At 43.2% G+C, this 135338-nt stretch overlaps 6 protein-coding genes and 1 long non-coding RNA gene across 9 annotated transcripts; 4 read left to right on the plus strand and 3 right to left on the minus strand.

Moving 5' to 3' along the window:
• Nucleotides 1–896: 896 nt before the first annotated feature.
• Nucleotides 897–5661, minus strand: LOC6502904 (probable ATP-dependent RNA helicase DHX34). Its single transcript, XM_001963585.4, has 7 exons — nucleotides 5127–5661; nucleotides 4532–5065; nucleotides 4107–4477; nucleotides 3850–4047; nucleotides 1958–2895; nucleotides 1672–1904; nucleotides 897–1606 (listed from the first exon to the last, which is right to left on the minus strand). Exons 1-7 carry the CDS (start codon nucleotides 5659–5661, stop codon nucleotides 1008–1010), a joined length of 3408 nt encoding a protein of 1135 aa, XP_001963621.1. The 3' UTR covers nucleotides 897–1007.
• A 37-nt stretch (nucleotides 5662–5698) lies between these two features.
• Nucleotides 5699–6341, minus strand: LOC6502903 (28S ribosomal protein S14, mitochondrial). The gene is made up of 2 exons (XM_001963586.4): nucleotides 6188–6341; nucleotides 5699–6122 (listed from the first exon to the last, which is right to left on the minus strand). Exons 1-2 carry the CDS (start codon nucleotides 6248–6250, stop codon nucleotides 5799–5801), a joined length of 387 nt encoding a protein of 128 aa, XP_001963622.1. The 5' UTR covers nucleotides 6251–6341; the 3' UTR covers nucleotides 5699–5798.
• A 363-nt stretch (nucleotides 6342–6704) lies between these two features.
• On the plus strand, nucleotides 6705–11021 carry LOC6503196 (N-alpha-acetyltransferase 16, NatA auxiliary subunit). Its single transcript, XM_001963587.4, has 6 exons — nucleotides 6705–7109; nucleotides 7445–7933; nucleotides 8010–8797; nucleotides 8856–9283; nucleotides 9348–10000; nucleotides 10062–11021. The coding sequence occupies exons 1-6, from the start codon at nucleotides 7053–7055 to the stop codon at nucleotides 10323–10325; spliced, it is 2679 nt and encodes an 892-aa protein (XP_001963623.1). The 5' UTR covers nucleotides 6705–7052; the 3' UTR covers nucleotides 10326–11021.
• A 3760-nt stretch (nucleotides 11022–14781) lies between these two features.
• LOC123257526 (mediator of RNA polymerase II transcription subunit 12-like) lies at nucleotides 14782–16798 on the plus strand. The gene is made up of 3 exons (XM_044716983.1): nucleotides 14782–15325; nucleotides 15377–15476; nucleotides 15535–16798. The coding sequence occupies exons 1-3, from the start codon at nucleotides 14782–14784 to the stop codon at nucleotides 15995–15997; spliced, it is 1107 nt and encodes a 368-aa protein (XP_044572918.1). The 3' UTR covers nucleotides 15998–16798.
• An 8774-nt stretch (nucleotides 16799–25572) lies between these two features.
• On the minus strand, nucleotides 25573–115603 carry LOC6502902. 3 transcript variants are annotated; one of them, XM_032455983.2, is made up of 6 exons: nucleotides 115585–115603; nucleotides 79797–79880; nucleotides 67361–67434; nucleotides 54968–54990; nucleotides 31505–33469; nucleotides 25573–28945 (listed from the first exon to the last, which is right to left on the minus strand). In XM_032455983.2, the coding sequence occupies exons 5-6, from the start codon at nucleotides 33030–33032 to the stop codon at nucleotides 27744–27746; spliced, it is 2730 nt and encodes a 909-aa protein (XP_032311874.1). In that variant the 5' UTR covers nucleotides 33033–33469; nucleotides 54968–54990; nucleotides 67361–67434; nucleotides 79797–79880; nucleotides 115585–115603; the 3' UTR covers nucleotides 25573–27743. The 3 variants fall into 3 exon arrangements, with proteins under 3 accessions (XP_032311874.1, XP_032311876.1, XP_032311877.1); XM_032455985.2 differs by lacking the exon at nucleotides 54968–54990; XM_032455986.2 differs by lacking the exon at nucleotides 115585–115603 and having other exon boundaries at nucleotides 25573–28942.
• Nucleotides 64757–65511, plus strand: LOC6503198 (RING-box protein 1). The gene has a single exon (XM_001963590.4). The coding sequence runs from the start codon at nucleotides 64844–64846 to the stop codon at nucleotides 65426–65428; it is 585 nt and encodes a 194-aa protein (XP_001963626.1). The 5' UTR covers nucleotides 64757–64843; the 3' UTR covers nucleotides 65429–65511.
• LOC123257566 lies at nucleotides 75801–77660 on the plus strand. The gene is made up of 3 exons (XR_006507667.1): nucleotides 75801–76123; nucleotides 76178–76274; nucleotides 77198–77660. It is a non-coding gene; the product is annotated as an uncharacterized LOC123257566 (long non-coding RNA).
• Nucleotides 115604–135338: the final 19735 nt, after the last annotated feature.

Below are 135338 nucleotides of genomic sequence, written 5' to 3' on the forward strand. Positions count from 1 at the left end.
ATAACATGTGTGGAAAGTCCCATCTTTCTAACTTAAAAAACACCAAAGTTATGGCATTTCCGATCAATCAGTTATATGGCAGCTATAGGATATAGTCGACCGATCCCGGCCGTTCCGACTTATATACTACCTGCAAGGAAAAAAAGGATGTGTGCAAAGTTTCAACTCGATAGTTCCAAAACTGAGAGACTAGTTTGTGTAGAAACCGATAGACAGACAGACCGACGGACTTGCTCATATCGACTCAGGAGGTGATCCTGATCAAGAATATATATACTTTATAGGGTCGGAGATGTCTCCTTCACTGCGTTGCACACTTTTGACCAAAATTATAATACTCTCTGCAAGGGTATAAAAATAAACTAGGTATTGAATGTGTGGGGAAAAATGAAAGAATTAAAATTGTAGCAGATGTTTTTAAAAAAAATTGAAATTTCGATGAAAGGCTGTATCTCCGAAACAATTGGTCGGATCAACATAAAAATTTAGGACAATATTCTAGAGATGTTATCGAATTCAATAAGACAAACAATTGTTTTTTTTTGATTTTTTGAAACCGCGAAACCCATGTAATCCCTTAAATAACCAAAAATTACCAAAAATTTCAAAAGCCCTCAATCAAGCCACATTCCAACTTCATCGTTAAACTTTCATTACTGTGTTTAAATACAACACACACACACATATAAAACAATTAGTTTTAGCTTGTACCTTAAAACATTCAAGGATAATTTTTTAATAAACGTTATGTTTTTTAAATTAAAGTGATTTTGCTTTGTGCAAATCATAGAAAAAAAATCTATAAACTGCTCAACATTTTTGGCAGACAGAGAATTTCTTCATCCTTCGACTACATATAGAAGTCTCTTTCGACAAAACACAGTTTTCATAGGTGGTTATTTTTATAGAATCCCTGTACAAAAAACAGGTCGAATCATTATATTCTTTAAAGAGAAAATTGAATGTTAAAGCGCACATATAAACATTTACTTTAGCTTTAAATTAAACTATTTCGGAGCATCGTTTCCCTCAACTTTTAGGCATTGTCTTCGATGTCGCAGGATTTCAATCCGCGAGAGTTGCAGCTGGCGCTTGCATGTCTCGCAGAAGTAGTTTCCAGAGGACTGGGATGCTGACCCGCTGCGTTCGGGGTCCAGCTCTTTATCGGACCTCGTATTGGAAGAAACTTTACTTTTTTTTCGACCACCTCGGCACTGAGAACGGTGTATCAACTGCTCCAACACGTCGAACTCTTCCATAGTAAAATCGCAGTGCGCGCACTCCCAAGGCTGTTCCTTCAGAGCCGCGTCCATTTTCATCGTCCATTGCTGTTCCGCCAAGCACGCGTACACTACGTGCTCCGAGACATTGATGCCACCTTTTTCCTCGTTAGCACTCATCGCATATCCAGGCGCAAAGGGGTTCTCCTTAAGGTCCCGGATCCTCTCAGGCGGAGCTTGGTGCGTGTAAAGACGCTTAAGATCGGCGGGCAGAAGGCGTCGGACTGCGTACGCGACATCTAAGGCCATAAAGTCCAGCAGATCATGCCACAGATCACTACTCACGCTCCTTGCGGAGGAAGGCGCATCTTGCTTATCACTGAGTTCTGAAAAAAGTAATTAAATGTTAACAAAAAGCCAAACTACATAATAAGACATGAATAAGCTATACCATTAAGCTTCGCGTACAGTTGACCGCTCCATCGGCGGCGGAGCTCAATGCCGCGACTAAGCAGCTGCATTCCGCTGCCGGGTGCAGGGAGATCGATTCCCAGCCAGCCATCGCAGACGATCTGCGTGAGGCCCGCATTCGTGTCGATGGCGAAGCCGAACAGCAAGAGCGTTTGGGCGCAGGGCAGCCTGATACAGTTCATCAGATATGGTTTCGCAGTCTCCAGGAGCGATCTGTTAAGTAGGATTAGAGAGCAATGGTCGCATCGACTGGGGTCTCTACTCACTGGTAACAGAGAATCTGATGTCGCGAACTAAGCGGATGTTTGGCGGTGTAGTAGAACGGCTTGGGTAGCAGGTCACTGTCAGACAACTGCAGGAGATCGAAGTACTTGGCAAAGTGGGAATTGGGGTGCTGGGACAGGAATGGCTTTAGCCGCGTGTGAAAGAACTGCTGGCCCCCTCCCTTGCAGTAGTTGAACTCGTCGACGACAGCCAGCTGCGGATAAAAGCCACTGGCAATCAGCAGCTTCAGCAGCACCACATCCCGATGGCGATCGAGACGCGCCGAGCGTTCTAGCAGTGTCAGTTGACGAGCGTCGTGCCGCATTCGCAAGTCGACGTCGCGCATGTCATCGTCCCGCTCGTCGTGACCCTGGTCCTCAGTGTCCCGGTGCTGGTGCTTGAGAAGCTTTCGCTGGCGCGGCTGCTCGAATCGCTGGCGACGTTTGAGGGCCTTCAGCTGGATCAGTTCTCCGTGGCGCGTTGAACGCTCGGCGCTGGTAAGCTGGGAGCTCGAGCCCGGTCCAGAGCCAGAGTCGCTGGCCACTGTCATGCCGCAGCTCTCAAGGATGCGCTGAAACTGATGCCGTAGCTTGGTGACTTCATAAAAGCGTTGCTCCTCGATGCCCAGACGGTGACACCACTGCCGCGTTCCCTCGCGACGCAACTTCAGCTGCAGCCACTCGCGGAAGCAACGCAGCATGGTGAAGAGGTCACCCTGGTCGGACTCGAAAGGCTGGCGTTCCCGCTCGCAGCGGTGGTCCGTCTGTGCACGGGTTGTCAGCGGGTTCTGAACGCTCAGCATGGCGGCCAGGGTCAGCAGCTGCTCCACCTCTGGGAAGACGCAGCCCATGAGTAGCATTTTGCCAATGGAGAGTTCTACGGGCAGGTTGGCAAGCGAGCTGCCCAGCGGAGTGATCTTCTCCTCCACGCTGAGAGCGCACTGAAATAAATAAACGAATACTGAGGTTTATGCATGGTAATTGTTACTGAGTTCTCTATAAAAATTAATTATTGACTCTGCAGAGGGTGTTATAGTATTGGCCAAAGTATGCCTCGTGAAAGTAACGAAAGAGCCAAATAATTTTGATTCATCAGCAGTTAAAAGATACAGCGACAAGATTTTTTAAAATATTTGCTAAAAGTATTTAATGTTTTCTTTATGTTAAAGTAAAGAGCAGATTCACCTCCATGCTCCAAACTATTATACATATGTTAGAATGGTCGACCTTTAGCTGTCATATGTATAATAAAAAAATATAAACTGGTCTACAGTTTCTTACTACACATATATTATTAAATAAAAAATATTAATATTAAGATTAATCAAATAGACCATATATTGAAAAATATTTGTGAATTTGCTTAATCTTCGTTTTCCCCATAATACACACATATAGACAAATTCGGACATTGTTTTGGAAGGTAATGCTTTGAGACTTCTTAGTGGTTATAACCCAAAACTGGATTTCACCACTGTCCTTGTAAATAAATTCTTTAAAGTATAAATTATATGTTTTCAGTTTTACATAACGATTCAAAATATAAGTTGTTGGTTGGTAATATATGTTTCAAACAAATTTTTTAATGAAAGTTCTAAATTTTGTTTATATTTGGATGCGTTTTAGGATTAAATTTTTTAATTTGCCAGTAAAATTATCTATCAAAGGTTCTTATGATGGTTCCTGGATCCTTGCTGCATCTGACTCGAAAGTTTTTTGTAAAATATACACGTGATGGTCTCAGAAAAGGTTTTTCATGTCCCTATTACATATAAACTAAAAAAAATTGTATTTTCTGACCGCATCGACAATGTTACGCCTTTATTTTGATTCGCACGTGGAAAGGGTCTCAAAATTAAAATTATACATATTGAAATCCATATGCCATTTCTTACGTGTTGTTTTAAAGCCAAAATTGTCTGCTCTACTTGTTCAGATTTCGGAGCCTCGATAAAGGGAAAGACACGGACGTCGGGTAGTCCCATAGAAATCATTTGCAGCAACATTGTGTCAAGCGGCATACGGTGGATTTCCGGAGCCGGGTATGGCTCAAAGGCATCGAACTGGGCTTGGCTATAGAGTCGGAAGCATACCTGTGAATCAAAAGGTTTTAAAACTAGGATGGCAAGGAGATTCGGTAACATCAGCTTACCCCTGGACCAGTGCGACCGGCGCGACCTTTCCGTTGCTCAGCAGACGACTTGGATACCCAGAACTCCTTCAGGCGTTGGCCTTTACAGGCGGCGTCATAGCTCATTTCCTTGACCTTGCCCGAGTCCACCACGAACCGCACGCCGTCCACAGTGAGTGAGGTCTCGGCAATGTTGGTGGAGACGATGCATTTGCGACTGCCTTCGGGCGCGTAGTCGAAAACTTTGTCCTGCTCAGCGAGAGCCAGTCCGCTGTGCAGGGGCAGGACGATCCAGTGTTGTTGCTTAGTGGCATATTCCTCAACGGCCGCTACCACGGACTCGATCTCGTTCACCCCGCTTACGAAAATGAGCACGTCTCCGCGTTCACTGACTGAGGATAAAAGTAGTAGCACATGAACAGATTAAGGACATAGTATAGACTCACTGGGATACTGCTGGTCAATAAGGCTGAGCACTTGGACGAATGGAGCCGGGTCCATACGCCCGCTTTGGTGTTTAGATGTACTGACCGATTGCCCAGCTTTAAGCTCCAACGCCGGTGGGGGAATATAGCGCAACTTAATGGGAAAGAGACGCCCGGGAACTTGAACCAGTCGAGCGCCCTCTTCCTTAAAGTAGTTGTGGAACAGCTGCACATTAATAGTGGCCGACATGAGAATAAGCTTTAGCTTCGGGCGTGCTCGCAGCAGGCACTTGGTGACGCCCAGAAGAAAGTCGCCAAATAGGTTGCGTTCATGAATCTCGTCTAAGATGAGGGCGTCGTATTGGTCAAGATTGGCGCCCACCGCCAACTGGCGCAGCAACAAGCCCTCCGTGATAAAGGTGATGCTGGTGTGCTGAGTGCGACTGCGTTCAAACCGAATCTGAAAGCCCACCCGGCTCCCATAGTCATCTAGTAGTTCGTGGGCCACTCGTTTTGATAAGGAAACGCAAGCCAGGCGACGAGGTTGTGTGCAAGCTGTCAGAAAACCAGGGGTTCAGGGTTGATGTCATTTTAAAAAGTTCCGGAAAATGCATACCAATGCTGCGATAGCCAAAGTCATAGAGGAACTGAGGCACCTGAGTGGACTTTCCGCAGCCCGTGTCGCCGGCCACTATGACCACACGGCTAGTGTCCAGGGCTTCCCGCAAGTCATCTCGGAAGCGGGCTATGGGCAGGGAACGCTGCGCCTGTCGTAATTTACGAATGCGCTGAAACTTCTCCTTTTGCCGAAAGTCCAGGTAAATCAGAATCAACTGCCGGAACTGCGCTTCTATCTCGCCACGCGCTTCTTGGAGCATCTGCTCTTCGTTCAGATGCATGGCTAGGTGCTTGGCGCGATGGTAAGGTTGTGGGCAGGCAAGTTCGTCATTGTTCAGCAGCTGCGCCAGTTCCGGCTGCCCCGTAGCCCTCATCATAGCCTCGTATTTGCCGAGAAACTGCCAGAAGTCAGACTCGCTTTCCACCAAACTGTACGGCTCCCGGCGGCCCTTGGCCCGAAGAAGAGCCCTCAGCTCTGCCTTATGGTCAAGGAAGCTAAAATTTACCAAGTTGATCCTCTGTTTCCTGGACATTTTTGCTTCTGGGCTGTCCAAAGCAAAACAACACAGATTTCGATAACAGTCAGCTGTTAGAACGCAAGCCGATAACACTGCAATGCTTCAGTTGGACTAACAATGATTTATTTTTCTTACTACTAACAAAAAAAAAACTACCACATGGCGCGTTGCACGCCAGATAATTTGTTGTAGTCGGCAAGGTGTCTCCATACAATACGACTGAGCCGGTATTTGTGGACAACGCCGCGCGGCCGTGACGTAAGGGCGCAGCGTTCCCTTACACGAACAAGCGATGAGTCCCGCGGAAAGGCAGCGATCTCAGCATCAGCCACCTCTCTCAGTTCCGCTGGTAAGATGTCATTTTTCCGTAGGGAGTTGACTCGTAGCCGTTCAACGGCATGCTCGCGGACGCACTTGCGGCGCTTAACATCCCGAATCATCCTCCAATCAGCATACTTGGTGCGTACCTGCTGCAACTGCACAATCGGAAGGGTATATTTTAGTCTTTCATTCAAAGAATCTATGGGGGCACAATACTTACGCCACAACCGGCTATTTGTACCGTTTGGCACACGAATCCTCCAATCCTGGCCAGCGAATTCATTTTGCTGTACCTTCCGGGTCCAATTGGTATTGATATCGATAGCAGGCTTGTATCGGCTATCGCAAGTGTCAGCTGATTTGAGTTTTCAGTGAATGACACTTTTTGGTTGACAGTTTTTTAACCAATTGTGACACTGTTTTGAATCAAATGCTACTGCGAAGCATGCTGGGGGGAATTTGTTATATTAATTAGTATGAAGACTGCAAGGCACAAACGTTTGAACATATGTTTAATTAATGACCAATTGCTTTACATAACAAGTGCCTTGGAAGTTCTTCTTCTTTCTACCAATTTGTGCAATTTTTGGGTTTGTGTAGATTAAATTGGCCAAAACCCTGGAATATGTGAGTAAACATGTTTTAAACGTACATGCACACTGTGCATTGCACAGTACAATTGCCTTCATATACGATTTAAACTAACAGCCTAGCGCGAAATAGTTATCGATATTCATTGCCATTCAGCCCGAAACGCGCGCAAACAAGCGTGTATGTGTGACCGTGCATGCATGTGTGTATAGTTCTGGTTCCTGGTGTCGAGTTAGAAATTTGCTCGTGCTCGCAGTGCGCCGTTTTTGCCGTGTTTGTCCCTCTGCGTGTGTGCACCTTCTAGAAACTGTAATCCAGCCAGCCAGCTTAAGCTCCAGCTCTAGTCCCAGGCAGAGGTAGAGCAAGCTCAAGCTACGGAAGCAGCACACTTCGCAAAATCCGTTATCCGGTGCGAGCCAGACGAGACGACAGTCAGCAACTGAAGAAGAACAAGACCGAGAATAAGAAGAAGCAGAAGAAGCAGCGTTGCAGAGATGCCTTCCAACGATCCACTGCCACCCAAGGAGGGTGCGCTCTTCCGCAAGCTACTTGTAAGTGGCATGCGCTTCACCTGCACCTGCACCCGCTCCCCTTCACCCGCACCCCACCCCTCGAACTACCGGCTTTTGAGGGCTGCATGGTAGCGGCAGGGGCTTTCCATGTGCTTTCAGTTAATGCACCTATTTTTGGACCGCGGCAACGGCAGTTGGCGACGAGGGACGGCAAGTCATCGCCGTCCGGGACGAGGCCGCGTCCAGGAAACTGGAGGCACCACTTCGAGCCCCATCGACGCCAACTACTGGCCGACCGCGGTCGCATAACCTCAAAATGGGTATTGGGCGCGATGCGTGGGTATCATAGACTAATTCTTGATTGCACTTTGCAGAAATGCTACGAACTGAAGCAGTACAAAAATGGGCTTAAGCTGGCTAAGCAGATTCTCTCGAACCCCAAGTACATGGAGCACGGCGAGACGCTGGCAATGAAAGGACTTACCCTGAACGGGCTCGGGCGGCGGGAGGAGGCCTACAAGTACGTTCGACTGGGTTTACGAAACGACCTGCGCTCCCACGTCTGCTGGCACGTTTACGGACTGCTACAGCGGAGTGATAAAAAGTACGATGAGGCAATCAAGTGCTACCGCAACGCGCTCAAGTGGGAAAAGGATAATCTGCAGATCCTGAAGGACTTGTCGTTGCTGCAGATACAGATGCGGGACCTGGAAGGATACAAGGAGACCCGACATCACCTGTTCACGCTGCGCCCCTCGCAACAAGCGTCCTGGATTGGGTTTGCCATGAGCTACCACCTAGTGAGGGACTATGACATGGCCAACAACATCTTGGAGACCTTTAGCCAGTCGCAAAACTCAATTGTAAGTAGCTGCAATCATTCAAATGCCTCTCGATTTCAAGTTTTTCATTTCGGCTGTTGCTGTTCTTTCATTGCAGGAGGCGCACGACTACCGCCATTCGGAGCTCTTACTTTACCAGAATCAGATACTCATAGAATCGGAACGCTTGCAGCAGGCGCTGGACCACCTCATAAAGTATGAGCCCCAGATAGTGGACAAACTGGCCGTCCGGGAGACCATGGGAGATCTCTACATCAAACTGCAGCAGCAGGAAAAGGCTGTGCCAATTTTCGAGTCGCTGATCCGCCGCAATCCCGAAAACGTACTCTACTACGAGCAGTATCTGGCTGCCCGCCAGCTCACCGATCCCAGCGCTGTGGTAGCCGCCTACCGCGTGTTCCAGGAGCAGTATCCGCGCGCTCTTTGTCCTCGCCGTCTGCCGCTGAACGTTGCTAGCGGTAGCGAATTCCGTATAGTAGCCGACGAGTACCTTCGCCGCGGTCTGCGTAAGGGAATTCCGCCGCTCTTCGTCAACGTGCGCACGCTTCACCAGAAATCTGAGAAGGCGACTACCATCGAGGAACTGGCGTTGCAGTATTTCGAGAACCTCACCCGCTCGGGGCACTTTTCGCGAGAGGATGCGGACGCCGGAGTTCCCGTCGAGCCTGCGTCTGCGCTTGTGTGGACAGCGTTGTTTTTGGCGCAGCACTATGACTATATGCGCGATACGGATCGGGCACTCGAGTACATCAACGTTGCCATCGACCACACACCCACGTTGATCGAGCTGCTTATCACCAAGGGCCGGATTTTCAAGCATGCGGGCGACCCTGTAGAAGCTTACGTTTGGCTGGAGGAGGCACAAAGCATGGACACTGCGGATCGGTAAGCTGGGCTTGGCACTGTCGCTACACATCCTGATTTAATCCATCTTCGTCCCTAGATACATCAACTCAAAGTGCGCCAAGTATATGCTGCGCGCCAACATGGTGAGCGAAGCTGAGGAGATTTGCGCCAAGTTCACCCGCGAGGGCGTTTCGGCCATGGACAACTTAAACGAGATGCAATGCATGTGGTTCCAGACGGAATGTGCTCTGGCCTATCAGCGAATGGGTCGATGGGGCGAGTCCTTGAAGAAGTGCCACGAGGTGGAGCGGCATTTTGCGGAGATCGTGGAAGACCAATTCGACTTCCACACCTACTGTATGCGCAAGATGACGCTTCGTGCCTACGTGGGCTTGCTGCGCTTGGAGGACGTCCTGAGGCAGCATCCCTTCTACTTCAAGGCGGCCAAGTGTGCCATTGAAGTGTACATTCGTCTTTACGACAAGCCGCTCAAATCGGAGGCGACTATCGAGGAGATTGACATTGGTATGTCGAAAAGTGCATATATGTTTAGAGCCTCACCTATTGACCCTTTAAATTGCCATTACAGAGAACCTGCCTCCCTCGGAGCTGAAAAAGCTCCGCAGCAAGCAGCGCAAGGCCAAAAAGAAAGCCGAATTGGAGAGTGCGCAGGCCGCGCAGGCGCAGGTAAAGCGCGAGCAGCATCAGAAATCGAAGCAACAAGCCAATCAGGAGACCGATCCGGACGCCCCGCAGCTGGATGAACTGGTGGCGGATAAGCTAGAACGAACGGACGATCCGCTGGAGAAGGCTATCGACTTCTTAAAGCCGCTGCAACAGCTGGCCAAGGAGCGGATCGAAACGCACCTGCTGGCCTTCGAGGTGTACTACCGCAAGAACAAGCTGCTTCTTATGCTGCAGTCCATTCAGCGAGCTCGCGCTGTCAACCCTTCGCACCCCGAGCTCCACAGCTGCATCATTCGCTTCATGAAGTCCTTGGCTGCCACCATTAAACAGCAGCCGCTAAACGATCATGTCCAGCAAGTGCTGGACAAGGCCACCAAAGAACTGATAGGCAACAGGACGCCCCAACAGCTCAACGACGAGTTCATTGCCAAGCACAACGCTTCCATTCTGCATTTATATGAGGGAGCCCGAAGTTTGTACGAGCTGGATCACAGCAAAAGGGCAGCAGCGATTAAACTGGTCACTAGCTTCAATCTGAGCAAGATGACTCTAGAGGTAAGCATTTCAAATCTTCGCCCCATTGAAGTTAGCCACTGACATTTGGTTTCAATTATAGGAGGCCATCAAGGTCTACACAGCGTTGCGGGACGGCGATGTGTTCGGAGAGTGCGATTCAGAAGCAGCTGCATATCAGCAGGCGTGCCACGAACGGTTCCAGTATGCCCGCGTATTTCGTAATGTTGAGGAGCTGGAAGCGCAGCTGCAGGAGAAAGAGGCCGCCAAACTGCGCGCCGAGGAGGAGCAGCAGCAGTTGAATCACATTAATTTCAGTTCAAGCGAACAGGTGTCGGATTCGGTCACGGCAGCAGCTGCGTCTTAGGAACCAACAAGACTGCTATACAACTCCAACAACCATAGCCACATGGACAGTGACAGGGACACCAGAACCTGCGGCAACAATAACGAAAAGCAACTCTTACAAGCAAAAAACCATATGAAAAGCAAAAAGCTAAACTCTATAAACAACGGCAACCACAATAAAAATCACTATTAATAATAACCAACACAGTGCTGAGATGAAGATGATGAGGCTGAGCTGGGCTGAGCCGAGCGAAGCGAAGCGAGGCGACGCCGACCTGACCTGTGTGGTTTTGAGACATATTCAATTACTGCAATACTGCAATCCAACGGCGGGGTGGCCGGTCTGCGATGCGGTATGGTAGTTGACTCCGGACCGATCACACTTGCGAACACATCCACTCATCCTCTTATACGCCCTATCCACACTACATCCAGAATCCGGCATCCAGCATCAGATCGAGGGGAAGGGATATGTGCCAGTCGCATATCCATTCCGGCTCTGCGGGACTTTAGAAATTGGAACAAAGTGAACATTTTCAGACATTTGCTTGATTTTTAATTACATATTTAATTTTTTTTTATTTTTAACGAAAGCATTGTATGTACATATAAAGTCGTAATTAATTATACGCAAATCGAAACCTTAATTTGTAATGACAGAAACACCTGTAAACACAACATGCATATACTACATACACATGTATTATGATTCTAACTTGTATTCTCCTGTTTATTATCGGCGATTCAAAGAGGTGCATGGTTATTGCCTCGAGTGGAGAACGAATCACTCTTCCGAGTTACGGTGGATGCGTTTTCATTGCACGCAAGATGTAAAATTTAGTGAAAATGTGGATTTTAAGTTAATTCAAAGTCAAATAGTACTTCTTCAAAGTAAAAAAATGATCATTTTTACTATTAAAATTTTTTTCTATTACTAAAATTTTTACATTTACTTATTGTTGGTCACAGAAATTACATCCCACAGCTTCCATATAACTGATTCATACAAATTATGGCTTCAATGCCAATCAACATATATGCCTTTCTTAAATATATGTACATATGTGCAAGGAAATACAATTTTACAATGCCCTCCATCACACAAATCGCCATATTTCTCAGACTCCGTCACGCATTGGAATATTGACAATCTCTTTGAACATAAAGACAAATAAATCCCACAAAATTGTTTGATTGAAATTTGATCTGAAAAGAATATTGAAAATTATGATGAAAAATTAAGTTTTTGTCTGTCTGCGCTTTTAAACTGATCAATAAGACAAACATAGTGACTTTCTCGTTGTGCCGCTTAGGAATATATTTGCCAGACAAATCCTAAAATGAAGTATTTGTTACCCAAATCGAAAATTAATGTTTTGGATTAAAATTTTGGTTTATCTTCACAAACTCAGGGACAAATAAAATAAGTTTGCTCAGGGAGTGCACAATGAGTGTGCGTAAAGCTAAATTGTCATTTGGAAATTTGCTAATTTAAAAAAAAATTTTAAAACAAATTTAAAAAAAAAACACTTTTTTATCTAATTTTGATGTTTCTTGACATTTTGCAAACAGAATTTTTTTCTGGGGTACTGGAGCCAGCCTATTTAGCCAAAAAGAAAAACCATCAAGTAACTATAACCCTTTTTCGTCTAGCTCTCGATAAACTCTCAACTGTTTCTACAGAATCTTCTCAAGAATCTACAGAAATTTCGTGTGTTGAGTGCATTCCGAAAGACTGCCAGCCGTTGGCGAAATTTGTATGAATGCCGCTAACACTTCTTAATACCTAACACCGACTGCGGCTCGGCCGGTGTCGCCGGCTGTTGCACTTTTTCTATTATAATGTGTGTAATACAATAATATAATATTTTGTTAATTACTATAATACTTTCCATATTTTTGGTCCAAGGAATTTTATAATTTTTTTTACATATTCACGGAATCTTTTGAAAATTTGAAATTTGAATTTAATCGGAAATGAATTTCGTTTTCATCCGTTTCGATCCTTTTTCATTTCGAGAGAGCTTTATAACGGGATCTCAGAAAAGCTCCAGCAGCGAACGATACCGGGGATATCGAAGGTTGCATTAATTAATTAATTGATTTAATTAATAAATATTGTTTTTCAAAGTGGGTTTGGCTTTGGTAGGGTTGGGCTTTTTAAATTTTTACATATTTTATTTCAAATACATTTAAAAAAAGTTTTCGAATCCCTGGTGGATTTGAAAGTGGAATAATTGGAATGACTACTCAAAAGTGATTAATAGTGGCAGCCATTGACTAACTGACAACCCAATTGTTATTTTTGCTGTTATTTTAATTTAAGTTTTTTAAATTTAATTGTAATTTTAAAAAATTTTGAATTATTTAAATTTATTCAATTTTTTAAAATTAAACTTCTCCCGCGCCTTTAAATTTTGGATGGAAAATAGAAGAATGAATTTGGAGAAAGGTATAGCGACCATGGGGAGTAATCTAATCCTAGTTTCGGAAGCTGATGAACCATTTTTCCTTGCGTTCGACGAATTCCATCTTAAATACATACATACGTTAAGGTAAGGCAATTGATTGTTGATGATTGAGTCCCGCAAGACACTTTTATTAGATCTTATAAGATTCGTAAAGAAAGTATTTTTTTAAATTAAACAATTTAATACATTTAAGATATACGGCAAAATAAACAATTTGTTTGTTTTTTAATTATTATATTATTATATGGTAGTTAGTTCGTAAGTGGTGAAATATTTTTACAGGTATAGTAAATATCCCTTTTATACCCTTTTATAAGTAAATATCGTATACAACCTTTAATAATATGGATTACAATTCGATTTATTTATTGTGTTTACAGTTTTATCAATTAAGGCCGCTCTCACAGATGGCGCCATCCACTGTGTTCTAAAGATCAACATTTTTATTAAGCGCCACCTATGTGTAATTTGATCTTCGCCTTATACGAATTAACTGTTGTAAAGCGCCACCTATGTGAAAATCGATCTTAGTCTTATCAACCTTTGTATCAAACGCCACCTATGTGTAATTTGATCTTCACCTTATACGAATTAATAGTGTAAAGCGCCACCTATGGGAAAATCGATCTTCGTCTTATCACCCTTTGTATAAAACGCCACCTATGTGTAATTTGATTGTCGCCTTATACGAATAAACTCCTGTAAAGCGTCACCTATGTGTAATGCGATCATGGATTTTCACGTATAAGCCTCCGTATAAATCGCCATCTATTTTTAAGGCGATCCTCGCGCTATACATACATACATAGATGGAGCTCTCGTGAATAGCAAGTCCCACTTATGTGACTACCGCCAACATGTTTGGGTATGGGTAATTGCTTAATGTCGAACACAACGTTCGCACGCATTCCCACTTAAAAAAAGACATGTGCTAATACTGTTTTATTTTTTTACAAAAGTGAATCTAATAGGTCTTGGCAGGTTCTATAATTGGTGCAAGCATAAACTTTGGATGAATATTAAAAAAAAAACAAGAAAGGAAAGCTAACTTCGGGCGGAGCCGAAGTTGATATACCCTTGCAGTTCAGTCGCAGTCCGCTAGGTGGCGCCACGCATCCTTTATTATTAAATATATAGCGGATCGTATATAGTCGGCCGATCCTTATGAAATTTGGCATATTGAATTATTTTGCCCAAAGAGTAATCTGTACCAAATCCCATATTTCTAACTTAAAAAACACCAAAGTTATGCCAATTCCGATCGTTCTATGACAGCTATAGGATATAGTCGGCCGATCTTTATGAAATTTTGTACAAAAGATATTTTGGTCAAATATAACATGTGTGGAAAGTCCCAACCCTCTAACTTAAAAAACACCAAAGTTATGGCATTTCCGATCAATCAGTTATATGGCAGCTATAGGATATAGTCGACCGATCCCGGCCGTTCCGACTTATATACTACCTGCAAAGGAAAGAAGGGTGTGTGCAAAGTTTCAACTCGATAGCTCCAAAACTGAGAGACTAGTTTGCGTAGAAACCGACAGACAGACAGACAGACAGACGGACAGACGGACATGCTCATATCAACTCAGGAGGTGATCCTGATCAAGAATATATATACTTTATAGGGTCGGAGATGTCTCCTTCACTGCGTTGCACACTTTTGACCAAAATTATAATACCCTCTGCAAGGGTATAAAAACTAGGACAGACAGAAGTTACTTTTTCAAAAACCACTTCAAACCCTGATTTCAGCGAAACCTAATGCAAAATTTCAAAACATTATTTATTAATGGATCTTAGTAATTATTTTTGTTTCACTTAAAAGTATTTGGTTGCTTTTTTTAAATTCAATTTTATTCCCTGTCACAAGCGCCACTTTATTCCACCATACTTTTTATGTTGTTTTTGAACTTTATAATAGTTAAAAGGGAATTGGATATTGTAAATTAATTAGGACTTAATTTAGAGCTTATTCCATTCTACCAGGATGACCCCAGCATGAGTAGCTATAGCAGTGAAAGCAACCAGCGGTATATTCTTCTGTTTGGCGTCGTCAAGGAGATTGGCAAGCTCTTCAGCAAGAAGTTCACTATCGATGGTGCTGCTGCCGGGCACGACAAGAAGCAATCGAGAAACGAGTTCAACTTTGAGGCCACCACTGCGAAGTACCAGCAAATGGCCTTCTTTGACCAGCATGTGGGCACCGCGCAATGTGCGGCGAATGTGCTGGATCAGCTCCACGGATTCGCGCTGGGCAACAACTATCTAGCGCTGCAGGAGCATGTGGCGTTTCTGTTCAACCTCATGGAGCTGGCGCTAAACATCTACAGTATCCTGGAACTATTCTACAGCCTGCTGAAGGAGTTGCCCGAAGTCGAGCATCAGTTGCAGTTAAAAAAGTCGAACTTGGTGCGCAGTTATACCACTTCGATAGCGCTCTACATAATAAGTATCCTGCGACCCTACCACAGTTGTCTGCTCTTCTCCCCAGAACAAACGCTGTCCGTGTTTGTGGGCGTTTGTCGCATTATTCGCCACGTTAGTATTCCGAGCGAGTGCTCCTCGGCGGAACGATGTATCCTGCGTACCTGAGCGATCTGCTGCAAGGAAAGGAACAGTCAAGGAACAGATTATCAGCAGTTGCAGTGCATCAATCGCTTCAAGGACATCTTTAATACACCAGAACAGCTGAGGTAAGTCCATTCATGGATGAATCAATGGATAAACTATTAATTTATTTCTTTATTTTAGTCTTCCGCTGCAACGGTATAACCCGCAGCTACGGGAGGAACTTTTTGTGGTGCCTCGTCGTGGCGGCAAATTCGAGCTCCATTGGCTGCGCAATCTGTACGAGTCGCCGGCCAACGTGTACAGCTTTGTTTCCAATGCAGTCATCACTGTTTGTGAGGAAACGGACAACGAACGGTTGAATGATGTGGCTTTGGCCTGCGCCGAACTAACTGCCAGTTACAACGTGCTGTCTAAGGAGTGGATTGCCACCTTGCAAAGCCTGTGCAGCGGCAGTAAGAGTTCCCGGTACCCGCATCTGAGCCAGGGCGGTCAGGTGGACATCGGGCAGACCAAGACGCATGACGCCCTAGCCGTGTTCGTGTGCACTCTGTCAGCCCGACGCTGCTTCTCCCTGGCGGACTTTGTAAGCAAGTTTGCCCTGTCCACCTTGGTACGACCCGTAAACTCCGGGGCGCAGAATTGAGCGTAGATACGGAAGCAGTAGCCCGACTCACTTGCCAACTAGTGCTAAAACTATTAAAAGCCCTTGAAGATTCCCCAGCCGGGAATGTACTGTTCTCCTCCCCCAATCCGCTGGACGCTGTGGGAAACGACTTCAGCATTCAGCTAAGCTGTGACAGACACTTGCTAGTGGGCGCCCACAAGACCATTCCCATAGCTGCAGTGCTGGCGGTGCTTATAGCTATTCTTATAGTGGTGGACAATGCGGCACTGAAAACCCCACTGACTGCAGGAGGATCATCTTCGGGTAGTTTAGGCGGCGCCTTCGGCGCCCTGGCAGCACGCCACAATGCAAAGCAGGAATGAGCTGCTCTCAGCCAGATTCTGGGGGCCAGTGACCTCCAGATGGGCAGCAGCTTAACCAATGAACCGGAGATGATGCAGCAACCATACATTGGCGGCGAACTACAACAGATCTCACTTCTGGAGTTTGCGCAGGCGGTGCTTAGGCGATATGTGCCCAGGAGCACGTCCTGGAAAGGTGCCTTAAGAACGCGAAGCAATTGTGCGACATCACACACCCCCTTACCGAATAATTTGCTCCAACAGTGCTGTGTGTCTGGATCTATTCCAACTACCATCATTTTAAGAAATTAAATGTTTTGGATAAATATTTCCATATAAAATTGCCAGGACTTGCCTCGTTGAGAAGGTGTTATTGCCACTAAAGGATGCGGCACTGAATATTAATTGAAGCAATTGGACATAGTTTTGGAGGCTTAAGGTTGTTTAATGATAAATTTGTTTGAAAGCATTTTTTGAAAAGCTTTATATTTATAAAACATGAATATTGTTTCATTTATAGTTTCTATAAAGTCTTACAATTCCTAAAATGTATTCAGTGCTTCTCTAATATAACAAATATGACTACGGTGACCATTTAAGCATTGCTTGTGCTAGGGGTGCTATTTTATTTTCGAAGCGCTATTTTTAATAGCTCCACCTCTTATTGTCCACCTCTTATTGACATTCCTATAGATGTACGGACGGACAAACGGCTATATCGACTCAGCTGAAGATGTTGATCAAAAATATGTATACTTTATGGAGTCGGAGATAATCTGTCTGATCCTTTAAATATACCATTGTGCTTTCCGAGCACCATGTATAGGAACCTATGGTAGGTAAGTCTTCAATTGAGTATTTGAGGAAATGTTTTGTTGACTTATGTAATCATATCAATGTCGAAAGCTAAGAATGTGTTTATGATTTATATTAGGTTAAGAAATAAGCCAGTATGTTTCCTAGATTTTTGTAAATCTTATATGTATCTTTGGTCTTGGCGTTCATCGAGTGAGCCACATTTTAAATTCAGATTCTTACTTGTTCTCGATTCGTTTTGAACAACATATGGTATGTTTGCACATACCAATAAGCATACATTGTAAATAGAGAACTTGTTTAACCCTGAGCTATTGATGCTTTGCAATGCAGGGCGCAGAAGGATGAGGACGACAGGATATTTGTTGGCTTTTGCATATCCACGTACAGTCCATCGTTAATTACGCATTTGAATGTAGAAATTTGAATAGCAGCACTACATTCACAATGAATTTTACCCGTATACGGGTTGGTGCGGCCGTACTTATTTACGTATCATACGAGTATATTCGTACGGAATCCGATATGCGGAATTGTTTAAAAACGGTACCACCAATATGCGGCCACGCGGCAGCACTCTTGGTGTCACGGCCACTGCTCTGCCAGCAGAATAATTCAAACTCGCATAAATTCATTAAGAAATCCATATTTTGCATGACACAGATTTTATGGCCACAGGGCCTCTGCCTTCGTCAGCAATCCTGGAGGCCAACCGACTGCTGAAAAAATTTGTGTACCATAGGCCACGATAATCAAAGTTGAATGCCTATAATTTGGCGATACCCAGCAGGGTGAGGCAATTTACAAAGTTTAGATTTGACGGTGGTTCCATTACAGGCCCATACAAAACAGTAATTATTACTTTGGCGAAGTATTCGCAAAGTTAGGCGCAAGTTCGCCATCAGCAGCAGCAGGTACATACCTGGAAACAGGATAAACGGACATTGTACTTTATATTGCGTCCAAAGATAATTAATTTAAACTTCATAAAGAAAATCAATAAGTATTGGTGTATTTATAATCTAATCTCTCCCACCCATGAGGGCATATTTAATCAAACCAAAGGAGCACTCAATAAGATGCAGCCCTCACGTACTTATGAATTCTGCCCAATCACTCCGATTGAAGTCAGGTACATAACTGGGTCTACAACGACTCTTAATATAAATATCTAGTACTTCCCGTCATTTTATAAATAAAGCTTATTCAGTTTTGGAAATACATTGAAATCTTTTTAGGTTTATAGCTAAAAACTAATTCCCTAATAATAATCAGTTTTAAATCAAATTTATTGGATTCAATTCCAACTACTTGCAATTCCAATAGCACTCATATAGCTCTATATACATCTCGATATAGGATCTCCTTATCGGGCTTCTAGGGTGCCGTTCCCTTTTCGTGACTTTACTAATTAGTGGCGGAAGACACGGGCTGACAGCTGTCCCTATAATCGATTTCTTACTTTGCAATTCTGACTTTGTAATTTTATAGATAATGTCCACAAGGGAACGTCACCCTCTTTATTATTGAACAATGTAAAACTTATATTGAAATCAACTTTTCAACAGGCCAGGCAATGTGCTTGTGGATGGGCTACGGGAGCTGTCTTTTTTTGGTACACATGCCTGGGGCATGCAACACATTTTTCCTATCGAAATTGTAAAACATCACAGCATGTTTGCCAAAGTTTTTATTTTGTTTTAAAGACGTCAGCTTAAAGGGAAGAAAAATACAAATGTTAAGGGCAGAATCACGAGGAAAAAAAACTACAGAGCACAAAACAGGAAAGTAAGAGCTCAGGGACGGATCTCCTGGGAAATATATTGTAAGATTTAATAAATACATTGTGATTATTTTATGGAAGACCTCCAAATATACAAAACTATCTCAAATTGGGGTTAAAAAAATGTGGATAACTTCGGCAGTGACATGAACAAAAAAAAAGATATAAAGTTTAAAACATAAAGTAAAATTTAAATTAGCAAACCATGAGCATTTCCAGAAAATGGTCAACAAGGACCGAAATATAGAATATTGAATACCATTATTTTTTTATATTCTTATAAGAGAATGTTTAAAACTTCCATACTACAATAGTTTCTTAGTACCTATCAGTTATTTTCTTGGAAATCTTTCCCTATGTTACTTTTAGACCATTTAAAGGCAGTTTTATATTTAATTATTTCGCATGGAAAATATTTGATATTTTTACATTCTTCATATCAAAAATCGTTATAGGGTGTCTAAATAGGTGTACTGCGGAAACTGTGGGTGATAAAACCTATGTGTGTTCTGGACTTTGGTTCAGGGCTGCCTAAAGGTTATGGAGCACAAATAAAATTATTCGTGGATCTTCACGTCTTCACGTTCATCTTAAAGTCATCATTTTCAGAAAAATCACAATATATTGTTAAAATGCGGTGGCATTCAGTTAGCCCACTTGGAAAACCCTCTGAAAAGTACCATATTTATATGAAGAACTAGGCGACACATAATATCGTACAGCATTGAAATTTGATGGAAGTGATAATATTGGAATTGCGACAATATTAAATAGTCGCAAGGATTGTCGAGAATCAAATGTGTCTTTCTTGAGATTCACGATGGTGTCATTTTTATCGCCTTTCGGATCAAAGACCTATTATAGCCAAAAGCTGACTTCTATCTGAAAGGCATAATCAGTGGACCTTTATACATACGGGTGTCTAGAGTACAGGGGTATAGGTATTTTATAGAAATGGGAAAAGAGTTTATTTCTTATTAATTTTTCCCAATCCTGTTCCAAACAAGCCATCTTCTGCACGTTTTGGCCCAAATTTTAAAGAATAGGTTTGTACCTATAGTATCCCGAAATCCGCCCCTGAGCATTGCATCCTCTAAAAAACAGCGAAACAAGACGCAGACACGAAGAAAGCAGAGGAGGCTAGCAACTTTATCTACAAATTGGACAGTTTGACAGCTCAAAGACTTTTTCATAAACTAGCGTAACTTTTCGTGTTGTACCCCAACTGGAAACAACAACTGCAACAATCCCGCCAAGGGGAGAGCGACGAAGTGGATGAGATGCCACTGCTGCCCCCAGTTAACGATAGACATTTTATAGATTTACAACTTTATTGCGAGAACAGCAACTCGGAGCAGGATGCCAGTAAGGGCATCCTAGAGTTTATCGGCGAATCAATGAGATGAATCCGCTTGCGCTTTACAAAAATATAATTTACCCGAGGGTAGGTGAAGGGAAACCATTACAAATGCCTGCCACCGAAACAATTTGTATGTTCAACAACTGTTCATCTAAAACTATTTAATACGATTTCGGGTTAGCAAACAAATTCTTTTATTTTTAAGAGAATGCAAGCTTTTTAGAATAGAAGAAGGATGGAAAACGATTGAAAAGTTAGGACTCAGCTCTTCCTCCAATATTGCCTATTTTAAAGGGCCCGAGAAGAATCCAATCTGGTTCCTAGATCGATAAAAATCGGAGGGTTTTTTGTCATTTTGTCTCCATCAATTGATGTTATTCCTTGATTGTCAGTATCCAATTTGTGGAACTTTTTCCCATCACTTATTGCCGCCACCTCATCTTTTGATCTTATCCTTCATACATATGCTTTAAACGAATCTCGTATACTCTTAAAAGAAGAGTATACAATGGTTTCGGATTTCATTGCCATAGATATTAACCATCAGCCGGACTATAGGACAGAGGAAATCTGATAGATAAATCCAGTAGCTGCCATATTATCGGACACTCGTAAAGTTTCTATTGAGACTTCTTGAATGAGATCACAAGGATTCTTGATGCAATATATTTTTAGCGCTGATTCTTGTCTTTTATCCATAAAATTAAAAATATATATATGAAAAATACATAAATATTCTATAAAAGTGCCCATTATAAAGCCATTTTAAATTAAAAACCTTTTTTCTGGCACACACATAAAATCGGGAAAAGGAAAATAAATTAATTAACAAACCGACTAGACTAAGAATCCTTTCCTGGCCTCCCGACGACCATGTCCGCCCTGGAGCGCTGTCTTGGCAGGTGTATTGTCTGCATGTCCTGCTGCTGCAGCCGCTGCTTGCGGGCTTCTGAGCTTTTAATCATTTTTAAACAACAACTCAAGTGCCGCACACACACATCCCTGCACAGGCGGCTGAGGGCTTGTTGTTGGGATTGGGATTGGAGTGTTTTGGGCTGGCGAGCTGGCAGTGAGGTTGTGTGTGCTGTGTCAAAAGCCAAGCGTTGCATGTGCAAGTGCCACTCAACATCCAGCCACCACACACGCAGTCGCAGACACATCCACACACCCACTCACCATTACACCAACACAGGCCCACTGACGCACACATACATGGTCGCGAGCAAGACATGGTGAACAAAAAGTTGTTGCATACCAAAAAGGGGCAAGCCATCGCCGCCACAAAAGCACTCGAGAATTTATTTTTAACGCATAAAGTGCAACGAGTGGCTGCCCCATCCCGGCCTGGGCTTTCCCTGCCCACTTTGTGTCCCCCTACCGCCTACCGCCCGGTGCGGCACTTAATTTTTCTGAAAGTCCGGAAATGCAGCCAAATGTGAGCCAGCCGCGCGCTGGAGTCTTTCACGCCAATTTCATAATATGCTTTAATTGTTGCCACGCGAGCTGTCAGGATTCCCTGGGCATCGGTGGATTCATTTCAGAACGGAACGGCTGGAGAACCAGACCAGGTCCTGTTGACAATTTCTCTATAACATAGTATACCAAGGAAGCTACACCAATAGGCCAAAAACCATGCCTGAAGGTAACAAATGGCAGATGTCAATCAATGTCATTTATGTTATAGCATAATGATGGAAAAAATCAGGAGCGTAAAAACAAAAGCATGGCATGTTTCGGGTGCAGCCGAAGCCTATATACTCTTGTTCATTTGAAAAATTTAATTTTAAAACAATTATTAAGTTATACTTTCATTTTACTTATATATAATTAGGGAATTAGTATTGTAGGTAATTGTAATAACTCTTTGATAGTCGAAGTGGAAGTGTCTTATAGGAGTAATTATTTTTAAAATGGATTAATTTTTAGGCAGAGATTACGGATAACTACTCGAACCCCTTGGTATTCTTCCGAGCTTATCTTAAGTATTCATTATTTAGGATTCAGGATAGGGTTATAAGTTTGTTCAAGCATTAACAGAATTAACTTCTCATTAAACATATATTTCTTACAATCCCCCCGTTTTCTTCGAAGTATCCTTAAACTTCTATGAAATTACCAATTTCCAAGGCATTGGCATATGCTAATTCTATAGATATCCAATTTATTGACTTTGTTAACTGTACACTGGGGCACAAGAATGGTTGGTTATACATTTAATGGCTATGGGTGTTTTCTATTCATGTCTTTGGGTGTTTTTTCCACAATAGAAATTTTAGCGTTTCTGATTGTCGGAATCTTTTCATTTTGGTTTATTAAAATATTTCCTCGTTTTTATACAAAAGTGAAATAAATGAAAGGATTTGATAGAGCCAGGGAGAAGATGGCTATTCACTCTTCCTACCCTTCCTGTACAGTAGCCAGCCCGGAAGCGTCAACAGGAACACGGAACGCCACTTCGAAACTTAAAACTTTATTGCCATCCGATGCCGATGCCATTTCGTGAAGAAATTTTCATAAAATGTCAAAACGTCTGAAAGAGATTCGATTGATTCGCGCGGAATCTAAATGAGAATGACATGGCTGGGGGGTCGGTAAAGGGATATTGCGTATCCCGGGGTTTCTGAGTCGAGTTTGCAAAGCTGACGTCACTTTTAATCGATTGAAAACTATCATCAAATAAAGTTTCTCAAAGCGGCTGAAAGAGTATTGGCTGGAGGGCAGTTTCCTGAGTCTGAAGACTGCCAATTGCGTTAAATTACTTTTTGATGCAATTAAAACTGTTTTCAGCTGTGTTTAGCCGAAGAGTTTACACTCTTGTCCCCGAATTAGGGTATTACATTATTACATTGTTGCCGTCCAACAAAGCCTACAAATTGAATGGCTACATACTCTTTTTATGTTCATTTCAATGCATTAAACCCATTGTGATACATGCTAATTAAAACCATAAAAGTGATATTTCATCATTTTTAATTAATTTTATGAAATTTATGAATGAATGCTTGGGCGCAGGTAAATATTTCTCATTTTCATTTTTGTTGCTGTAGTAACATTTGCCATTGGAACATGATTGAATTATTTAAATTTCGTATAATAAATAGTTTTTCCTTCAATAAATGTAGTAATTTTGTATAAATTTTGATGCATCCTAGAATTACAGGGACAAGAAAGATTTGTATCTTTTTATCTTAGCATAAGCATCCACCAAAATCGTTGACTACAAAGTTTTCTTTGAACATTTAACAAATAAAGTATTTTCACCCATATACATGTATATAACATACATTTATTGAACGAAGTTGCCAAATCCCAGCCCAAGGAACTTGAAGATTTAATTCAAAAATATAATTTTAAAGGTTTTTATTGTTAAAATGTCTACAGAATGTGGTGGACCTTTCCGAGTGGGTCATCTACAGTGAGACCAGAAAATTTACATTGCTCACGAAAGTTCACGTTTTTCTTTTTTCCAAAAACGGGAGTTTACGGGAAGCTCGTTTATCCTGGTGAGTAAATTCGTTCCCTTTTTATACCCTTGCAGCGAGGGTATAATATTGGTCAAAATAGTACAACGGAACGAAAGATACATCTACGACCCAGTAAGGTGTATACGTACATATCGACACATTTCGGCAAAAGTATTTTGTATAAAACTTTTTACCGAACGTGTTAAATTCCAAATTGTTATAAGAAAAATAGGTTCGTTAAAATTAAAAATTAAATGATATTTTTTTGTGCTACTACTTTTCTAACATACTTTGCAAATATACGACTATATAGAGACTCTATAGTGTATATTTAAACTTAGTACATAAGTTAGAAACCCCAGGATCAGTCGACTATAGCTGCCAAATAACTAAACGATCACGTATGACATAACTATATTTTTTTAAACATATATACATAGGAGGTTTAGACGTTCCTTGTGTTATACTTTTGGTCAACTAATCTATTACACAAAATTCGTTCATGAAGATCGGCCGTCTATATCGTACTTGCCTTATAACTGACCGATAGAAATGCCATAACTTACAATATATTTATACATACTGAAATTTATACTGGAAGGACATTTACGCTTCGGCTCTTCCTGAAGCAAGTTTTCTTGTTCTTGAGTCAAAATATCGAGAAAATCGTCAAAAATAGTTTATTGTACGGGATGATTACCTTAATAGTAAAACTTCTAAACAATGTCTTTTTCTGTAGATACACATATGATATCGTATATCATGAGTCATGAATGCCCAAAGCCTATTATAAGTTTATTTGTCAACCCTTCATGACACAGTTCAAACAAAAAATGTCCACGCTTTGGGGTCCCCTGAACTAATTTCCAAAACAAGCATGGGCTCCATTCCGCGGTGCCCCTAAAAGAAGAAATATATCAAATTCTACGATATATTTAGTTATGAAGGCCTTCTACATACGGTATTTGAAATAAATATTCAAAAAGTAAATATAAAAATTACATCACACAATTTCAATATTTTTTCAATACTCATCCAGTTGATCCAGTTGTCTAGTTCAAGTCTCAATTTATACATTTGGTTTTGGGGTTTGGGTGATCGGTTCTAGTAAATGATTGTCATTTACCCATTTTCAGGCTTTTAAAGCCAAGTGTTGACTGTGATCTATGGGGTTCATTTAATTTAAAACGGAAAGGGATTAAATAAAAGACGCAGCTTGTTGGATTCATTTTATTGTTATTTTATTTAAATATTTTATATGTTAAGAAAACAATGCGAAATTATAAAAAACGTATATATAAGAATGCTTCTATGAATTACAGTTAGTTAAAAAATGTATACTTATAATTGTTTTGATTTTTGTGCTAATTTGAACAAATCTTATTTTGTTGTTAATTTTTCTTGTTTTTGGATTATGCCTGTAAAATATTTAGTATTCTCGAGATCGTATCTTTCAATAGTGTGGCGCTTGATCAAATTGAAAATTAGGAATCCTACAAATAAAATATCTGCATTAAGTTTCACATACACAAGGGGTGAGCAAGAACAAATTAAATAAAAAAAAAACCTAAAGTAGTTTATGCTAGGTTTGTATAATACTTTTGCTTATTTCAAACGAAATTTTCAATTTTGGATTGGTTCATTGACCTCAAGCGAGGGTTCGAGGGTCTTTCAGACCCGGGGTCCCAGTGCCAAATGACTCTAGTTTTGGGGCAAGTATGGGCGTAACTCTACACGTCTCTCATATCCATCACTGGCTGCATCACCCCCGATCTCTGCTCTCCGCTCCCTGCTCCATTTCCGATCTCTCAGATTTCTCAGATTTTAAGTTGCATCTTCGCACATGCACTACATAAATTTGTTTAACTTGGCAGTTAGACTACTTAGTGCTTTGGGGCTATACTTTCATTTCATAAAAATATATGCTTGTATGTATACAAAAAGAATCAATTATATTACTGAGCTTTGAATGTGTCTCGACTGTTAGTGCGTCGCATCATCTCCATTTAAAACAAGACCATCATACTAATAAACAAAATCGACTTTGATTCGCAAGTGTTGTACTAATAGAGTGCACAAAAAGTAAACCTATGAACCTAAAATAATTACCTAAAATAAATGCACACAAATGTATATTTTGGAAAAAGTATATGTGTATATTGTAATTGTAAAAAAGTACATGGGAAGCGGGTGTAACCTCATTAAAATGCAGTCCCAGCCGCCGGGTTGCTCGCAGTTATTAGACTCATTATAATTATAAAAAAAACATGGGTAGCACTCGAAAACACTCGACTAAATTAGTTAAAGTAAGGGTTGCTAAGGTGAAGTAAGGTAATGTTACGTTTGGCAAGGTATTGTATGGTAAGGTAAGGTAAGGTCGGGTTAGGCAATGTAAATGTGAGTTGGGTAGGGTTGAATTCTCTACTGGAGCTGGACCTGTCACTATTCCGTGAAAGCTAAGCTAACTAAATTATCCATTATGTACCTTTTCCAGCGAGGGCTGTCATCACTTAACGATAATCCGCTAGGTTTTTGGGATCTTGATTTTTGTATTGTTTGCCTATAATCGTGTATATTCGCATTAGCATGTTTGTATATAGAATGTCGGAGTTAAATGCTCGAAGATGCTGTCCCCATTGCTCTCGTACAACAGGTTGGATATTGAATGCAGGTGAGGAGAGTTTTCAGGGCGAGACCGCTCCTTCTTCCTCCCTTGAAACTCTGCCTCGGTCTTTTTGACGTAACATTAGATGCTTATTAGGTGTAAATTGAATGCATAGATTTACAGACATACACACGCGTATGCAAGGGGTTCATTGTTCTTTTTTTTTAACTATTACAATCTTAATCGAACAGTAGCTCGGCCTCCGCGTCCGCCCATTGGACTACATGTATACATAAAGGTTCAATTCTATCGATCATTCTTGGTTTTAGTTACTAGGCTAACGCACTTATATTCTCGCTTTGCATGTACTTAGAAGTATTGTAAGTTAAGTCCCGGATCATAAAGGGATTTCATTAAAAAAATCGATTAGAGATATAATTGGATGACTTACGCCTATGTATATATGTATGTTTATATATTATATATAGCTTAATTTTTCTAACTGTATGCATTTGTAATTTACAATTTTATAAAAATTTCAACATTTTGAAAAAAATTTAAGTGGGATTTCTTTATCGCTCGATTTGTTTCGTTTGTTATCTCGTTTTTCCGTTAAATAAACTCTCTTTTAATTAAAACACTTCTTTAATATAGTATAATCTTGTATAAGTATGCTCGTTTGTATATATATATATATGTATATATTTAGGTTTATATATTTTTTGTATATGTCTGTTAATATACCATTGCTGCCTTTTGTACCAAAACGAACTAGCCTAAATAAAAAAAAGAATATGGTAGTGGTACATCTGTTAAAATTGGGTTTTTACAATTGGATCTTCGATTCCATCAAATTGGGATTAGATGGTGTGGTGGAAAGGACTCTCGCACCAAAACAGTGTCTTCCGTTCTGTTGGGTTTGTGTCTGTCTGCTGTTGCGCTTCCTGCGGTCAATGGTTGCTTCGCTAGTGGTTCGTTCCATTTTCGCATGTTCATCGATTTAATTACTAAAATCTACATCAGTCGTTTGGCACACAAGTGGCGCGCAGTGGCGCGAATTACGGGGCAGAGCAGAGGCTCCTTCCCGGCTCCGTGTTTACATAGCAGCAACTGCCATTGCAACTCAAACAGAAGCAGAAGCAGACACTGCAACTGCAACTTCAGCTGCTCCTTTTGCCGTCAGCAATATCGCTCCACTGCATTCGATCACCTCCCGCCTAGGGGCTTGACTTTCCTTTGTGTTATTGCTTCGTGTTACTTCTATCACTGTTGCTATTGCAGCTGGTATTGCTATTTCTGTTGCTGATGTTGTTGCTATTGCTGCTAGTGATGCCAATCCCATTGTGGCTCGGGGCATCTGCAGCCGGATGTGGAAGCTTGCTCGCCGGTGCCAAACTAAACCTCGGTTCCGTCCTCGCCCTCATCGTCAAACAGCTGGCTAGTGCTGCCCAGGCCGCTGCGGGTCGTCGTCACGGACATCTTCTTCTTGGGCTTTGGCGGTGGGCGCGGCGGAATCTTGACGACTTTCGGAGAGTCGCCGCCTCCGTGGCAGATGGGCGAGCTGCACCCCCGGGTCGGAGAGAAGGAAGACGACTGCCCTAGGCCGGCGCCACTGATGTTTGATCCGGGCAGTATCGTAATGCCGTGCTGCCTTCCACCGTACAGCGGCTCCACGTCCGAGGCGTACTTGTGATGTTGCTGTTTCTGCTGCTGGATTAGCTCGTGAATGGGCTCGTATATCTTACTGGTGTTGCCCGCCGAGGCCACCGAAGACATACTGGGCGTGGCCGGCAGAGGACGATCGCGCATCGAGTACTGTTGTTGCCCGCCCTGGCTGACCTGCCCGCCAGACACTTTGGACAAGTTGAGCGTCGAGTTGCCGCCGGCGGTGGTGCGGAGTCCCAGGTTGTCATAGACTGGCTCCGTCTGCAGCTCCGCGGTGGTGGCCGTGCCGGTCTCGCTGGGATTCGGCGACGTTGGACTTTGGAAGTCGCTCAACTGGCCAACAGTGTGGCTGGCGGCTCCTGATGTGCTAGGCGCCCAACTGGGCGCGCGCGGCTTGCGCGGAATAGTCATGTAGCCCTGCTTCATCACCACGGTCGAGGCAGGGCTGTAGACGACGGGAGCGGGCAGGAAAGGCGAGGTCGCTGCCATCGGGTGCTGCTGCTGTTGCTGTTGCTGCTGGAGCTGTTGTTGGAGGTTCTGTTGCTGCTGCTGCTGCAGGCGACTGCTGTTGGCGGTGGCGATTAGCGCCAGGTTGCGTGACTTTGGGTGCTGCAGCGTCATGAAGCCGTTGTAGGGGCCGTGTCCTGCCATCGTGGTGGTGCCGTAGATGCCGTGCGGCGTCATGTGTGTGTAGACCGGGCTGGTAACGGATGGTGGGGATCGGATGCCGTAGATCACCTGGTCGAGGATGTTCGACTGCGAGGACTGCATGGAAGGCGAGGTAGGCGGAACGCGAGCGGGGAATGCCAGCAGGTCCGGCGGCAGGCTGTTTCCGTAGGCGTCGTCCACGTAGGTGTGCCGCGTCCGGGGCGTGGCCGTTGTGTCCGAGAGAGCTACCGAGTGGGTTTCATCGTCTGGCATGAGATTGGCTACTGGAAAACAGGAATTGCGTTAATAATGCTAATTTATCAAATAAATCTACAGAGTATTAGGTTCTAAGAGGTGTATTGACAAATCAATGAATACTTTTTGAATTGTTATTTGAAACACATATTGAATAGTTTAGAACCTCCAATAACTAAAATATTTTACTAGGATTATGCTTTACATTTTTCACTAAAATAACTTATATGAATTAGTTTTAAATGCCTAATAATATCTGTTAATGACCAATCCCAACAATAATAATCCGTCTTATGTTTTGGATTTCCTTATCGAACAGTTTGAACCGTTTTTAGTGATGACCAGTTGGTACTGTCGATGATCATCTCTCTGAATTTCCGACAGCCAGTTTAGAAGCTTCAGCCATGTCGCCTGGGAGCTGGCACATGTCGCCTTTGTTTTGCCAATACCAATCCCAATACCAATTTCAATCCCAGTCCCAATCACATCCTCGTAGCCCCACCACGCCTGATACTCAAACCCAAACCCAAACCCAATCCGAAACCAAAAGCCAAGAGCAACACACCAACAGCATTAGCGATACGAGCAAAGTGCATCAATTGCATTCAATTGGCTTTGCAATTGTCATCGCAATTCAATTGCCAACTGACAATCGACAATTGGAAATTTAAAACAAACATCCGCTGACCCGACGGCTAAGCCGGGACTGTCGCGTTTGGCCTGCTCTTTTGGGGCAGGGCTGAAAGGGACCAGACCCGGGCCCGGGCCCAGGCAGGAGCTGAAAGGACCTCGCCGAGCTGCCTAATGCTGCGGAAATACTAAGTGTGTTGACGTTGGCATTGGCAATTTCAATGGCGTTAGCGTTGGCAGCGCTGGATGGCGGCCTTCATGTTTGACAAATAGACGGAGCGTGTGTTAACAGCGCGTCGCATCCTTTGGTGCCCGACCACCTCTGGGGCGACACATGCAATGAGTTATGGCCCGTTCATAATTTCCAGCAGATGTAACCGGCTTTGTCGGGACTCGTAATCAAATGCATTCTACTCGGTTGGGTTGCAACTCAAATTTTTGCTTCAACAGCATCACCAAATTAATGACCAAGCCGTGCGTTTCACTGGTCCTCAGTGTTTCCTCCTTTGATATTTTTGCTTTTCGTGTAACCAATTTCGTGAAACGGAGTCTCTCTAGGAGTGAAGTTGGTTGAGCGACGATTTCGGTTAATTAATTTATTTTGGTTGGAGTGCGACCAGATCAATAAACGGACGGATGTGCGGACACCTTAGTTCTCTGGGGTATCTTCCTCTTAACTTATTATTAGTGAGGTTATTTCCTGACAAAAATTATTATTAATTTTTTATCAATATTTAAGCTACTTTCAGCTGATATTTGTATGTACACATAAGGGCAATTCTCTAATGTGAAACGCTCCATTCGCACGCACTTCAACTGAAAAATTAGGAGCCAGGAGCTTTTTTATTTTGACAAAAGGTGAATTTTATAGCTCTTTCATTGGTTCAAATATATTGTTTTCAAGATATTCAAAAAAAGCTAAACAAACACAGATTTTAGCGAAACATGATAAACGATTTTTGTGAAATCATTTTTAAAATTATTTAAAGTTCTTTATATTTTTTTCGCTTACTTCATATAATGTAGTTTTTTTCAAATTAAATTTTCGATGTCGCACGCGATGAAACTTTTTGTTTGTAAATGTCGCACGCGACTGTAAAAGAATGGAAAATTCCTATAATAAGTTCGCCGAAGTTAATAAACATATGGGTTCTTTAACATTTATTTTATATTTATCAAATATCAATCAATATTTAAATGTCCAATATCTGTGTATAATGACTCTATTTGCAAAAAAAAAGGTATAAATTACAATGAAATATTTCATAAAATATTATGATTGATTGAACTGTATGTTATTAGGTAAATTTAATAGATTCTTTATACAATGTAAAAAAAAAACATACTTTCATTGACTTTGACTTTTTTGGTAGCAGTTGATTTTTCTGAATTACCTATAAATTATAGTACATATAGAATAGCAATAGTACTTTACAATTTAAATATTATTTAAAATAAAACTATTCACTTTCAAGCCTCACTTTTGAAAAATAAATTTGTTAATATTTTCATATTCATATGTATTCAACATATTCAACATATTTCTACATGTATTCAATGTGCATTGCACATCCGACCTACATAGTTCGTAAAATCGACAAACTCTTATCTGTTATATTTTATCTTATCTGGCAGAGTTTAACCTAAATAGAATCGACCATAGGGGAGACACTTTTATCACTAGCGCGATAAATGCTTCTTGTAAAAAACTAATCAAAGCTAAATATTATGTTACTCCCTGAATTGCTATACACTTTTTTAGTTATCAGTAGAAAAAACCCTCTAAAAACGTTAGAGCGAAAGGTAATCTTGGGTTGTAATCAGGATCACCTGAATTCCGTTTCTCTATGCCCTGCACTAATACAAAATGTCCATCGCATTGTTAGGAATAATTTAATAAACTTAGGTGTATGACTTAAAGAATTATAATTTGAATAGTAATTATTAAGGTCACTCACCGTAGGCCGTTTCGTCGAGTAGTGTCTTCTTGATCTCGTGTCCATCATCGCCGCCGTCGATGCTCTCCATGTCCGTGCGCCGCGGCGGCTTCTCAACCGGATTGACCTCGTTGAGGAGGCTCTTCTGCATTTCCATGATGACGGAGCCCTCGAGCATGGAGCCGTTGTGGGTCTTATCGAGCTTTGCGGAGATTAGGCCGTCGCCGCTCATGATGGTGGTGTCCTTTTGGTAGGTCTTGATCTTCCGACAATACCAGAAGAGAGTTAGGACTACGACGATCAGCAGCAGGAGAACAGTGGTGGTGATCAGACAGATGATTAGGAAGACGTTTGTCTGGGGATCGTTGGTCGGCGCCCCTATGGCCCCACCGAGGCCCATTCCCAGGCGGCCCATGCCGTCGGAGTCGGGCCCGGCGCCCACGTAGTCGCCGCTGACGAGGAGCTGAAACTCGGCCTCAGCTCGCCCGCCCCTGTTCTCTGCCACACAGGTGTAGGCGCCCTTATCGGAGGGACGAACGCCGAAGATGCGCAGCTCTGAAGTGGTCGCCTGGGAGGGCTGCTCCACGGAGGTGAGGACACGCACACGGCCGTCGTGGTGCAGCGGACGCTTGTTGTACACCCAGGTGATGTTCGGGCGCGGGCTGCCCACAATGCGACAAGGCAGGGTGATGTTGTCGTGATTTGCCTCAATGAAGGAGCGTACAGAGCCCAGGATACGCGGCCGGCAGGCAAAGTTTTCAGACGGCACCTCGCTCCATAGCTTGCCCCGCAGTTGCGGCGGCTCCTGGCAGTCGGTGGGCGGCGTGTATAACCGCTTGCTGATGGCGTAGTCCCGGAACTCCTGAAGCTCGCAGCTACAGTTCCAGGCATTGCCCTGCAGCGACAGATGGTTCAGCTTCTGGAGGTCCTTGAACGTGTCCTTGTGCAAATGGGTGAGCCGATTCTGCTCCAAGGAGATGGCGCTGAGGGCCACCGTGCCGGCGAAGACGTGCAGCTGCACTTGGTGCAGCCTGTTGTTGCGGAACTCAATGCGCGAGAGGAAGCTCAGGTTGACGAAGAGGTTGTTGGGCAGAACCTCGATCTCGTTGTAGTTGATGATTACGTTACGCAGCTTCTCGAGGCCCGTGAAGGTGCCCGGGCGCAGCTCGCGAATGTTGTTGTAGGACATGTCCAGCTCAATGAGGATTTGCAAGCCCTTGAAGGCGTCGCGATGCACCTCCTGGATGGTGCAGTTGCGCAGAAACAGCTTGTGGACGTGCGGAAGTCCGGCAAGCAGGAACTCCTCGCGCCTCAGCTCTGCAATCTGGTTGTAGGCAAAGTCTACAACCTGCATCTCGTTGCTGAGCTCCTGCGGTATTTTAGTCAGCGCCTTGTTCCTGCAGTCGGCGCTCTTCTTCCCCGAGTTCCAGTGGCAGTGGCACGGGCTGCAGTTCTGCATCCAGTCGATCCCAGTGGTCATTTGGGCCAGATGCATCACCATCGCCGCCACGAGCACCGCCCACCGCACTGTGAGCTGTGTGTTGGCCATCTTCGGGCCGAGACTCCGTTGCGGGTTTCTAATCCTGGGCACGTGCCCGTCCTTATGGTGGACTGAAGAGAGCAGACCGCGTTAATCTCGCTCTGTCCGCAATTCTTTGTTCGCAGTCTGCTGCTCTGACCCTTAACCCCTGACCACGATTGCGGTGTGTTTACTCGCGTCGCTGCGTGTCACGTATTTTTCCGCCCTTGTCACCCTCTGCGGGTTAATCCTTCTGGCGCGTTGTTAATTTTTGTTCCAGCACCTTTTCGCTTCCCAATCCTTTTCGCCTTCTTCCGCTTTCCTGTTTTCCGCTCCCGCTATCTCGCGCCGGGGGAGTTCGTGGGTGCGTGGCGAGTGGGTGTGCGCGACAGGCCAGACCGTGATTAATTAATATCCCGGCGGACGTCGTTGAGCTCTAACCTCGCAATTAGCAGTGCAGTTTCCACCTGAAAGGAATGCGCAACAATGCGGACAGTGGTCGATTAATAATTATAATGAGTAGCGACAAAGGGGGCGGCTATCAGTGGGACAAGGATGCGTGGGGGCTGCCAACTGAGCGGAAGGTGAGAAAGGTCAAAGGGTTGCTTTGATTGGCAAAAGTTTGTTGTGTGCCATCAATGGGTTTGGGTAATTAGCGGAGTCATCTGTATCGAACTTTGCAGTTACGCTGACTGCTGCCTGCTGCGTAACGGGGAGCAACGTAACGCGGACCTAAGAGGATTATTTTTCGGCGAATAGCGACGAACTGGCTTTGTTACGGAGTGCCCTGGTTGGCTAGCCCTGTCACATTCCTGACTTATATTTAATTGCCTGCTCTTAATTAAATTAAATCGCTGAACGAGAATAACTTTATTTTGCTAAATGGCAGGCCGCCTATTCGAGCTAGTTAAGCCCTCCGATGCACAGTTTCCATAAAGAACAAACGAAATTATTGCGATTACTCAATTAATTTGCATTCAATTATAAGATCGAACTCAAAACGGCTGCTGTTTTAATGAAGCCAATGAACCGAAGGTTGTTTTTATTAATTAAAACGGCATTTGATCCGCATATTCATTTTTATTTATGAATTACTATGGGCCATCGGTATTTATATTTGTATGGTGGAACAGATTTCTCTTGGTCAATCAGAGATTGTGGCTGAAACGTCATCCCCCGGCGGCAGGTGGCTGGTGGCGAGGCCCCCTGGAGTAGGAGCATCGTGTAGCCTAGAGTTTTCAGTGGCAGATTGTAAGTGCGCCCAAAGCGGTAATTTCGCAGGGGAGAGCTTCGAAAAAGCGAAACAGGACGCTACCTGGAGGCCCAAGAAAGATGTCAAGCGAACGGCAAACATGACGCAGCCACCGAGCCGCTGGAGGAGGAAGTAAACGAGCAGGGACTGATAAGGGGACGACAAAGGCAGAAACAAAGCGAAACTGGTGGACCAAATTCGGCTGCATCCTTCGAGTTGACTTAATCTCTTTGGTCCTGTTTTGTCCTTCTCGTCCTCCCTCCTCCCTACTCTCCGGCTCTGCGACTCTTCAGGTGGCAGTCGCAGCGACGACTTGATTAATGAAAATGTTGTTAAACTGTGACAGTTTGCGGCTTCTAACTGACTTGCGACAGTGCCGCCACGCCCACCCGCTGCGATGGGTAAGCCATCAAGCTGAATGGGTGGGGCGGCGGCGGAAACGGCGGCTGCGATGTTGAAGGAGAGACCCAAAGCGGACGTGCAGAAGCTTTTCTTTTAAGCAAGTGCAAACAAGACAACATTTCTGAGAGTGAAGGACCGCCTTTTTAGCATTGAGCTGGGTTCGGCTTTAATTAAGCGCCATTTCTGACGTCAACACATTTTCCGGCCCTAGCCATAACGAAAGCCCAACCATCCAACCAGCCCAGACCTCTCGCTCCGGCCGCGCCCTTGCCCCTGGGCACCAGCCCAGCCGATGTTTGTCCCACATTGGATAGGCACTGCAGCAAGGAGGCCACCGCAACAGTAACTTCTGAAACAAGCCAATTACCAGCGTAAAACTCAGCCAACAATGAATTATTTAGGAATTAATAGCGATTGCGGAACCGCAACAGCAGAAGCATTCAACTAACACCGAATCATAGGTACTCTTGCCGTTGCAAAAAGCTCACTTTAAACATGGGTACTCTAATCACTCTCAATTTTGTTAAACTCATAACTCTTAGTTGCTTATAAAGAAAAAAATATTTTGGTGATGGATGCAGTTTGAAAAATGTACAGATAAAAAATAAATAGACAGGATAACTCTTAGTTCAGGATAATAAACACACTGGATAACTCTTAGCTTGGGGCTTCTACTTAGGTGTAACATACATACATATCTGAAGCAAACCTCCAGGCACTTGTACTAACCTAATGACTGAACTAATAAGGGGCCTGAAAGGACTACCTTTATATTTTATAGATAACCGAGCTTGAGAAACATCACTTCCGCGACACTTCCTGAGAGAAGTGAGTCCAATCGAATTCAGCCCAATCGTTCCAAGTATTCACTTTGTTAGCCTCCAAAGATATAACCTTCAAAGTAAGCCCCATATTAAGTCGACACATACACGAGCGTGCATACGTAAACATATTTGTAGTGGGAATGGATTAATTGTATTTTATACAAACAAGTCCGTAGCTCTCGTGTAAACACCGCTTATTTAAAACGAGGCTTTTTGTGTGACGAAATGTCGGCTTTTTGTTTCTTGCCAGTTGTAATAAAAAACGTACTTTTTTCCCGCATGGTAACAAGGGTACTCGAAACATTAATATGTTGCAACACACGCACCAACATACACATCGTACATTTGTAGTATGTATGTACGTATACATGCTTTTTTTAACTGCCGAACTGCTGTAGCTGTTCAACGCTCCGGATTTCTTAAAATCGCTCGTTCGCTGCGGTCTGATCCAGCGATCTCTTTCCATCCAGCGATAATGTGTGGTATCGTATCGTATGCCAGCGGCCTGTAATCCAATCCCACCTAATTTGCACACCCTGACCGAAAATAGATAGACATGATGGATGGGGGTTTGTGGGCGTGGCAGGGCGGGGCGTGGCGTGGCGTAGCGGCCCAGGAAGCTCGTCTATCCGGTTTCCCGCGGACTGTTTTCGAGTGGGGAATCTCGCGGGTGGCGCGAATGGCGAGGGCCAGAGACGACGCGAGAGGCCAATGCTGTTTCGCTCGTACGGACAGACCAGACGAATAGCGGTACTTTGAGCCAGTGTGTGTTGTTTTTGCTCCACTTTGTTTGCGCACAGTTTCGTGATTGTTTTTGTTGTCGCTGCTGCTGCTGCTGCCGAATGTGTCAGCGGTTTTTGTTCGGAGAGAAAAAACCTCAAAACAAATTAAATATGCAAATAAAAGAAAAACGCTGCAATTTTGCGCTTTGTTAAATATTTGCTCAATGGGTTTTCGTTAGTTGTTCGTTGTTACCCGTTTGTTGCTTTCGTTTGTTGTTGCTCGGCTTTCACAAAGGCTGCTGAGGGCTGCTGAGGGATGGGGGCAAGCGGAGCTGGGGGCCTGAGGTTGAGGTTGAGCTTGGAGGACCGAGGTTCGGGGCTGGGGGTTCTTGGGTCTGATGAGGACGAGCTTAGCACGGCAAGATCCGCGACAAAGTTGGATTACCACCTCAAACTTTCTAATGTGCAATCAATAACTATCTGCTCTGACCTTTAGGCGACTTTGGCGGTCGCCGACTGGCACCCGACCATTAGGGTGGACTAGTGCCCGGGCTGTGTTTAAAGACTGCCTCGAAAATGGCCCATGCGGCACATAAACTCATACGTACAACGCGATCGATACCTCGCCTTCCTTTCCGTTCCTTTATTTTTCTGTTATTAGTGAGAACTAAACCAGTTATACTCTGACCTTTCAAGCACAGGTACTTTCCTGGCTTTTGAATAATTCGACAACTACTTCGACAAGTCCGTAGAAGAATACTCACTGTACAAATAGGGTCCGCCCTAATGCGCACAAAAATAGTTCGCACAACACATACCTATGTGTGTGTGTGCATGTGAAACATTTTCGCTTCAGAGTTTTGCGAGTGGAAAGTTTGCCGACAATCCTTGCTTTCCAGCTGTCCGCAAATTAGAATTTCAGGTAATTTCAGCAGCGGTGGGCAATAATGAATTGGTGGCTTCGGTCAATAAATGAAATTCCTGCACTCTGGCCCCATAAGCGAGCAGGCTGGCATACTCATCGTCTCTGTCTCGGATGCAATGTGTAGCAGTGTTTCTAATCTGGAAATAGCAACAGGAGCTAACGAACTAAAAACCAGACACCCGTTCCTGGGAACTTTAAGTAAACGAGCGAGTTTTGAAAAGTTTAAATCAGTTTGGAACATTTTTAGTCTCTTGATTATGTGAAAAGCTGGAAAAAGAGTCTTTGTTTTTCTAATTTAGACCGTGTGTCAAAAACGACCAAGGGGATAAGACTGTCGTGCAACTAGAAGACTTAAGCCTCCACTTAAAACACCAAAAAATTTGGCAGGTGCTTTGTCGTCGGGGAGTTTGTCACAATTTTAACAGAAGGTTTAGTTCAAGGGACACCTTAAAACACAAATAGACTGTATATTTTTTTCAATTAGCAACCAAAAATACTGCATTTTCGGCATTAGAGTGGGGGAATAAATACATTTTCATGACAGTTTAATGTTTTATTCCATCAACTGTGCAATCTGCACACTTGACACAATCCATCTAAATTGTTTGTCGTAGAAGTGATATCGAATAAGTCGCCTATTCGATACCCTGTACAATACAACTTCAAACGGGGAAAATTATTAACATTAAATTTTGATGGTATTCTTACATATTTTGAATTTTGGGGAAATGTCATATAAATGAAAAAAGGTATTATAAGTCACAAAACTGTTGTTAAAGAAGGAAACAATTTGTAATTTTATAATGTCGAACAAAAATAAACTTTTAAAATTGAGGTTTTGATGCATTCTTCTCTGTGTTTCCCGGATATCGTTGCATGAAATATACATACATATGTATGCACAAACACAATATGCCCGCTCTGTAGTACAGGACTACTGGGAATGAAAAGTTGCTTTTAGAGCCACAGCTTGATGCAAACAAAGCCTTCAAATAATTAGACAAAAATGTGCTGAAATCTTGGTTCTTGGTGTTCGTAAGTTCTTGGTGAGCCACTCATCAAAGCTCAGCTCCTAGCCACATTGAAATTAAATGTGCAGTCTACTTGGATATATTCCAGCCTCTTGGAACAGAACGAACTCTTGCAAATAGCTTCAAGTTTAAACGCATAAACTCGGCGAGTAAATTAACTTTTCGACGGCAGAGGAGAGATCTTCCGCCAGTCAGATAAGAATTCGCGTGAAATTTAACTCGCCCGGTACTCGGTGCATGGTAACGTGTCTGAGCTCAACCCTTTACAAAAATAAATAGGAAAAGCGGGGGCTCCCACGAATCCCACCAACGGGGAAAGTTTCTGAGCGAAAACGATGAGCGAAAGCGGCTTTCTGGGGGGAGGGGCTGATCCGATCCGAGTGGGCGGGCTGGACATAATTTGCATTCGACCTCAGCTCAGTAAGCCCCATTCAGTTTGGGCTTAACATAAGTATAAATTATGCAGTCAGCCAAGCCAGACTTCTCCCGAGTGCATTGCCAACATTTGTTCCTCATTTCAATTTCCTGCCGAAAATAGGTTTGGCTAGTGGAGTCAATCTTCGCATAGCTCGGATTAGGCAGATTTAATGAATTAGCAAAGGAATTTGCTTGAACAATTGTAAGCTATTCAAAATTACATTTCCATGCGATGCGATCTCTTGGGGCATGTAAAGCATTTCGGTCGGATTTAACGTTGTCTTTTTATTGCCATTTGCGGTTGCAGTTTCTGTATGAAGACCCTTTCCCCGTTCCCGTGCCCGTGCACGCCCCATTTCGAAACTAACCGAGTTGAACCCCAAAAGCCCGGCCCGGAGTCCGCTCGGCCGATTGTCTGCAATAACCCCGGCCAACCATTGTATACTGTCAGCTTAAATCGATTTTAACAAATTTAATTGCATTGGGTTCGTTTCGTCTCGTTTGATTCGTTTATTTTTTGGCACCCTCTCTCCGTGCTCGGATTCGTATTCGGATACGGAGTCGAACCCCTCACTTTTTTTGCTTCTTTGTTTTCCGCTCTATTTCGACGCTCGCCGTCATTTTGTCGTATGGCAATTGGCAATTGTTTTTTAAGAGTGTTTATGCGGCAAAAGTTGTTGAACCGTCAAAAAAGGACGCGGATGCAATAGAAGCGGCACAAATAAAAAAACACACAAAAATAGATGAGCAGAAACACAGAAACACGGGCCAACAAGATTTTGGCATTCTACTTTTGTTGTCACAACAATTTGTTGCTTAATGAAGCGCTCTTCTTTAATTCTTTTCCCAGTTCTATGCCTTTGTTTTCGGGGCGGTCCGTCCGATTTTCCCGTCGCTTTGCATTTTCCCAGATACCCCAGTACTATATTGCGGGGCAAGTGGCGGCGGCATGTACGGCTATTGTCCCTTTATGAGGCCCTCTCATAGCGCTGTTGTCTGGCTCGTTGAAAGCCTATTTGCAAATTGCTTCATGTCGCATTTGCGTCCCGGTCCGGGCTTCGGGCTCCGGGCGCCGCTTAGTTAACCGCGTTCAATAGGGACGCCGGGCAAAAAGTTTGAGTTTTAAGCGGAATTAAAAAGCTGGAATTGTCTGTGCGTATTGGTGCCGAACTGTCTTTTGATGGCTCCCATTTACCGTGTATTTCATGCGAACTCATATTAGAGACTGCCCGGCGGAAGGTTGCTTTGTTTAACGCCTCTTGGATAGAGGATTCGGGAAATATTCTTCAAAATACAACCAATACATTTCTCCTACATGAAACTTTACAATTTTGGTTCGCAAATCTCCAGACTTTATTCGATTAGAACTGAAATTACTAGACTTTTGCAATTATCTCTTTGAGTTACCTTTATTTGAAATAAAAATTATTAAAAACAAATGGAGCGAAGCCTAAGTGTCAGTAGAGTGGAGTACCGGGTTCTTGATTGAAGTGCAATATATTCCTAATTATCAGCAACAGCAGTGTCCGGCTAGCCATAGTCTGTCCATATCAACGCGTCTAACTCGGATACAGACATTAAGGCCAGGTTGCTCTAAGAATTTGTGTTTGTTGTGATATGAATGACAATTGTTTGAAAGAAACATGTTTTTTAGAGGACCTTGTTCTTAAGAGATAGTTCTATACTATTCGACATAGTATACAATAATGTTTGTGGACTTCTCTAATATTGGCACAGATAGCTTCTTTGAGGTCTTTGACAAGTTGTCTCCGTAGAACCAGATGAATCCAATTTATGCCAACTAAACTCATGCAAGTCGGATGTTAGTTGCGGCGATTTAGACATTTTTATTTTGCTGTTTGGACGTCTGTTTGGAATGTTTCTTTTTTGCATACATTTTCACGAATCCGATATGCCCTTGTAGACTTCAAGTACCGGGTACAAAGAGGGAAAAGTTGGAGAGGAAAGCCGCCAATTCAAAGTGTGGAATGTCTCCCATAAGAAATGCAGAGGTGCAGGCCCGTTTTGGCCTTGGCTCCTGCCACATATCCCCGAGATGCACTCGAAATATTCATATTTACATATGAATGTATGTACATTGTGCACACATCTAGTCTGGCTGCCCCAGAGATTCTGGGAATCGGAGGCATGTGGAATCACGCTGGAACTCGCACAATGGCGGCATGTCGGAAATTGGCAAACTGCAAGCGACGGCCCGATAAGTCGCGGTGAGTCGAGCCTGTCAACATGCCACATGCCAATCACCGACACTGGGCCAATACAGCCCCAAGGCGGAGGCGGTGTCAGAAGCGGGGGACACGGAGGGCAGCCCTGGCTCAGCTGGGGGCACGTGCTGCTCGCAATTGCAATCATCGCGGTATCATATGGAGCATGTTGCCTCGTCATTGGCCTCTTGCCACTGACCACGGGCTATGGGCCACGGGGCACGGGACACGGGTCACGGGCAGCACTGTCCGCCGGGGTGCAAGTTTCAATTCGTGCCGATATCTAAGGTCCGAGTCCAAGACACCAGTGTCAAGTTTCAAGCCGGAGCTCGCCAGCTGTTTCCGACTGTCTCCGGTTAACTCTGCATCTCCGACCCTGTCTAATCAAATATTCAATTTCTTGCACCTCGGCCATGTCCTCCTTGTGGTCCTTGCCTTGTACCGTTGGACGGTTTTGATGCCAGGATGCTTGGACGCCTGAACGCTTGGCTGCCTGACTGCCTCGCTGCCTGACGTGGCACCCAGCTTGCCCAACTGCTGTTTGAATTTTAATTTAAGCGACTTTTGCCTTACTTTCACCCCAGTCACCAGCTGCCACTGGCACGCCCTTTTCAATTTTCTGCACTCAATGTGGGCAGTGGCGGGCGGCCCCTGCGCTGGGATGCAAAACTCCGAAAAACAGAAACGGAAAACTAAAAGACCCCTCCATCAATGCCCCATCACGCGCGCTGCAACAGGCGACAAAACTTTCGTTTTTGATTGCGCTCGAAGCGCCACGACGAGATGGAGGCGAAAAAAATCCCAAAAATTTATTTCAACGCCACTCGCGTTCAGTGGGTGATTGAAGGACTGAGAAGATAGCTGCAGGAGGAGGATTCGGGAGAGGGCACGAGAGCACGAGGGAGTTGGGAGGAGGACTCGGACGAGGGCGCAAGTTTTACGCCGGTTTTGGTGGCGAAAAGTTTAAATTTAATTTGACGATAGTCTAGACTCCAGACCGTAGACAAGATTGCCACATTGCTTGGGTTATGTCTTGGCCCAACTACATGGTGCGGCTAGATGGGAATTATGTCGTGACACGACGTCGGCCAGAGTTGGGTCGGGGCTGGCTTTATTGCTTCGGCGGACTGGCGTCAATAGATTTAATCGAATAGAACCTCACCGATTTGGCGGCGAAAAGCTGCAACTTTGAACACAAAAATTTAGTTGTGGTCCGCCGTAATTGATTCGGTTTAGTTTTAAGCCCGTATAGCGCAGCGGATGGCAGAATGGTAGGTGGAAACAAGCTGAAGCGGTTTCCGATAATATTGAATATGCAAACAAACGTGGTATTCGGATAATGAAAGCCCCATCGCATCCACAAAGTGTGTATATTTGTGTTCAATACTGACACTCGAGTGGAGCCCGGCATGTCCTGTCTATACGTCTGTCTATAGAAAGCTTATGGATCTCGGAGACCGAAGCGAAAGAGTCCTTAACGCAAAAATAGAAACCTTTATAGAAAAATCGGGGGTGTGCAAGGTGTACTAAACATCTTCTTGATTTGCCGCGCAATAAAGCCGCCCCTTTAAAGATGTCAAGTGGGAGAAGTGAACGCCACAGACTATTGTCGTGCGCTCCTTGTTGTGTTCCCGAAATAACTTTTGGCACGGCTGTATGTGCGAATTCCGCTTTTAAATGATGGCGTGAGGGTATAATTTACTTCCGTCCCTGCCGATCATCAATCAAATGATTGAATCGAGATGCTTCCTGTCAGACCTGGAGATATGTGTGCCATTTTCCGCTTAAATTGTCAACGGGAATTGAGTCCAATATGGGATTGCTACTTTTTACGATGCACTTATGTGCACATGCACGCCCCTTGACCCCTGGATCTCCTCGCACCGCCGCTGGCGTGGCTGTGCGCCATTTTTGTAATACAATTTAATTTGTTTTGGACGGACGTATACTTAATATTGCGCATACGTCATGTGAGCCAACCGCAGAGAGCATTACGACGACCCGACCTCCCCATGCACACACAGCCTCAAACACACACACAAATTATGACATGTGCTCAATGTGCATAATAATAAAAATTGTTAAAAGCCATGGCCCAGAGACAGGGATGGGGGCGAACATGAACTGGAGCAAACTCGACCCGGGACTGAAATTGATCGGACACGTACATGCAATCCATAGGCAGCGTCAGAAATTTTCATCAATCATTCTGTATTGGCCATGGGCGGTGTAATTTCAACTCCGCACCTCTCGCCCGTCCTTCACGCAGCCTTCACGCCACTGCCATTAGGCGAGGCGAGGCATATTCCCTATTTATGAATTCATCGTCAGGAACAACGTCTATTAATGGGTCATTCCGCCAGCGTGTGTGTGTGGCAAGCACTTTTATGGTGTTGCCAGTAGAACCACCAACCCTGCGCCCTCTTACAGCTGAGATGTCCAATTGTCTGGCTGTTAGTTAAGTGCCTGGAATTATGTGGTCTCGCACCAAAATGAATTTCGTCAGCAGTCAGCAGTAATGCCCCGAGAGCCGGGGAGGAGACGTGTGAAAAGTGCATTGACAATTCCATCCACCCGCCCTGGCGACTTGTGGCGCCACATTTGTTGTGGCACCTTACGAATGTGTCCAATTGCCTCATTACCCGCGCAATTTGCATTCTAATCGATGGACGTGTGCTGGCCCATTATGCCACTCCCACTCGGGAATAGATAAATTCGAGGCCGTCAAAATGTAACTGATTATCACCCGAAGTGCGCTCGCCTCTGGCAAAGGCATTAATGGATGGGCCGGCCCCACCACCCGGACACCCTCCATCCTACTCACCGGGTGGATTTAGGAACTTTATTAAATGTGCATGCTCAAATTTGCACACTGGAGGTCTCGGACTTAATATAAGGAAATGAAACTGCCCGCCATTAGTTGCCGGACAATTTGTCGGCGAGGTGAGCAAGGACTGAGGGGCTCCGAGCTCCGTGGCAATGTGGCAATGGCAATGTCGGCCTGCAGCAGCTGCAGCAGCGTTTGCGTTTGCGGCACTTCTAGTCCTTAGTAGGCCAAGCCAGGAGAAGCTCCATTTATCTCTGTATCTGTTAATTTCCGGCCCACGGCCTTCTCCGTGTGCCACGCCAGTGCTCAAGTCCAAGTCCCGAAATAAGCGCATTTCGTTTTCATTAGGGCCGGGCCAGGCCGGGACAGGCCGGAGCGCCGGCTCTCTGGACGTGTTCGTGGCGTGCAGCGAGTGGCGAATGTGCAGACGCTGGCCTAAATAAATTCCCATTTAATCAGATTGCGAAATAATCCACAACAAATTTGCGATTAAAAAAGATCAAAGGTAATTAGAATTAAAATTTCAGCAATGTGCGCGGCTGTTTTGTGCCTCAGCACGGAAATTCCAGCGTTAAAATTTAAATTTCTCTCGGCTCACTCGACTAGATTAGCTTTTTTCTCGTTTTAATTCTAACGATGGAATAGCCAGAAGCGTTGTTCTCATTGACACGTGTAATTGAAATTGATTACAGACCCTAACTAGGCTTATAAGGACCATATCGAGGCGTTTCTTAGGAGAACCAGTGACTTACCGAAAGTGATAAAAAATAACTTTCGGTTTAAAATCTCAAATCTTTACACAAGATTGGGAAGTTTTCTAAATATTTCACGGGATTATGCTCGCCATCGAGGGCCATAAATTATGTATATTACGGCGATCCCTTGAAGTCATCCGAGGCACAGATGGGTAAAACGACACCACTTATGCCACTCCACCGCCCATGCACATGAGTGCTATTGCCGCGGAGTGTATATTCACACGCTAAAAATAGGTATAGGAATTGTTAGTTTCCTAAACATGACTCTGGGGAAACGAAATAGACTTGAAAACCGAAAACGAACCCATAGCTGTTTTTCGGCTCCCACGGATTTCATCCTCGTACTATGCAGCAGGCTGGTGCGTGAGTACACACAAATACAGCACAAATATAAATTTCTACACATGATGTGCTTTTCGCGGATTGTGTTTCTGGTTTTTGCGGAGCTTAAGTCCGTCACTTTTCGGGTTCTCAGAGTCTTTGTATCCAATTTATAACCAAATGAATATTTTTTATCGCAGGCCTTTTCGCAGGGTCCTTTATTGAGGAATTCAATTCGGTTATCTGTTGCCAGAACATTTACCGCGAAATTAGTTGGGCATTTAACGTCCCGTGCAGTGGCTGTCCTTGGCGCTGCGAGTAGGGGTTGTGTGTGTGTGTGTGTGGCCACACTGTATATGTTTTCGAAGCCGTACGAGACAGCAATACGCATGGCTTATTACTTGATATCTGCAACTCCGGCCGTTGTTGCTGGGTTCTGGCCTCGTCCTTCCACTCCCCACCCATCGAGGCTCCACCCCATTCCCCATCCCCCATTGGGCCAGGCCATTTGCCATTTCCACTGCCACAACATCAAAGAAATGCCGTCTAGACGCGACGAATGGCTGCCGCAGCTCTTCAGGCCCAGTTGAAGGCTCAAAGCGAGCCAACCAGTGTCTTCCATAAGGCTGCACTGAGCCCAGATGCCCAGCCTTCTGTGAACGAGAACAAACGACAACCGCAAATGGCACTATCGTCTTGCCAACACGGCCCCGTTTTCTTTCCAGTGTAGTCCGGCAGGCGGTACAGTAATGCGGGGCTAAGCCCCTGACGCAAGCCATTTGTGTCGCTTTCATGCCTCCCTCGTCTCCAGAGCACTAAAAAATAAGTTCTTAAAAAAAATGGCAATTTACTTTTGTTTTACATGGCGACAAGGCAAACTGCAGGATTGCTTTCCCATCCCATGCTTTCCATCCCATCACGACCGACCCTCCGCTCCGTCGGGGCGGAAAAGAAAGGAAAAACTATAAAAAGCAGAACTAAAATTTTATGCCATAAAAATTATTGTCTCGAGATTTGAGCACACAAAACAGCGGTCTTTCGGAGGAGCCTCTCGAAAAGGGTTGGCTCGGATTTCCACGTCTCCGGAGTGGCAGTGGCAGGAGCGCAGTGGCAGGAATAAAGAATGGCTGGAACAAGAGGCTGGTCTTAACAATTATTTAGCGACTTTCAGGAAAATGAAGTCTTTCGAAGGGCTGTGTGCGGGAGCATAGTGATGGGAAGTGGAAGTGGAAAGTGGGAGTTCCCACAGGAAGCCGAAGTCGAAGACGAAGCCGGAGATGGCGGTGGAGGGACTTGGGGCGATTCAAAGGACTCAAGGCGAGCAGAGGAATGCCAGCTATTTGCAAACTGCTGTCATAGTAATCGATGGCCGTACCTGGTCGGTGTAGGGCCCCAGGACGCTGGATGCTATTTTTTCCAGTCACCATGTCGATACGCCTTGGTAATTGCAGACGTCGTCGAGCGGTTTTCCCAACTATTAATAACTTTTGGGGCGCCAGCTGGATTGTTGGCTGGCTGGCTGGGTAACTGGACAGCTGGCCAGTGGGTCTTGGTCCCGGATGCAGCCAGAGCTGGAGTATAAGTGTTTGGAGCATTGACCGACCGATGTCTGTTTTGTGTCTTGGCTTCCTGGCTTGCTGGCTTCCTGCCCACCGCCCTCGATACGCAGCGCATTTCTTATACGCCGCGGTGGCTCGAGGCAGCCAAACCGACCACATCCGGTCTCCTGTGTACGCTAGACAATTTAATCGAAGCGGCATCCTATGGCGTCCTGTGGCGGATGAGCACAGAAAGCTCCGGCTTTGCTCATGCCGTGGTGATTGCTCCCGCCCCCCTGCGCCTTGACGACTTCTGCAGTTTTAATCTATTTTCAGGCAAACAAAGTTTGATTGCGTTAGATGCTTCTGGTTCGGATGGAAGCAACTCCATTGTTGTCTGCTGCCTGTGCATAACTTTTATTTTCCGACCGCTGCGGTCGCACACAAAGCAGAGCGGCTCCGTTGCTTTTTACTCGAATTTTTAATGTATTTGAGGGAATTTTTCGATTAAAAATGTTGCCAGGACAACAACATCGTCGGGCTTATGTGTCTCGCAGCAGAGCGTTGACAGCTTCTCCGGCCACCTATAGAACGTGTGGCATACACGTACATATGTACATATATTAAGCACCAGATATCTGTTCTGATATTAAAACACAACACATACGTGTGTTCTGGCCTCAGTGGAAAAACAATTAAGAGTTGTTTGGGCAATTTAAAGACACAAACACTCTGCGAAAAGAATCTTTCACTCTACGAGGATGCCTCATCGTTGCACTAGCCTCGCAAATGACTTCTCGACAAACAGTTTGAAGCTCCGTGCGGTCCTAAACGACTCAAATTTACCCTGGCCGGCAGACCGTATTACTGATCGAAATCAGCAGAGTAATCAGTGAATTCATGGGACGTGAGCAAACACACGGGTAATGTGAGTAAGCTATCAAAGTCGTGACACAGTATCGATGTGGCTGCAAAGCCCCAATTATGCCATTTCTCACTCTGCTAACTCCTTCCCTACGACCTATCCCGGCAGCTCCTTCAGGATCTCCCTTGAACTGAAGCCTTACTGGCTGAACTTCGGATTCAAAATGCAAATTTCGTCTTCCGGCATCCCGGGTTCGATGTGTGCTGCTGCTCGGCAGGATGCAATTGAAATGGACAAATTTGGTTTGATTTACATGCACGACAAGTTGCCAGCGGAGGCCACTAAGTTTAACCAAATGTGAGATGTGTGTGCGGCTACATTTGGTTTCCTTCGAGTGGCCAAGTGTCGTTGCGAGCTTTGGGTTAAGGGTCACGGTTCCGGGATTGGAGTTCGGGGTTCGGTGTTGGAGGCTCCAGTTGAGTCAGTAGTCGTCCTCGAGTCTTGCCAGAACGTACTACTCGAAATGCAACAAAATTTATGTCCATATGCATTAACATATGGAACGCTGTAGGCAGCGACATGAAGGAGGCAGTCGGGCTGGCGTAGCCTTGGCTTTGTGAGCTCTACGACTTCCTTCCATCCAGCCAGACCTGCTCCGCCGCAACCTCGACTGGGGCTGCCAGAAACTTAACAAATGAGTGCTTGAGAGTCATGCCAAAAAGAGGGAAGCTAAAGTTGAGCGTCGCTAAGCTGGCGCCAAAAGTTTTCAGTTTTAGTTTTCAGTTTCCAGTTCTCAGTTCCCTGTTTCTCGCAGTTCTCTCCGTTTCTCAATTGCTCGGCTCTTAGTTGGCTTCCTAGTGGCATGAAAAATGGTGGAGCAACTCGCAGAGGAGCCGGGCGGGGAAAGTTTCAAAAGTGCACATTCACTGCGGACTGTCAGAGCCGAGTAAACAAAGTGACTGCTTGAGGGCCTGATACTTGATGTGGAAGTCGTAGAATCCTTTTAAATCATGCACAACACAAAATTTGACTATAGGCTGGGCCACCGAAGTCGCAAGTGTATTGTGCAGGGCATAGAGAAAGGAGGCAGAGTTCGCCGGGGCGAAACGTGTCAACCATTATTCAATGTCAAATAAACGGAAGCACTACCAATATTTAATATTAAAAGTTTGTGGAACCACAAGCTCTATGTGCTGGCATAGAATCGGTAACAAGGCGACAAGGAGGCGCACCATTAATATTCTGCCGCCAAATGAGCAATTGCGGGAGGCGGCGCATCCGTGCTGTAAAAAGTGTCGAGGACACAGCTGGACGGGCGGAGCAATTAGTGAGCAATGATCATCGTCATTGGAATAGGCGCAGGAATAGGATATACGCCTATGTGTCCTTGGTGTTAGTCTGATTGCGGCCTGGATGGTGTCATGTGCAACTAACAGCCTCCCAGCTCGTAATAGTTTGCGTGTTTGTGTTGTCTGCGTATGACCACCAAACAACCGAGCAGCCAAACAGCCAAACAGCCAAACAGCCAAACAACCAAACAACCGAACGGGGCTGAAACGGAGCGGAAGCATTGTTTACATGCAATCTCGTTCAATATGCAGGCTCAGCCCACTCCCTCGCACACGTGCCAGTAATGAGTTCGCTCGGAGGAGGTGCAGAGGCTGGACTGGCGCGGCAGGGTGAACTGGGAGGGCCCAGAGCGGAGCGGCAGAAGGCCGTCAGACACGACACATCACATCACCACGAAAACTCCGACCCAACTGGATGGACGTTGCCAAAGACGAAGACTGATTGGCTTTGACTGCTCAATCATCGGAACGGAACAGTGGGCAGCATATAATTTGTTGCTAAATAAGTTCACCTAAATTTGCACATAAATGGGGCAGGTTCCTTTTCTAGAGCTCCTTGACATTTTCGACACACTTCACATCAAACACGATACCTTAAAGCGGTCTGTTAATCCAGAACTGAGATTTTAAGGCCCAGACAATCGTTCGGATGAGATGCTGAGACACAACATGTGTAGTGGTGTGATGGAAAGCCCTCTTGGGAACTGGAAACAGGTTACACAAATGAAAAACAGCTACAGAGCACCCGACTTGGGTCTATTAAGTTAGCTTTCGAGCTTTGAAATCACTCACTAAAATCACACTATATAGTCACTAAATTACCAGGTGTGTTAGTTGAAGTTTGCCGGTTTTTTCGATAAAGAAAACACTTAATTCTCAAGGGAATGTGAAAATTTTTTTATTCAAAGTATTGACCATTGGATTCTACACATTTCGCCCATCTTTCAGGCAAATTATGGATACCATTCCAAAAAAACTTTTTTTCTTTTGAGGCAAACCATTCGACGAGCCATTTTTCGACTTCTTCAAAGTTGGCGAAGCGCTGCTCTGCCAGTGAGTGTCCCATCGATGCAAAAAGGTGGTAGTCGGACGGGGCGAGGTCTGGAGAGTACGGCGGGTGCGATAATATTTCCCAATCAAGTTCTTTCAATGTGTCCTTCACCAGTTTAGCGGTATGAGACGGCGCGTTGTCATGTTGTAAGATAACTTTGCCATGTCTTCGGGCCCATTCCGGCCGTTTTTCGATCAACGCATTATTCAAATTGATAATTTGTTGTCGGTAGCGATCCTTATTAACTGTTTCACCAGGTTTTAATAACTCGAAGTACACCACACCACACTGGTCCCACCAAACACAGAGCATTGTCTTACGGCCAAAGCGATTCGGCCTTGCAGTCGATGGGCCGGCCTCACCAGGTGAAAGCCATGATTTTTTCCACTTCGGGTTTTCAAAATAAATCCATTTTTCGTCCCCCGTGACAATTCGATGCAGAAAAGATTTCCTTTCGAATCTTTGAAGCAGTAATTCACAAGTGGTTTTTCGATTTTCCATTTGTCTATCGTTCGGTTGGTGTGGTACGCATTTTCCATACTTGTGGATCTTTCCCATGGCTTTTAAACGTTGGCTTATTGCTCCTCGGGTCACATGGAGTGTTTGGGCCAATTGTTCTTGCGATTGGGTTGGGTCTTCATCCACTAACGCCTGCAATTCCTCGTCTTCGAACTTTTTCGCCGCACTAGGATGTTCATTGTCTGTTCAATCGAAATCTCCACTTATGAATTGACGAAACCACGTCTCACATGTTCTAATCGCTGGAGCATATTCACCATAAGTATCTACAAGCAACCGATGAGCTTCAACTGCTTTTTTCTTCTGATGAAATAAAAGAAGCAACGAATGCCGCAAATGCGATTTATTTGGAACAAAACTGGACATATTCACTGACATGAACAACTGTGACACTATCACTTTGGATGAATGTAACTTCTGTATTTACAAAGCTTAATGCCCAAAGAAAAATATGACATCGATGCGAAATTATTCCAATGTATACATATCGCCAGCGACATCTCTGAGTGAAACCGGCAAACTTCAACAAACACACCTGGTATAGTCTCTTAGTTTTAAAGCAATCTATCCAAATAAATACACCATAGCTTCTGTATAACTGAACAATTGGAAATTCCACTGGAAACTTGATGTTTTTGACGGCAGAAACTTGGCATTGTTTTCAACAATAATGTTCAACAATAGTTATTATCTGTTTGTATCTGATACCGAAATAGCCTTAAGGATCGACAAACTACATCTGTTACTTCCTAAACTTAGAGAGCAATAAAGAATTCCGTACTTAAACCAAGTACGAATGCACTTGGAAGTCGACCAAGAATAACTTTACTTCATTCAAGAATAAAATTCTTATTTTAAGTACGAATCAGAAAGTTAGATTTAAAGAACGAAAAATGTGGTGAAACTGGATTTTATAATTTTGGTCAAAAGTTCCTATTGTCAGGGCTTAATAATGAAACCATTTAACCATTCAGCCATTGTTCAAGTCGAAATATCACTTTCCAAATCACACCCGTGTTTACTGTCTAGTCCTATTTCGTTTTTTATGGTCTTAATAGAAGTATAAAGTTTTGAACAAATCAACAAAATAAAAACACAATAAATAATGAGTGGAAAAACAAAAAAATGGAATTCTAGCGCTCGGCTTGAACCCGGTAGCCTTCACACATCACCGAGAACTCTATCCTTGGGCTATCCCTAACGAGGTTTCGCGCGAAATATTCTCTAGAGTTCCGTTTTTGCTCCGTGCTGCGTAAAAGTTATATTTTTAGCAGCTTCATATTTTCCCCTAAGCCCTAGTCTGCTCGATTCAAGAACGCCTCAGATTTGTTTAAGGAAATGTGTGTTCTCAAAATTAGTACTCTTTTTCTGTCAGTGTATATATCTCAACAATAACGCGCTAAGCGCTAAGCGCTGTTTGACTGCAAGAGTATCAGTTTGCCTTGATTGTTCATAAAGTAATTCGTCCTACATGGAGAATATTTTATTAAAAAGTGTGAACAGATTTTCCATAAAGGGTGCTTAGGCGAAAAAACGAAATTAGTACGATGTGGATAAGGATACATAAGGTACATTGATTGCAATAATGCCGAAAATATTTCAAATTAATGCCAGAAGTGCAATTTTTCCTCTACGGAAAAGCTGTTTGGTTTTCGCGAAAAAACCACTGATTTTAGTGAAAAAAATGTAGGAACTGTGCGAGGTGGGGGCTCCCGAAAGTTCATCCCCGGATCAGTTATGCGGCGACTAGTCGCAGAGCAAACTTTACGAGCTCAGGCAGGATCGGCGCCTTGTAAGTAACTCATTGTTACGTTGGCACATCCATACACTCGCACTCAGACAATGCAGAATGGCCGCCTGGCCGCACATAATGTTCCTTGCATATGCATCCCAGTGCATGCGAAAAGTATGCAAATCGAGCGCAATTTGCATGCAAAGTGCCGTCAAGAGAGCGACAGTGTGCTGGAGTGCGGGGGGAGAGCGCGCCGGCAAAAGTGGAGCGAAACTCATTAGCCATGCCAAGGTGGACGGCGGTCGGGCGGTAGGCAGGGTCGGGGACACCGAGAGTCGTGACTTAGAATTGTTAGAACCGAGGCGACCACTCTGCCCGTACATTTAATCTTCACACTGCGCACTGCAAGAAATGGAGATCATTTTAATACTCTAGTTTCGGGCTCCGAGGAGTAGCTTTATAAAAAATCATACGCACAAGCTATAATCACGCATAAAAGCTTTCGGACAAAAACCGCCACTAGTCAGTGGCTGATTTACAACATTTTTCAGAGATTTGCTTAAATTAAGGGGATTCGAACTGCATATACATATGCATATATTCAAAATATGTTTATTAAGTTTTATTCAAATAGCCAATGGTAGCGTCCTGATCGACATTATGCTCCTGGCTAAAGCCCCACAGCAGTTATAACCTGCCTGACTATGCCCCCACTCGTAGGAAAGACTTTCTTCGAGACTTTACTGATGATCTTAAACAAACTATATGTAATAATAATCATGATACAATAAATATAAGTTAGTCTCGTAACTGGCATTTCGTTCGATTTTTATAACCAGTGCTTTAAATCGGAAAGTTATAGAACATTAAAATTTTAAAATGATGTTTACCCTATAGTCTGGGTGTTCAAAAAGACTACTTAATTTATGCACAATTTTATTTAGAGTCAAGAATCTTTAATCTTTAATCTCAAAATTGTTAAAGATTAAATTATTGAAAAATATGCTGCCTTTTTATTACGCCATAGGGTCAAAATCTGTAATTTTGTCGACGAGACTGCCTTGTAGTTATTGTGTCATGATAGTAACGTTGAAGGAGGTGTCTATTTCGACGCCTTTAGGAAGCTACACTATTGTTCAAATTCAAATTTGAAAACTTTGACAATTGTTTGTGTGCTGGGCCAGTCTCTTGAAGAACTATGCGACGGAATTTAATTGTCATTGAATAATGCCATCTAAGCAATCCAAGCCAACTGATTCTATTCTCTCGGTGTAGACCTGGCTCCTTTGGAGTTCTTGCTCTCCTTCCACTTTGTTCAAGTTTTTGTTCCCCGTTTCATATTACTATTTGTATACGCCACTCTTGCATGTACACACAAGCATATGTGTGTGAGCCGCCGCCGCCGCCGCCTCCATTGTGCCGGCGCTGCATGAGTGGCTTAGGCCAGAGTTGCTATAGCAAACGCCGACTTGCTCCACTCCGCCTGCTCTGCTTCCTTGCGAGGCTTGTTTTGATTTCTTACACATTTTTGCCATTAAAATGCAGAAAATTTTCTTTTAAAGAAATTTTCAACGGAATTTCGCTGGCCTCTCTCTTCTAAGTGGAGCACAACAGAAGAGCACAACAATACACCAGCAAACACTGGCCAAGCATAAACATTCTTTCTGTGGGGATGTGGATGTGCCTGCGTGTGTGGGCGGAAGTGCGCTTCTCTCTGAAGCAGTCACTGTGGGTGTGTGGGTGTGTGTGTGCTTGTGTGTTGTGTGCCCGGCTAGAGTTTTATGAGCAAACCGAACTGACATGTTAATTATTTTCCGTGGAGCTCTAGGGACGCATAAAAGTCTCGCAATTTGTAGCGGCGGAAGTGCTGCAAACTGCCAGCGAAGAATGAGACACAAAATTGGGCAATTTCGATGCACTCTTTCGCACTTTGACCCAAAAGCAACAAAGTGTTAAGTGGCCTCGAACGATGTGCGAAGATTCTCCCTTCATTTCAGGTTGTAAAAATATTTCAAAGTGGAACACTACATATTCACATCTCTGCAGTTAAAGTACTTAGTTTTTAATAAAATATGTGCTCTGTTTACTTCCGAAGTATTAACGGAGCTGTTATTCACTTGGGCAGGGGCCTGGCTGCTTATTATCCTAAATTTATGCAACTTCCTTCAGGGAATCAATTTTGGGCGAAGTCTAGCTAAGGCCTGTTGGGTTATCCTATATATGTTTATTCCTTTTTTTATCAAAAAATAAAAATGATAGGAACAGAATACCTTTTAATAATCAGGGAACTAATCCCTGTCGATCTGCATTACCATTTAAAAGAAAATGGTACTACCCCTTGGAAAAGGGCAACCTACGCTTTTCCGACACTTTTTGGCGAATATCTCAATAACTATATATATCTCAATAACTATATATATATCAACCGATTCTATCGCCGAACAAAACTAATATTAAGAGAATGCTACAACATTTTAGCAGGAAAGTGTTAGCATAGACACATAAACGTATATTTTTTATTAGCAGTCGAACGATAAAAAATAATGCGCAATTTATTCACTGAACTAACTCACATAGCCAAAGGCCACCATAGCTAGCGCTATATCATTAGGTTGGTCTAGTTTTATAAACTTTTCTATTTTTTATAACAATAATAAATTAGGCAATAGGGTTTGGGAATCGGACACTAAAATTCATGAGATTAAGGTCTTCTTCGTGGGATTCAATTAACAAAAATAAAAATAAAAAACATAATCAATAATTATTTCAATAATTTCAAAATTTTCAATAATTAGTACTCATATATGTGTATTGGTTCGGATATTTATCGAAAATATGGGATATAGTTGGATGGTTCTAAGAGAGTTTCAGAGTTCAACCACATTCGAATAATATGTATTTAAAATGAATATTTCGGAAATTGAGAAAATCAGTTGGCCAAAAATGGAAACCGAAGAAAGCCTTCCATCTTCGAAATCTCCAAAGTAATGTTTATGGTATATAGTCGACCGATCCGGGCCTGTACGTCCACATTCTTACGGACATTCTTATTGAGCGAAATTCCCGCTGAAAATGAATGAAACAATGTCCTTCATGACTAAACTAAATGACAATGCATAAGCTGTCGCTCTCAGAAGGACACTCCGGTTGGCATCCGATTCGTTGGAGGGGAGGTGGGGACCGGGACACAGGTTATGAGCCACTTACCCGTAGAACACAAGCATGTTGACCTGCAAGTAGAGAGAGGGGAAATTTCAGCGATGATTTGAAGAAATGAAAAGAATTGAGTGTGCATTCCCACAGCAATTCGGCAATAATTTTTATTTATATCTTTCTATGTCGGGGACTTTCCCATCGCCGTCTGAAAATTGTAAAATTGTAATAAATGGGAGGCTTGAGGTGCGCTGAAAAATTGACGCCGGCTTTATAATCATAAAAAATTCAATTCTCGCCAAAATCGCACAAATTTGTTATACGGCCTGTCGCGGAATTGAAAAAGAAATATACGCGGTTAGCCCGGGGTGGGGAGGGGGCGCATTTGTAGTACTAAGGTATTCGAAGCGTATTTGAATGTTTTATGGTTTCGAAACCGAAATAAAATTCATAAAATCGACAGGCTTTGAGCCTTCCAGGCCCAGCAGTGGGAGCGGCTCCGGGGCCTCCGGGGCAGGGGCAGTAGGGGGGCGTGGTCGCTGCACAATCAAACAATAAATCTTTTTTGTCGGCGCCGTTACACACACTAAGCTCATTTAGATTTATATACCCAAAACTGTTGGGGGAATTCCATTTGTGTGCCGAAAACTTTCCTGCTTTCACATTTTGTTTGCTCCTGCCCCTGCTGCCCTTGCCGCCCTTGCCGCCCTTGCCGCCCTTGCCGCCATTGCCGCCCAGTTGAGTGCACGCTCTTCGCTTTCGGCTTTTATGCGTACTTTTATTATCAATTCCGTTTTGATTTTGCACTACGCCGTGCTCCTCAGAGCGGCCAGGGCCCGGAGGCGTCAAACTCGATATATTTTTAGCTTCAAAAATGGCATATCTTGGCGTACTTTTGAATCTAATTGGAGTGTTTCTGTCCAAAGACGCCCGACCAACTTCGAGAGTTTCTGGCCTCAGGCGCCCAATCCATCCAGCACAGCATTCCGGTAAACCTAAGAGGTGTCTTTTCGCTAAACTCAATAATGCCATTACGCATTCTTCCCAGCATTGGAGTCGAATCCACATGTTTTGGGACATTGTTCGACTTTTCAAACGTTACATTTTGTATGACTTGGAAAAATAAACTGAATTACTGAATGAAATGTACATAAAAATGTGGTTCGTAGGATCACAGGATTCGGTTAGCAACTTCTAGGTTGTTTGCCAAACAAAGACTTTTCTTTGAAATAATTAACGAGCTTTATACGGCTTGCGCTCCGCGTCTAGACCCTAATATTTTATCCAATTGATACAAAGTGCTAATTTCTTTCTTCATGGGAAGACGTTTTTAGTGTTATTTTAGCTTTTCTTTGATGCAATTAACTTGTTGAATCAGTTGATACTTCTTCTTGGTACATTTCCTAAGCCATTGGGGGAATATTAGGAGAAAAAACATTCATAATTGCTCGGAAAACCATTATTTTGTACATACTTTTTAGTCTATTTGGATTTATTTTTGTATTTGTGTGTTTTAAAACAAGAATTTCTAACTTGGAGCTAATTTGGAGCAGAGCTGAAGTTATATGATATTTATGTATATATACACACATAGATGTACATAGTTATTTGGTTCGTTGATCCATATAATAATTTCAGTATCAGACGCATTTCTTCTATGTATATGTATATGTATATGTATATGTATATATATATGTATATGTACACGAATTTTTAATCCCAAGCATCTAAATGCAGAATCACGGAAGTTATGGCTTTTCGATCGTTTAGTTATATGACAGCTCTATGATATAGTTGACCGATCCTTATGACAGTTCGTAGAACGCATCAGTTTACTAAAATCAGGATCCCTAAAGAGTCTTTCAAACTCCAATTACACCCAAGTTATAACAGGAAATTTGTATATTTCAGTGCTCTGAACGCACAAGCGCGAAAGTAAATAGTAATAACTTAAAAAAAAAAAAAATAACTAAATGGCATATTAGAAATTTGCTTAATTTTAATAATTTTACATGATAGCTGGAGTTAAGAACCAAGTCTAAAAAATAACATATCCAATTCTGCTGCTAGGGCCTTCGACTGCAATATTTATTCGAGATGGAAAGCTCATGGAAAAGACTCATGCATATAATTTACAGAAGGATTTGCCAAATATTCAGTGGCATAGTAAATATTCAAGAACAGCATCACTTCATTCAACTACCAAAGATTTCTAGACCGTGACATACCAAATGTAAGCAAATATGTTATAACATAAAGGTATGAAATATGAAGAAGGTGTGGTCCGAAACAAGTGATTATCGTCACCTTTGAGCGGACTAGTTCGCGTAGCAACAGTGAGACAGACGACAGTGCTACTCCGGAGGTGATCCTGATCAAAAATGTGAGTCTGAAATGTCCCCTTCACTGTGTTTCACGCTTCCGACCTAAAAATAAATTAGACTCTCTGCAAAAAGGAATTGTTATTCCCCCACAGTTTGTACTCCACATATGTACGTTTTCACACAAATATGTAGAGAAAAGATACTTCAACTCGAAGTCTTTATCCTTCTCAGCGGGAGCTATCAGTTCATTTAAGGGCTCTAATTTCTTTGTAAGTATTCTTAGAATACCTTTTAGAAGATTTCAAGTTTGGCGGATGCTTAAGTCAAAGAAACTGACTCGCACTAATGAATGTATAGGATTGCTCTCAGATCCTGTTTCAGCCACTTTTCGTAGTAAGTTATAAGCCCCAGATCCATGTACGGATAAGCACTAGGACTGACACATTGGAACGCCGCCTTTTTGTCCATGGGCATGTGTGTGATATGCATATCCGTGTGGAGAGTACTTACATATGCACATACGTAAGTGGCTGGGAAGTCGAATTGATTAGGCATGGTCCACGCTCACCTCCTAAACAATTATTTGCTCACTATGGAAACATAATTCCACATTCGTACGAATATTACACGCCGACAAATTGTTGATAAATTTTTAAATAGAGCATAAGCCGGCGAGGAAAACAAAAGCGAAAAACGAAATGCTGCAAGGGGCCGCAATAGTTGAAGCTAATAGGTTGAAGCGAGGACGAGAAGCGGTGGCACGGCAATGGCAAAATGCAGAACGATAAGACCGTGCCACCGGAACATATACGGCGGATAAACCAATAACAATAACAGCAACCACTGCAATAACAACGACAACCATGGACACAGACACAGCCCATTGACGGCAGGGAAGCAGGCCACAGCCACAGCGACGCCAGACAACGTCGCAAAGCCGAGCTACGAGCTACAAGGTACGAACTACGAGGTACGAGGCAGATAACGAACTGCAGCGGGAAGGTACAATACACATGAAGAAATATTTGCTATGGGGCGCATTCCCAAACAGATAACAGATAAGATGTGGTGGTGGAGTTGTTTATCATGAATAAACTGAGGAAGGCGAAAAGTATTGATTCAACTCTGCCTCGTTCGGTTCGGCACGCCAGCGGGTCACTTAATCTGGTAAAAAATGATTAAAGCTGCGCCCTCCCGCCATCCCACTAGTGGGGCACTTTTTTCTCAAGAGCCAATGCCATGCACACGCACTTTTTGCTCAGTGCGGAGGCGGATGACGCAAGGTGAGCAAATGAAATGGAAGAGCACGCAGAATGCAACGCAGCTTAGCCATGGATTGTTGCTGCCGCCGACGAGGATGGGTGGAGTGGCTGGGGCTGAGGCTGAGGCTGACGTCGGTTAATACTTATTGTAAGGTATATGCTCTGGGTGGGTGGCGGTGGTCTTGTGGCTGTTCTTGTGCCATTTAATTGCGCAATTTCAGCGATTCTTTCCACTCGCCCACTGACACACACTCGCCAGAACCCTACACATGTGCATTAATATATTAATGCGCATAATGGAGTATGAAAGAAAAACAAGCAAGCAGATAAATAAACAGACAAGCCAACAACGCGTTGGGGATAGAAATAACAATTCCCTGAATGTGCAAATGCCAACTGATACGATGCAGAATGCTCGTGTGCACAGCCCCACTCTCCTGCGTCCGTGCACTTGAAAAAACAGTCGGATTGTCCAGGCAAGAGGCCTTCCTTCGGTGACTCTTTTTATTTATGGCGAAATGCGGGATAAACACCACGCATCAGTGGCTCTCGAAAGCACTTTTTAAAAACAGCCAGAGATACAAATTCTCGTTTTCTGCTCCGCAAATTTTGAAAAGGATTTCAGAAACGAAATAAACCGAACTGTGTGGTGTGATGTTTCTAGTTTCAGTTTTCGCGATTGTTGTTGCACTCTGCTGTTGCATGGAACAAAGCTGCAGCACAAATCACACACACACACACACTTCCACACAATGAATACACATTTATGATCAAAACACATGAAGTACACACATGTGTGGGCAATCAAGCCTCTTGCTTCGACCTAGTTTTATCTGTTTCTTTGTAATATCAAAAACGCCTAGGAATCAGTGTTGCCAATTTAGCCATTTCCCCACTAGATCCATCGTGTTTCAATTGTCAAAAGCGGAATATATTTAACAATAGTGGGAGCTAGAAAAATTGGCGTAATTTAGCTTTCGACAACATTCTTTTTGATTCATTTTTTTTAAAAGCTTTACGATGCCCGATTACGATTAAACAATTTTCAGAATCAAAATTTAATTATTAAAAATTATTGAAAGGCAAGAAGCATCGATAAGCCAAAGAAGCATTAGTTTTTATGGTTTTAGAAAGTAATGCGTGTATCTACAATAGTAATAGCTCAACAGAAGGTGCATCCGCATGGAGTTAGAAGCGAGTTAGTTTTGCAAGATCAGCAGTCGAAGAAGTCGCTAATGTCGCAAAATTAAATAGTAAAATAAAGTTGAAACGTCGTTGTAGAAGTCTAAGCACAGTGCTTTGTTAATTTAATAAAATACCATCACTATCTCATACTTCAATCGCTGCGAGCTAAAATGGCTGAGGTATTTGAACAGAAGCCCCAAGCGCCAAAAGAAACGCCAAAAGAAGTTTTTCAAACGCTAATTTAGACTTTTGTGACCGAAGATTTGGTTCCGAGGTTGGAGTTACGAAATTGTACACCCCCTTTTTAGATCACTTCTGTTCATCTCAGCCCATGTGGGCTGCCGTGCCAAGAGTATATAATCTTGGTCACGATCCCCTCTCGACCTAGCGTCTACTAATCTGTCACAAAACTATGCAATTCCATAGGGACTCCCCAGAAACTGGCTTTTCTTGTTTTTTTTTTCAGTGAGCGTCAAGATTTCTCAAACGAGGGCACCGGCTCTTGTAAACGGTAATTTTTCCGGAACACTTTTCACAGTGGAGAGTGGACTCCACGGCCCCCGCCTATTTAATATGCACAGGTCAAGCAGGGCGCGACTTGGTTGCCAGTGTGCCAACACTACATATGCACACACTTTATTAGCTTAATACTTGCACGGCAAGAGTTCGGCAGTGGCAGTTATACGAATAGACATTTGACTGGCTATTAGAGATCTAATCAAGAGTAAATCCCCAGCTTAGGCGATGCTTTGCGCGAATTGGGGCCTACTTTGAAGCTCCCATAACGGCTGGATCTTCTGAAAGCGGACAAAGTGTTGTCCTGATATTTCCGGAGATTACAGTATTGGCCCCAATAGATGCGGGGAGCTTTTTATCGCCTTTGAATATCGCAGGGCAGTGCATCCTCCGCCTAATCGTCCTTTCCGCTCGGCCCCAGGAGGTGGGACAATCAGATGTGACGTTTCCGAGCTTAGCGGCTCAGCTACTCAGCGGACCATGGACCCTCCCACCCTCCCGCTCAGAACGCAGTTCCGTTCCCCGGGGGAGCTCCGAAAAAAGGGGCTCACGCTGGAAGCAGCTCAGGGGACAGAGATGTGGCGGCAGACGTGGACGTGAATGTGGACGTGAATGTGAATTCGAGGTGGTCAGGTCAGGTCTGGGAAATCTTTGGCCCCTGAATGGCTTTTGTAGCTTTTGTTGTTTTAGCTCCTCGCCCCATTGATTTTTTTTTTTTGATTTTCTGGCACTGCGGTGAGCTGTTGCTTCGACAGAGCCGGGCCTCATCTGGGCTGGATATGTGCGGGCTGAAGGAAAGAACGGCAGGACACTGCCCCTCTGGGACCTCGGCTTCGTCTCCGTCTTTGTGTCAACTTCCATTTTCACTCTCGCTGCTTTTAATAAAATTTGCTCTGCGCCTCCACACTTTTCGGCTAAGGGCCGTCCGAAGTCTCGCCACGCTTTATTGTACGTTTTAATCGCAGTGTTGGAATTTAATAATTTTAAGTGAAAGCGGCAGGGTCCGCTTGGGTCCCGGGTGCGCCGGGCTGCTAGGCTGCTGGGCGGATGGTCGGATGACCTGCTGGCCGGGTTGGACTGGTCCTCATTGCCTTCGTTTATTTTTCTCTCAACAATTTGTACACCTGTTTGCCGTTTTTGTTTCTGGCTTTGTAAGTGGCGAGATGATCCTGCCCGTGCTCCTGTCCCTGCTGGGTCTGGTAAAGTCTTCATTGTTCACTCATGCCTGTAATTATATTACGGCCAAGGCCTATCCCCGACCTCGCGCGCGGAGTCCAGTGCTTTTTGTTTTAAAATTTTTGTTTTGTTTTATTTGTTGTACTTTTTTCGCGCAGAAGGACCTTTTATTTATGTGGGTATGCTCTATGTATGGCTTTGAAGGGAATCTCACTCTTTATACCAAGTTAATGAGAACGTAGATTAAATTCATGCTTTTCTCTACAAATTTCTCTCTCTTTAAGCAGTAAACGGCATTATCTCTATGGATACTGGCATTGGAAGGGCGGCACTATTTGGATGTATACTTAATGTGAATTACAATGGTTTTTAATCACTTGTAACTTATTCGGGCAATTATTTGTACCAAAAGTACATCTTTGTCGGCTTGTTGTTTAAATAAAGTGGGCTGATTTGGCTTTCAAGCCACCAACTTTCCATCCGCCAGTGCCCAGGGCTGGTGGAAAATAACTCGTTAAGATGCAGGGCCGGGGTGACGACATAGAGATTCACAGGGAGGTGCTCCACCCAATCCGAAACCATCGCATGGACGCATTACTCCGTGCACATAGATACGCAGCTATTACGATAAATGCTTTTTGGTGTAAATCTCCCAGGCAGTACGAGCAGCACGTGCGTGTCCAACTATATTAACAGTAGGGCCCGTATTCCCGCCCCCTGGCTTCAATTATCGTCCAAGCGACCATAAAAACGCCTAATTACACCATCCCGTTTTCCAATACGCACGGCACGGCACACGTACGTAGTGCCAAGTTCACAACTAGACAGGCCGGCTGGACACCCATCCGCACACATGTGGAGCGCCTGAATAAATCATGCATTTGCTATCACCGCGCCATTCCTCCTGGGCCCCGGCTCAGATTTCGATTGTGCGATAAGCAAAATGGAAGCGAAAACAAAACTAAAATGAAGCCAAATGTAACGCCACCACTGATTTTTCCCCAACAGTCGCCGACTTAGGGATACCTTAGACCTTCTGGTGGGGCGGTGAGAACACTAATGTGTACAAAATTTGGCAGAAAGACCTGTTAAAAAGGGCAGGTCCCACCAGGGAGCAGACATATGTCGGCGCGAAAAATGCCTTTAAAAATCGGTGGTGGCAAAGGCCTGATTATATGTATGCCTCTGGGAGGTGTTATGTTTCAGGGAATTTTTTAAAGGCAATTATCCTCCATTGTCTTTGGTGGGAAAAGTGCGATATTGGAGCCAATAATTAAATATCTCTTCCTAGAAAGAGTTTGAATAATTCAACAGTTGTTTTGGGCTTTTCATAAAAAATAGCGGAATCGGAGGCCCAAAGCAATCAGATGAATCAATAGAATCATAGCCAATTATTAAATCGATGAGGCTGCCTTGGGGAGTTGCTCTAGTGTGGGCGTTTAAATATATTACCTTCCTTTTATTTTCATTGGAAACATACGAATATTTTTGGATTGATTTTTGGAAAATTGTTTCTTCGGCTCATTGAAGATGAACTTCGAATTTTATACCATAAATTAAGCATACAATCCAGTATATTTATGTATATTTTTAATAATAATTATAGTTTTTAATTTCCAGGTGAAATTGATATTAAGGAAGTTGCAAGATGAAGTGGTGTACCAAAAATAAGAATCTCTCCTGGCTATTAGGAATGGAAATCAGCCCAACTGGGTGATTGGAAATACAAAAATAGTAATTTTAATTTTAATTTGTACCTCTGTGGCTACGTGATCTAATAGATAAATAAATGTTGAAAAAAATGTTATGTACGACTTTTCATTAAAAAATAAACTTGTTTAACTTCCTTTTTTTCTTTTTTTTATAAAAAAAAGCTTTTTCAATTCTTTAAGTTTTGGCCATAGACCCGCTGTCCTTAAAATTTCAAGGCCATTTTTTAAATATCTTCATAACCATTTGGTTTCGAGAAAAACGTTGAAGTTGAAGAACCCTTTGCCGGGCGTTCAAAGTAATTTCTTTTCAGCGCTATAGCTTTGTAACCCGGGCGAACATTGAAATATTTACCCACATATTCTACATTAACTATAGATTCGATTTATGGAAAAAAAATTTATTCGAAAAAATTGTTTTTCATCACGGACTGACACTCTCAATAGAATAATTAAAATTCAACCTTGTAGGAGAGGATATTTCCCCTTTTTAAGGACCATCTCGGAATATTTGCATTCTTTTTATTGAAATGAAAATTTTACGGATTTCTATGAAAAAAGCACAACAAATGAACCCTATCTTCACCAAAAGTTCGCGTCTCGGGACTTTAATACACCCCGAAAGGGCGATAGACAAGGGTTTTGCTCGAGAATCGCCTGGTTGAATAAGTCCCGATTGCAAAAACAAATCAGCCGGCTTACTCTTTTCGATTGTGTATTTTGTAATATAATCGTGCGATTACAACATACACATATGTATGGATGTATGATCGCATCTGAGTCCAAGCCAAACAGCTCCGTTAGTCCGGCAGGCAGGCACAGCATCGGGTCGAGGCGCGCAGCTGGCCTGGGGCGGACGGTCCGGCGACGGAAGTAGTTCCAGCTGTCAGAGCGGCTGTGTATCTCCTTTGACTTGGTCCGGTCCCAATAAATATACTAACACAAAATGCCAAAAATTTTCGGAGCCGAGCAAAGGTCGACGGGTTGCGGTACGGCCTACAAGGTTCTGCCTCCGCCGCCACGCCGCATCCCTGGGCCCCCAGCCAAAGGGTAAGCGTCTCGGTAATGAACATATTTGGAATGCATGCCACGCTCCGAGTAGCAGTGGCAAACACCGGAGCAGGAGCAGGAGACGGAGTCTCAGCCAGAGCCACAGCCGTACCCGTACCCGTAGCAGGAGCAGGAGCAGGAGCTACAATGGCCGGGGCGTGTCGCTCAAATGAATCTGTAAATGAGCGTAATTTAGGGTCCGGCCTTGGCAACTCCTTGCTTTGGGAATCGTTTTCGGTTACCCATAAAACATTTTGTGCGTGCCTCGGCCGTGGAGAGGGGACTGGGCACAGGGCCATACCATTTTTTCTCATTTTCTTTGTTTTTTGTTTTTTTTGTTGTTTGGTGTGTGTGTGGTGTGTGTTCTTTTGGAACAAATCAATTCGGTCATTTTAAAGCATTTGCCAATCGAAAAGAAAATCGTTTTTCGATATTGTCAAAATAGGAAATTGATTGGCTTTGGAAACGGGCAGCACAGGGCATTGTGTCCTGGACGAAGGAGCGACTCCCGCTCGCTTCATTACTCCATTAGACGTATACTTTGTAATACGATCTAGTGCCCAGGGAGAGTGAATGAAGTATTCTCCGGAATGGGATCGGACGGGCGGCCAGTCTCCTTTTCGAACTGCCACACTCCAAACTTGATTTCTAGTCTGTTATTTGGATAGTCTTTATTACATTTCGTACTTAAATTTGGCCAATTGCGTGATGGACGACACTAGTGAGCCAAGCAGATCTGAGCTCTACGTGGCCGACGACGCCGCTGCCGATGGAGTGAATGCCTCGGCCATCGACCCGACGGCTGCAGGGATGGTCTTCGGGATCGGGATCGCCGGCACCGGATCCAATGTTCCTCTGCGTGACGAGGCTCCGTTCAAGTCACAGCAGGTGTTAGACGAGGCGGCGGCGAAGGCCGACGCGGATGGAAAAATAGAGACGGAGCTGGGGGCTGCGGGTAAGGCGGAGGACGAGATGGACTTGGACGATATGCCGACGTGCAGCGTCAACTGCCAAAAGTCGAAGCAGCGCTTCGTGATCAAGAAGTGGAATGCCGTGGCGCTGTGGGCCTGGGACATTGTCGTAGACAACTGCGCCATTTGCCGCAACCCGATCATGGACCTGTGCATTGAATGCCAGGCCAACCCAACCCTCAACTCGTTCGAGGACTGCACCGTAGCCTGGGGGATGTGCAACCACGCTTTCCATTTTCATTGCATCTCCCGCTGGCTGAAAACGCGCCACGTGTGCCCTCTGGACAACCGGGAGTGGGAGTTCCAGAAGTACGGCCGCTAGTTTGAGGTTCATTTCCAGCGCTCAATAAACGCTCTCGAGTTCAGAGCCCGATTTGGGTTCCGTGGTGGTTCCTTTTAAACTTCTGAACTGACTCTCCTTCCGTTCGACCCCGGATATTGGACCGCCACGGGACCAAGGCGGGGTAGGGGTGCGGGTGCGAGCAGGGGGTGGTTGCGGTCATGAATTAATTTCCAGCCACATGGAAACATTGGGCAAGGGGGAATCATTTAGAAGGGGCATCGTGGCGGGCGGAGAGTTCTTTTCAACTTTAATGAAAATGATGGAAGTTTTAGGAGCAAAATATCATACAACCTAGCCTCGGGCGCGCCGTTTGCCGCAATTTAGTGTTTTTCTTTTCAATTTTTTGCTCCGCCTCATTTCGCAATTATAGTAGGGGCTGCGAAAATCCGCGTATGCGAGTGGCCCTTGCATCGGCTGTGGTTTCGGGGATGCTTTACGGCCTTTGTGCGTCTAATGTTTATCTCGGTTGAGTGTGTTTGGAGCCACTGGCAGCGAGCCCTTTCATTTAGAACAGAGTCGAAAGTTAGTGTAAATAAACCGACAGAAGTCTGAAAGCCGACTGGATCCAATCTATTCACTCTCGACTCTCGATGATTCTAATTTCGAAGCCCGAGGGGACCTTAATAATACTTCGAACTATCGAGAGTTTGAAATTTCAAATGGATCGGTTTTTGTGACATACAATAAAAATCATTAAAATCATTCTGCACCGTTTTCTCTTCAACTTCGAATTGTCGTGTTAGACGCCGATTAGGTAGAATTACCGCGTGGATTTGTTAAGGGGTTAGGCGGATTTGGCAGCTTAAAAATAAAAAATTTTTTTTATAAACTTCTACAGAATCTTGAGAACATTCTCTAAAATTTTCAAGTCGATTCGAATAAAAGTTTCGGAGATACAGCCTTGAAAAGGTGGACGCTCGAGGTCAGGTATAGGCAGAGCGCAAACTTTAAACGCGTTTTACTCAAAACTATGTTTTAAAAGTCGGTTGTCAAGATGTCTCGGAAACTATTCAACCGATCTTAATCAAATTTATAAAAACTATTTATAAAAAAATAAATGTTTAAAAAAAATGTCACCAAAATTTGCATTTTTTTCCAAAAAGGTGTCCCAAAAATCCAATTTTCACTCCTTTTTTTTCCTTCGTTCAGTTTCTAGTTTTAGGTCTATACTAAAAGAAAATATTCGTTTCTCCATTTCGGATGATTCTGTCAGGCATTGGGCTGTCAACGCGCAAGCACCTCTTTTCCGAGGGGACACCAGAAATGACGTCTCAATGGCTGACTGTTTAATATTTCTTTCTGAAAACTTCAGAAATTGTTCTTCAAATATGTATATTTAAGAAACTTAAAATTTTAATACAATTTTCCATTCTTTATATAAAAAAATGATTGAAAATAGCCCTTTCTTTGGCAGAGTAAACCCACCTAACCCCTTAAGGGCGATGGTATTCTTATTGTATCAACAAATATCTCTAATTTATTAGAAGCATCTATAGTTTTGGATCTTCTATAAAAGTCTTCGCTGTCCAGTGGGATTTTATGTAATCCTTGCATAGCTCTATTATTTTTTTCGAGTAGCAAGACGATTTGTATATTTTGTGTCGGTCGATATAAGCTTTTGTCTGCCGATATTAGCTTCGGCAAGACAAAAAAAAAATACAAGTACATGGCATACTTTTGTGTCGATTACCTGTTTTTGAAGATAATTTAACAGTATCTACCGAAAACGAGTATGGAGTAACTTGGAAGTAGATAAAATTGAGTGTTTTCGTGCAGGGCTCAAATTTCGACCTCGAGCCTTTAGTTTTGGTTCAAAAACAGTCCAACATATTAAATCTAGAGGGCCATAGACTGTTTCGTTCTAAGCTCAGTTTCGACAGGGTCTTGAACGTTTATGTAAATGCAACTTACCGTCGGCACTTGGTCTAGACTTCTCTTTCCCAGCTTTCTCTCAAGAGGCCAGTAAGTAAGCCCTCGGTGCACACCTGCAATGAATAAACAAATGAATAAATTAGAGCCGGCACTCAATTGGGCGCAGAGTGAGAGCTACTAATTAGCCCCCGGCTTCGGAAACATTTTAGTTTGAGTGCTCACTCGGGCTTGAGTGCTGCGTGGAGCACCAGCACCAGCACCGTGAGGAGCGCATTAACTGGCGAATTTCCTGCAATCACCCGCTTGAGCCGCGATCAACTGTTGATGCTGCCTCATTAGACACCTAATCGACTAGGACACCCTGTGTCCCACTCCCACTTCGTCTATTACTACTGGCACTGCCACTGCCACAAGGGCGCCAGTGCCCTTCCTTACCGCACAGATGCCCACGAGAAGCGTTGATTGCCAGTTGCATCCAATTAAGAGATAGGGTAACAAAAAGGACCCGGGGCAGAGCGCCCAGGTTGCCAAGGGCGCCACGTGGGTGCGGGTGGGGGTGCCCCCGCTGGTTAGGTGGTGAGGTTCGGTTCGGCTTGGCTCTCCTTTTGGTGGCTTGTGTACCTGCGGATCCGGTTGTCGCCGGTGTCGTTGTGTGCATCGAAGTTCCTGGAGCCGGACTGCCGATGGATTTGTTTCAGCGTAGGTATGCCAACCGCTGGATGCCAGGGGATGGCGGGCGGGGGATGGCCGCATCTGCCAGCAGGCCCGGAAGCAGGACGGCAAAGGGATGGCGCGCGCCGGAGGGGTGTTCAAATCCGAGTCCAAGCCAGGATCCGCATGCCAATGTCGAGTGTTGAATGTCGAGCGAGCTGCGACAGCTGCGGCTGTAATTGCGAATGCAAAAGAAACAGCCACTGCATTGTCGGGCGACAGCTGCGATTCTGACAGTAATAGAAGCAACATCGCTCCCCTATTGTGGTCAGCCCGGAAAAATTCGCCAAGCCAAACAACCCCGCACGGTCCTTGACGCACCCTCCCTACTATTTGCTGGGAGTATTTCAATGAATCCGGACCAGGAAGGCCTCTCCATACCTATGATTAGGCCGCAGATGCTCTGTTTAAGCTCGCACACATTTTTCAAAGTCATCCTCCCATTCAAACCGAATTCTATGGCAGCTCTGCTGGGTAGTTTCTGAAAGATGCGTTTGAAGCGCATTCATTTTTGATGAAAAAGTTGAAGAAATCATTTTCAGAGTTTAATAAGTCGGATTGCGCTGCCTTCCTGTACCTTAACTTTCAATGCGTTTTGCTTAAAGCTACTGTGGAAGATAACGTGTACTCTAACGTGTATAGTAAGCCGGTTTTCAAGTGCTGGGCAAATTGAAACACGCGCTGATTAAATCAATTGCAATATTTTTGATTAAAAAAACGATGCTTCTGCTCTTTAAGTTATGCAGCCTGCTGAAGACTTGATGAGTGGCTTTAAGCCGGAACACGTTTTGCGACAATGCGACTGCTGCAGCGATTGACATACGGCTGATGGAAGAAGTCGACTTCCCTGCTAATTGTGATAAAAATCGGAAAACACAATTGACACGGCCCAGCTGTACTCGATGTCGTGCAGCAGAATGGAGTAGATGTTGGGCTGAAATTGCATTTGGTTTGCAAATCAGCAACTGAATTTGTCAGTTCATCAGGCAAATTCTTTGATCATATTTCATCACAGCCCCAGCACTCCCCGAATTACTTATTCAGTCCGCCCGCCGCCTCCAACTCGGTCTCGCCTTTCCAGGACTCATCTTATTTTCAACACACCTTGCACTTAAGCGCAAGAAAGTTTCATTTCTCCGGCTTGTTTTGCTTGTTTTGATGCATTTCTAATTTCGTGGCGGGCACTTGGCGACAACTCTAGGATAGCTGCGGCCACGCCGGAAGCATCTTGCAGGCGGGTTGTTTTCGGGCGAAAGCTTGAAGCCCCTAATAGCCTCCCCGAAAGTCACAAACATGTTTTTCTCCAGAAAAACACTCGCATAGCTCGCTGCTTGTTTCTGAATATGTGTATCTTGCTGGAAGTGAGATATAATATCACTTTTGGGTGTTTATTCAATTCACTCAATGAAGTATTTTGAATATTAAACTGGAACGGCAATCCTCTCAGATTACGGCTTTGACGGATTGTCAGCTGTGTCAGAAAACTAGGAGATGGATTAAATTCCGTTTAATTAGTAGTGATGGCCTTACTTCCGAGCAACTGATGCGTATTTCGCCCACAGTGCACTGCGACTCGACGAGGGGCACAAACACGGGCCCAGGGACGGTGCGCCACAATGTTTGCTTTGCCACATCCCCTCGAAGAGCGCTTCGTAATTGCTTATGCAAATTTTCGTTGCACTTTTCCGAGCAGTCACTCCTGGAGCCGCGAGCCCGGAGCCCGGAGCACGGAGCACGGAGCCAAAAACCGCCCACCCCGCGTCATCCGATGTGCCAAAACTTTTCATCCTGCGCCAAATGCTGATGATGTTGTTCTTGCCGGTGGATATTGCCGATTCTTTAACTCATGAATGACGGCGACTTAATGCGGTTTCCACACTGGGTGCCAAGGCGGCGGATCTTAGATCCAACTACGAGGCGGAAATTGGGTTCAAAAGTGTGTGCGAGTCTGCGGAGGCGATGCTTGCTCTCGCGGCAACTTAAAGAGCTGCAGCCTGAAGGTTGTTCGCACCTTGCTCTGCGATTGGGCGTCTAGGCTACTCGAATGATTTTTGAGACCGCAGCAGATTAGCATGCGGAATGGTCACGCAGTCGGCCCCATCTGTAAATTACATAAAAATAACTCCTGAAATGCATTTCTCTGCTTTTTCTGCCAGAAACCCCTAAACTGTACACATCCAGCAGTACATTCCCCGATAAGGATCACGATATATAGCTGCACACACCCCACATGTACATGTTATGCTGCAACCCCTGCTGGAGGGCCCTGTTCGCACCTTCCACATACATGCACAGCACATACCCCCGTTGGGCCATAAACTCTGCACCACCGCAGTGGTGCACCACCCACGAAATAACCCAAAAAACCACCCCGGCTCGCTCTCTTTTTCCGGTGGCATTGCCTGTGCCGTTGCTGGTTCCGTTGCCGTTGCCTGGCGCTGATGCCTGCTCCTCGCAGTCATCTTTAATGTGGAAAATAAATACAAATTAAAGCAAAGTAAATGGGAGGCTGGGGCGCCCTGGCTAGAAATTAAAAACATATTTTCAGCTGCAATGTGTGCCTGGGCTGAGGGTCTGAATATTAAACTATTATTTGCAGATGTAGTTATTTGCATTTTGCCGACTAGGAGTGCCGTGCCTCGTGTTCGCGCTGAGCTGGATAAGTACTATCCTAGGAATGTATTCAATCCGGACCCCAGCCTCCGACCTCCGATCTCCAACCTCCAACCATCTCGGGGCACTGCAGCGGGCTCCCTTCCTTGTGTGCGGAAAATCGGCTACAGTTTGAGGGCTGTGAAAATGGCCCTCCTGTTCATAAATTCCGTCAGCAATGGCAATTGCAATGCTGACTTTAAGGCAGCCAGCTCAGATTTTGCGTTTGACCGCCGCTCCAACAGCACACAGCCAGCCAGCCAGCAACCCAGCAATTTTGTTTATGATCCGCCCTCGGGGAGGGCCTCAACAATGTCTGCGGCCGCATCCCCATCCTCGTCCTGGTCCTCTTGCAGCTCACAGAACTGCCAGATTTATGGCCAGCGGCAGTTTCGTGTGGCCTCCAGGCGATGTTATTATGGGTGGTGATATCCCTATAAATTGCCCCGACGTGAATCAATTTCGCATTTTACCTATTGCCTTACAGGAGACCGTCGGCACTCGGGTTGTCTCAGGATCTGACTATTCCTGGCTTACAAAGAATTGAGGGACTTCGTTCTTTAATAATTCTTCAGGTTTTTTTTGGCAGCAAGCCTTTCGCATCCCAAACAGGAATATACAATCGAATTGTAATTATAGTCCAAAAATGAAAGTGGGTCAACAACTCTCCGTTTTAGAGAGTTTGAAAAGAAAAAGAGCCATTTGTTGGAAACAAAAGAATCCACTTGAAACTGGTATAAAAATAGTTCCTGTTGTTTACTAAGAGTACATGCCCTTTTCAGCTTATGGCTCTGTATCTCCAAGTATCAGGATTTAGACTCTGTTGCTGTGTGTTTATTCTGAAATTTATTAAGTGTTGATTAAGAAATGCTTTGTTTGGATTCGTAAAGCCTAAAATTCCTCCAACCCTTGGACATATATTTAAACCGTTCACTGAAAGCATCTTTCCCTCAGTTTCAGTTCTTGAAGTTCTGAAACTTTCAGCGTTTCCTTTCAACTAGTTTATAGTTAAAGGATATAGTTCGTTGATCCCCTCCTCTATCTAGAGCATAGTTTCTGAAGAATCAAGAACTTCTGAGAAGTATCAACTGTGGGGATAATACTGATGCTGTAAGATCCATAATAAGAATAACATATTTTGTGAGAAAGTATTTTTTTTTGGAACAGAAGTCCAAATTAGAGTTACAAACCCAGCTTCTTAGGATAAGGGAAATCGATGAAGATAACGTAAAGTAAAAAAGAGGAGTAGCGTTTTTTTTTATAAATTGCTTCCTTAAAAATTTGAAGTCGTTTTAATGATATAGAAGTTAGAAGAAGCTTCTGCTCGAGCGCTCTGTATGCAGTCGTTATACTTTAAACACTTTTTTTCAAACCAAGTTCAAAACTAAATCTTTCCTCTCATCGTATCTTGAAATTTGAATGGAGTGCAGATGATGAAACAACGAATCGAATGAATGGGAATTAATTAAGTGTTACCAAAATGCATTTTTTATAGTAAAATAACAAAAAAAATACCCAAAAATCTAAACTTTTTTTCAAATAACTTCCAAATGTTCTAATTTTTTTAAATACTCATTCGATTTTCGCTCATTCCGTGCATCAAGGCCCATAAATTAAATCGCTGCAATTTTTTTCTTTCGGATAAGCCCTTTTTTCGTGGAGGGGCGGTTGAGAACGGTGTTCTTGGAATATGTTCCAAACAATATTTTCAGCTTAAAATTTATATATAAATATATAAATAAATAGATGATTTAAATACGAAAGCCCTGTCTATGTCATGGAGGCAGAACAAAAAATTTACAAAATCCCCCTAAAGCCCCCAAAGGGCCACCTTAACTGAGAGGGCCATGAATACCCTCTTGATCTTTCTGAGAATAGGGTATAATATTATGCTCACTTTTCTGCGGCGAAATGTGCCAGCAATTACTTGACATATTTTACAGAAAGCTGCCAGTGTATGAAACAAACATTCATGGAAACTAATTACAATATCACAATAAAGTCTACCTGCGGCGCTGGGCTGCTGGGGCGAGTTTATTATTTTTTTAGTGCCTCTCGTCGCTGGCACACCAGGCGCCACCAACAAAGGCGGCCTGGCATCCACACGCCTACGGCCAACGGCCAACGGGCAACGGCACGTAGATGTCGATGTCGATGTCGGCCATTGCAATCAGTTAAACAATGTTGCATATTAACGCGTATCCCACCCACCCTAATGACCCATGCCCGCCCACCCACTCGGCGCCACTTCCGCCAAACTCGAGGAGTGGCCGCAATGTCTGTGCATAAATAAAGCATAAATAACCGACAGGCGTTGTCGGTCCTTGCTCCTTTCTCCCAGATCCCTCCTCTTGGTCGCATGCATTGTTTCGCCCGCCCGTGCCACAACCCCGTGGGGTGGCTAATTAAAACACTTACTGGCCCTTTTCAACCTCCCCGGCTCGGTCGTCTGGTGTCAAAATTCCTAGCCGCCGGCCTTGTAAATTGCGAATTTCGGAGGGCCTCCGGCTGGTGTTGTTATTATAATTGTTGCTGTCCTGGGAAGCCTCGACTCGCCATCACCAGATTCACGGGGAGCTGGGGTTGGTGGTGCACGGCACAGGATACGGGATACAGGATACAGGAAACAGGTGGTGGCTTAGGCGAAGGCGAAAGGGGCAGATTGGCAGCTGGTTTGCGGTGGCTAAGAGTCTGCCTTCACCGCTTCGGTTATTATTTATTGACATTAAGTAATATTAATTATGACACCATTTACGCTCCCGAGGGGCCCTGTTCCTCGGGCTCGGATTGGATCGGATTAGGTTTAATTGCCTTGATTTGGCGTGTTTATTTGGGATGCCGTTGCAAGGTGGGAATTCGCATTAAAAACACATTTTCCGTTTGTGGGATAGACTGGAGGAACGTTTCCACTCTATTAAGGGGTTGTACGCCCATGCGATGCTCCAAATATCTTTTCTTTTTATTATTTCCTTCAGACAGCTTGTCAGTTGAAAACACTGGGTATTCCAGTATTTTAATAAGACTTTGGCGGCTAAAGGGACTATAAGTTTTAGGCCCATGGGTGAATGAGAACTACTCCTTGAGATAAACGTGATTGCGACTCGAGTTTCCGCAAAGATTATAAGTCCATAAAGCCAATCGAAAAGTTCCAGAGAAGGTGAAGCTGTCACCTCAAAAAATTTCTTTTATCTTTTTTTATTGAAGATACTGTGTGTAAATGTGTTAAGATAGTGTCACTTAATTATATAACTTGCATTTAATAAAGCAACATTATTGTACATTTCTATTGAGAAACATTACAAATTGAGGAGGTGCGTCGAAAAAAAGTGTATAGCAGAACTCGACACAGAATCATCCGAAAGAAAAATTCAAAATCCTGTTTAAACAACAAGATTCCTCCAATGTTGACGAGGAGAATTTAAACATTTTTCTGTTGCATTTTTCAAACAACTTTGAAGTTGAAAGCCATTTTCACAAAAAAACAGACTATTTGATCCTAATAAATTAAAGAAGGGCTATGTTAGTTTCAAGACGATTGGTGTAGTAGATTTGGCATGTGGGTCAGGTCCCCAATGGGCCAGAAATTCGAAGAAGATAACGAAAACGAGAGTTGGGCAAAACTTAAACCTGGAACGATTTAAAAACCATAAAAAACAGTATGTGCAACCAATATTTAAAAACGGATCGTTTGAAAGGCATTTATGATATTTTTAGCGAGGCGATTGTAATCCCAGAAAAATATGTATTATTAATATTAACAGCGTCGCACTACTAGTATTTAAAAAAGCTTGCAAATAACATTGTGCCTTTTTATACCCTGGCAGAGGGTATTATAATTTTGGTCAAAAGTGTGCAACGCAGTGAAGGAGACATCTCCGACCCTATAAAGTATATATATTCTTGATCAGGATCACCTCCTGAGTCGATATGAGCATGTCCGTCTGTCTGTCTGTCTTTTTCTACGCAAACTAGTCTCTCATTTTTAGAGCTATCGAGTTGAAACTTTGCACACATCCTTCTTTTATTGCAGGCAATATATAAGTCGGAACCGCCGGGATCGGTCGTAAGCTTTTGATTTAATAAATTTAGGGTTTCGGTTGAGCTTTCTCAGATAATTGTTATGTATAATAAAAGATATTAATTATAGTAATATATTAAAAAAATGCTAAGTTCCGACGATCTATTGTTTTTTGTCTTAAAAAATATCAAACTTTGCCTCATCTTTTAAATATTTTCCTAGACAAAACCTGGGGATTGCCGAGAGGCAGCGTTTCCGAGTAACAAGTGATGAGTTCAGTGTTCGAATCCATCTAGCTTCACTATTCAATTTATGATACCACAAATAAAAAAAATGTTGAGCTATTGAGCTTGAGTGTAACTTTAACTCCGCATTAGGAGTTTAATGTTTCTGCTCCTAATGAACTTTTTCCTTCGGTTGGCCCAATATTAAGTGCTGAAGAGGCCCTTTCAACAGACACCTGTGTCGCCGCTCGCATAATCTCAACATCCTTATCGCCATCCTTGAACAATTCGGCATGTTTCGCCACCCAGTCTCGTTTTGAGTTGGTTGCATGAGAGCCAGCTAATTTAAATCCGCAAAAATTTCACTTTGATTTTTTCTCATCTGCATCGAATTTTAAAAATTGAACAAATTTATGCACTGTTTTATTTTGCAAACGATTTTTCCCAGTTTCACATTTAAGGAGAATGAAGAAACGAAAAAAAAAAACGAACGAACAAACCGAAGCGAAAAATCAAATGGACAATTATCCAAAAAAATTTTATTTCAAAAACTCTTTGCCAAATGGTCAAAATAACCCGGAATTTAAACACTCAAAAACAACCATTCACTTAAAAACTAAATGAAAAGCTTATTTTTTGACAATTTGTTCAAAGGATCCGTGAATAAGACTTATTTTCCGACAAGTAAAATGGGTTAACTGTTATTTACAAGCTCTGATTAAAAATGAAGGAATACTGGACAGGTGAAACACACCCCTATCATTAAACGCTCTCTTCTGATTCCTTTCTCAATCATTTTGGGAGATTTTTATTGCTCGCTGATTTCTATCATAAGTAAGTCGGGTTACGGACATCGTACGATAGTTGCGCTTTTGCTGTCGTCGCTTGGGCCATTGCGAGAGGGCTTTAAAGTATTTCAGGAATAGGAACCTGGAAGCGTTCAGCTTTGTCAATTTTTTTCAGATTGAGGTAATATTTTATTAAAATACTTTTCTCAAATTCTTGACACGATCTTGACATCTCAAGTACACAATATTCTCAAATATTTTCACCGGTAATGAACCAACAATTTTTTCCCACTTGAACTGCCACTTCGCCAAAAATAAAAGTGTTTAAAATTCCTTTCTTCATTACCTGCATTTGGCCATTCTTTGAAGAAATCAATACAGTTGGATTATCATAGCCGACTAATTCCAGGTAGGAGAAAGTTTCTTGGAGAACGTTTCCTTAAACTTCTACAGTTTCTTACAGGGTGTTCGTACATACGTAAATATTTGTACATAATTGGCCAGCTATGACTTCTTAAAGGCTTGAGTACTTGAGTAAATAAAAATGTTTATTCAAAAGCGTAAGTTCTCTTCGTAAAAAGAGCCTTTTTTGGTGGCGCAACTAATGAGTTGCCCCCCCAACCCCCTAATGAGTGTTAATGCAGCCACTCTCAAAGGACTTTTGAACTTGTGGATTCAGAAAGAGGTTGTATTAGTCATGGGATAGAGTAGTATCTAGTGGTATAGTATAATTGGATGCAGCAGGAGGAAGGAGAGACGGGAGCTGTCCAGGTCAGGATATTGAAACCAAAAAAAAAGGAAGAGCTAGTCCACCGTTCTCATGCATTCTTCCGTCAATCTCAGTTACTGCGCCTGCAGGGTGCGCTGGTCCCGAGAGCGGCTCCATCATTAGTACCCCAACGCCGTAACGTTTATGAAACCAATATGGTTGGGTTTTTTGATTCTGGAACACCCGACCCGGGCGGGAGAGGACGCCGGCGCCAGGCAGTAAAACGTGTGCCCCGGCTGAAGCAGTTGAATGGCAAAATCGAATCGATATTCGAGTTTTTAAAGCACCTATGGCACCGAGTATGGCTAAAGTTGGCGGATGAACATTCGCGCGGCCGGAGGTGGCGCCACTGCGTCTGTCCTCCCCAGCGGGTTTTTGTCTTTTGCTGTCGCCCATTTCAGAGGGAGTCACGCGCTGACTTGGCTCGTTTCTGGGTACATTTTACGAGTGACTCCGACACGTTTACTTTTAGTGTAAAGCTCTGTCCGCGAACAAAAAGACGCCAGCTGAGGATCCCATGGCATAGGGCATGGGGCGATGGGTGAAAGGGCAAGGGGTGGCAGGCCGAGGGCAGCCCGAATCCGCAGTAACTTTTATAGCTACTTGTTTTAGTTGTCAGACAATTGCGATTGGGCAAGAGCATGACAAAAATTCAAAACAATAAAAATTTCGCACATAAAATGTAACTTTCCGCCATGTTCCTTTCCTTTCCAGGTTCTGAATTCGGGACATTAAAAATCTAGCGATGTGGCTGAAAAAAAGGGGGATTTCACGATGTGGGCGCCCCAAATCCCTGAGAGATTTTCGCTCGGGTCGGCTCCTCTGCGGCAGAACGGCTTGGCTAGTTGAATTCAAACGGACTTGGCTCAATGTTAAACCAGGAGCGACCATCCAGCTAATTTAATTATTGAAAGAGCGATGCCGCAGACAAAAATACACAGCAGCAGCCCTTTGGTATAAGTCGGGTGGATCTATAGTCTTATCAAGTGAATGGGTCGATGAGATTGATGATGCCTTGTTCTCCTTAGCTCTTAAGAAGCTAATTATTATTATTACCAAAGGCAGAGAAACTAACTTAGTGGGTATGGCACTGGCAGTGGCTTTTGGCGATTAAGTGCAATAGTTTTGGAGGTTTTGCAGCTTCGCTGCAGGTCTATGAGCAGGTGAGATTCTAGAACTACGTACATAATCACATTTTTATTTATACCTAGTATGAGTTTAATATTTTTTGGAGCAAATCTGATTCTTCTAAAAAGAGTATTATTGTTTGGAAGGTTATCTGTGTTTTTAAAGATGGTTAAAGGGCTTTATAGGAAGTAGTGATGGGAAAAAGTACTGTAGATGGTTTATGGTAGATATTAGCTAATTATTTACGCATAAGCTGATGGATCATCGCTATAGAAGTCGTTTTTCGTTCTGAGTGTAAAAAAAATCAAAACCAACCCAAGCAAACATGCTTTTATAACAAACACCATGAGTTTTCAACCCTTTCCTTGGGAATTACGTTGCGTATATGTTACTCTTGGTTGGTTGGTTTTGCAAAAACTATTATGTTATTATTTGAATTGCATTTGTGGAAACTTTTCGTCAAACCCCCACGCCTTCGGAGAGCGTGTGTGGCAGCAACAATGGAAATCGAGCAACTGAAACTATCGTAAACGGAAACGCCTGGAATTAAAAGGTGGCGTAGGTGTTCTCCTAACAATGTTAGATCCCCGAAATGGCAGCCATCAGCGTGAAATTTCAGTTTGCAACTTGGCTACAATTGATTTTGTTCGACTGTGTGCGTGCGGCGGAAAGTTTGTGCGCGGGCCCAGGAGATTGGCATGTCTAGGCGCCACTACGGCCGGGTTAAAGGTTACCATACACCTGTGTGTGCCCGCCGTGAAAAGATATTCCTGCGGGCGAGTCGCACGGAGTTGGTACGGAAGGCTAAGCTACAATACGTACGCCCCAAGGATTCGACCTTAATCGATTTTTGATACGAAGAGCAGAGCTGAAGCCCTGCCCTTTCCACCCGAAACTGTGAGTAAAGGTTCGGTCAGAACTGTGTCACAACTAACAAATATATTTGTATTTATTAGCTAAATAGTGTCTTTACTTTATTTTTAATACACTTTCCCGTCCCAGAAGCCTTGAAGCCTTGGAATTTCTGACAAATCACAAATTGGCTGACAAATCAATCCATCAATTCAGCCTGAACAGGCGGGGGACTTCATAGAACAGACTACATCATCCTTTCGGAAGATTGATGTGAAAAAAATCAAGACTATTGGATTGGCATTCGAAGAGCGGTTGTATGGGTATGAAGTGCGACCAGCTAGAATATTTTAAGCCATAGAAAGTTCTTGAAGTGACACTTGCCACAAGAAGTATGCGTACAAAAATACCTCGCATGTTTGGTGTTAAAAAAGTCTCAAAATATTACTTTTTAAGCTTACATTTTTTGAACAGTGAATATATATATTATTTCCCATAACTTTCTTACAAAACTGTAAAAAATAACACAAATCAAAAAGTACTTGTACTTTAGTGAAATATATTAACATACTTTAATGAACTTGATGAAAAATTAATGAAGTTTGGTAAGATTTAGGATAAGATTTGGAATTCTTCTTAGTACTCCGTGTAACCAATTTGGCATCGATTGGAACCATTTGGACTTTTTCTGCTAATGTTTTTATTACTATTTTTGACCTTTCCGCTGATTTTATGGTATGTTCGTGGATCCTGCGCTCCTGCAAGTACCACAGATGCCCAATGGGATTATGTTCTGAAGAATGCAGTCGCGAATTCAATTGATTCATCTTGTGATCTATTGTCGAGTCAATGGAGACAAGATTATCCACTCGTTTTATCCCCTTTACACAACCACTGGTGTTGTGGCAAAGTTTTTTTATCTTTTAGAGCAAGATTCGCATGATTCGGATCAAGCTTGTGTGGCGAAAAAACTACACATCCAATCGCGATGTTACAACACACAAATACTCATGTAAAATAATCAATATAATAGTTATAATTGAAAATGATTCTATATGGATACTACATGTTTTTATTGTGACATTTGATGTTCTTCCTTCAAATGAATCGCCACATTTCGCATTTTTGCGCCCTTTTCAGCTGAAGCCAAACAATACTACAATTTGTTGTGCCGTTCGCGATGCATTGTTTTCTACAAATCGTTTCAAAACAAAAAGTACTAGTATCGTGTAAAAAAAATGCATAAAAAAATTTTTTCATATTTTCTCCACCTCATACCGTACAAATATATATTTATATACCCATATTTACATATAAAGGCCATATCAATTACCTTTAAAAAATTAAACGGCGGCACAATCGTCTCTACGGAAGGCAAAAATGGAAACGGTGCCTCCTAAAATCGCATCGAAAGTGTCTGGAATGGGAGAAGCGTAATATTATTAGAGGAGTGTTTTGAAAAACCAAAAACCACAAATGCTTATAATCAAAATAATGCACCCCAGAACTAAGAATGGGGCGAATGCCGCCCAAAACCCATCATTTTCGGCGCCTAAAAGGACCAGGGCGGATTCAGGTCACATCAGTGCCAAATATTCCATTAAAAAGTAAGTCTTCCGCAATTTTCCAAACTCCACAGAAAAATTTGGGGATAAAAATTGGCCACCCACTTCCGGGGGGATGACTCTGGAGTGTTCTAACGGCCTCCGTAATCGACGGGAAGCCTGCGAAGTGCATCGTCAAGTCCTTGCGGAGCGGACGAGCTCCGGAGCAGGGGCAGGGGCAGGGGCAGTGACAGGGGCAGGGGCAGGGGCCGAGGCGATAATGTTGTTGATGGAAAAAGTTGTTGATTTTGGCAGTGTTGTGCCGCCATCGAATTATTTGAGCAGAAATCCCCGGACAAGATAATGAAATAACTACATTAGCAGACAAGTCTACGCGACTCATACTCAGGCCACCGAACGGGGCCAGCAAAGTTTCTTTCGGCGAATTGCTTTACATTCAATTACACGGGCCGGCGAATGGGAGCATATTCTTTTATTTGCGCTTTAGGACTTGCTCCTGACGGTAGGGCTAGCGTCATGTACGATATGGCAGTGGGGCGCCAGGCGCCAGGAATGTCCTTCCACACATGTGGTAGCGCGGTTATCTGAAGTGTCTAGTTTGCGCGGCAACACACACTCATAACTTTACGATCCTGATCTGGAGCATTATGGACATTATGGCACAGCGATTAAGATAAAATGTTTTAATAAACTGTAGGAGCTGTTTCTGAGGAAACTCTTTATTTAGGCCGCCGAATCACAACCTATTTTCGATCTATCCTATCGGGCTAAGGCCCACGCACATCTCGGGGCAATCGGAGCAAATTATGACCCCATGGGCGCGCTCGGATAGATGGCAATCTGAGTTGGGTCGAATCCAGCTCCGTGTTGGCGCCAGTCATTGATTTTTGTGCCAGTTTTTATTTTTGCGATTTAATCAAGCGAGCCAGCGACTGCGTAATCCCTCGGCCATTAAAATAGCGTGCGAGCCTCGAAGCCCCACGAGGAGTCGAGGTGGAGGTGGAAAGCGGCTTGTTTTCCCGCACAACGTTCCAATTAATAAAAGAAACTAAATTAATGTAAATCGCGCCCCACAGCCCTTTTATAGTTGCTGCGATTTGGCAGGCGGAGTGCCAGCCTGAGCGAGTGAGAGTTGGCTGGAAAGGAGCAGCTAACACGTTTTGTAGCATTTGTGTCCTTATTAAAGGGTTGGAGTTCGGGGCCCGTTGGAGAGGCATGTTCGGAGTTCTCAACAAAATGTTTACAAACATCTGGAGCCGAGAGGAAGAGGTTTATCGTACATCTCGGACCAACAACAATTAAATGTATCATAAGATGGACATGTTGTTGCAAAACTAGTTCAGTTCAGTTTGAGGAAAGTGGAATTGTGTGAACAACGACTTCAAGGCCCAACCATCATGGGCATGGGGCAGAGAAGGAAACATTATTTGCGGATTGTCGGATTAAACTATTGTGCCACGGCACCAAGAGCTTGTGGTTGAAAATGCAACCTCGGGCATAATTTTAAACTTGCCTCGAAACGAAGCCTTAGTTGAAGTGGCGACAAGGACCAGCACAACTCGCCATTTTTGCTGCCTTTTGATTGGCCTTTAAGTGCTCGAAGTGGGCTGACTGCCATTGGACAGGGATTTGCGATTGTTCTGCTCCCAACCTGCCACGGAAGTGGCGTAGTGTTGGATCTCCGACTCCGCTTCGAAGGCAATTTAATTCATTTGATTTACCGTAGAAGAGTCGAACAGGAACAGAGCAAGAACAGAACAATGCCAGTGACCGGCAGCCATCAGTTGCTTCGGAGTTCGGGCTTGTTGCTAGAACGCTGCCGGCAGGCACCACTCGCGGCATGAAGCACACCAGTTAGACTCCACGTACAGCCCAAATATATAATTATAATGGAATTTTGCCAAAATGTTTCCCATACAAATACATGTCTGTGCTGGAAAGGCGGGTGGCGTGGTGGCGTGGAGTGGGGCGAAGTGATTGCGGCTGCAGCTGCATGCCCCGAATGCAACACGAGGCAATGAACGTGTGCCAAACTTTTGGCAGGACGGCAGGCGGTAGAAGGACGCAGGACGCAGTCCGACATGATAGCACTGATAGTGAGGCGAGCTCCATTGCCAGGCACGCTGCCACAACAACATCGGCCACTGCAGGAGCACTAGCAGCAACAACAACACCTGAGCCGTTATTTGTAAAGCCATAATCCCCAGTTTTCTACCCTTTTCTGCGAATCCATGGAAACGAACGAGAAGGACGATGTTTTGCCAACATTTTCGTGCCCATTACACCAATTCCGTGGCCCTCTAATGTGAGAGCCACAGCCGCTGGGCTCCACGTTGGAGCCTCTCGCCACTCGAATGGCATGTAGCGGTTCTGTTTATGCTGTGAAGGATTTTAGTTTTCAAAAACTTCGAGCATCAAGAACCCAACATTTTCTGAGTAATTAACTTTACCTAAACCAACAAGGCTTCAAGATTAGTTTAGGAGGGACATGACAGGGTATTTGGCATCCGATCATGGGGAGAGACAGCCCACAAACATTTCATTCCCGCATATAATTGGACTACTGGGCCATTAATTTCATGCCAAAATATTATTGTCGGTGTTGGGAGAGCACTTAGGGCTCATCAGTGCCTGTCTTGCGATATAGATAGGGCCGAGGAAAGTAAAAACTACTGGGGGCTGAAGGTAAGGTGTAATGTGTTTAAAAAATGTTTATTCTTGATGTATTCATCCAAGTCTTCATCAACTTTAAAGTAGTCGCTCCCGATAAAATACACTTAATCCAATGTTTTTTCAAATCTTCGAAACAGTCTAAATAATTCCTTTCCGGCTTAGCCATCAGCCATCTTCGAGTCAGCTTTTATCTCCTCAGTCGACTCGAAACGCGTTCTCCAGAGCGGTCTCTTGAGTTTTGGGAATATCCAGAATTTTTCGGGAATTCTTGGCGAAATGGTCAGGAAGAACGATGCAGTGTGAGACGGTATGGTGATGCAAAAACCAAATACTGACGCCAAACGCTTAAATAATACTCCGTATTACCTGTTTGGCGAAGTGGAAGGAATTCATTAACGGTATGATGTCACCATAACCATTGTTTTCGACCCTCGACCTAGATCCCCTTTGAAGTCTTTGTACCATCATCAAAAGCCTTCCGCCACAGCCTCAACGTTTCCGCAGCCGAAGTTCCACTCCGGATGGCACTTTTCTGCTCAACTGTCTCAACCTATAGTACTGATATGCCCATGATCCATGATCCAGATGTTATTGACAGTCCTGCCAACACGAGAAAGAACTAGTTCGCAGTGGCAGATTGCTTTAGATTGCGTATAAAACAACCAAGATCCAGAGGAGAACGGCTGCAACATTAAGCTTCCACGTTCTAGGAAGCTCTCCCAGCATTCCATCAGGCCGCGTGATTTCGATACATTAGGGTGCTCTGACGGGGCGGACCACAACCTCGACTGAGTCCGGCCGGAGCGCTTTACGGCCAGATGCGCCGGAGAACGTGGCTGGCCCACATGGGGCCCAGCTCCGCCCCGAGACTCCCCACTTCAGACCCTCGCTGGCAGCTGCCTTGTTTTCGAGACGGGCGCTTGTATGCTAGATACTTGAACTGATGGGATGCCTGGGTGTACTTTAGTGCTTGTGAGTTGATGTTTCCAGATGTTGGACGTGGACGTGGTCATGTCAAGGGGGCGCAACCGAAGGAGTGTCGGCACCCCTACACTTGGCCCCAACAGACAATGGGCTGCATACCGGGCTGGAAGTGGGGGATCTCGGAGGGGCCGGGCCATGGAAACAGGACATAATGCCAACGTCGCAGAGCTGCCACTGTCGTTGCTGGTGATGGTGCTGGTTCTCTTGCTCTTGCTCTCGCTGCTTGCGCTTCTTTTGCCGTTGTCGTGGGCAACACAGAAATTGCATTTTGAAAAATGTTGCATATCATAAATAAATGTAAACGCAAATAAATCAACTTTGTTGACGTTTGTCAGGTTCTATACCCTGGCAAAGGGCATACCCTTGCGCAGCAGTGGGCAGAAAACGTCTCTGACCGTCTCTGTCACCTCCGTCTGCCAAAGCAGGCAGCCACTTCTCCGTCTAGTTTCCATGCTTGAGAGCAGTCTCAGATAAAAGCTTGAAATTCATCTCGAGAGGACTATCTCAACCACACAACTGCAAGGGTATTTAAGATTCGACCCTGCCCGAAGTCAGCTTTCTTTTCCTGCTTTTTTAAGCGTTCATGTTTCTCTCACTGATTCTGTTTTTGTTTCTGTTTCTGCTTCTGCTTCTACTTCTGCTATTGCTGTTACTGTATACATTCTGTTTCCGCGTCTTTTTCTGTGTCGGTTTCTGTGTCTGTTTCTGCAGCTGCCCTGTGTGCAGTTTCGGTGTCTCGTCTCCCCGCCCCGACAGCCGTTGGGTTGGCTTGTTTCGCTTCATCTTTTGGACGTCTACACTGGAAATGTCAAGCACACTTGCCCGATCTGCCACGCCCAACCTTCCACTCCTGCTGTCACCCGAGCTCCTCCGCTCCTGGCCCGATGCACTGAGTGCTCCTTAATGCTTCAGCTGTGTTGACTGACAAAATGCTTCTAACTGCACATTATTGCTCACATGGCGAACGAGCGGCGGCGAAGGGGAGTTCCGACAATAAGCCACCGACAAGAGGTCCTAGACGAACATGAACGCACAGCAGTTCGCTCCGCAGCACTCCGGTCGGGGCAGAAACTTTTAAGAGCAGGGCACATCGGGAGAGCTCTGCCAAAAACTGATTATCTGGCAAAGTCATCCGGTATACGGGAAAGCATGTTCCGAAAAGAGTCTCACAATACCTGCTTTCAGGGCCTGGCCTTATCAGGGCGACGGTTACTAGACTTCAGATAGACAGAAGGCCCAGCGCTCATAACACCCGACTTGGACTGGCAGTTCCGAGTCTTATGTTCGGTTCCCCCGCGTTTGGAAGACAGTTCCAGCCGACTGATAAAGCATCCCCCTAACGGGTAAGGTCAGGGGCCACTTGGGCGTCTATGGATGCCTGGAGGCAGCAGAGCAGCCTGGAGCCATAAATCCGAATAACCAAGCGCCTCAATCGAACTAAAATTAAGCTTGCGGGCTGCGAGTAGAGCAGTGGGTTGGATTTCCGATCTAGGCAGGCATTTATTGAATAGTATTTTGTACTCAAGCAGCCTGATAAAAAAACAAAAGCCGCAAATGGGCCATACAGTTGCCGATAAGCACGAAACTGCGACTCACAGTGGGTGGACGTAAATCATCCAGAAAACAATCTGTTTTCTGGCAAGATATTAGCGCAATAGCCAGTAAAAATAACAGCCAGTGGAAAAAACTCTTTGGAAAGTAGTTTTTTCAGAGAACACTGGACATGATTGATCTGATCCACATTTTCTGATCTCTGGCAGCCCACTATGTGACTCTCGATTCAAAAATGTCGGTAAAAACGCTCTTAATGAGTCATAGCCCCGGTGACGAACTCACGTTCGAGCGCGATATCAATATTTAACGATTTGTTTCGCGTTTTCTGGCCTGTTCTGCGAAAATAAGCTTATGAATATACTGTTTTCATAATAACGTATGAATATATTCTGCTTTCGGCTCGTAATAAGCGCTATTATCGCGGAAGGACAATATTTATTCAGCAGTTTTAAAACATTTGGCTGTGTGTGTGCCAGGGCCAGGTGTGCGTGCACTTTAAACGCAGTACGCACAATAATTGAGAAAATTGTTTGCTGTAATTTGTAGGCTGCGCTGGTGCCAGAAAGATATGCGAGTAAATAAGGATTACCGGCGACGGACGCACCGAAATCCGCATCCGGAACTTCTTGCGCTGCGCCCGCCAATTGTTCTTCCTTGGGGGGCCTTGGTGCTGCTACGCTTTTTGTTTAATCTCTGACTGCGGCGGGCAGGGAGGAAGAGAGAATCGCTGCACGTATAATTACCAGTGCACTGTGCCCGTGGGCGAGGCGAGGCGAGGCGTGGCGCGAACGAGCCATTTGGCACGAATGAGCTGGCCCGAACATCGTGTGTTCTGCGAGGTGGCTGGACGTGCGGTTGGCACTGGGTCGAACTCCGAGCCGCCGATTCTTTCGTTGTTTGTGTTGGCGGGTTCGGGTTCGGGTTCGGGTTCTGTTTCCCGTGTTCTGGCTCTGTGTTCTGTGCTACTGCTGTTGTCTAATGAGCGCCAATTAAATTGGCATTAATGCAACCGAGGGGGCCAAGTGGGAGTGGGATCCAAAGCGATCCGATCAATCAAGGGCCAATGGGAAGGTGAATGTTGCCAAGGGCAGGCCGTTATGCGGGCCCGTTCTCCCGTCTACCTAGGGCAGTGCCTACATCCATACCCACATGTACTCTTCATACATAGCACTTTCACCACTCTCACTCTCACTCTCACTCCACCCCTTTGGTACAGACGCCCGCCCAAGGCCCCCTGTCTTGACTTGTAATCCGTACTCCCTCCGCCGCCGTGGCAGTAAATAAATTGCGTGGAAATTTTTTATGCTCTCCACACTCCACTCTCCACTACTCGTGCTCCTTCTCCTATTCTTCCTGCTTCCTACTCCTACGCGCTGCCTTTTTACGACTTTGTCGTTGGTTTCGTTTGCGTCTCTCGTTTTATTGTTGGACTTAAGTAGATTATTTGTTTATTAACACAAAGGGCCGTGGGCCAGAAGGGGCGACCCGGCCCTCGGGCCCCGGGCCCCGGGTCCCGGGCGCAGGGTGGACCCGGGACCGCTGTGGGTTCTCGATTATAGCTTGTTGATTGTTGGTGGAAGCCCCCGGCCCGAGGCTCAAAAATAGGCAGATTTTTCATATTTCATGTGGCCCGGCCGCATTTATTGTTTGCTTGACTTGTTGACATTTTCGTTCACGTTGCAAAAAAAACTATGACAAGCCCACACGCATGTTCACAGTCTCCCTCAGGAGTCTAGCGCCACTCGGCTCCGCTCCAGTAGTCCCTATTATTGTTTCCAATGGAAGGGCAACTGGGCAACTCGCTATCTATAATCCTAGATATCTTTTTCTCAATATTAATTGCATTGCAATAAAAAACATTTAAAAGGAAAATATTTTCTTTCAGATAAAAGGCCTAATAAATATAATTTTATTAGCTCTTTCATTGGTGCAAAGATGTAGTTTGGGTGATTTTTTATTATTTATTATTACAAGATATTTGCAAAATGCAAGTTACAACAAACGGAAGTGACTTGGGATGTCGACCAATCCAAACGCCAATTTCTTTGAATCCAGGCGCAATGTTTTAATGAAACTAATTTTAAACTTTCGAGCATGATGCTTCTTAAAAATAATTAATATGGCTAAAATAATTATTTGGTAACTGAACCAATTTTTGTCTATTTTTGAATGTTACTCTTCTTATTAGACGCCTAACAGATCTAAGAGTCTCTCTACCAAGAGGCTGAAACATTCAAATATTTTCCATTTGAAGTAATTAAATATTAAACTAAAGTGCGATTAAAGTAGCTAAAAGAAATAGAGTAGTATTATGAGAAATATTTTAGAGACTATTATTAAAAGAATAAACAAAAAAACTCGATGATAATTAACATTTCGGTCCTGGTTGAAAATTTTCTGGAATTTAATCGACTTTTATTCTTAAAATAGTTCTTAGCGAAAAATTTAACATATATTGGATGCGGAGGAACGAAAGCCAATTAAGTATTTCGTTGCTAACTCGCTGCCCGCGGCTGTGTCCTCCACATGATGGGTTTATATCTTGTGGGGAGGTAAGGAAAGGTCCGAACAATGGGCCTGGGCCCGGACCTGGGCATGGCCATGGGTCGGTCGCATCGGTCGAAATTATGTAAATGGCGAAAATCTATTACCCTGGCGAGCGCGCACAAAGCGGTCAGTGGCGAGATGGAGATGCGGGGCCGGCGGCTTTTCGCCGTATGAAGACGTTTGTCCCACTGACTGAGTTGTGTGCTGGCTGGGCGACACACTACACTGCAAGAAACCGTCTCCAGGAGGGTCTCCGGGGAAGAATGCCTACTTTGAAGAGGAATATCTGTGAATAATTTACACTTAGCCCGGGAAACTGCTTTTTTATTCCGTTCTGAGATTTTCCGCCCGTGTAGAGACCCTCCCTCCTGTACGGATGTACATATGTGCGTATTTATTTACATGGTTACGTACATATGGAGTCCCAGAGAAAGTTGTCGCTGTTTGATCGACCTTAAGTAGAATAAGCTGGGATTTAGGACCATAGAACCCGAGACTTTGTGTTCCGGGGCACTGCCCTGTTATTCACAGGCATCACATTTCGCATTTCATAATCAAGCCCCAAATTATTGGAACTTGTAGCTGGAATTGAAATGTTGCTTCTGTCCTCTGCGGGTTGCACTTCCCATTGCACTTGCATTTCCATTCGCATTCGAATTCGCATTTGCATTTACGTTCCCAGCTGTCGTTTGCGGCATGAAAACTTAATGTTTGTCAAAAACGAACATAAATAAAAAATGACTGCCGTAGCAGGGCGGGGCGAGGCGAGGCGGACTTCAGGCTCCAGGATTGCTTTTCAGCTTCATCGATTTTGGCAACGACTTGCCTCGATGCCTGATAGAATTAATGATCTTTCGGAGCTCCGGAGTAAAAAATGGAGCTCGACGGGACTGTTCTTGGCCCGGCAACTGCAGTCGAAGTAGAATTTGAATTTGAATTGCGTTTTCAATTTATTCCTGCCTTGATTTGATTTCTTCTAAACTTCGTTTAGTTTAATAAAGGAATGTACACTTTTTTCAGCTTAGGAGCAACTGGCTCACATCCATGTAATAATTCCACATAAAAGCTATTTTTTATTAATGCAAAGCGCAAGCTATGTAGGTACCTACATCAGTCTTATCTTTCGAGATAAGGGGCGGTGCTGTTCCAATTGAACTCCACTCCCGGGGTCAAGCAGGCAACTGGGCAAATGGGCAGAGTCTTGAGACGCATACGGGCGGAATGTGTGTGCTTATTCACGGTTAGGCAACAAGCAATAGTAATAGTACTAGTAAGCAATAGTACTGCAGGAGAGGCTGCCACAAAAGCTATTGACATTGGGCGTCCAGTCGTGAAGGGAAGGCAAACAGGGCGAGTGCCTTGCCCGGAGTGCCGGAGAGTCCAAAGAATTGAATGCATAAACAGAAGTCGCCGTTAATAAATAATGACGAGCAAACTGAAATCCGTTTATTGCAACTAATTGCATTCAATTGAACCTTGTGTACGGTGCCCTGGGTTTTTCGCCCAACTGGTTGCTAATAATTTATCACTCAATTTACTTTCCGCCCCGCCCCCATGGCTGGACACTCTGCCGCCCCTCCGTTCGGTAAACACATCCACCGTAACATCAACAATCGACTGCCCCTGGCACTCGCAATGAATGCCGCCGCCCGGGGCCAGTGCTTTCTGCAGCATATTCGAGCTGTTTAATGGAAAGGTCAAGTGGACACTGGGAGCCATTGCCAGAGCTTGTGGCGGCCCGGCAAGTGCCCTCGGCTAGTTTCAGTCTCGAACCTCTCTTGTTTTCCCAATGCAGCTCGCTGACGCTTCATAGGCGAGCCAGCCCCTTTTGTGACGAAAATGGATGCATTAACACCCAACTCGCCATTGAAGGGGACTACTAGGTGTTCAAATAACAAAAATTTTAGGCAAAAGACAAAAAGTAGGTGTTCCTCATAGTAGGGGAGACCAAGTGCCCTGAGGGCCTAGTACCTTGGAACATAAATCCACAAACAATTCCTGCAATTCCTGCCTGCCCACGATAAGGGACCAGGTTAGTAAACAAAAATTGATCATCATAATAGGTAGTGCTAAAGAATTTGTATTCCAATAACACGACCGACACTTTCCAATTAGTTTTTTCTCTACGCATAATTTCACCTTCGATAGAGCGGTCCACCTAAGAGAAGAAATCAAATTTTACCAAATATTGAATTATGCAGGCCGTGTAATTGAGTTGAATATAATTTTTTTAGTACATATCATTTTTGAAATGAATGCATACCAACTAAAATAAAAAAAAATTGGCATCTACGGTATCTGGTTTACTCATCCAACTGGCAATACTCATCCAAAGATTTTCTACATTTATTTTTGTACTTCTATGATTTCTCTCCAAACATTTTCCTATGGAAGATTTATTTTTTATACTCTTGCAGAGGGTATTATAATTTTGGTCAAAAGTGTGCAACGCAGTGAAGGAGACATCTCCGACCCTATAAAGTATATATATTCTTTATCAGGATCACCTCCTGAGTCGATATGAGCATGTCCGTCTGTCCGTCTGTATGTCTGACGTTTCTACGCAAACTAGTCTCTCAGTTTTGGAGCTATCGAGTTGAAACTTTGCACACATCCTTTTTTTCCTTGCAGTATATAAATCGGAACGGCCGGGATCGGTCGACTATATTCTATAGCTGCCATATAACTGATTGATCGCAAATGCCATAACTTTGGTGTTTTTTAAGTTAGAGGTTTGGAGCTTTCCACACATGTTATATTTGACCAAAATATTTTATGTACAAAATTTCGTAAGGATCGGCCGACTATATCCTATAGGTGCCATATAACTGATTGATCGGAAGTGCTATAACTTCGTTGTTTTTCAAGTTAGAAGGAAGTGGGAGTAGAATGGGAGTATCAATGCACAGTGGTTGCGCTCATAGGCCAAAAATAAAAAAAGTCATAACAACAAAAATATAGGAAAAGTAAACAAATCGCTTCTAAATTGTCCAAACTTCTTTGTGGCTTACTAGGTTTGTCCGGAAAATTAAACGTTCTTCTTAAAAATAGAATTGAAGTTGAGTGAAGGTGTTTATTTTCACAGCGCAGATTGCGCGCATCGCGAATTTTTCATAACAAAACCGAACTTTGAAGTGGTCAGATCATTTATTACGTATCCAAATTTAAAATATTTGTAATGGATTTTGAAGTTTAAGGTATTTTCTAAAATTTGAGATATTATAAAAAATCGTACATGTTAAACTGTTCTTGTTATATTAATTTGAAAAAATACATGTTTTTTGTCTATTTTTTGAACGTCTTTTTCATGTTTAGTTAAAGTTTTAGTTGTGATGCCACGAAATGCCATAATTAAGTTATATACTAATGTGTTCGTCTGGCTCTAAAGGTAATAAATGTGTAAATTTTTTTTGCAGAAATTTGCAGATGTGCTTACAATCGTGAAAATTCTAGCACCCTCTTAACTTTTTAAGGGTCAGTTTTGCACTACAAAAATTTATTTTCGCTTGTGGGGTTGTTGTTCTGTTGCTTTGTCCTTCGTCTTTTGAGTTTGTGTTTATTAATGGATTTGCATATAATAGTTTTGAGTTATTTTTTGTTTATTCCATTGCTTTAAACTTTATTAAGTTCTTCTTATAAGTGTGTTTTCTCACGTTTATATGCTTTTAATGTATGGTGCAGCGAAGAGGGCTTACAGAATTTTATGTTGATGAAGTCTTATAACTCTTTCTTTATACAAATATAAGTAAACATCAATACTTAGTTTGTTTTTTTAATAGTAAGACTTCCCTCAACTTAATAGTTACGTAAAACTTCTTAGGGATTACAATTTAATGCTTGTATTTAAAGGTCAAATATTTAATTTTAGTATTGGAAAAAAAATAATTTTATGAAAAATCGCGCCATTGGTTTGTATGGAAGCTATACGATACGATTTTTTTACAGTGTGTTTAGAATACTTTTATAGATTTTTGGAAAAAATTTCATTGCGATATCGCCACTAGAAACATTTTTGGCGCGGCACCATACAAGCCCAACCACTGTCGATGGTTCAGTTATATGGCAGCTATAGGATATAGTCACCCGATCCTTATGAAATTTTGTAGGTTAGATATTTTGACCAAATATAACATCTGTGGAGAGTCCCAACTCTCTAACTTAAAAAACACCAAAGTTACGACATTTCCGATCAATGAGTTATATGGCAGCTATAGGATATAGTCGGCCGATCCTTATGAAATTTTATACATAAGATATTTTGGTCAAATATACCATGTGTGGAAAGTCTCAATCCTCTAACTTAAAAAACACTAAAGTTACGGCATTTCCGATCAATCAGTTATATGGAAGCTATAGGATATAGTGGTACGATCTGGTAAATTTTTTTTATAATATATTTATAATACTTTTCTAGATTTGTGGTGAAAGTTTCATAGCGATAGCACACCTAGAAGTATTTATGGCCGCGGTTCCATACAAGCCCGACCACTGTGCAATGGATTCCCCTTTTGGCAAAATAATTCAATATGCCAAATTTCATAAGGATCGGCCGACTATATACGATCCGCTATATATCTAATAATATAAGATGCGTGGCGCCACCTAGCGGTCTGCGACTGAACTGCAAGGGTATATCAACTTCGGCTCCGCCCGAAGTTAGCTTTCCTTTCTTGTTTTTTATTGAAATCAGTTGATCATACCATGATTTCATTTCGGAATTAAGAGAAAACTCGAAATAATTTTAATGAATTTATTATAATTAGTTAAACAATAGTTTCCTCAATTTAGTTTAGGAGTTTTTAATCTCATATGCTGTTTGTTCTGGAGTTTGGATCAGGGAAGCCTCAAGGTTATGGAGCAGGTGGAATTATACGTCGAGATTTATTTCCTGATAATATTTTTTGACCCTCACCTAGATTGAGATATATTAGGCGTAACCCGGTCCAAACTGCAGCACATACGTATGGTAAGTATGTACTTGCCTCAAATATGCTAATACCGTCGACGCTCTCAAACCCTAATTATCCCCCAAGGAAGTGGCTTTCATCAAACGTTAAATAAGAATGCTGCGCTCCAGCCTACCAGCCGGGCTGGACACGGAGGGAAAAGGCAGAAATCATCGTCATTAACAGTCTCGGCAGCACTGACATTATCGCCAACTGTCGTCGCCTGACAGCAAATCTCTGGCCCACAACAATTGGCTTTGACCAACAGTTGTCTCTCTTCAGAACTGCAGCATCGGGGTGAGCCCGAAATATCATGCTGTTTTATTAGTAACTAATTAAAAACAAACAGGAAGGACTGTACATCCCAACAGGGATCCTAATAATTTAAAGCTTACACAAAATGGTAACTGCAATCGCAGACTATTTTTGGGTCCACCCTGCCGCAATGCCACAACGTAGACACGTTTAGTGCCTGTATCTGATAGTTTGCCGGCCAACCTCCCAGCCTACCCGCCTTTGGCTAGCCCTGAAGCCCAGGCGTCGGTCTTCGATTAGTAGATAATGCAGGTCACATGCCTCGTCGGGGTCCGACTCACCTTGCCGCCTGGAATTAAATGCGCTTAGTGCGTCAAGTGCTCGGCGGTGCAATTAAATGAAGGCATCATTTGATGCGCCTTCTGGAAGACGGCAGGGGGCAGTCATTAGGCATCAAGCGGCAGATAGCAGATTGTGGATGGAAAGGTGTGTAGTGTATAGTTGCGATTACATTACAATTAAAATGGAAATGGAAATGGAAACCATCTCTTTTGCGGCCAGCTTCGAGATTCGAGCTGGCATAATTTTCATGAATTCTGCTTGGCTCAGCAAATGGCAGTCGAGGCGAAATCAAAAGCGAGCGGCGGGCAGGGCGGCAAGGCGCAAGGGCGTAAATTATTCATTTTGGGCCAGGCCACCAGAGCAACAAAAACAAGCTCGGCAGAACACGGCTACACTGAAGCAACTGCGGCAATGGGAGCGACGGCAACATGAAAATGCAAAATGAAATGAAAATCGTTTCATTCTAATTAGAGCAGCAACATTTTGCGCTGAGACAGCAAACTGCACGGCGATGGGGCGATGGGGCGGGCGGCATGAGGGCCGACTTGAGATAGACGACAATTAGGCTGAGGGCTACGGGGTGGCACCTGGGCAGGGGTTGGGCTGGCTTCCTGCGGGTGAGTGGAGTGGCTTGGGGCCTGGGAAGGTAGGAAGGTGGGAAGGGCTTCAAATTAAATGAGTTGCCGCCGTCATTATTCGTGTTGGCGTACACGGCGACCAAATTGTGTATAGTTGCAAGCGGAAATCGGGCTGATCTGCCGAATGTTTTCCATTGACATTTTACTCTAGCTTGGCTTTTTTATCCGAAGTATTCACTTTGTTGCCGTAAACTCTAGGGACGCAGTTACCAACTTTTTATAGATAGTACGAACTTCTAAACAATAGACCAGAGATGGCCCCGAAACCAGCGAGTTAAGAGACCACGCGGGGCAACTTCTATCTCCAAAGACTTGCAACCAGTTTCTTTCAGTGCACGGCAGTATATTGCTGAAAGTGAAATAGTTAAAAAACTGCTCACTTGAAGGCAAATCTCCAGCCCAGGCACTCGTGTGTGCACGTGCTGTGTGTGTGCATGACACTTGTGTGCTCATTTCCCTCACGCCCCATTTCGAGGCAAGGCTTGGCGTCACGGCCGCGGCGCCTCCAATGATTTCGTTTCTGCTGCCGCCGTAGGAGAGCCGGCGCGCTCGAGCCCGAGCTCAACACTTGTTGTTTGCTGGCGCTGCGCTTTGCTTATTGCGTGATTTGGAATAGAGAGAGTTTGAGATGTGTTTAAAAAACAATTAGTAGCGAAAGTACGAGAGCGCGACGGCACTGCCGCTGTCCCGCTGTCGGCGTCATTGCTTCATTTCGAAATTCCAGATCCCAAGTCAGAGCACTGATTAAAAATTATTTTTAGCCAGCCAGAAGCTGGCAGACAGGCAGCCAGGCAGCAAGGCAGGCATCCATAAAATTCAAACAAAACAAGTGTGTTTACATTTGTTTCTGTAATCGCTGCCTTGGTCCTGGTCCTGGTCCTGGTCCTGGGCCCTTGCTTGTCAAATATGCGTTAATCCGAGAAAATATTTTCATAAAACAATTTGATCCTTCCCCGTCCCGAAATTCCTTGCGAGTGGTTGCTGCCCTGACCTTCTGCTTGCCCCCATATCACGCACTGAAGCCTTAAAGTATTTGACTTGGGTTGGCCTAATAACGTATAGCTGCTGAATAGCTGCCCCAGACCGAAGAAGCAGAACTGAGCTCTCCCTAGAGCCTAGAGCCGGCAACGAAGATCATATTCCCTAACCTTATTCCTTAACGATAATTTTCTAAATCTAATCAAGCAGAGGGTATTCTACAACAAATTCGGCCATGGCAGCATACCATTAAAGGACTTATCGCGTTTAAGTGGTGTTAGGGCTAAATTAAAAATCAAAAAAGGTACAATTTGGAACGACTTGAACCAAATGCAATGAATTTGGATGAAAAATCATCCATTTCGTGGGCATAGAAGACAAAAGGTACGTTCCAGATGCTATAACTCTGCTCTAGCACGTATAGTTAACACATCAGTTACTTTTACTTAATTTCATTTATTACATTTACTACATTTATTACATAAAATAGAACGTTTAGGAAAAAGGCCCCTTTAAGCCGAAAACTTTACGAGCAGGTGGGTGCTTTTTGGCTCTCAATAGTTAGGAGAGGGTGGGGTGTGTTTTTATACAAATTTGAGTGTGATTAGGCACCAGAAAGAAAAGATTTAATCACTAATATTGCACACATACTTTGCGTTGAACAATGGTGGCATAGAATGAACTAGACATCTGCTGAATGCATCCTAAAGGAAGGAATCACTCATTCTTAGAATGAATATGAGTAAGTACAAGTACTAGAGACGAAACTCATTCTCTTAAAAGTGGTACAGCAAATAAGGGTGTATTATGGGTGCTGTTCACTGTACATTATTTAGACGTGCAGGATAGTGTCACTGTACTGTAAGTGTTTTTTTTTTTATGATGACGGGATGAACAAAAAATTATATAAAAAAATTGCATATATATTCTGCAAAGATGGACTTTATTAGTTTATTTTTGTATTAAACAAAAAAAAATGTACCATAAAAATAAAGATAATAGTAGCAATTTGTATTATTTTGTTTTTTCCATAAACGTCGATTGTGCAGATTTGAAATGCTTGAGTAGAGAAACAGAATTTAATTACCATGTCTTCGTGTTGGGCTATTCTACAACGCTTTTCATTAATACAAGTTTAGGCGACAGAAAAAGTCCTTTCTGACGCTGCACTCGCTGGAGCGGCTAATATTTTGCAGCTTACTCTATTAAACCATTAAAATCTTGACTGTATTTGTATAATTTGTATATTCTTGTAGTTCCTTCATGACTTGTCATTGATGCCATGCTCTGGTGTTGAGTAGGCTGTAGAGCGGACATCCTTGGACTGAATGAATTGTCGGGGGAATAAATGAGTGACATTATCTTTTTCCAACTTTGAAAATTTAAATTTTTGAATATGACACTATTTTTGTACTTTGGTCGCTTGTTAAATCCAGAGATTTGATTCAATCTGCACATGTTTTATACCCACGTAAACATCACTTCGATACCTTTCGATTAATATCCCTTTTTTGTTTGTAAACAGTTTTTATTTATGAGAAATTACCAAAAAACTGAAAAAGAACCACAAAAATATCTTTGAAACTGTTCCTAAGAAAAATAAACGGATGTCATATTCGTGTTCTCCAACCCAAAATTACTATAAAACAATCATCAATTTCAAGGCTTACTCGATTACCCTTAAACTTGTAAACTAGTGTAATCGTTGTGAGTGGACCATGTTTCAAAGCACAACAAATAGCGTATTCACTCACATAGAGTACAACTTTTATGGCGTCTCACCATTTTTGAGAGCAGAAAAAATGTTGCCCCGTGTTTTTCGGTATTAGTGAATGTCCTGTACAGTAATAACACCGACAGCACCTAACCACAGTTCAATACTATGCTGCTAGAAATGAATGTTTAAGTGTGCGCATATAACTTTAAGGATTAGCTCCTGACGCTGTTGAGGACGATTTTCTTGCTCGTTTTCTGTTATTATTTAGAATTAATTGATCTGCTCGGACACCCTCCAATGTCCTCTAATGGAGCAGACAACAAAAAGCTCTAATTAGGCTTTTTGCTGGCCAAGGCCGATAAATCATATTGCCTCCAGAACTGATTCCAGCTGCAGTCTGGCCAATCAAATGCCCATTCGCCGAACAATCTTGGGCTGAAACAGTTTCCAAAGCTGATGGCAGGACGGCAGGCAATGCAAGTCCTTCACTGTGCATGTTAAAATGCAATTTTGAATGCAGTTCGCCTCAACAACGGGGCTGCAGCAGCTGCAGAGCCATCAACAACAACAGATAGCCAGCCGCAAAAAGTGAGCTAAGCAAAATTATAAAAGTTTTTGCCAAACACCTCTCCGCCGGCCAAGCCGCACACCCAATCGCAATCCTAGGCCGGCACTCGGCAACTACTCGACCCCCTCCACTCTTCAATTCGCAAACTTAATTAAAACTCCCGTCCCACAGCGGCGACAATTTGGCGAATTTGAAAAAATTGTCACATAAAAATTCAAATAAATGCGCTGCGTTGCTGCTGCGTCTCAACAGGAATCAGATAGTTGCGAGAGCGGACGACAGGCATCTGCTAGTGGCTCCTTGCGCTGCCTGCCTGCCACTCCGTAGTTGCCCATTGGCACTTCTATTTGGCACCTGCACGCCCTGACCATGACAGCGCACGCGAAACACGGCGAACAAGGTGCCTCCTGCAGGAGGTGACAGCATCGCCGCGGCGCAGCTAGGAAGCTTGGCAGCTCTGGAGCTCAGGAGCCTGGCCCTTCCCCGCTGCACGTACCATGAAATTAAGTAAAATACACGAATTACATTTGCACTTTGCGTGCCATGCGCCATTTGTTGCAAACGTGACAATCGCTTCCGCAATCTACTTCGGGTTATACTTCGCAATGGCTGTCCAAAGATCGGTTTCTGGCTCTCCACTCGGCTGATTTCGATGCGCCACGCCCACGCCCGCTCCCGACGCCAGATTCAGACGTTATATTTCACGCTTTTTGCAGCTCCGGCCGGCAACAAAAATGCTGTTTCTGGTTATTATATCCGGGGGCCATAAAGTACACGGGTGTATTGTGTCCTGCGCGAGTCGGACCTGCACTGGGGCAGTGTAAGATTCGAATCCCAAAAAAAAGAAGCTCGTTTATAATGAATAAAGGGGTAGCGCCACTGAAGGACCATTGATTCAAAAATAATACTTTCTCCACTTCCTTAATGCGTCATGTCATTGTGATAATTAAGTTTTATAATAAAACTTTTTTTTTTGTAATAAGAAATCATTATTTTTGATAAAAAAAAAATGTTAAAAATAATCATAATATTTTGGCATTGAATCAAGTTTCAATCTTCTATTTTTATACCCTTGCAGAGGGTATTATAATTTTGGTCAAAAGTGTGCAACGCAGTGAAGGAGACATCTCCGACCCTATAAAGTATATATATTCTTGATCAGGATCACCTCCTGAGTCGATATGAGCATGTCCGTCTGTCCGTCTGTCCGTCTGTCCGTTTCTACGCAAACTAGTCTCTCAGTTTTAAAGCTATCGAGTTGAAACTTTGCACACACCCTTCTTTCCTTTGCAGGCAGTATATAAGTCGGAACGGCCGGGATCGGTCGACTATATCCTATAGCTGCCATATAACTGATTGATCGGAAATGCCATAACTTTGGTGTTTTTTAAGTTAGAGGGTTGGGACTTTCCACACATGTTATATTTGACCAAAATATCTTGTGTGAAATAAATTTCATAAGGATCGGCCGACTATATCCTATAGCTGTCATAGAACGATCGAAATTGGCATAACTTTGGTGTTTTTTAAGTTAGAAAGATGGGATTTGGTACAGATTATTCTTTTGGCAAAATAATTCGATATGCCAAATTTCATAAGGATCGGCCGACTATATACGATCCGCTATATATCTAATAATATAAGATGCGTGGCGCCACCTAGCGGACTGCGACTGAACTGCAAGGGTATATCAACTTCGGCTCCGCCCGAAGTTAGCTTTCCTTTCTTGTTTTATTAAAAATAATTGAATAAAGTATGATTTTTATTGAACTTGATTTTCCAATCATTATATTCAATCATTTATTCGTTTATTCATTCATGCAGTCATGTATTCATTCATTAATTTATTCATTCAATTAATATTCACTCATCAATTCATTCTTTCGTTCTATTCATTCATTGATTTATTTCTTTACAACATTCATTCAGTTGTTCTATTCATTATATTCATTCACTCATTCATTATATTCATCCATTCTTTCTATTCATTATATTTATTCATTCACTCATTTATTCATTTGATTCTACTCATCATATCGCCGCATTTCCGCAAAGTGGATTATTTCCATTTTTATTGAAATTGATGGTTACATAAATGTCAAATAGATCTAAAGAAAAGTTATAGAACAACTACCTTTCGCTAAAATTAAATAATCAATTGATTTTTGTCATTACTTTTCTAAAAATCCTGGCAACTCGCAATCCTTCTACTGGAAAGTTTGATTTGTAGTCACACGATACCTTTGCGAAAATCGGTCGATATGCTCGCCTATCACATACAACTCAATATTTTAAAAATACCCTACGTGTTTCTCCATCCAAGTAAGCTTTATATAGACTCAGATTAAGGATCGTAGATTTGGATTCAAATTGGCGTCAGTTACAAGCGTTATTCTGCCCTTTTTTGAATAAATGACTTTTTTGTATACTATTTTAAAAGAGAAGCCTTGAATGCTATAATCGCATTACTGTTCCTTCCACTAAAAACAAAGTAGCAAAAAAGCTCTTCACTTTGGGCTTCTTGAGTGGTGTTACCCCCCAATTCATCCGAAACACAATTACAGAACAAAGTGTGTCACGGTCGTTCTTTATTCATTATTTCTTTTGCAATTTTTCTCGACGTGCCGAGGTAGGGGGGTTTTCATTAAAATATTATCGCAATTGATTTGAGATTCTTAGTGCTTTGTGCTTTTATGTGCGTTTGTAATCATTTTTCGCCAAAAAGGCGCAATGAACAAGAAATATAGGGCCCTTGAAGGTTCTTGAATGACAAACGATTCTGGAACTGGTTTGAACTTCAAGCCTGATAGGGGATAACAATATCTGTGTCAGTATATGACCATTGTGGGGTTTATTCAAGTGAAGCTCGCAGCTCAATTGCATTGTTTGTATCCTGGAGGGTGGCGGCGTCAATCGCCGAGGCAGATCATCCGCTCCTACAGCACCACGGCAGCGCGAAATCCACGGAAAGTGCGCATTAAAAGCATAACCGATGCCGGCGTTTCTGCATGTCTCAGCAGCCGCGACCCGGCTCCACGGAGCACAAATGCCACGGAGGAGTGTTAATTAAAAACACAACGCACACGCCGCAGAATGTGCCACTTATGCGGCGCCACGTAGGAGGGTGGGGCGGGGGTGCAGGCACCATGGCTTCTGGCTGCTGGCTGCTGGAGTGGGTCCTTGCAAGGACACGTCTCTGGGTGCAGGTAACGCAAGATAACGATAATGGGCACGGTAATGTTGCCAGCCACTAAGTAACCAACTAGCAGAAAAACTCTCGCAACGAATGAATGCACATTGTTAGCTGTATTTAATTAAGCCTGCGAAAGGAGCCAAAGGTCGGAGGGTCACGGGCCAGGAGTAAGGGCCTGAAGCCCATTCAAAATGCAGACAACTGTCGGCACGCCCTCAGAAGAGGGGAGAACGCTGGAAATTAGATAAAGGATGCAGATGGATTTCAGGAACTCGTTTTTGGGGAGAGAAGAACCTGGTACTTCGATATTGTTGCCCGGAATTATGCAACAAATATTGCGAGCAGAGGCGGGGAGTCTGGGTCTGACGTTCCAAATTTCATTTATCGCGCTGGTCGCGGCGACGAGTTAATTGCCTTATCTTTCAAGTCCCTGGGCTTCCCGGTCGCTGCTCAGCAGGCTCAGCGGGTTGATGGGCGGCCGTGGCGCCCCCTTCCGCGGCACCAAATTTAATTATGAAATTAAATTAATCGAAAGTTGACTTATCATAACGGCGAGCAGAAGGAAGCGGCGAGAAAACAGTAAATATTGATAGCCCATAAATAAGGCAAGCTTCCCTCCCGGCTGTCGCCCAAGAGGGACGTCCTCCGATAGGAGCCGCTCCCGGTCCCAGGATCCTGCCGGCGACCGACGACCGACGACCGGCAGTTAATAATGTCTTGTGCAGTGCAGTCAGTGTTTGCCGGAAGATGCTCCGCGCGAGAGACACTCCTGCAGGACACACAGCCATTTATTGTCCTGCAGAAATTAAATTAAACAACCTATTCGGTGGTCGAAGTCATCGAGGCCTGGCCCACACTCGCCCGGATACGGCACGGAGCACCCCGCCCCGTCAAGTTCTCGCCTTCTGTGCGTTCGGCGGAAATACTTCCCGGCACAGCCACCAAGCAACATAAATAAGACTATCCGCCAACGTCTATCCGCAATACGAAGGGAAAGAGCGTTTATGAAGCTCATACCCTCAATAGTATACCGACACAATTTGTTTACCGAAAGACTTGAACTTTTCAGGGACCAGCAATGGGTATACCAGTCTCTTTAGAATCTTTGGCGTCCTCCCGAGTTAGCCCCCATATTCCCCCAACAAAGTAATTTTATGGGCTTGGCACTTCACTCATACGGATGATACTCTCTTGGAAGCGCCCGTCCGCAGTATTTAATGAAATTATTTCAACTTTGGGCCAATTATTTAGCGATTCAGCCCAGCGAGTGCAACTTTGATTTCGAGTATCCCCATTTCCGATCCCATTGTGCGCCAATTTCCCTTTACATTTTCCACCGAGGGCAGCGGCAGCGCTTCGGAGAAGTCGCTTCAATTGCCAAATCCGCCTGTCAACTGCTGCCCCGCCCCGGTTCGGCAATAAAGGAGCCCGATAAGCCTCCCCCACGTTCACCCCCCAGCCGACCTCCGAAATCCAGGCACCACCAGCCTCCAAGGCCGTCTCTTCACTCAATCAGACTCCTGGAAGCGGAGAGAGGCCATTCCGGGAGCGTCTTGGCGTAGGATGGGTGGACGGAGCCCTGAATGGTGGCTGACTGGCCGTAGACCTACGTACATACTTACCCTCTCAACACCCACTTAAAACACCCAGCAGTTCCAGCAAATCTGTTGTCTTAACGCATAATAAATCAGCCGCAATTTGAATGGCCATTCGGCTACATGGGCATTGACTTTGACTTTGACAGAGCAATCGCCTTGGGGTGTGCGGCTTGGCTTGGATGCCTCTTCTGCTGCCACTTCTACGGCCCAAATTAAATATGCCACACTTCAGCTGCCATTCTGGCAATGTTCAATCAATCAATCACAGCCAGAGCCCCATCCCCATTCGCAGCCACAGTCCACTGGCCTATGCCTCTTGAGTCTAGCCTACAGGACTGCCGTTCGCTCCTCCTGGCTAATTAAATACGCTCATAAATTCAAAAGGGAACTATCATCGTCATGTCAATCTCAATCTTATCCTCCAGCACCATCTCCTGCCATCTATACCGTTGTGTGTTGTGCCGTTGTGGCCGTTGAAGCCGATGATATGCCAAAAAGCCACAAAACTGTTTTGTTTTAGCCGTTGTTGACTAATGCGGTTCACGGCGCGGCTTCCTGGCCCCGCACGCTCCTTGCTGCCGAGCTTTTGTTGCTGGCAGTTGAACTGAACTGAGCTGCTCAGACGCAGCGCGGATTATTGATTGATTGAATGGGTTGCTCGAGTGCTTTCCAAGGACTCTGACGAGCAGAAGCCGCATGAATAAGGGCGAACGACTGGGAGACTTACTGAAAAAAAAACCACAATTATATCACAAGTGTCAATGACACAAGTGGGTCCTATTTCGAGTCATTAAACGCTCTCCAGCGAATCAGAGTAGGTTTCAGGCCTCAACATCAGTATCTCAGGCAAAGCCTACGCTCCTAAATGATTCAGAGTCGAATGGCAAACACTTTCAGGACGCTTCTCTCTATTACTGACTCGTACATCTTCGGGGCTTCCTCAAAGTCCCAAGTACCCAAGCCCCATTTAGTAAAGTTTATAGAAAAGTTATGCAATTCCCAAATTACATTTTGAGAAACTCCACCCCCTGGCTGGCTCATCGAGCCTTTAGGTGTCTAAGAAGGTGGAAACATTCTCGGATTGCCAGTCCATGTGTAAATTTTTCAATTTCTCAGCCACTTGGGCTGAGCTTAAATACTTTCCCTTCCACCACCACCTTCTGATGTTGGAACTCTGGCCATACCCTGGGATGTGTCCTTCCCAGAATCAGAATCAGAAGAATTGTTCCCAATTATTGTTGTGCATCGGAGCCTTGTGAGAGACGCCACAATGCAACTTTTACCAACATGCTTCCGAACCAAGGCTGAATAATACACAATATTCGTGTAAGATAGAAGAGGAGGAGCATCCTCAGTAAAGCAGTTAAAGCAGTAATAGGCAGATCGGCAGCAAAACAGCTAAAAGTGTAAGAAGTAGTCTAACCATGAGCGGGATTTTGGAAGAAGACTCTTTCCAGCAGTCGAACGAGCCTTAATTTAAACTTTGGTTACCTTGTACCAAGCGGGCTTACTATTACTAAACTGATTGCTGGAATACGCAGCCCTCTTACATTTTCACAACATATAGTATAAATAATGATATATTCCGTTTACGGATTGAGTCACCCTAAGCGCCATTCAGCCGGCTCCAATATGATCACGGATTAAAGCCTACTTGGCCATAAATCTTGGCCAATAACTGCTCATTTGCTGAAGCTGAAGCCCTGGGGGAGGTGGAGGGCAAAGTCAGAGGGCAGAGCCCCTACCTCATAGATGACACTAATAACAGACTTTGTGGCCGTTCCGAAAAGTTTCGAAAGTGCTACGACAAATGGAATTCAACCTCAGAACTCCACCTCTGATTTCTCCCGGGGTGGGAAATGTGTCAAATATGTCCTCATTTGGGGCTGGGTTTTGCGGTTTCTCGCTCCCAGCTCCCCTTTGAAATTATGATTAGTCTCACTAACTTTAAAGGCGTTCTCTCCCAGAGCAAATACGCCGAAGGGATCAAAAGCAGTCTCAGTGCCATGCAAGTTTCGGGGATAACGATTGTTTAATATTCCGCATGCGGTAAGGGCATGCTCTCGACCAATGGACGCACTGTTTGCCACAAAGGGTGAGGTCCCTGATTCATGGGCTTGGGCTGGGGGCTTCAGACGGCAATTGTGAAAAGGGGATAAGTGGAGTTCGGCGATTATCGGCAGGAGACAGAAAGACGGTTAAAGTGACTTGGTACAATTATGGCAACGCGCGTTGGGGATGGCTGCCCCGCGACTTTAATAGAGAAGCGCTTCTTGATGTAGAAGCAACTTTCCGCCCTACGGCTCGGCGGCCATAACTTCTATTTTTACGACCAACAGCTACCCGCAGCGCTGCCAGATAAGAAGGCAGATATTGGCGCCGAGCGAGTACGCACCGTACATGCCCGGGAGCGGAAAACTTTGCCTCGTCGACCTTGAACATCTGCCGACCGCAGCCCCGGTTTCGGTATCCGGGAAGCGAGTCCCACTCGCCGCTTGCAAATGCCTGCGAATATTGCGAAGGACATGGCGCAGCCAGGACGACCACCGCACCCGGAACCCAGAGCCCTGAAAATTAAGCCTAGACAATGGCTCGGGTCCTGGCGGGACCCCAATTTTTCATGTCGGGTGGGGCCAGAGTAGCAGGGCGATGGGAACGCCCCCAGACAAAAGACGCTAAATTATTTTTTTATTGCCAGAAAGGAGCTGGGTGGCGGCGAGGACCGCGGACGGGCGGTTGGACGGTTGGACGGACCTTTCAATGACAGAAAGCGTTAAGTACGAACAAAGTGAAAAGTATTGCCCGTGCGGGCCCCAACTTTTTCCCCACAGCCCACTCCGCCCAGCTCAGCCGTCAGCCATCAGCCACAGCGTCAAACAAAGCCCTCGAAGTGAAACTTTTGCTGCCTTTCGTCGCTTTGTCTTTGCCCAACTTTGGGCTTCTGCAGTCACCAACTGCAGTTCCAGGGCCGACTTCGGAACTGGCTTTGTGACCGAAGCTTGAACTGGCTCCGAGGTGGCTTCTGGGGAGGCCCAAGATTATCGCGCCTTACTGCTCCCGAAGTAGGCAGGTCCGAGTGGAGTTCAGCACTCTGCGGTTCTTCTTTAAAAGCTGGCACTTGCTATGACAGCCAACTAGTTGAACATCTGACTAAACTAACTTTCTGCAGGTCTTAGTAGCGACTGGGCGGGAGTGGATGGGCGGCAAGTGACCAAGTCCGTTGTGGAGTTACCCAACTGTAGCCACCTTCGCTCCCATCCACTCCCAAGCAACTTCTAGAGATCTCCATTAGGACCATTTCGCAGCTAGTCATGGAGTAAGTACTGAAGCTTTAACTGAAGCTCCTAATTGTATCTAGAGCTCTATTTTCAATGATGGGAAAAATGACGGCAGTGAGTGGAAATTTAAATTTTTTTTTTAGACTTTAAACTTCACGCCTCCCGCATCAAACATTAAATGCAATTCACTTGGAATTTAGTGCAGATGTTCGGGAAGAGTGTACCAACATAGGAAAGTAGACAAATTGATATTCGAATATACGTTGCCTATAATATTTGAAGTCAACTTACTTTTTGAACACACCTCGTACATCTATCCTACATACTAGAAGACAAAAGTGCATTTAACCTGATTCATTTAACAACAAGAAAGGAAAGCTAACTTCGAGCGGAGCCGAAGTTTATATACCCTTGCAGTTCAGTCGCAGTCCGCTAGGTGGCGCCACGCATCTTATATTATTAGATATGTAGCGGATCGTATATAGTTGGCCGATCCTTATGAAATTTGGCATATCGATTTATTTTGCCAAAAGAGTAATCTGTACCAAATCCCATCTTTCTAACTTAAAAAACATCAAAGTTATGCCAATTTCGATCGTTCTATGACAGCTATAGGATATAGTCGGCCGATCCTTATGAAATTTTGCACACAGATTTTTTGGTCAAATATAACATGTGTGGAAAGTCCCAACCCTCTAACTTAAAAAACACCAAAGTTATGGCATTTCCGATCAATCAGTTATATGGCAGCTATAGTATATAGTCGACCGATCCCGGCCGTTCCGACTTATATACTGCCTGCAAAGGAAAGAAGGGTGTGTGCAAAGTTTCAACTCGATAGCTTTAAAACTGAGAGACTAGTTTGCGTAGAAACGGACAGACGGACAGACGGACAGACGGACATGCTCATATCGACTCAGGAGGTGATCCTGATCAAGAATATATATACTTTATAGGGTCGGAGATGTCTCCTTCACTGCGTTGCACACTTTTGACCAAAATTATAATACCCTCTGCAAGGGTATAAAAAATGATACTTTTCGACCTGAAAATAAAAATAGAAATGAAATGACACTAATCTTTGCTTAATTTATAATTGAGTAGTCTAGCAAGGTTTTAATATTTTGCAGTTTTTCAAAACTGGAGCGCACCTATGTTACGAGGCATAGACTCCACCAGATTGAAAATTAATGGCTCCACGGAGTACCACTCTGCCTGAACTTTCTCCCACAAATGTTCCTTACTTTTGGGTTGAAATACAAAAGCAATTTTGGGATGCCCCACTGTTTAAAGTAATGTACAAGCATTCTTCCAAATCTAGTACTGATTGAAACCGAACTAATTGTACTCGTACTAGTACTGAACACCAGAAGTGTCTCTGAAAATAGTACCCATCGGCATGGGTGGAACAGAATCCGACCTGAAAAATCCAACAAGGACTAATCTGACAATACACAGAATACCCACACACCCCACAAGTACCGGGGGCAAATAAAAGTCTGCATGTTTCATGAAAAGTGCCAGAGCGAGGCTTGAAAACAAACAGAGACAGCGCGGCGAATAGTCGTTGGGCCAAGGACCGCGGGCGGCCATGGAGAGCGCTTCCCACGAATTGGAAAAAATTAAAATTTTCCCTGCAACTTATAATTATACCTACATGCTCGACTAGCTCGACCAGCAGAGTTGCGGGATCATAAATTATTTATTTTGAAATTGCAAAAAGGCAGCGAACACACACTATTCGTGCTCGTGCTCGTGCTCGAGTTCGAACCCATGTCAACTGTCACCCGCAAATAGCAGCTACGCCCACGCCCTACCGACCCCCGAAGCTGGGCGTGGAGCAGCATAAACGATGCTAAAAGTTTTTCTTTTGATTGATTTGAGTCGTTTGAGTGCTCTGCTCTTCGCCGAGCTGCCCAGGACCCCAGGAGCCGAGGAGCCGAGGATGCATTTCAAACTCGATTCATCTGGCTGCGGAGCATAGAACAGTCCTCTAATTAGTGTCTATTTGTGATATATCTCCCTGGTCCTGTGGCAGAAAGTTGTTTCTATAGCCGAAAGCTGCTTGCCCGGCCCAGCCCGGCCTGCATTGAAACGTGCGTAGATGAAAAACCTTTGCATAATACTCTAACGAGAGTGGCACGCAAACTGGATCCTGTTCCATTCAAAGCGCAAAATGAAAGGAAAAACCAAAACAAACTGCATCCCAGCCGCTGCCTCCTGTGTGGAGGAGGCCCCTGCCCCGCCCTTTTGCTTTCTTTCGCTCTGTGTGTTTTTCACAAACTTTCAAAAGTCCACCCCCACACACACATCTCCCTGCACCCATGCCTCCTGCTCGAATAGGTTACTATTCGTCATACCATATTAGTCGTAAAAGTTTGGCTCGCATCGCAACCCAAACGATTCCCACGAGTCCTCGCAAGGACGAGTGGAAGGATTGTGGCTGTGGGCGGACAGCAGGATGGACCTCGAGAGCGATGGTGGCGGCACGTGGTGGCGGGAAGCGAAAAGGACACCTGATTGTGTGGACCACTAACAAGATAAATCATTAAGTATTCTATTGAGCCCTTCCTCCTCTGCGTGGCCGTCTCGCCACGATCCAATCTCGGGATGGCTCCAATCATAATTGATTTGCAATTCCTTTTAAGTCCGACAGCTGCTTCCTGGGATAGATGGTCGCAGAGCTAAGGGCTCCCTGTCCAGGGAGAACCTGATGAATGTCGGCGGCCAACCTGAGTTTTTAATTAAATAAAAAATAATAAATAACTAAGCCAATCGGTCTCTCAATGTACAGATGTTTGTTTTTTGCGCCCTATTGTATAGTATAGTATATAGTATTATCAGTAAATTTTCATTAAATCCTCACTATTCTACAAAAAATGAGCCTATTTTCGGCTAAGCTTGTCCTCAATTGAGTTGTTGGGACTTGTGCCAGCATCAAATATCGTAATTATTGCTAATTAATTCTCTCTGTGTAACTAGCCGCAGAGGTCCACTAATTGCCCGTTATCAGCAGTTCCATACTCTTTGATTCTCCCAGATTCGCATGCGCTTTGCTCTTCTTTTGTAGCGCATGCACTTTGGGATGCACTTTCTGCTCAAGCTTTTAGTTTTATGCACTTGTTATTCGGCATTGTTCGGATCGGCCGCTGCATGTGTTTTGGGGTTAAATTGAAACATAATAAATATTGAAATATAAATTGAACCTCGTCTGTTTTAATTCGTCCGCTAGCAAAACGCTGATAGCGTAACATGAGTTTTGGAGAAGAAAGATTATTGAAGAAGCGCATTGAAGAATAAAGGACGCATGTAGTCATACAGTACACTTTACAAAATACAAAAAAAGACACAGTAAAAGAATAGGGACTCCCAAAATATCAATAGGAGGGAATCACAATAAAAATTTCTATAACTACTAAAAAAAAATCATCAGTTTTTTACGAATGATGTTTTCTTGGCAAAAATGTCATTTGAACAGCTTGCTGTCGTGGCTTTTTCAAAATACATTTCTGAACTGGTACTGGGTGTCAGTATAAGTACTGCTCCTAGGGATGAATACTTTGAGAAACCCCTTAAAATGACAGCAGAGCATAATGAATAAAATCGAAAAAAGGTTCGTGAAATTACAGATATTATATGCATTTTTTACAATTTACAATACAAGAACTATTACAATTTTAATCTAACTTGACTACAGCCCCCAATTTAATGCTCCGTTTCGGTTTCCAAAGCCAATACCTCAATCTCCCTCGTGCCAACACTGCGAATACGCGATCACAATCCAAGTACAAAGTACAGTAGTCTAAAAATACAGCACAAATTTAATAGGGACTTTAAAGTCGTTCTTACCCTACAGAAACCAAAAGCTCTTTTATTTTTACTTTAGGATATATTGAACAATTGGTGTATATTTTTTGAAAATATTGTTCGAAACAAAAACTGGTTTATCCCTTTCGCTACTTCTTTAGGTTTTTCTGCCATTTTTCTAATCATAAGACTAGTTTTTTTATACTGCATTGTGTTTGGTTGTCACAAAATAAATAGGGTCTGCGTGAGCTTTACAATAGCCTATAATAATATTATACCATATAGTATTATAATAGTGATAACAATAATTATAGAAGAAAAAAATCAACGGAGGTACAGGACACAAGGCCACGCCATAAATACTTTGGGGATTGGAGAAACTAAGTTACATTACTATTTCATACATACATATCGTTCTCTTCGGACATACATGTGCAATTCGACGCATTTTCGCGAAATAAATTTGGAATAAATTTTAGTGCCAAACTGTTATATGTGTGCCACTATACATTTATAAAATCACCAATACTTTTTATTCCACCCCTGCTCCAACAAACTTCCTTCAAGGAAAACAGTAAAATTTTCCTTTTTAGCGATAAGTTTGCGATATGGTGAAGATCGGGAAAATACTCAACCCAACCAAATAAAAACTTGTATTTAAAAAAAAGGTCAATAATAGATTTCTGTTAAAAATAATCATTGGCTGCTTTTATTATTTTTTTTATTTCTTTTTTGTGTTTTTTTTTTTTTTTTTTTTTTTTTTTTTTGTAGTTTTATTTTTTGATCAGAATAATGCTTATATGAACAAAAAAAAATTAAAATGTAACAATTTGTGGGCGAAATGCATAGATTATCCTTTAAGGAGAAAATATTATAATTTCCGCTGTCCTATGAATACTTTAAGTTTATGATCTCAGGAACAATACTTCATAATTCCACATACATGAGAAAGTTAAAACTTTTGTTCGTTATAAGCGTGCACCACCAAATCTAAACCTCACTAAGATTTCTCTAAGAAATATATAAGATAAATAAAATAAAAAAAAAAATAGATTACAATTTCTGCAGGAAATGGAACACAGAATATATATGTGATACGAAACTATGTTGCTTTTTTTAAAATGCTATTATTACTACCATTTGAAATCTGATGCCCACTCCGCAGGTGCTAAGGTTCAGTTCAGATCCCCACTTTCTCCGCGAGATTCGCTTCGACCCGCCCCTTCTTTGATGTACATGGATGGAAGGAACAAAAGCGAGGATGCAGTGCCCGAACGCATTAGAAAATCAACATAAGCAATGATAGGAGAACTGTGACCGAAAGGAATCTGATAGAGGCGGTGAAAGGTTAAGGAAAGAATCTAGAATAATAAACCGAATCGACAGCGCCGCTGCCGAGGCAGAACCTCACCAAGGACGAGGGAGAAAATCATAAAAACGATATGAAATTTATGCGCATATTTCATTTCCTTTGGGTGAATGGCTCCCCGGCACCACACCTCGCTTCCCAACCTCGTTGACGGGGCAGGGAGTCGGCGAGGAGCATCTTCCTCCTTCCCCCTAAATGGGGGAAGCTCCCCATAACATTTTATTTGATATTTTTCTTATGTATTCTAGCGCTCTGTTTTCTTGCGGTTGATATAATGACGCCCTTTCCAATGCTCCGCCCCAGCCTCCACGCCGCCCCCCGAGTTAGACATTCGGTCATGTCGACGCCTAACCACTCTTCGGTTCAGGCACAAAGTGTTGGGTGCCGAGTCTCGCCACCTCATAAGGCACATAGCCAAGCTCCTTTAGAGGTTTCCTTTAGAAAACAACTGGGAAAGTAGTAGAGTTTAAAAGGCCAGTTTTATACCAAAAATTAAACAGATACTCGCATCAATCCCAATAAACAAATTCAAAACAAAAGCTAAAAATACTCGCCTCGTCCATTAGGGCTAATCGACTTCATGCCCGATTCCACAAAAGTTTCAAGACTCTGACCGAGCAACTTTGAATGCGTCCGATGCATCTCCAGGAGTTCGAAATGTCTGTTTTCGGTTTCTGGTTGCTAGTTTCCATTTTTCAGCTGCCAGTTTTCAGCCATTTTTCGGCATGGCCTCGTCCCCACTGCCTCAGCACCCTGGCCCTGGCCATGGCACTACCACCCGTGCTGCTGTCGTTACTGCCGGGGTATTGATTCGCGACGCAACACCAGTACTGGGGGGACGAAGCCCTGCCGGCAGGTCGTTGGTGCCAGCCAGAGCATTTTTCGTTTTGCACAGCCCCCTTCTCCTCGAGAGGGCTCACCTGGGTACTTCGGCCGGGGGCAAGGAGAATCCCTGCGACAGGGACCCACTTACATGCATGCGCGGAGCTCCTGGTGATGTTTTCAATTTTGAATTTGTGCCATTGCTGTTTTTTGAAACATTACGCCCGAGAAGGAGATGGGGAGTTGAGTTTGAAAGGCTCTTGGCTGCTCGGTGTTCGGGTATCGGGGCTCTGCGGCGGAGTCATCGAAGCCTTTGTGGTGATGTGATGATTATCCCCGCCAACTGAGCACTAATATGTTTGTTGGCGAAACCCATCGGCGTCTTTATCGACGACTGCGAGTGCCTCCCGATTGAATCCAGCTGAACCCCAGTTAGAGGTCCCTGGAGGACCGAGGACCTAGAACCGAGGACCGATCGCCCCCCTCCCTCAGCAGAGCTTAAATTACTGTCATCTATTATGCGCGACTCACCGTTTGTCAAGACAATGCTGCCCCGCCCCGCCTCTCCGTCATCTGCATCACCAGCTGCCTGGCAGAAAAAGTTTCTCCTAATTTCCACTTGCACCTAAGCTGCTTAAGAACTGGCGGCGGTGGAGGCGGGCGGACAAGCAGAGATGCAATAACTTACGCCGCATCAACGTATAAATCTGTCAAAGTTGTTTAAAAATGATATAAAAATAAATAAAATCCCCGAACGGAGCATTTTGTAGGGGGGAGCAGGAGGAGGAGGCCCGAGAGCCGAGAGCCGAGTGATACACACCATAAACAAAACAAGAGGAAAGCGAGAAGAGAAGGCCACTGCGGACTCAGCCGAAGTTCGAATACCCTCGAAGATGTCGGTTTTCAAGTCGAAGAACTCTGCCGCTGGGATACTGCAATACTGCCTACCCCGATTTCAATAGAGAGCTCCGACGAACTCAATATCTATAGAGTCAACATCCCATCACTTTGAGAATCAACAGACTGTCACTTGCGACACTATGGCTCGGAAGTAGTCCTCAAGTGCCTCACAGACATCTGAAAAAACCTATAATACCCTGCGAGCGCACAAAAAACAAAACAGAGTCGTTCCCGAAAGCCGAACAACATAGACAAACGAAATGAATAAAATAAAGCAGCGCTGAGGCAGAGGCTGGAGGGCCACTAAGTGTCTCTGTGTTCGGGCCTCTGGTGGCCATCCCTGATCGGCCCTTGACACACCCACCTAATCGCTGCGCACATCTCTCTTTGGCAGTAAACAAATTAAGTTGTTTGTTGTTAATTGTTTTGTTGCCGAGTCGCCAAAGCCAAGACGGCAAGCTCGCACAAAATGCCACGATCTGAGAGCTTTCTAGTGCAAACATGAAGCACAAAACTTATAATAGTGTTTTAATGTATACATACAAATGTATGTGAATTATTTTTTATTTTTTACAATCCTTTTGTTCCTTTAGGGTTGATCAATGAGGAAAAAGTAATTAGTCCCTCCACCGCGACGAGATTTTTTCGACTTTTCTTTCAAGGCTCTTCAGCTCCTTTTCTACTTTTCTTCAGCTGGTCTCACTCTTTTTGTTAGTGTTACCCTTCATTGCGATATCACTATTCATACAACATACAGACTACTCATTTCGTTCAACCACTAACCATACAACATATAGACTTCTCATTTCATACAACGAAAATGGACGCAAAAATTTCTTGCGACAGGCCCCCGGAGGCCCCAGAGAGAATCTTACTCTCATTCTTACGCTCATTTTTACGCTCATAATCTCATTTAACTTTTTTGGTTGTTCAGTCGCAGAGAGGCGCATCATCAAGAAGGTTCTTCTGCGGTTAAACCGATCTTTATATGTATGCGTGCTCACACATTCACACACACGGTTTCATGTGTGCGTTGGATTTCGTTTTGAAACCAGCTAAAATTTTTGATTTTTGTAACTTTACAGGCATGCTACCCTAAGAAAATTGGGATAAACATTATACGCTAATGATGAAAAAAATATGTTTTACATATTAATATTTCAACCTATATTTTATATTTGTTATGGAATGCGATTAAGTGGTAGCTGTAAAATGTTTTTCACATATATATATGCATATGTCAACGAATGCATTAAAATTTATATATTAAGGTAGAAACAGGGTATATTTCAGTCGATTGCTTTTAAGTTGTTGTAGTTCTGCCAGCGGATGGTGTTCCATACCCTTCTGATAGATGATTTTTGTGGAGTGAGAATAAACAAAAACAGCTGATTTTTTGTTTCCGTGGGCATCAGTAGGGTATGCAAGAACCATGAAAATAACAACAGTGAAATTTGGGTTTTAAATAAAAGCGACTGAAAGATACCCTGTTTCTATCTAAGTACAATGATTTTGAATTGTTCGTAAATATATAAATACGTAATTTCGTAAATATATATGTGAAGCATTTTACTGCTGCCATCTAATCGTATTCCTAAATATGTATAAAAAGTATGATATATAAAAATATATAATATAAAATATAATAAAATTTTTTCACAGGTATATTATAACGATAACTCCCATTTTCTTAGGGTAGCATGCCTGTAAAGTTACAAAAATCAAAAATTTTAGCTGGTTTCAAAACGAAATCCAACGCACACATGAAACCGTGTGTGTGAATGTGTGAGCACGCATACATATAAAGATCGGTTTAACCGCAGAAGAACCTTCTTGATGATGCGCCTCTCTGCGACTGAACAACCAAAAAAGTTAAATGAGATTATGAGCGTAAAAATGAGCGTAAGAATGAGAGTAAGATTCTCTCTGGGGCCTCCGGGGGCCTGTCGCAAGAAATTTTTGCGTCCATTTTCGTTGTATGAAATGAGAAGTCTATATGTTGTATGGTTAGTGGTTCAACGAACATGGACCGAAAAAATTTCTTGCGACAGGCCCCAGCAGGGCCCAGAGACATCCTTACTCTTATTCTTACACTCATTCTTACTGTCTAGGAACTCTAGCACTTTTCTAATAAACCTTTAATAATAACTCGAAAGTATAAAGGAAATACCTTTTGGTACAATAGGATCAGGGACTTTGTGATATAATCTTAATTAATTTTTGTTTCAACATTCTCGAAAGTCACGGGAGTAAAGTAATTTTTTTAAACCTTTTTTAACACAGTTTTTTTAACACTGTGAGATCCACAGGTCAAAGTTCTAGGTCGGAACTTTTAATGGAGGGCCATTGGCAGGCAATCTCGACGCACTTTGGGTCCCACGATACCGTTCTGTGTTTCCGACTCGGCCACTGTCCGCGACGGGCAAAGTCAAACGAAAATTGGGAAACTTATCAGCCGTCCGACGAGTACTTCGAGACGTTTCCGCTTTGAAGAAATCAACATTTGAAGTCCCATTCTGTGATTTGCTTTGCTGGAGCCCTGAGCCAAATGAATCTAATGATGACCATGTCGGCGCAGAATTATGCCGGCCAAGAAACTCGAGAGGACACTGAGGACTCTAAGGCCATTGGGTGATGTTTCCTGGGCTGGAAGCTGGGTTATGTTTCCTTTTGCGATTTCCCGCATGGAATGATTTCCTACAAATCACAAATGAAACTGAGGGGCGACTCGGTATGATTTCATTTACGATTTCGAGAGCAAAACAATAAAGTCAACAAATAAGCCAAAAATCGCTCGTTTTGTTTGAGCTACGGTTGGAAGGACATATAACGTTCATATATAGGTATATAGGAATTGTTATAGATAAGCATAGTTACGCATAGCAATGTAGTACTTCCGAAGGATATCTTAAGTAGTAATCAGTAATTGGGGGTAAATAAACCCTCCTAGAGTTTCATATCCGTGTATTACAATTTCCCTGGCGAACTCTTAGATTAGAACTTTTTAATGCAGTTTACGAGTAATACGAGTGCTATCCTTCGACTCGGGACAACGGCAGTAATATGAATATGGCATAGACATGGGCGGATGATGAGGCATGGCCATTGAATCGCAATTAGTAATTGTAATTTGAGTAATTAAAAAAAATCTCCCACTCTTTGGAGTTGACAAACTTTTGAAAAATTAGAGATACGAGAATTTATCCGCCAATAGTTTTGTAGATTGAAGGAATTCGTAGTTTTTCATACATTGCTAATTACAATGCTTATACGGACTAATCCTAGTGCCTAGTGCGACTAGTACCTCCAGTTCAACAGTCAGATTTTAAAGTGTCCGAAGTTCCCGTGTCCGACGAAAACTAGGACGTAGGAAAATATATTTTTTACCTTATACGTCCCGGTTTACTTGCCAAGTGTCTCGCCTTTCTCTTCTGAATGTCCTGGCTGGCTTGGCAAGCAAAGGACGAATCCTGAGAGGCAAGTGGACTCAAATCCCCGCCCTTATTACAATTTTAAAAAGAGCGTGCCTTACCTGCAAAAAGAAAGGGAAAGTTTATCATTAAAAATGGTCAAATACATAAGATAAATATAAACAGGCCTTAATGCATAAAAGTAATGTCGTTTTTATGTTTAAGGAGTCAAATCAGACTCTTCCTGTTATGTTCCTTCCAGCAAACACAAACGTATAAATAGTACTAAGCATGTCCTGTCTATAAGATATAGGTCGCGATTCTTGTCTGAGATATGCTTGTGTATCGGAAAATGCACTCTGAAGAAAGCCCGGCCCTCGGACATCATCCCTGCGTTGTTGTTATTTCTTCACAAAATTATAATATCCCTGCAAGGGCACAAACAAGCTCCCTAGCTACGAGTGGAACACGCACAATGGCACACCTAACCAGTTCTCTTTACGACCACCTTGTGTACAATTCAAATCGTGCGAAAACAAATGAAAGTCTATTCCCAGTGCCTAGAGAGCATTAGGAATGAGAAAGGATACCCGGCTCTGTCTAGGAGCCTTGCACTTTTCAAAACATATTTTGTATTCATTTTTAATCCACTTACTAAAGCTTGCTCAAAAAACATGCAGTAGAATATCACAGGCTGGCAAAAGCGAAACCATCTCCTGGCATAGCTTTCTATTCCAGAAGGCAGACCCTTAGACCTCCACCCGAACTCTAGGGCTGCCCTTAACTCTAAAGCAAACAACGGCTCAAGTTCCGCGGTGCACCTAAGAGAAGATCTTGACCAAGTGGTGGTTCACGCCACATGCCTTCCATAACTCTATTGTTTAACCGGCTAACATGGATATTAGAACCTCAGAACCTTGCTGAGCTAGTGTTCAAGAGCCTCTGTTGTATAATCGGAAACTAAAGAGTAGATACCCATGATGTTAAAAGTACAGACTGCCTGCCCTCATTTTTGCAAAGGTGACTTTATTGAACGTTATATTTGAATTTGGTTTCTTGAATGAGCTTCAAGACTTCATTGTGAGCCAGAACAAAGTCAAATCGTCTGACAAGGACTGCTGGAATACAAAATGAAACTATGGATGCTATGGGAAGAGCATGAAGTAGAATGGTTAAATGAATGATTATCAAACTAAAGGCGATGGAAATAAATTAAACCCAAAGCCAAAGCTGGGCGCTGTGCAAATTATTCGGAAATAGCATCTGGTGTGGCCCGATCAGACGGGTTCGGCTATTGAGATGCCTGGGAGGAGCGAGATGAATAATGGCTCTAATGCGGGATTACATTGTTGAGCCAGGAGCCAAGAAATTAATGATTCCTGATTGTTTGCTGAGTGCCTGGCCGACTGTGGACTTTCACTAGACTCTCAGCCACCTGTCGCCTGGCATAGTACTTGGCCTGGTACCTGGCTCCGGTTACCCGAATCGTTTCTGTTCGTTGGTGATTTAAAGTAAAAGTTAAACTTCCGATGGCACATAAACAGAGTTGTGAAGCGGGAAAGCACTGCGAAGGCGAAATCTACCGGATCTCATGTTGCTATTTACGACCTTTAAAAAATTGATGAGCTCAGCGAAGCAAGAAGCAAGCGCCCACATCCATATTTCACACCCGCATCCACATCCACGTCTACGTCCACAGCCACAAAAGCTAGCAAGCACCGCGCTCCCACACACGCTGCATAATTAACACTTTGGTTAGACGTAGGTAAATATTTAGCGTGTGTCTACACAGCTGAAAGAGGACTGCGGCCTGTCCGACCCGGCAAATAAATGCTACAAATAATAGAACAACTCGGCTGGCGACGCGTCGGCCCAGGAGGGGAGCCAGGACCCGCAGGGGCCAGAAGCTACTCGGCCGACTTTGACAAGGGTAGGGCCCAGGAGAGGGCTGGCTGGCCGGATGGCCGTACGCTAGCCGAAGAACTGGCCTATTTTGGGCGCAAGTAGGCCAGTGGCTTCAAGAACAGGATCCACCTGACATTGAGGAATTATTGATAGTTCTAAAGTCCGGGGACTGCAGGAACGCAGAGTGTTTGAGATTTCAAGTCTGATTGGCGACTGATTCAGTAAGTTATGACTGTCCCAGTCGGAAGTTACTAGCCTCGAGGAGGGACTTCAGTTTCTCCAAATCTATTTTTGGGCAGAAGAAATGGGCAGTAATCAGGGACATAGATAGGGATTCAGGGATAGGTTCCTAGTCCATTTCTCAATGCACTGTAAGAAATTTGACCACTTTTCTGGCCCATATTAGTATCTCAAATAAAAATATTGGGTGTACCAACAAAGGGATAGATACTTTAGCTTGCGAAATTTCTCACCGATTTGTGAAGATGGCACCATCCAGTCTAGAACGGCGGTTTTCTACTTGCACACGTATATAAAAAAAAATGAATTTCCTAAAATTTATATGCTTATTTACTTTAATAATCTTACATCAGCCAAAATTACCTGCAATGAAATTATTACTTGCCTTTTTTTAATTTTTCTTAAAAATTTAGCCGAAAAATACAAGCAGTGTATTTAAAATAGGCTTATTTCAAATATAAAGCCATAAATAACCGATATGTTTCCGAAAATGGTTACAGATGCAGATAAAAATCTTTTAGGTTGCTGTCTTAAAATATGAATTTCTTAAAAAGAGCTCAAAAGCGCACTCTTAAACTACACCCATTTGTAAAAAAATTGAATTTTCTTGAAATGCCAATGCATTCTATGGATGGATTACGCTGGACTCAAAATCTAAAGGGAATTACCCAAGTAATTTCAACTTTCTAGAGTCACTAACACATAATGTTAGCCCCACTTAATTTAAAACATTCAACAATTGTTGGATATCCCACAGAGCAATTGTTTCAGAGACTGATCCCATAAGCAGGACAATACTGTGCACCAAGTCCCTGAAAGTTGTCCTACATAGTCCTACATATTTACCTCTTAAATAGTAAACAGGCTACCCTCAAGGTGAAGCGATTTCGTGGAAGACATATTATTTCAGTGGTTTCGACAACTGCGCCTAGTGATCATGAAAACTGATGAAAGTATGTGTCCTGTTCAGTTGGCAAGTCGAAAAAATGAAACATTTTAAATGCAAGCTTCGTTAGGGATTGAAGTAAAAGCTGTCGCTGGCATCTCTGTGGCAGCAATGAGTATTCTTGGGCTCCCTGCTTTTGCATTCCGACAGCCTCCGCCGCCAAGCGTTATCCGGCTGACAGATTGAAGAGGATTTCCCGCCAATGTTCGTCACCCGCTGTCGACAGAAGTGGTTCGTCCCTAGGACTGGTGGGCGCGGAGTGGGCGCGCAGATGGCAGGGCTGGCTCCAGTTGAATTTTTTTCTACTCGGCGTTCGTCGTTAAATGCTTTTGCCCTAGAAAGCCGTCAAGGTGGCGGGCTCCAGTTCACGAATATGAAAATCAAATGGCTTTCGGGCCAATTTGTTGTTCGCATTTTTATGTCATTATCCCCGGAAATATTCAGATTTTCGATTTGCGCGGCATACCTCTCGGCATTCTCGTAATCTAGGCCGTTGAGTTAGACGTGATGCATTGAAGTAGGTAGCCTTGATTACCTTTGACCTTCAACGTTCCGACCCGGAAGAACAGTTGCTCAGTTATGCGACAGCTCGATCGGACCAGTTCTTCCATTCCCATGGCCTCGGCAAGAACAAGAACTAGAACTGGAATTAGTTAGCTCTAATTAATCGCACTAATGACCCGCAGTGCGCGACTTCCGATCAACTGATACTCGGGGTGGCGTGCTATACGCCAATTGTCACAGGAGCATGGGGCAGCAGTCATTTCGGAACTACGAAAAGCTTTTAGACGGCCACTGCACACAGCCGTTCCGGGAGCCGGGAGGAGGCCCGGGGTCTGCCCTTATGGTGTGCAAATCTAACCCCATCGCCTCCAAATGGGGTGTTTATTGAAGCGACCTTCGGGATAACGATGTTTGTTGGGTGCGTAGTTCTTTTCTGTTTTATCGCTTTTAATTAATCTACTTAATTGCACAAGGCTACAACTCCGCTCTAATGGCACCCAGAAGCCCTTCTCCGGCCCTGAACGTGTGCTTGTCTGAACGCATTCATAATGCCCATCAATCGCAACTATAAGCTCCGTTTGTTGACACGCGTGTGGCGTGAAGGAGCAGTGCCCGGTGTCAGTTGCGGTAAGCGGAGGCGAATAGGCGCTCCTCAGGGCTCTATTAGACTCTATAGTAGACTATTTCACTTTCAGTCTTCTGACCGATTTTGTCACTGCTGTCTAAGTAGGAATAAAACACATGCTGTTTCCACTGCATGGAAAAATTTTGCATCAAATGGATACAAAACAAGAAAGGAAAGCTAACTTCGAGCGGAGCCGAAGTTTATATACCCTTGCAGTTCAGTCGCAGTCCGCTAGGTGGCGCCACGCATCTTATATTATTAGATATGTAACGGATCGTATATAGTTGGCCGATCCTTATGAAATTTGGCATATCGAATTATTTTGCCAAAAGAGTAATCTGTACCAAATCCCATCTTTCTAACTTAAAAAACACCAAAGTTATGCCAATTTCGATCGTTCTATGACAGCTATAGGATATAGTCGGCCGATCCTTATGAAATTTTGCACACAAGATATTTTGGTCAAATATAACATGTATGGAAAGTCCCAACCCTCTAACTTAAAAAACACCAAAGTTATGGCATTTCCGATCAATCAGTTATATGGCAGCTATAGGATATAGTCGACCGATCCCGGCCGTTCCGACTTATATACTGCCTGCAAAGGAAAGAAGGGTGTGTGCAAAGTTTCAACTCGATAGCTTTAAAACTGAGAGACTAGTTTGCGTAGAAACGGACAGACGGACAGACGGACATGCTCATATCGACTCAGGAGGTGATCCTGATCAAGAATATATATACTTTATAGGGTCGGAGATGTCTCCTTCACTGCGTTGCACACTTTTGACCAAAATTATAATACCCTCTGCAAGGGTATAATGAGAAAATATGCAAATTCCTAGGGCTAGTTATAAGTAGTCGAAAGGGTCTTGCTTCTTAAAATAATGAGACTCATATAAGCAAAATGTTGATAAAATAGGCACAACATATTACTACCTTCGATTTTTCTTAGAAATCAACAAAAAGTTCATATTTCGGCGCAAATAGAGCTGCTCAATACAAAGTGTAGGGCGAAAAATACTTCAGTAAACACTTATCAGTATACCCCGGTATCAGATACCCTTTACTTGGGTGGCTGGGGTGGCAAGAACAGCATGCGCAACTTTTGCCAAAAGTGGTGCCTCGGATTCTAATTAATCATGAACTGCAACATCTAAATGGACAATTCCGGCGTAACGTTTTGCCAATTGGTCTTCAATCGGCTCTGTTTTGGCTTGCAACTGGTCCAGGTATTCGATTTTTGAAATTAACAAAATGTTACACTTTTAACTAAACGACCAAGTGACACAGTCTCTGTCTCTGGATCATCAGATTTCGCAAGCTCTGCCTGTGCGGCAGAGGTGCCTAGGAAATAGTCGCCCGGCGTATTGGGCGGGCTAGGATCTGCAAGGACATTGAAACTGGATTGTAATAAATGTTTCCAATTGAGGGTGCGAATGCAATGAGATTAGGAACGAGAGTGAGAAGCGACTAGGACACTTGCGGAGCTAAAGCTCTCGATTAGCAAGAGGGCGCCCGAACAAGCGGAGGTGAAGCTCTCTAAAGATAGGCCCGTGGATATCGAACGGCTGAGAAGAGTCGGCTTGCGACCAACTTAGGCGATAAGAACTTATGATAAATATCCAAACTTATTATGCTTTATTCGCAACGATAGTGGACGCCGGCTGCCCGAACCGACAGACATTAAAGTCAAGAAGTGCAATTTTTCGCTTTCGAGAAATACTCATAAATATAACATATATGTAAATAAATAACTTTTTCTGACTATTTTTGGTTCGAGCCCTTCATAAAGAGCAACGAATATTTCATTTCTGATTTAAAGAACTACGCACCCAACAAACATCGTTATCCCGAAGGTCGCCTCCAAATGGGGTGTTTATTGAAGCGACCTTCGGGATAACGATGTTTGTTAATTCATGGAATTCATGGAATTAACAAACTGTACTTTAATTCATGGAATTCCGAACTACACAACTTGAGATATCACTGACAAGAGTTCAAACAAAGTTTTTTCCAGAAAAACGCGCTTAAAGTTCATAGGAGCGTATGTAAAAGGGGTACAAAAGATGCTCTAACTCGAAACAGGTGTGTTGATGTGATATTTCGACTCATCAACACACCTGTTTCGAGTTAGAGCATCTTTTGTTTGTTTGCCACCTATATTAAATACATAAGTAACTTTTATTTAATACAATTTAAAGTTTAAAACTGTATTAAATTCAATATTTGGAGCGCAATGGAGCGGTTACCTGCACTTAAGTGCTTTCAAAATCAACATTTATTTTAGTCTATTTCACTTTTTATTTGCTATTTCATTGTGTTTCTACTGACTTTTAATGAGAGTATGAATTGGGATAACTGAAACTCCCATGTCAAGTGAAGAAAGGACTAATTAAAATCAAGATTAAGATGATCGCTAATTAAAATTAATTGCTTTGCTTTTGAGAGAGGGTCGAACACTACGGCGGATAGATGTAGTCTTCGCGGCCAGCTGCTTTCCGCCCGTATTCCACTCAGTCGCTAAATAGAGGCGAAATGGGAGCCCAGGAATACGTACTTCACATGCGTGGAGCAGTCATTCCATTCCAGATGCAGATGCAGAGACAAGCGAGCACCAACGTGACGGAAACCGCCGGCTCCTCAGCACCGCAGCTCCCCCTGCCAATCTCACAAGCATTTACTATTTTTCTTAATTTTCGCAAAACAGCAAACGACACAAAATAGTGCATGCCACGCATGCATGTGAACATCATATATCAGAATTTGAAAACCCCGGCGCTCGAGACCGCAACTCCTTCCCCGAAGGTCCACACCAATGCACGAGCAACGAATATTTCATTTCTGATTTAAAGTTTGTAATTAAAAGCCCAGATGGAGAGCTGCATGCTTTGTGTCTTTTGTGCTTCGGTATTACTAAAATGATAATAACCCCAGCCTCCCCACATGCATACCTCTGCTATGCCAAGGGCCCTGGCAGTCACCCCCGACTGACTATCGCAGGGAGAGGGCTGGGCTATGAGGCGAAATCCGTATGATGGTCCTCGACGTCGGGTTTGACATTTTTTTCTGTTTTGCCTTTGATTCTGCACTTCAGTTTCAGGTTGTGGCTATGTACCGCTCAGCAGTCCGAAACAGACACACATTTGCATGCCAAGAGCCTTAAAAAAAACAGTGTACACAATAATGTATGGAACCGATTTTAGCCTTGGCCAACTAAAGTGCTGATCCCTCCCCATAACAGCCATAAGAATCCTTCAATTGTTTAACATTCTAAAAATTCCAAGCCCATAACAGGCTTCAAGCGCAAGAACATAAACTGGCCTCACAGATCGGGTATGATATTGAATGCTTACTGGTCCCTCTGTTTCCAAGCCATCGGGTTTAAACTTTGCACCCCCCTACCACCTCCACTTTTTTTAAGATACAAGATTAGAAAATTTTCCAAATTTTACTTCAGATCAACCCATCCGACTGCTTGGGACTCTGAAGGCTCTGCCATTCACCTGCAACGGCTTACAAATAAGATTCGGCTGCGGGCCCCCCGACCAGTAAGACCATTTAAGGGGTTACATGGCTTTTGCCTGGGGCAAAGAACGGCTGTTTTTCTACAAATTTGTTTTTCATATATAAAAGGAAATATTTTTATGAAACTTTTTATTAATAAAGAAATACATATTAAATAAACATTTTGTGAAATAAAAAAAAAATAAAAAAAAAAGCTCCCATTACGCCCATTTCCGGCAGTCAGGCAGTTCAGGATCATCAGAAATAAAAATAAACAAGAAGGGAAAACTAACTACGGGCGGAGCCGAAGTGGCTACACCCTTGCAGTTAAGGTTGTACCAATTCCGATCGTTCAGTTATATGACAGTTATAGGATATAGTCGGCCGATCCTAATGAAATTTGGCAATTCAGATTATTTTTTCCAAAATAAAATCTGTACCAAATCCCATCTTTCTAACTTAAAAAACAAAGTTATGCCAATGCCGATCGTTCTATGACAGCTACAGGATATAGTCGGCCGATCCTTACGAAATTTTGTACATAAGATATTTTGGCCAAATATAACATGAGTGGAAATCCCAACCCTCTAACTTAAAAAACACTAAAGCTATGGCATTTCCGATCAATCAAACAAAGTTTCAACTCGATAGCTCTAAAACTGAGAGACTAGTTTTCGGAAACAGACAGACGGACAGACGGACAGACGGACATGCTCATATCGACTCAGGAGGTGGTCCTGATCAAGAACATATATACTTTATAGGGTCGGAGATGCCTCCTTCACTGCGTTGCACACTTTTGACCAAAATTATAATACCCTCTGCAAGGGTATACAAATACGTTTTTTAATAGAAACAATAAACTAGGTATTGAAAAATTCAAAATTGGATTTTTGGCAGACATTCTTATAAAAAAAAAAATTCAAATTTCGATGAAAATTTCTCGAACTTTTTTTTAATAGTTGTAATTACAAAAAAAAAACCCTCGGTCAATATCCTATAAATGAGATATCTCGAAGACCTGGGTAAATTTTCAATAAGATCGGTTGAGTAGTTTGTCTTGTCAGCCGCCTTTGAAAACAATGTTTTGAGAAAAACGAGTTTAAAGGTTTGCTCTCTGCCTATGTTATACCTGACCTCGAGAGTCCACCTTTTCAAGGCTGTATCTCCGAAACTACTAGTCAACTTGAAACTTGGATCAACCGCATAATTTGGGAAAATATTCTAGAAATGTTATAGAAATCAATAAGACAAAATGTTGTTATTTTTTTTAACAGCGAAACCCCTTATGCTATGGTTCTATTAGTTCCCAGTATGTTTGTAAAAATAGATAAAAAAAAATCCATTGAAAGTCCTTCCATCCATTATAATCAAATCCATTCTCAGTTGGAAATTTCTGGTGCGCCGAGTTCATATAACCAGTTATCGTCCCTGGAAGCCCCAAAAGCTCCACAAGCCTTCCGTGAGGTATCTTTTTTGACCCTAACAAGGAACTTGAAACTTTTGTCTCTTCCTTTTTTGGTAGCAGCTGGTGCAAGCTCTTTACAAAAAATAATGATTATTTTTATATTAAATAATTTGTAAATGATTGTATTATATAATATTATAAAACTATTAAATTATTATACCATTTATTATTACACTCTAAGGAGGTAGGTTTCCTTTTTTCTGAGTCTTAACATTTATCTGCCAACGTGAACCCATGAACTCGGAGGAAGAAATGCCAGCCAGCTATTAAGCAGCATTTGATTTGTCAGAACGTGTGTATTTTAATTATTGAAGGATTCACTTTTCTGGCTCAGCTTTTTACACAAAAGTGCAAGAGAAACCCACTTGAAGAAACCCATTTGAAATTTTGAATGCACATGCCAATGCCGATTTCGGTTCAGTTCCCAACAACTTTACTTTAAAATTGCAAAAACTTTTGCTGACGGCTGACCATTGCGGAGACTCCCCCGCCGGAATTCCTTCTTCAAATATTGTTCTTGGCCAACAAAGGACATTAGCGGGCAGACTCACTCGCATGTCCTTTTTTGCCTTGGCTTTCACCATCGTGAGCTGGGGATCTTCGCTGGGGAGGCTCTCTCTTTAAGACCGCTTTCATCCGATGGTTTTGTTTTTGGCAAACCTTTCAAAAAGCAAAGGGCATTGGGACGAGGAAGATGCGAATCAGGTACTTGTGGAGATGCCTTCCAGGTGATGCAATATAACTTATTGGCCTTCAGAAAGCTTATTTAATAGTTTCATGCCCTTGCTTCATTATAGTTTCATAATAACTTAATTATTTTATATATTCTCAAACAAAGGAGTTTTTTTTACTTACAATTCAGTTTAATAAAGGCATTTTTATTGCCAGCTGTAATCAGATAGCTCTTGGTTTTGATCGCACTTTGGCCTACTCCCTGGCACACACTCACGGGTCAGCAAAGTCTCCAAAGTTAAGCCAAATGCAGCAAATTATTAAAAGGATATAGGCTCTGCTTTCGTGAAGAAGCTACCGCGATTTGGTTCTAAAGCGAGCTTTCTCCAAACAGTTTTCAAACAGAAAACGAAAAATGTATTTCCCGTAATATAGAAAGTACTATTTGACATAGAATTAGTTCCTGCGAGCCATAGGAGTAGGAATAAAAGAGGGCCAGAGGCAGGACCACGTGGCGACAGATCTTCAATCGCCCCTATCTGGAAATTACGTTTTTTAACTGGGCGACACTCCCATTTAGAAACCATTGCACTTATGAACTTAAGCCTCACGCTATTTTGCTGTCAAAATACTATTTGTTGGTATTTGACAAAATTATAGACAACAAAAATTCAGTCATTTTGTTAATTTTGAGTGGAAAAGTTGCGTACTAGTTCCGGTTCCGATAGCTAGAGTGGATTGTCGCTTTCAGATGATTATTGATGAGTTATCGTTATAATTTTCGTTATGAGTTATCGTCAAGAGTTATAGTTTATGAGTATAAGTGTTTTAGCCGCCATTTTGAACAAACAATGTGTTCAGTAGTATATTTGATAGTAGCATTGGGACATATTATATTATATACCTACAAGTTATAGGCTATGCAGTGGAGGAACTTAAGCCTAAGAGCCTATATGGAAGCTTTTCATCGGACTGAAAGTATATAAAGTATATATTCTACATATTCTAACCGTTCTGTCTTAGACAAATGTCTAACATTTTTGTTAAACTGCTCTGTAAATGTCTAACATTTCTGTAAAACGAATTTCAAAACGTTTTTGAAAAGCTGTACGTGTTTTTGGTACGTAGATCGTGGCTATCGTTCTTCAGATACAGGTTAGAAGCTTACTGAACTAGACAACCAGTCCAAGTGGTTACAAGGTAGTTCAACACTTACCCACCGACTTAGAAGACGGCCCACCCAGTGTCTCCGGGATCACAGACCTTGGTCCTTGTGTGATGCCATTTTTTGCGAGCGTTGAAAAGAGGTTTATAGTTTTTCGCATCTGGGCGGGCGTTTTTCGCATATCGAGAGTGTCTTCCCAATGGGCCCGGGGCGCATTCGCCCCACTGTTCGACCCCAGCGTCCAGTGCTCGCTGCTCAGTCACAGGCAGTGACAGCCATGATGAATGGTCTTTGTAATATTTTGTGTCACATCATAAAACAGGAGCGTCTAAATGTTTAACTGAGGCTGTGACAACCGGCAGTTTGGTCGTTGGACTGATGGAGATGGATTAGCCAGTGTTTGAGGGCAGCCTCGTTACGAGTTTCGGCATTCTTGTGCGGGCCTGGCGAGTTGCTGTTACCTTCACTGAGCGGGTCACTGCCAAGGCCATCTACATGGCAGAGTAATAAACATATGGCTGATGAGAAAGTGGCTGATAAGCACGATAGCTGAACTAGCAAGCCCTTAGAATATTCTATGAAGAAAGCGGAGGTTCAAAAGGAATTCCTAGCCCCCGCCGAGAAGGATTACGGTTTTAAACTGTATTATTTTCAATTAAATTAACACAAGTTAAGGTTTTGCATCGTACACCTATGATGGCCACGTAGATTAAGTTTGCTTCTAGTTTTTGTCACTTGCACTCCTCCCCAAGAGTATTTTTAGAATCTAGAGAGATTGTGGAGCTCTGACCTTCTGAGAAAACTTTTAAAAACGTGCACTCAAATCTTATTTTAAAAATCAATTTCTTAAAGCAAGATTAATAAAAAAAAAAACAAAAAACAAAACAAGAAGGGTGTAGGGGCCCACTAGTTGCTCGTTATCAGCAGTTCCATCTTCTAAGATTCTCCCACATTCGCATGCGCTTTGTGGAGCTTCTGTCTAAGCTGAATAGTTGATAATAAAATAGTTAGATGCACTTTTGTTTTGGCGTTGAGTTACTTTGTTTCTTGAGCGAAATTGGCTCCAAATAAACTTTGAAATTTAACTCCCACCTTGGCTTATCAATTAAAGCTATCAGAAACCGTTGCAGTTTAAGGGGGTTTGTATTCAACTTCTGCATGAATGATTATACTTATCGAGAGTGAGTAGTACATTTGTGTTTCTTTCTAACACTGTACAGTTTGTATGTCAACTGTGTACAACTGTGCAGGTGAATTTGAGGTACCACAATTGCTGGATCTGCTTAATCGGTGCAGATAGCTTGTTAAATATTTTTAAAACTAAACAAGCACTCGAAAAAGCTACTGTCCAACTCGTTGGAATACTATATTTAACCTCTTGAAGTCGGTTGAGTTAAATTTGATGGGAATCTCGCATATTTTGGTGAAAAAATCAAATATCTAGAATTACGGACATACGGAATGGTGAACCTTCTTGCACCTTTTCATGAAGTCATGAAGTTTACTGTACTCACTGTACAGTAATACAGTACAGTAAACTACTAGCCATCAATTATGCTGTAATCAAACATGTGTAGAAAAATATAAACAAAATCTGACATAGCAGCTTGCTTTTGAAAACAGTGAAAACACTAAGAAGGCTTCAAGTCCGGGGCACTAATTCCATATAAACAGACATGCGATCGACTCTGGAGGCGATCCTGATCAAGAATATGTACCAGGGCATGGCCTGGTCTTGCGACACCACAATAAGAAGGTTAAAGGATAAAGTCCGTAAGCATATCATGTGTTTCGCAAATGAAATAATTCAATTAATAACTTTCCCTAAAAGTCGCTAAAAATAAAACAATTTCAATGTCAATATTAGGAGATAAAAACAACTGGCATATTTATATTATGAAAATTTACATTTTTCTCTATAAGAATATTTCTTTATAAAAAAAAATGAGATGATTTTGAATATTCTGGTTGATCTATTTCTGCAATTATATAGACACCTATAGGCCACAAACAGGCAGTTTTAAGGGATTTTTTATTAAAATGGAGTTGATGATTAATCCTCTGGTGGTGGTGTCTATCTGCAACATTTTTTATTCCTTCCTGAATAGTAACCTTTTACCCCAAAATATGTGAAATACACAAAACAGAACCACTTTTCCAACCAATTTTGTTAAATTTGTTTACTTTTTTCACTCAGCACATAAAAATGATCATAAAGTTTGTATCGTTGGTGGTAATATTATATTTAAAAATATCTCAAGTTGTTGTATTTATTGAATTAAAATTGAAGTGATTAAAAATATATATATAAAAAAAAGTAAATTTTTTTTTTCTTAAAAACAAAACAAAAAACGATTTAAATCGGTGATCTTGCCATTTAAATGATTAACATTTATGAACGATGGTATTTCCGACCCAAAGGAGTCCTTAAAGAGTCACATAAAAGTAATTTTTTGATAAATCGTCTTAGGATTTTGATAAAAAGACCCTCTGGCCCAGAGCCGGGGCAGTTGGCGGTTTCGGAAGTTAATGGGCTGGTGCCTGTTAATAGCAGATACAACCGGCTCACGGCTCACACGCCGAAGGAGGCGAACAACGGCCGGCCAAGAAATGCTCGCACTGGCATTAGCCGCTTGCCACATTCAGGAGGCGCCCCCATTCGAGCCGACCTTACTCGACGACCGACATGCTTCGAGGCCGAGTCCAAAGTCAGAAGCAGGACATGCCGACACACACGCTGGCCTCTTCCGAACTGGAGGCAATCCTATAAAGTGAGGAGAACCCGACTCGGCGATGACCATCCCAGCGCGGAAAATCAGAACGCGGGTGTAGTTTGGCTTGTAATGTAAGCATAGAGTGTGTAAGTCGTGTACAAAGCACATTTAGCACTCAGGAGGACAACTGGCCTCAGAACGAGACTTAGACTTGGCCCGGCACACATCCGAGCCAGCCTGGTATGCCCACTCGCTCTGAAGAGGAACAAGCTATACATACTCGAGCCCTCGAAGTGGCCGAAAAACGCTGACAAAACAAACAGCAGCAGTCTTGGCCGCCAAAAAAAGAAAGAACATAAAACTGCTAATTTAAATAAGTCACGTGACATTTTCGGCGTTAAACATGACGGGCTAATGTGCGGGAGACACGCGCATCTGGACATATGTCCATCCATGACTGTTGGCGCTGTTGGAGCCACAGGGTCGAAAGCTTGTGCGGCTTGCTAGGGGGTTTTTGAAAATATTCTGCAAGATCCAATTTCCACTTTGCTTATTTTCACCAAAATCATAAAGATAAGGAAAAGGAGGCACTGAAGGGACAATCATTCGACTTTCCCTTTTACTTTGAAATAGTTAGAAGCTTTAGAGTGTGCCCAGGAATACAGGCCACTTCTTTAATTCTATGGCATACCTCTTGTTGCTTATTATACAATTTATAAAACCATAAACTAGGAACCTGGTACCTAGTACATTAGCCTTTACACTTGACTCGCCTATACGTTCGCATGGCTTCCCTCTTCCCCAACAAGACTAACAAAAAACACTCATTTTTCGGCCCTGATGGCCTCCTATTTGGAAGCGGATTGAAATCTCAGGTGGACGGAGCAATGAACGATCACTAATAATATCACTTTGAAGCTCTCCGACTGGGTCCCTGACCCACCCACCAGCCCATTTAAACCCATTTTGAAATGGAGATTACGTTCCTGTCGTAGCCCAACTCTTCTCCCATTCGAAGCTGCAACTCCACTGGCTCCTGCTCTAAGCTCGTACTTATTTGTTCGAGTGTTCCATTTCCTAATTAATTATAACGCGTGACTGCCAGACCTTGCAGTATATGTGTTTATCGCGACGGTATCGCAGCACTGTTCCGGGCCCTTTGCGCAGGGCCACGCCCACATTGGGCGACGGTACATCAGCTTTTTAAAGAAATAGCCAAGATGTCGCACCCATGACGTTCGCGTTTTGTCGCTGCTGTTTGTCATTTTCCACACATAACATAACACATTCTGCGGCGCACATGGGCCAGGGAGGGATGTTTGTTGGTCATGGTCGGGTCTGGGTCTGGGTCTGGTTTGTTTTTCAAAGGTTCTCCTCAGTTCTTTCCCATCGTTCGCACGCCCCCGGCTTTATTTTCGGCACCGCCTCTGCTGGCTGTAGCTGTAGCTGTAGGGGCCGATGGCGTTCTCTGCGGTTCATTGCCGGCTCATATGACTTCTGACCTTGTGCTGTCTTTTTTGAGCAAATGAAACATTGTTTTAATACCTTTTCCCCCCACTAAGCTAGGTGTCGTGCTGCGTACCGGTTTCCATCCACCGGTGGTAGCAGTCGCCACATCTCCCCAGCCTGGTGTCTCTGGGAATGGCTTTGGCGGGAGTGCTAATTTTGTTCAGATTTATGTAATCCCGCCAAGGAATTCCCTCCGACCCTATGAACTTTAAAATATATACACCGATGAGGTAATATTTATGCACGTCCGACTGGCCTCCACATTTGGTTCCAAACAGAGCCCCCTTTCCATCAGGTGTTTCAAAATGGAAAACAGGTAGAACCCCATACTCATATACATATGTACGTAGTGAACCGGGAATCGCAATCACCCTTGACAAAAAACGAATCTAATCACATCACCAGCCGGTGGCCACAAAAATTCAAATCGATCCAACTGCAAACCAACTCCCACTCAGCCAGTGTTGCCATTTTAGCTCATTTCAGTCTAGACCTAGCTTACTTAAAAGTGAAATAGCTTTTAAAATTTGGAAATAACTTGTAGCCTGAAATCTAGCACATTTTGAAGCTCATCTATCTATTCCAGCATAATTTGCTTTCGGATCTTATTTCTGATAAGATTCAACTTATTAAATGGAAACATATCAATAACTCTGTACCAGGGACCGTCATTATTATGAGTTTTATTTTATAAATCACAAAATAATCATAACTTTCCGGGCGAAAGAATAAACAATGTCATAACAATGGTCTCTGCTCTGTACACTTTTAGGCAGAGGTGTAAGCCTATTAGATCGCTCGAAATAATAGTCCCTTCGAGTCCCTTACCTGGTTTGCAACTCCATTGCTTTCATTTTCTAGCCAAATTCCAGATGAATAGCAAAAACAAACTTACCAAACAAAATGCAGCTAAATCATCAAACGCTTTTTAAGCATCACCTTTCTTATTGAGCCATATGCAGTTATTTCTTAATTTCAATTTCTATTTCTCAGATATTGATTGCGCCCGCACAGAGACAACTTGCCTCAGAAGTATGTATTACTAAAGGGAGTAACCTATCCTCAGAAGTACTTTAATAAGAGCAGTGATCACTATAGCAGCAAGGGCGGCAATTGTAGAATATCTGGTTTGCTAAATGCCGCCAAATAATTAAAACGAATAATGTGGCGCTTACCCTTCCGCCCAAACTTGGTTAATGGCTCAGCAGGCGGATCAGAATCAATCATATATGAATAAGTTTAGATCGGTTTCGGGTATTGCTTCGCAGCAGCGAACGAATCGAAACAAATAATTGTCAACTGATTCGATTGTGAGCGAAGAACTGGTTCCAAATCATTGATTCATGAAGCTGGGCAACTGAGAAATAAGTGATTCTAGTTCTCTGTGAAGAAGTGAAGTCTAGTTCTCTGATAGTGACCCCTTGAAACTGACAAATAGACAATTATTCAGGAGAGGACTTTTTGATTTATTGGGATAAACAAAAGGCCGGACAAAAGTTTGCCAATATTCTAAGAAATATCTAATATCAACCCTTAAATATTGAATAGAAAATTACCAAAACTAGTCCAATTCCCGAAATAAAAATAAAATTCTTGCACAACGATCTAACAGTGGTCAGTGTAGGCAAAAAAAAAAAAACAATATTGAGAACAATTTTGAGCTATTCACTAAAATTAAGTTTACGATCAGCAAATTGCCAAACTTTACGATATCATCTAATTTTTTGTCATTTCCAACGAGACTTTCCAGTAATAGAACTAAAGAATTAGCATTTTGATCACAGGTCAGTGCCAGGCGCTGTTTTTAAAAAAATAAAACATCGTATATAATATTTGATACGATATTTTACATACATATATGTACATACATTAATAGTTTAAAAGGTTACGTGCAGTTAGCATTTTTAAAAAATCGATTTTTTAAAATTGCATACCTGATAACACAGGCCGACAATTTCCAACTTTTTTTCCTCCACGCATAATTTTACCTGCTCCACAACCTTTAGGCTCCCTTGAACCAAAGACTAGAGCAAACATAGGTTCTATCACCTACAGTTTCCGCGAGAGATTAAAAAATCCTATTTAATTGACGAAAATATTGTTTAACTACCTATAATAAATTCAATAAAATTATTTCGCGTTTTCCCTTAAATCCAAAATTAAAACATGGTAAGATCTACTGATTTCAATGAGAAAATAAAAATCTTCCATAGGAAAATGATTGGGTAAAAATCATAGAAGACCAAAAATTAATGTACAAAATCGGAGATTTCAACTTGGATGAGTATTCCAAAGATATGGTAACTGCTAGATACCATTTTTTAATTTTAGTTGGTACACATACATTTCAAAAATTATATGTACTAGAAGCAATGATGGTCATCGCCATTACACGGCCTACTTAATTCAATATATGGTAAAATTTGATCAATTTCTTCTCTTAGGTGTACCGCGGAAACTGTGGGTGATAGAACCTATTTTTGTTCTGGACTTTGGTTCGGGGGAGCCTAAAGGTTATGGAGCAAGTTAAATTATTCGTGGAGGAAAAAAAAAGTTGGAAATTGTCAGCCTGTGTTATTGAACAATCACAAAAAAGTCCTAAAAAATTGAATTTTTTTTGCTTTGACTGCACGTAGCCCCTTAAGCTTTTTGTTTGTGTTAATCTTTGTTGTGAGACAGCGTCTTTTTTGGTTTGCAGTTGTCGTACATTAAAATATTTGTTTAAAGTTTTAATGATGTATGTATGTGTCCCTTGGTTAACTAATATTTTAATATTAAAAAAACTTTAACTTTAGCTGCAGATTCACATTATAAAGTATTTAGTGATATGGCAGCTATAAGACGGCTAAAGTTAAAATTTTTGTAATATTAAAATATTAGTTAATTAGGGGACACATACATATATATTTATAGTCAGCCGATCCGTAGGAAGCTTTGGGCATCAGAAAAGTTAAAAAAAAAAACAGAATCTGTAGAAAGGGCCAACCTTCTTCAAAATCATCAAAGTAATGCATTTTCCAATCATTCAGGTATATAGCGGCTTAAGGATTCACATAGTTGTTCGATTCGTTCAATTTACTTTGCATATGTTTGTAATATTTTGACAAATTTTTTTGATGAAAGTAAAGTAGACATTTTAAAGTATTTATGGCCGCAGCTCAACTCACAATGTTGAGTGCTTTGATACGAAACCCAATAATTGACCAATTTTATATTACATGAAATGATTATTAATAATTCATATTTTTATTTGATTATTTTTATTCATTTATTGTTTATTGTTTTTCATCTTAACAGCTTAGCTAACCTGTAGCTTGTATTCTGTTTAATTTTTGTATTTCGGTATAATTAAAAAACAAAATTAAGTACTATTATAGTGAAGTTTCTTGACTTTATAAAACGCTGTAGCCGCTTTGTTCTCTTCCACCCACGCCTTGCGTTCTACAAAGGCTACTTGTTATCCAACTTACCTTAAAACGAAACGAAAAACTCCTTTGCATACTTTTATTCTGAAGAAGCCTCTGCAGCAAATAGTCTAAACCTCCACCTATATATCCTGATATTCCTTTGGAATATCTTGGCATGAAACTTTTTTGAATAAATTTTTTTGAAGTAGCGCCACAGAGACATGCGCCAATTTAGGGGCGAGGGTGGGCGTGGTGTAAAATGAAAACAGACTTCCGCAAAGTCCTACAGCTCCAACTATTGAAATCATTCAGCTCCACCGGCTCATAGGCAGGCGGATAAAAGGGCATGGCTGTGTCGACTCGGAGGTTGAAGCTGGTCACTATAATATAGTATGGAATCGGAAGTGGTGAACCATCGGAAGACACAGGTCTCCGCACAATTGCACAAATGAACCAATGCGATGGGTGGGTGTTTGAGAAGCGACCGCAAACTAATGCCACAATTGCTTTATGAAAGCGACCGTCACATCGATTCCAATGCACTTCCAGTCAAATGGCACGCAACGAGGCGCGAAAGCAATCTCTCCCCACAAACTCTCCGCAAAACAAACGCCCGCCACTTCATCAATCCGCAGTTGTTCCTGGTTAGATGTGCAGTCGAGGAACTAGAAAATAAGAACTTCACCCTGTTCCCTGTTCCCGGCTAATAGCAGCTCCGATGTCGCTGTCCCTAAAAGAATAGAGTCCTACTGTTGCCAACATATCCACAAGAACATTGCAGATGGCCTGCCAACCCTGACTGGTCCGAAATGGATCCGAAATACTGGCAAACCAATATGCTCTCTCCCAAACACCCCCTCGCACACTTGTTTGAATACGCGCGTCCTGAGAACGTATCCTACCGCTCACTCCCCATCTTGAGGTAAAATGCTCACTTGTAGAAATCGTGCAGGAATACCGGCAGCCATAATATATTACAACATGCTCGACGCAACAAAGAACCTGCGAGTTGTAGCAACTCCCTGTGTGCGGGGAACCAAGTTGGGGGCTGGAAGTGTCCTTTAGGACACGT

This window comes from Drosophila ananassae, chromosome XL, assembly GCF_017639315.1.
Source record: "Drosophila ananassae strain 14024-0371.13 chromosome XL, ASM1763931v2, whole genome shotgun sequence".
NCBI classification, from domain to species: Eukaryota; Metazoa; Arthropoda; class Insecta; order Diptera; family Drosophilidae; genus Drosophila; species Drosophila ananassae.

Coding starts and splice junctions, on each gene's coding strand:
- LOC6502904 (XM_001963585.4), bottom strand. CDS start 5,661: ATGTCCAGGAAACAGAGGATCAACTTGGTAAATTTTAGCTTCCTTGAC. Junction 5,066..5,126: donor CTTTGGCTATCGCAGCATTG/GTATGCATTTTC, acceptor GTTTTCTGACAG/CTTGCACACAACCTCGTCGC. Junction 4,048..4,106: donor CCGGTCGCACTGGTCCAGGG/GTAAGCTGATGT, acceptor TTTGATTCACAG/GTATGCTTCCGACTCTATAG.
- LOC6502903 (XM_001963586.4), bottom strand. CDS start 6,250: ATGAATTCGCTGGCCAGGATTGGAGGATTCGTGTGCCAAACGGTACAA. Junction 6,123..6,187: donor TACAAATAGCCGGTTGTGGC/GTAAGTATTGTG, acceptor CCGATTGTGCAG/TTGCAGCAGGTACGCACCAA.
- LOC6503196 (XM_001963587.4), top strand. CDS start 7,053: ATGCCTTCCAACGATCCACTGCCACCCAAGGAGGGTGCGCTCTTCCGC. Junction 7,110..7,444: donor CGCTCTTCCGCAAGCTACTT/GTAAGTGGCATG, acceptor TGCACTTTGCAG/AAATGCTACGAACTGAAGCA. Junction 7,934..8,009: donor GCCAGTCGCAAAACTCAATT/GTAAGTAGCTGC, acceptor CTTTCATTGCAG/GAGGCGCACGACTACCGCCA.
- LOC123257526 (XM_044716983.1), top strand. CDS start 14,782: ATGAGTAGCTATAGCAGTGAAAGCAACCAGCGGTATATTCTTCTGTTT. Junction 15,326..15,376: donor TCGCATTATTCGCCACGTTA/GTATTCCGAGCG, acceptor TGCGTACCTGAG/CGATCTGCTGCAAGGAAAGG. Junction 15,477..15,534: donor AATACACCAGAACAGCTGAG/GTAAGTCCATTC, acceptor TCTTTATTTTAG/TCTTCCGCTGCAACGGTATA.
- LOC6502902 (XM_032455985.2), bottom strand. CDS start 33,032: ATGGCCAACACACAGCTCACAGTGCGGTGGGCGGTGCTCGTGGCGGCG. Junction 28,946..31,504: donor ACTCGACGAAACGGCCTACG/GTGAGTGACCTT, acceptor CCTGTTTTCCAG/TAGCCAATCTCATGCCAGAC.
- LOC6503198 (XM_001963590.4), top strand. CDS start 64,844: ATGGACGACACTAGTGAGCCAAGCAGATCTGAGCTCTACGTGGCCGAC.